Source organism: Triturus cristatus, chromosome 6 (genome assembly GCF_964204655.1).
Source record: "Triturus cristatus chromosome 6, aTriCri1.1, whole genome shotgun sequence".
In the NCBI taxonomy this organism is placed as follows: Eukaryota; Metazoa; Chordata; class Amphibia; order Caudata; family Salamandridae; genus Triturus; species Triturus cristatus.
The window spans coordinates 1,603,361,564-1,603,505,742 of NC_140589.1; positions in this window are offsets into that span (position 1 = coordinate 1,603,361,564).

Below are 144,179 nucleotides of genomic sequence, written 5' to 3' on the forward strand. Positions count from 1 at the left end.
ACAACTACAACAAGAGGAGGAACGTGAAGGACACTCATTTGGAGAGAGGAGAATGGGTGAGAGTAAAGCTGGCGACCCTACAAAGAAAGGGAGACAGCAAGTACAGCAAGCCGATGCAGGTTAAGGAAGTTTATGATCGAGCTGCCCTGCTCAGTGATGGAAACGTGTGGTCGCAGGACCGCATGGCCCGGTGCAACAAGATATTGAGATGGGAACAGTGGGATCCGGAAGGTGAGGACACGGAAGGCGGGGATGAAGAGAACAAGGAAGGCGGAAGTGAACAAAGGGAAGAAGCAGGTACAGGCGAAGAGCAAGAAGGTGTGTTAAGGGGTGAGGCCCCAGTGGTAGAGAGGGACAGGCCGAGAGGCTATACGAACAGCGAAGGAGCGATGAGTGGAGGAACAGAAATCGAGGAAACGCAGAGCCAAGGGGCTCGAGGGAACATTGGTAAGGTGACCAGGAGTGGAAGACAAGTTGTAAGGCCTTCCAGGTTCCAAGACTTTGAACTAACCTGCGAACTGTAAGTGCCTGATTTTTGGTTTGGTAAAAGGGGGAGATATGTAGCGGTCTAGTTGTCATAGCGTCACGCTGACGTGACGCAGGCGGCCGTGCTGGCGCCGGGGTGCGCGCGCAGAGATTAGCGCGCCGGGCAGCCAGAGCGGGAGTGCCGGCCGACGCTCCTCGGTACATGTTAAATTGAATGCTAAATAAATATAGCGATAGCCTAACACGTGCCTCGTGTGATCATTGAGCGACATTACAGACGGCTGCTGGCGGCTGGATCTCGGGGCAGGGAGAGGCCGAATCTGCAGGGTCTGAGCAGGCTCTGAAAAGGGAAAGGGGCGGTGAGAGGTGTGGGACGGAATAAGGAGACAAGGTGAGTGAATAAACCAAACTGAAAGCTAAACTTGAAATCAAACTGAAAACTAACTTGAAACTGACTTGATACTGACTTGAAATTCCAATACCCTTCCCTGAAAACCAAACTGAACTTGAAACCAAACTTGAAACTGAATTGAAATTCCAATACCCTTCCCTGAAAACCAAACTGAACCTGAAACCAAACTTGAAACTGACTTGAAATTCCAATTCCCTTTCCCCTTTTCATCTTCACTTTTTATTTCATTTCCTTTCTTTTCTTCTTTTCTCTTTTCCTTTCTTTCATTTTCATTACCTTCCTCCCCCCACGCCACCACCTCTCTCTTTCTCTCCTCTCCTCTCCTCTCCCTTTCTCTTCCTTTCTTTTCCGCCCTTACTTTCCCTCCTGGCCTTCCTTTCCCTCCTGCCATTCCCTGCTCTCCTGCCCTTTCCTGCCCTCCTGCGGTTACTTGCCCTCCTATCCTTCCTTTCCCTCCTGCCCTGCCTTTCCCTCCTGCTCTGCCCTCCTGTCCTACCCTGGAGCCCTGACCCCTGTCTTGCCTTCCTCCCTTGCCACCTGCCCTGACCTCCTGCCTTGCCCCTCTGCCCTCCCACATGCCCTCCTACCCTGCCCCCTGCCCTGCCCTCCTGCCTTGCACTCTGCCCTCTTGCCCTCCCACCCTGCTCCACTGCCCCACCCTTCTTCCCTACCCCGCTGCACTGCCTTCCTACCCACCTGCTCTCCCATTCTGGCATCCTGCCCTGCCATCCTTTCCTGCTCTACCCCACCATGCTCTGTCCTCTTACCCAGCCCATTCCTTTCCTTTCCTTTCCTTTCCTTTCCTTTCCTTTCCTTTCCTTTCCTTTCCTTTCCTTTCCTTTCCTTTCCTTTCCTTTCCTTCCTTTCCTTTCCTTTCCTTTCCTTTCCTTTCCTTTCCTTTCCTTTCCTTTCCTTATGTCTCCTCTCGTATTCCCTTCCAAACTAACCCAACCCATCCGCTTCCCTGTCTCCTCCTAAACCCCTTCCCTATCTCCTCATATACCTGCTCCTGTCTTCTCCTGTAACCCTTCCCTTCCTACTCCTATACCCCTTACATTCCCTTCCTCCTCCTATACCCCTCCTCCCATATCCTTTCCCTTCCTCCTGCTATACTTTTCCATTTCTCCTCCTATACCCATTTCCTCCCTCCTCCTATATACCTTCCCTTCCTCCTCCTATACCACTTCCCTTTCCTGTCTCCTCCTATACTCATTCCATTCCCTTCCCTGTCTCCTCCTACACCCCTTCCTTTTCCTATCTCCTCCTACACCCCTTCCCTTTCCTCCTCTTTCCTGTCCTCTCCTATACCCATTCCTTTCCCAGCCCCTCTTATACCCCTTCCCTTGCCTTCCCTATTTCCTTCTATACCTCTTCCCTGTCTCCTCCTGTACCCTTTCCTTTCCCTTCACTTCCCTGCCTCCTCCTGTACCCCTTATCTTCCATTCTCTGTCTCCTCCTATACCCATGCCCTGTCTCCTCCTAAACTCCTTCCCTGTCTCCTCCTATACTCCTTCCCTTCCCTGTCTCCTCCTATACCCCTTCCCTATACCCCTTCCACGTCTCCTCCTATACTCCTGCCTTCCCTGTCTCCTCCTCTACCCCTTTCCTTCACTGTCTCCTCCTCTACCACTCCCCTGTCTCCTCCTATACCCCTTCCCTGTCTCCTCCTATACCCCTTCTCTCTCTCTCTCTTCTCTTCCTGCCCCCTTTCTATTTACTTTTCCTTCCCTTCCCATACCCTCCACTCCCCTTCCCCTTCCCTTTACCCTCCGCTCTGCTCCCCTTCCCATCTCCCTTTCCTTTCTCCTACCTTTCCTTTGCCCTTTCCCCCTTGCCTTTTCCCCTTTCATATTCCCCTTCCCTTCATTTGCCTTCCCTTCCCTTTATTTCCCTTTGCTTGTGTCCGCTTAATCCCTTCCAACCCCCACTTTACCTCCCGTTCCTTCTTCCCTTCTCTTTCCAGTCTCCTCCTATTACCCTTCCATTCCATGTCTCCTCCTATACGCCTTCCCTATCTCTGTCTATACCCTTTCCCTTCCTGTCTCCTCCTATACCCCTCTCTTCCTTTCCCTTTTTCCTCATACCCCTTGCCTTTTGTCTCCTATTCTCCGCCCCTTCCCTGTCCCCCTATTCCCCTGCCGTCCCTGTCTCCTCTATTCCTTCCCTTCCTTGTCTCCTCCCATACCACTTCCCTGTCTCCACCTATACCATTCCCTTTCTCCTCCTATACCCCTTCCCTTTCTCCTCCTATAACCCTTCCCTGTTTCCTCCTATACCCTTCCATTCCCTTCCTTCCCTTCCCTGTCTATACCCCTTCCCTTCCCTTTCTCCTCCTATACCCCTTCCCTGTCTTCTCCTATACCCCTCCCCTTCCATGCTTCATCCTATACCCCTTCCCTTCCCTGTCTCCTACGCCTTTCCTCCCCTTACCTGTCTCCTCCTATACCCCTTCCCTTCCCTTTTCTCTTCCCCTTCCCTTCTCTTCTCTCTTCCTTTACCTTCCCTTCCATTTATCCCTCCTCTACTCCCCTCCCCTTCCCTTCCCCCTTTCCTTCCCTTCCCCTCCCCTCTCCCTTTCCTTTCTCCTTCTCCCTTTGCTTTGCCCTTTCCCCTTTCCTTTGCCCATTTCCCCTTTTCATTTTCCCCTTCCCTTCATTTCCCTTCCCTGCCCTTCCCTCTCTCCGCTTATACCCTTCCAACCCCCACGTTCCCGTTCTTTCCTTCTTCCTTTCTCTTCCCTGTCTCCTCATATTACCCCTCCCTGTCTCCTATACTCCTCTCTTTTTTCCCATACTCCTTATCTTTTTCCTCCTATACTCCATCTCTTCCCTGTCTCCTATACCCCTTCCCTGCCTCCTACTATACCCCTTCCCTCTCTTACTTGTCCCCTATACCCCTTCCCTGCCTCCTACAATACACCTCCCCTCTCTTACCTGTATCCTCCTTTATCCCTACCCTTCCCAGTCTCCTTCTATACCCCTTTCTTTCCATTCCTTTCCCCGTCTGCCCCTTTACCCCTTATCTGCCTCTTCCTATACCCCTTCCCTGTCTCCTTCTATATCCCTTCACTTTACCATCTCCTTCTATACCCCTTCCCTTCACTGTCTCCTCCTCCTATACCCCTTCTTTCCCTGTCTCATTTTATACCCCTTCTTCCCTTCCCTTCTCCCTTCTCCCTTCTTTTCCCTTCTCTTTCCATTCCCTTTCCCGTCTCCTTCTCCTCTATTTCCTTTCCCCTTTTCCCTTCCCACTTCCCCCTTTCCTTTGCCGTTTTACCCTTTTCTTTTTCTGCTTCTCCTTCCACCTCCCTTTCTCCTCTTATACCCCTTCTCTTCTCTTCCCTTCCCTGTCTCCTCCTATACCCCTGCCCTTTCCTTCCCTGTGTCCTATACCCCTTCCCTTTCATTCCCAGTCTCCTCCTATAACCCTTTCCTGTCTCCTACTAAACCCCTTCCCTGTCTCCTCCTATACCCCTTTCCTGTCTCCTACTAAACCCTTTCCCTGTCTCCTCTTATACCCCTTCCCTTCCCTGTCTCCTCCTATACTCCTTCCCTGTCTCCTCCTATACCCCGGCCATTCCCTTCCATGTCTCCTTCTATACCCCTTCCCTTCCCTGTCTCATACGCCTTTCCTCCCCTTACCTGTCTCCTCCTATACCCCTTCCCCCTTCCCTTTTCCCTTCCCCCTTCCCTTCTCCCTTCCTTTACCTTTCCTTCCCTTCATCCATCCCCACCCCTCCACTCCCCTTCCTTTTTCCCTCCCCTTTCCATTCTCCTCCTCCCTTTGCTTTGCCCTTTCCCCTTTCCTTTCCCCTTTTCATTTTCCCCTTCTCTTCATTTTCCTTCTTTGCCCTTACCTGTCTCTGCCTGTACCCTTCCAAACCCCACTTTCCCTCTCTTGCCTTCTTCCTTTCTCTTCCCTTCCCTGTCTACTCCTATACCCCTCTCTTTTCCCCATACTCCTTATCTTTTTCCTCCTATACCCCATTCCTTCCCTGTCTCCTATACCCCATCCCTGCCTCCTCCAATACACCTCCCTTCTTACCTGTCTCCTCCTTGATCCCTTTCCTTCCCAGTCTCCTCCTATACCCCTTCCCTTCCATTCCTTTCCCTGTCTGCTACTATAACCCTTCCCCCTTCTATACCCCTTCACTTCCCTGTCTCCTTCTATACCCCTTCCCTTCACTGTCTCCTCCTCCTATACCCCTTCCTTTCCCTCTCTCCTCCTATATCCCTCCCCCCCCCTTCTGTCTCCAACTAAACCTCTTCCCTGTCTCCTACTTTACCCCTCCCCTTCCCCCCTTCTCTTCCCTTCCTCTTCCATTCCCTTTCCCTCGCCCCTCCCCTCTCCTTCTGAATTTCCTTTCCCGTTCCCCCTTTCCTTTGCCCTTTTGCCCTTTTTCTTTTCCGCTTCTCCTTCCTCTTATACCCCTTCTCTTCTCTTTCCTTCCCTGTCTCCTCCTATACCCCTGCCCTTTCCTTCCCTGTGTCCTATACCCCTTCCCTTTCATTCCCAGTCTCCTCCTATACCCTTTTCCTGTCTCCTACTAAACCCCTTCCCTGTTTCCTCCTATACCCCTTTCCTATCTCCTCCTCTATCCCTTCCCTTCCATGTCTCCTCCCATACCACTTCCCTGTCTCCACCTATACCATTGCATTTCTCCTCCTATACCCCTTCCCTTTCTCCTCCTATACCCCTTCCCCTGTTTCCTCCTATACCCCTTCCCCTGTTTCCTCCTATACCCTCCCCTTCCATTCCCTTCCTTCCCTTTCTATACCCCTTCCCTTTCCTTTCTCCTACTATACCCCTTCCCTGTCTCCTCCTATACCCCTTCCCTTCCATGCTTCATCCTATACCCCTTCCCTTCCCAGCCTCCTACGCCTTTCCTCCACTTACCTGTCTCCTCCTATACCCCTTCCCTTTCCTTTTCCCTTCCCCCTTCCTTTCTCTTCTCCCTTCCTTTACCTTTCCTTCCATTTATTCCTCCTCCCCTCCACTCCCCTCCCCTTCCCTTCCCCTTTCCTTGCCCTCCCCTCCCCTCTCACTTTCCTTTCTCCTTCTCCCTTAGCTTTCCCCTTTCCTTTGCCCATTTCCCCTTTTCATTTCCCCCTTCCCTTCATTTCCCTTCTCTGCCCTTCCCTCTCTCCGCTTATACCCTTCCAACCCCCACGTTCCCTCTTTTTCCTTCTTCCTTTCTCTTCCTTGTCTCCTCATATTACCCCTCCCTGTCTCCTCCTATATTCCTCTTTTTCCCCATACTCCTTATCTTTTTCCTCCTATACTCCATCCCTTCCCTTTCTCCTATACCCCTTCCCTGCCTCCTACTATACCCCTTCCCTCTCTTACTTGTCCCCTAAACCCCTTCTCTGCCTCCTACAATACACCTCCCCTCTCTTACCTGTGTCCTCCTTTATCCCTACCCTTCCCAGTCTCCTCCTATACCCCTTTCTTTCCATTCCTTTCCCTGTCTGCCCCTTTACCCCTTCCCTCTCCCCTCCCCTCTCCTTCCGAATTTCCTTTCCTGTTCCCCTTTCCTTTGCCCTTTCCTTTGCCCTTTTGCCCTTTTGCTTTTCCACTTCTCTTTCCTCTTCCCTTCCCTGCCTCCTCTTATACCCCTTCTCTTCCCTCCCCTGTCTCCTCCTATACCCATGCCCTTTCCTTCCCTGTCTCGTATACCACTTCCCTTTCATTCCCTGTCTCCTCCTATTCCCCTGCCTTCCCTGTTTCCTCTTCTATCCCTTACCTTCCCTTTCTCCTCCCATACCCTGTCTCTTCCCTGTTTCCTCCTATACCCTTCCCTTCCCTGTCTATACCCTTTCCCTTCCCTGTCTCCTATACCCCTTCTCTGTCTCCTCCTATACCTCTTCCCCCTTCCTTTTTCCCTTCCCCTTCCGTTCTCACTTCCTTTGCCTTTCCTTTCCTTTATCCCATCCTCCCCTCTCCTTCCCTTCCCCCTTCCCTTCCCCTCCCCCTTTTCTTTCTCCTTCTCCCTTTGCCCTTTCCCCTTTCCTTTGCCCTTTTCCTCTTTTCATTTTCCCCTTCCCTTCCGTTCATTTGCCTTCCCTGCCCTTCCTTATCTCCGCCTATTCCCTTTCAAACCCCAACTGTCCTCCTCTTTCGTTCTTCCTTTCTCTTCCCTTCCCTGTCTCCTCATATTACCCTTCCCTTCCCTTTCTCCTCCTATACAATTCTCTTTTTCCCCAAACCCCTTATCTTTTTCCTACTATATCCCATCCCCTCCCTGTATCCTATACCCCTTCCCTGCCTCCTCCTATACCCCTTCCCTCTCTTACCTGTCTCTTATACTCCTCCCCTGCCTCCTCCAAAACACTTCCCCTCTGTTACCTGTCTCCTCCTGTATCCCTTCCCTTCCCAGTCTCCTCCTATACCCCTTCCCTGTTTTCTCCTATACCCCTTCCCTTCCATTCCTTTCACTGTCTGCTCCTATACCCCTTCCCTACCCTGCCTCTTCCTATACCCCTTCCCTATCTCCTCCTATACCCCATCCCTGTCTCCTCCAATACCCCTTCTTTGTCTCCTCCTATACCCTTCCCTTCCCTGTCTCCTATACCTCTTCCCTGTCTCCTTTATTACACCTTCACTTCCCTGTCTCCTTCTATACCCCTTCCCTTCACTGTCTCCTCCTCCTATACCCCTTCCCTGTCTCCTTTTATACACATTCCCTCTTTCCTATATCCCTTCCCTCCCCTTCTGTCTCCTTTTATACCCCTTCCCTGTCTCCTACGTTACCCCTCCCCTTCCCTTCTTCCCTCCCCTTCCCTTCTACCCTTCTCCCTTCACTTCCCTTCCCCTCACATTCCCTTTCACTTCCCCTCTCCTTCCCCATTTCCTTTCCCCTTCCCCCTTTCCTGTGCCCTTTGCCCTTTCCTTTGCCCTTTTGCTCTTTTCCCTTCCTGCTTCTCCTTCCTCTTCCCTTCCCTGCCTCCTCCTATACCACTTCTCTTCACTTCCCTGTCTCCTCCTATAGCCCTGCTCTTTCCTTCCCTGTGTTTTATACCCCTTCATTTTATTCCCTGTCTCCTCTTATACCGCTTTCCTGTCTACTCCTGAACCCCTTTTGTCTCCTCCTATACCCCTTCTCTTCCCTGTCTCCTCCTATACCCCTTCTCTGTCTCTTCCTTTACCCGTTCCCTGTCTTCTATACCCCTTCCCTTCCATGTCTCCTCCTAATCCCCTGCCTTCCCTGTCTCCTCCTCTATCCCTTCCCTACCACCTCCCATACCACTCCCCTGTCTCCACCTATACCCATCCCTTTCTCCTTTACCCCTTCCCTTCCCTTTCTCCTCCTATACCCCTTCCCTTCCCTGTTTCCTCCTTTCCCTTCCCTTCCATTCCCTTCCATTCCCTTCCTTCCCTTCCCTGTCTATACCTCTTCCCTGTCTCCTCCTATACCCCTTTCCTTCCCTTCCATGTCTCCTCCTATACCCCTTCCCTGTCTCATACGCCTTTCCTCCCCTTACCTGTCTCCTCCTATACCCCTTCCCCCTTCCTTTACCTTTCCTTCCCTTCATCCCCACCCCACCACTCCCCTCCCCTTTCCTTTCTCATTCTCTCTTTGCTTTGCCATTTTCCCCTTTTCATTTTCATTTTCCCTTTCTCTTAATTTCTCTTCATTTCCCTTCCTTGCCCTTCCAAACCCACTTTCACGCTCTCTTTCCTTCTTCCTTTCTCTTCCCTTCCCTGTCTCCTCATATTACCCTTCCCTTCCCTGTCTCCTTCTATATCCTTCTCTTTTTCCCCATACCCCTTTTCTTTTTTTCCTATACCCCATCCCTTCCCTGTCTCCTATACCCCTTCCCTGCCTCCTCCTATACCCCTTCCCTCTCTTACCTGTCTCCCATGCCCTTTACCTGCCTCCTCCAATACACCTCCCCTCTCTTACCTGTCTAATCCTTTATCCCTTCCCAGTCTCCTCCTATACCCCTTCCCAGTCTCCTCCTATACCCCTTCCCTTCCATTACTTACCATGTCTGCTCCTATACCCCTTCCCTGCCTCTTCCTATAACCCTTCCCTGTCTCCTATACCCCTTCTCTGTCTACTTCTATACCCCTTCACTTCCCTGTCTCCTTCTATACCCTTCCCTTCACTGTTTCCTCCTCCTATACCCCTTCACTGTCTCCAACTATACCTCTTCCCTGTCTCCTACTTTACTCATCCTCTTCAATTCTTCCCTCCCCTTCTTCCCTTCCCTTCCCTTCCCCCTTCCCTTCCATTCTCCGTCTGTTCCCTCCCCCTTTTCTTTCCCTTCGCCTTTCCTTTCCCCTTTCCTTTGCCCTCACTCCTTTCCTTTCCACTTTTTGCTTTCCCATTCCCTTCCCTGTCTCCTCCTATACCTTTTCCCTGTCTCCTGCTGTACCCTTTCCCTTCCCTGCCTCTTCCTATATCTCTTCTCTTTCGTCTCCCCCATACCGCTGCCCTTTCTTTCTCTGTCTCCTATATCACTTCCCTTTCCTGTCTACTCCTATACCTCTTCCATGTCTCCTCCTATACCCCTGCCTTTCCTGTCTCCTCCTCTTCCCCTATCCTTCCCTGTCACCTCCTATACCACTCCCCTGTCTCCTCCTATACCGTTTCCCTTCTCTGTCTCCTATATCCCTTCCCCGTCTCCTCATACGCCTTCACTTCCCTTCCCTGTCTCGAAGAGAAGAGAAGAGAAGAGAAGAGAAGAGAAGAGGAGGGGAAAGGGGAAACGGGAAACGGGAAGGGGATAGGGAAAGGGGAGGTGGTATATGAGGAGATAGGGAAGGGAAGTGAAGGTGTATGAGGAGACAGGGAAGGGATATACCCCTTTCCCTTTCCCCTTTCTCTTCCTCTTCTCTCTCTTCTCTTCTCTTCTCTTCCCCCTTTTGTTCACCTTTCCTCCCCTTCATCCCCTCCCCTTCCCCTTACCCTTTCCCCACCCTTCCCTTCTCCCTTTCCTTTCCCCTTCCTTTTCCCTTTCCCCTTTCCTTTGCCCCCTTCTTTTTCCCTTTTCATTTTCCCCTCTCCGTCATTTCCCTCCCTTTCCTTCTTCCCTTCCCTTTCTCCTCCTATTACGCTTTACCTTCCCTGCCTCCTCCTATACCCCTCTCTTCCCTTCCCTGTCTCCTCCTATACGCCTCTCTCCCCTTCCCTATTTCCCCATACCCTTTCCCTTTTTCCTCCTAAACCCATCCTCCCCTGTCCCCTATACCCCTTCCCTGCCTCCTCCTATACCCATTCCCTGTCTACTCGTATACCCCTCTCTTCCTTTCCCTTTCCCCATACCCTTTCCCCTTTTTCCTTCTTAATCCCGTCCTTCCCTGTCTCCTTTACCCCTTCCCTGCCTCCTCCTATGACCCTCCCCTCCCCTTCCCTGTCTTCTTCTTTATCTCTTCCCTTCCCAGTCTCCTCCTATACCCCTTACCCTATACCGCTTCCCTGTCTTCTCCTATACCCATTCCCTTCAATTCCTGTCCCTGTCTCCTACTATACCTCTTCCCTGCCCTTTCCTATACCCCTTCCCTGTCTCCTTCTATGCCCCTTCCCTTCCCTGCCTCCTCCTATACCCCTTCCCTTCCCTGTCTCCTCCTATACCCCTTCCCTGTTTCCTTATATACCCGTACCTTTCCCAGTCTCCTTTTATACCCCTTATCTTCCCTGTCTCCTCCTATATCCCTTCCCACCCCTTCTGTCTCCTCCTATATCCCTTCTCGGTCTCCTACTTTACCCCTCCCCTTAATTTCTTACCTCCCCTTCCCTTCTCCCTTCCCTTCCCTCTTACCTTCCATTCCACTCCCGTTCCCTTTCTCCTCCCCTATCCTTCCCCCTTTTTTCCCCTTCCCCCTTTCCAATCCCTTCCTCCTTCCCATTTCCTTTCCCCTTCCCCCTTTCCTTTGCCCTTTTGCCCTTCCCCTTCTCCTTTCCCTGCCCTTCCTGTCCCTTCCGTCACCGCCTTTACCCTCAAAACCCCATCTTTCCATCCCTTTTCTTCTTCCCTTCCCCTCCCCTTCGTTCCTTTCCTTTTTCTTTCCTTTCCGTCCCTTCCCTTCCTTTCCCTGTCCTCTGTCCTATCCCCTTCCAATCCATCCCATCTTCTTCCCTTTCATGTCTTTCCCCATGCCTTCTTTCCTTTCCTTCCCTTTTCTCTCCTTTCCTTCCCTTTCCCTTCCATATGCTTCCGCCTCTTACTACCCCAATACCCCTACCCCCTTAAATTCCTAAAATACCCTTACCACCCCAATACCCACCGTAACTTACCCTTAGCACTCCAAAACCCATACCTACCCTGAACCCCTAAATTACCCTTGACACCCCAAAACCCATACCCCCTGAACTCTAAAATTACCCCTGGCAACCCAAAACCCATAGCTACCCTGAACCCTAAAATCACCCTTAGCACCCCAAAACCCCTACCCAGGCTGAACCCTTAAATTACCATTGGCACCCCAAAACCTAGACTTACCCCGAACACTAAAATTACCATTGGCACCCCAAAGCCCATACACCCCATAACCCAAAAAATAAACTTGGCACCCCAAAACCCATACCTACCCTCAACCCTAAAATTAACCTTGGCACCCCAAAACCCACACCAACCCTGAACCCTAAAATCACCCATACCCCAAAAATAAACATGGCACCTCAAACCTACAATGTACCCTAAAATTACCCTTAGTACCCCAAAACCTATACCCATCCTGAAACCTAAAATTACCCTTGGCACCCTAAAACCCATATCCACCCTGAATCTTAAAATTACCTTTTGCACCCCAAAACCAATACCTAAAATTACCCTTGGCACCCCAAAACCAAAACTCACTCTGAACCCTACAACTACCCTTCGCTCCCCAAAACCCATACCAACCCTGAATTTTAAAATGACCCTTGGCATCCCAAAACCCATATCCACCCTGAGCTCTAAAATTACCCTTGGCACCCTAAAACCCACACCCACCCTGAACCCTAAAATTACCATTGGCACCCTAAACCCCATACCCAACCTGAATCCTAGAATTACCCTTGGCAACCCAAAACCCACAGTCACCCTGAACCTAAAAATTTCCCTTGGCACCCCAAAACCCATACCCACCCTGAACCCCAAAATTACCCTTGGCACCTCAAAACCCATACCCAGTCTCAACCCTAAAATGACAGCACCCCGGCCAAAACCCATACCTACCCTGAACCCTAAAATTACCCTTAGTACCACAAAACCCATACCCACCCTAAACCCTAAAATTACCCTTGGCACCCCAAAACCCATACCCACCATCACCCTCAAATTACCTTGGCACCTCATACCTACAATGTACCCTAAAATTACCCATGGCACCCCAAAACCCATAACCACCATAAACCCTAAAATTACCTTTTGCATCCCAAAACCAATACCTAAAATTACCCGTGGCACCCCAAAAACCCATATCCCCCATACCCCAAAAATAACCTTGACACCCTAAAACCCATACCTACAATGAACCCTAAAACTACCCTTGACTCCCCAAAACCCATACCCACCCTGAACTTTAAAATGACCCTTGGTACCCCAAAACCCATACCCACCCTAGGCCCTAAAATTACCCTTGGCACCCCAAAACCCACAACCACCCTGAACCCTTAAATTATCCTCAACACGCCAAAACCCACACCCACCCTGAACCCTAAATTTACCCTTGGCACCTCAAAACCTATACCCAACCTGAGCCCTAAAATTACCATTGGCACACTAAAACCCATGCCCACCCTGAACCCTAAGGTTACCCTTGGCACTCCAAAACCCATAGCCACCCTGAACCCCAAAATTACCCCTGGCACCCCAAACCCCTTACCCACCCTGAACACCAATTGACACCCCAAAACCCATACCAAGGCTCAACCTTAAATTGACCCTTAGCACCCCAAAACCCATACCCACCCTGAACCGTCAAATTAACCTTTGCAGCACAAAATTCATGCCCACCCTGAACTCTCAAATTACCCTTGGCTCGCCAAAACCCATCCCATACTGAACCCTAAAATTACCCTTGGCGCCCCAAAACCCATACCTACCCTGAGCCCTAAAATTACGCTTGGCAACCCCAAAACCCACACCCACCCTGAGCCCTTAAATTATCGTCGACACCCAAAAAACCTACACCCACCCTGAAACACAAAATTACGCTTGGCACCCCCAAAACCCATACCCAGGCACAACCCTAAAATGACCCTTAGCACCCCAAAACCCATATCCACCCTGAACCCTAAAATTACCATTGGCAGCCCAAAATCCATACACACCCTGAACCCTAAGATTACCCTTGGCACCCCAAAAACCACTACCACCCTAAACTCCAAAATTACCCTTGGCACCCCAAAACCCATACCCACCCTGAACCCCAAAATTACCCTGGGCACCCCAAAACCCATACCCACCCTGAACCCCAAAATTAACCTGGGCACCCCAAAACCTATACCCATGCTCAACCCTAAAATGAACCTTAGCACCCTAACACTCATACACACCCAGAACCCTAAAATTAACCTTGTCAGCCCAAAATCCATACCCACCCTGAACCCTAAAATTACCATTGGCACCCCAAAACCCATACCCACTGTGAGCCCTAAAATTACCTTTGGCACCCCAAAACCCACACCCACCCTGAACCCTTAAATTATCATTGGCACCCCAAAACCCATACCCATCCTGAATCCTAAATTTACCCTTGGCACCCCAAAACCCATTCCCACCCTGAACCCTAAAATTACCATTGTCACCCCAAAACCCATACCCACTGTGAGCCCTAAAATTACCTTTGGCACCCCAAAACCCACACCCACCCTGAACCCCAAAATTTCCCTTGGCACCCCAAAACCCATACCCACCCTGAACCCCAAAATTACCCTTGCCACCCCAAAACCGATACCCAGGCTCACACCCTAAAATGACCCTTAGCACCCCAAAACCCATACCCACACTGAGCCCTAGAATTAACCTTGGCAGCCCAAAATCCAAACCCACCCTAGACCCTAAGGATACCCTTGTCACCCCAAAACCAACTTCCACCCTGAACCCCAAAATTACCCTTAGCACCCCAAAACCCATACCCACACTGAGCCCTAGAATTAACCTTGGCAGCCCAAAATCCAAACCCACCCTAGACCCTAAGGATACCCTTGTCACCCCAAAACCAACTTCCACCCTTAACCCCAAAATTATCCTTGGCACCCTAAAACCTATACCCAAGCTCATCCCTAAAATGCCCCTTAGCTTCTCAAAACCCATACCCACCCTGAACCCTAAAATTAACCTTCCCAGCCCAAAATGCATACCCACCCTGAAACCTAAAATGACCATTGGCACCCCAAAACCCATACCTACGCTGAGCCATAAAATCACCTTTGGCACCACAAAACCCACACCCACCCTGAAACCTTAAATTATCATTGGCACCCCAAAACCCACACCCATCCTGAACCCTAAAATTACCCTGGGCACCCTAAAACCCATACCTACCCTGAACCCTAGAATTACCAGTGGCACCCCAAAACCCACACCCACCCTGAACCCCAAAATTTCCTTTGGCACCCTAAAACCCATACCCACCCTGAACCCTAGAATTACCCTTGGCACCCCAAAAACCCACACCCAGCCTGAACACCAAAATTTCCCTTGGCACAACAAAACACATAGCCACCCTGAACCCTTAGATTTACCCTTGGCACCCCAAAACCCACACCCACCCTGAACCCCAAAATTACCCTTGGGACCCCCAAATCCATACCGTCATAACCCCCAAAAAAATCTTGGCACCCCATATCTCCAATGTATCCTAAAATGACCCTTGGCATCCAAAATCCCATAACCACCATGAACCCTAAAATTACCTTTGGCACCCAAAAACTTATAACCATCATGAACCTTAAAATTACCCTTTGCACCCCGAAACCAATACCTAATATTACACGTGGCACCACCAAACCCATATCCCCCATACCCCAAAAATAACCTTGACACCCTAAAACCCATACCTACAATGAACCCTAAAATTATCCCAGACACCCCAAAACCCACACCCACCCTTAACCCTAAAATTACCCTTGGCACCCCAAAACCCATACCCACCATGAGCTCTAAAATTACCATTGGCACCCTAAAACCCACACCCACCCTGATCCCCAAAATTACTCTTGGCACCCCAAAACCCACACCCACCCTGAACCCCAAAATTACCCTTGGCACCCCAAAACCCATACCCAGGTTCAACCCTAAAATGACCCTTAGCACCCCAAAACCCATACCCACCCTGAACCCTAAAATTAACCTTGGCACCCCAAAACACATACCCACCCTGAAACTAAAATTACCCTTAGCAACCCAAAACCCATACTCACTCTGAACCCTAGAACTACCCTTGGCTCACCAAAACCCATGCCCACCCTGAACTCTAAAATTACCCTTGGCTCTCCAAACCCCATCCCATACTGAACCCTAAAATTACTCTTGGCACCCCTAAACCCACACCCACCCTGAACCCTAAAATCAACCTTGTCACCCCAAAACCTATTCCCACCCTGAACACTAAAATTACACGTGGCACCCCAAAACCCATACCCACCCTGAACCCTAAAATTACCCTTGGCATCCCAAAACCCACACCCACCCTAGACCTTAAAAAAACCTTTTACATCCCAAACCCATATCCACCCTGAACTCCAAAATTATCCTTTGCACCTCAAGACCCATACCCACCCTGAACCCTAAAATTAATCTTGGCACCATAAAGACCCATACCCCCCATAACCCTAAAACTACCCTTGGTCCACAAAAACCCATGCCTACCTGAACCCTAAAATTACCCTTAGCAGCCCAAAACCCATACCCACTCTGAACCCTAAAATTACTCTGTTCACTCCAAAATCCATACCCACCTTCAAATCTAAAATTACCCTTTGCACCGAAAAACCCATAAATAAAATTACCATTACCACCCCAAAACCCATCCCCACCCTGAACCCTAAAATTACCCTTGGCTCCCCAAAACCCATAATCACCCTGAACCCTAAAATTACCAATGGAACCCCAAAACCCACACCCACTCTGAACCCTAAAATTACCCTTGGCACCCAAAAACACATACCCAACCTGAACCCTAAAATTACCCTTAGCAACCTACAACCCATACTCACTCTGAACCCTAGAACTACCCTTAGCTCCCCCAAACCCATGCCCACCCTGAACTCTAAAATTATTCTTGGCTCGCCAAACCCCATCCCATACTGAACCCTAAAATTACCCTTGGCACCCCTAAACTCACCCACCCTGAACCCTAAAATCAACCTTGTCACCCCAAAACCCATTCCCACCCTGAACACTAAAGTTACACGTGGCACCCCAAAACCCATACCCACCCTGAACCCTAAAATTACCCTTAGCATCCCAAAACCCACACCCACCCTGGACCTTAAAAAACCTTTTACATCACAAAACCCATACCCACCCTGAACCCCAAAATTATCCTTTGCACCTCAAGAACCATACCCACCCTGAACCCCAAAACTACCCTTGGCACCCCAAAACCCATACCCACCCTGAACCCTAAAATTAATCTTGGCACCATAAAGACCCATATCCCCATAACCCTAAAACTACACTTGGTGCACAAAAACCCATACCTACCTGAACCCTAAAATTACCCTTAGCTGCCCAAAACCTATACCCACTCTGAACCCTAAAATTACTCTTGTCACTCAAAAATCCATGCCCACCTTCAAATCTAAAATTACCCTTTGCACCCCAAAACGCATAAATAAAATTACAATTAGCACCCCAAAACCCATCCCCACCCTGAACCCTAAAATTACCCGTGGCTCCCCAAAACCCATAATCACCCTGAACCCTAAAATTAACATTGGCACCCCAAAACCCACACCCACTCTGAACCCTAAAATTACCCTTGGCACCCCAAAACCCATACTCACTCTGAACCCTAAAACTACCCTTGGCACCCCAACCTGAACCCTTAAATTATCCTCAACACCCCAATACCCACCCCCAACCTGAACCCTAAAATTACCCTTGGCATCCCAAAACCAATACCCACCCTTCTAATTGGAAAAATGCTACATTACTTTCAGTTAATGTGTGGTGGGAGTGGATTATTTTTCTTAGAGGTGGCCAATGCTCATTTCCACGTACTCCTAATGATTCATCTCCTTCCAGGTCTACCATGTGGTCGATCGAGTCTTGATTCTTATATTATTGCATGTCAATTTAAAGCATGTATTTTAGTCTTCACCAGTCAATAAACGGTCAATGTAGCCCCTTTTTTGTTTTTATTATCATTTATCTCTTTTATGCAATAGTTTTGTTATAAGTGTTATATTTAGCTGCAAATAGATGTTTATACTCCTTCTTTTGCAATGCGTTTTTAAAATTCACAGTTTGGTGTTATTCTCTGTATTGTGTTTAATATTTATGAAAAATACATTTAATAAAAAAAAATTGAACACAAAAAAGGGAATGTCTTTCTTGTTCAACTTTTCGTGTTAAAGGGTGAGACGTTTTGTGTTTTTCATGCTCAGTTCAGTTTGCTCTCCAAGCTGCTGTATCTTTGAGCTAGCGGAAATGGGAATGGAAGAGATGGAAAAGTAGAATTAGGGATGGGAGGGAAGGTCGGGGGATATAAGAGAAAGTCGAGAGGAGAGCCAGGGAACTAAGGACGACAAGGGAAGTGAAGAGAAGGGCAAGGAAGGGAATAGGAGATAGTGGAGGTGGGAAGGAGAGGTGGGGAGAGGAGAGAGCGAAGAAAGGAAAAGGGTGGGGAAGGGATTGAAGGAAAGTGCATATGAGAAGAGGAGTGTGGAGAGATAGGTAAGGAATGTAGGGGAAGTGAAAGGAGAGGGTGAAGGAGAGCTAGATAAGTAAGGAAGAGAACCAAAGGGAATGGAAGGGACTAGAAGTGGAGGGAGGGTTAGACAGTAAAGTAGAAATAGGGAAGGGAGAAACAATGGAAGGAATAGGTAGAAAAGTTGGGGAGAGATATTAAGGGTGGAAGTGAGGAGAGAAAAGAGAGGGAAAGAAAATGGGAAGAGGCAAGGGAAGGAATTAGAAGAGATAAAGGGGGAGCAGGAGAGAAGGCATGAGGAGGAAGGAAAAGGGAGATGAGAAAAGGCTAGGAAGGGAAACAGAGGAACTAGAAGAGAACGTAAGAGGGGAGTTAAAGTCAAGGAAAGGTAAGGTGAGCGTATAGGTGGAGAGGCAAGGTAGGGAAGCGGAGAAATGGGAAAGGAAGAGAATGGAATGGAGGGTAATACTAGAGGTGATAGGGAAGGATGAAAGGAATGGAAGGAGAGGGGAGTGGTTTGGAGAGGAGAGACAGGCAAGGGAAGGAAAGGATATGATAAAATGGAAGTAAATGTAAGAAGAGGAGAGGAGAGGTAGAGAAAGAATTAAGTGAAAGGGAGAGAAGGTGAAGGGAGGGTGGAATGTCAAGAAAAGGGTATGTAAAGGGGAAGAGACGCTGAGGAGATGAGAAGAGTGGAGGGATAGGGAAGGGAAGTAAGGAAGAGAAATGAAGGGGAAAGGAATGGAAGGGACGAGTAAAGGAAAAGGGAGAGGAGTGGAGAGGAAAGGAGAGGAGAGAGGTAGAGAAGAGAGGAGAGGACAAGGAGTAGCAGAGAAGGAAAGGTTTGGGAGAAAGAGGAGTGTGGAGAAGAAAGGGGATGGAGGAGAACAAGAGAAGAGAAGGGAAAGGAAACGGTGGAAGGATAGCTAGGGAAAGAAATGGGCAAAGAAAGGGAAGAAGAGAAAGGGATAGAAGAGATAAAGAATCTAATGGGAAGGAAAAGGAAAGCAAGGGAAGGGATGTATCGGGAGGGAAGGGGAGAGAATAGATGGGGAAGGAAGTGAAGTAAGGGGGTGGGAGAGGGAGAATGAGAAGGAGTAGGGACGGAAAGAGTATGTAGAGGGGAAGGGAATGGGAAAAAATAAAAGTGAAGTGAAGTGAAAGGGAAAGGAAAAGGAGGTATGAAAAGATGGGGAAGGGGAGGGAAGGGAAGGGTAGAGAAAAGAAGAGCTAGGTAAGGGAGTGAAAGGGGAGGGGAAGGTACTTGAGGGAAGGCTCGAGTAGAGGAGAGATAGTCGAGGGAAGAAATGGAAGTTAGGGGAAGGGAACAGTAGGGGAGAGAAGAGACAGAAAAGGAAGGAAGTCAGGGAAGGGAAGGGAAGGGAAGGGGAGAGGAGAGGAGTGATAGGGAAGCAAAGAAGGGAGGCAAGGGAAGGGAGGAAAGATATGGAACGGATAGGGTAGAAAGAAAAGAAAGGGCAGGGAAGACAAATGAGGGAGGGTGAGGAGAGCCGAGATGAGATGAGAGAAGAGCAGGAGAGAATGGATGCAGCGGAAAGTAAACGGGAGAAGACAGGAGACATGGGTAAGGAGAGAAGAGATATAGGGACGCGAAACAGGAAAGATAGAGAAGAGGATAGTGGACGGGAAGGTGAGGCAATGAGGGAAGTAGATAAAAGGGAAGAGGAAAGGAAAGGAGAGTATACATACGCAATGGAAGAGAAGGAAAGGGATAGAAGGGAGAGGAGCCATACGGAAGGGACAGGAAAGGGAAGGAGAGATAGGCAATGGGAGGGTGAAGAGGGATGGAAAGGAATGTGAAGCATAGGGGAGGCAAGGAAGTGGAAGATGCAGAGAGGGGATAGGGATTAAGAAATGGGGAGAGAGGTGAAGGGAAGGGGAGAGTTGAGACAGCGAAGGTAGGGGGTGGGAAAGAGAGCAGAAGAAGGGTAGAGAATGGGAAATGATACACAAATTAGGGTAATAAGGAAGGAAAGGGGAATGGTGGGGAGGCGAGGGGAGAGAAGGGAAGGTGCAAGGAAAGCAGAGACAGAAGGAAGGAAAATGCCATGGGAAGGAAGGGAAAGGGAATCTTAAGGGAGAGACATTGAAGGGAGGGATGGGTGGGGATGAAAGGGAAGGGATAGAAGGGCTAGAGAAGCAAAGAATGCATGGGAAAGGGAGAGGAGAGCAAGGTAAAGGCATAAAGGGGAGGGGAGGGGAGAGGAGAGATAGGAGGAGAGATAGGGAAGGAAGGAACAGAAGGGAAGGAGGGGGAAGTGAGGGGAGAGATAAGCTAGAGAAGGGTAGGGGAAGGGTAAAGGAAATGAATGGAGGGGAGAGGGGAGGAGAGATGGGAAGGACTGAAGGGAAGGAGAGGCAAGAGAAGATAAGCCAAGAGATAGGGAATGGAGAGGCCGGGGGAAAAGGGAAGGGTAAGGAAAGGATATGGAACAGGGGAAGGGATGGAAATTGAAGGTGATGAGAGGAGAAGAGAGATAGACAAGAGACCTAAAGTGGAGACGATCAATATGGAAGGAAGAAAGTGAGGGGAAGGAAAGAAGGGGCGGGAATGGTAGAGGAAGGAGAGATAGGGAAGTAAGGGAAGAGATAGGAAAGGGAATTAAATGGAAGGGGAGATGGAAATGAATGGAAGTAAGAGGGAAGGCAATGAAAGGGAGGGACAAGAGGAAGGTGAGGGGGAGTGGAGGAGAGAAGGAGAAGGAAGGGAAGGAAGAGAATTGAAGGGAAATGGAAAGGGAAGTGAAGCAAATGGAAGAGAAGCAAAGGAGAGGAAGAGGATGGAAGGGGAAAGGATAAAAGAGAAAGGGTAGGAAGGAAGGCGAGTGGAGGGGAGAGGAAGGAAGCGGAAGAAAGGTAGGGGAGAGGCGATGTAGAGAAGAAAGGGGAAGGACATTTGAATGGAAATGAGGAGAAGGAAAAGAGAACAGAAGGGGATAGAAGAAATTGGAAAGGAAGGAAAGGGGAGATGAGAGGAGAGTTAGGGAAGGGAAGTGAAGTGAAGTGGAGATAGTCAAGGGAAGTGATGAGAATAAGCAAAGGTATATGGAGGAGAAGGAATGAAAGGGAAGGAGGGAGACGGGAGGGAAGGTGAAAGGCTATTAGAGATAGGGTAGAGAGGAAGGGAAGGGCATTGGATGGGAGGCGGGGACAGGAGAGGGAAGGGGAGAAGAATGAAGGGTAGAGGAGAAAAGACATAGAGAAGGAAGGGAAAGGAATAGGAAGTGAAGGGAGGTAAAGGGAAAGGAAGGGAAGGAAAGGGAGAGGGAGGGGCCCCTTCCTTTTCGGAGCCTGCTCAGCCCCTGCAGCTCCGGCCTCTCACTGCCCCGAGCTCCAGCCGCCAGCAGCGGTCCTCTCCGTACGACGTCCCTGAGTGCAATGCTGCAGCTGCCTGGTTACCAGCCTCTCATACCAAGGACACGTCACAATGGAGGCTTTTCATCGTGTCATCATACATCACTGCTGTGTGGGTGATGCCATGTGTTTCAGTTTAACAGGGGGGGGGGCAGGCAAGGCAAGGGTATTATGCAATTTATTGAGAAAATAAAACTTTTTAGTTGCAAAATGTTCCTGTGATGAACCTGAAAGAAGATCCCATCCTACCCGATATACTTTCCCAACAGTGTTCTCTCCTTTTCTCTCCGCTGCGGTGACGATCTCCCCCTGCATGTACCCAGCGCCTCGTGACATCACATTGGAGGGCCTGTTACATCATAAGCCTTCCATTCACAAGATTCTGCTTCTGGTGCCGCTGGGAAGGCACGAGCCTTTCAAGCGTATGTCAAATGTGGTTGTTTTTGGTCTTCGTTTAAAATTAATTACATTTCAATTGTACGTCTTATTCTCACAACTTGCTTGCACGGTGCCCTTACATTGTACAAGGTAAATGATTTTTCACTGGGACACATCCGCATCTCTGTCTGTCCAGTTTCTCCCCTCGAGTATTGTCCAGTAAACCGCGTCATCCCTTTTAAGAAATGTTTGTATTGATAAATACAAACGTAATTGTTCTCATACGGTGAATATTATAGTGAACAGAAGGGGCAGTCTTTGGGTCTCGCCTCAGGAGACCTGTAGTTCGAACCCTGTACAGTGCTGGCCGCTCAGTCCAATCGTCCTTAGTGAGTCTGTAGATGTGGTTTCTGTCGGTCTAATTGTTAACAATTGAACACTGTTCTGGTCTCCTGCACGAAGCACAGTGCACGTCTTTGCGGAAGGGCGAATGTGTAGTCTCCGATTGAAATGTACAGGCCCAGCTCTTTACAACCTGTGCCGGAAAGGGTAATGTCTCATAGATACGTATGGCTGAATAAACGTGAACATTTTGCCACTTCTAACACCAGGAGATAAGTACAGGGAATGACTGACATGTCTGGAGTGCGCGTGAAAGAGGAATGATTAGGGTGACCAACTGGCATGGGTGCATATTCAGGATGGTCGGTGTGAAAATTCAGGACAACGGGTCATAAATTCAGTACAAAAATTCAGGACAGAAGCTCAAAATTCATGAAAAAAATTTGGGACAAAAGGTACGTTTTACAGACAAATAGGAGGTCGCGCAATAGTATATGAGTAAGTAAATTGACAACCAAAATGAGTACAAGTCAAAAAAAGTTCATATTCGATTGAGACGATCGTGTACTTCACGGTTTATCAGTATGCGCACAGTTTTGAGCAACTGTGCAGTTCTTTTTGTGGGAATTCATTTGATCATAATCTATTTTATGTCATTCTTTTCTCTCTATTCTTTAAATTCATATTTCATTTTCTTTTCATATTTCCCAATTTCATATTCCCATTATTTGTTTTGTTCCTTTTTTCATTTGATCATCCTCTTGTCCTTCCTTTATTGTTAAATCTGTCTTATATCTCATACTCAGTTTCTTCCTTCGTTTTTTCACTCCATTTGTGTCATACGTCATTTTGATTTACCATTTTAATAATTTATCTTTCTGTCCCCGCTTTTGCCAACTTCGGCATCCTCTGGGCCCCTCCCCACGGCTGCATCACGGTGATTATTCTTGTTCTGTTTATTGGGTTCTTATCCTGTCTTGTGCTGACCTGAGAGCCATGGATTAAAGTTAGGAAGGGTGATGAAACACTTTTATCTGACGCAGTTCATTTATATCATTTCCATCGCCACTAGTACCTGGGTAACGTTGGGAACACGTATGTTGTGGCTTCCTTCCACTGCTAGTAGCATGACAGTGTACTGCGATGTATGACTGGGCCATGAAAAGTGAATTTTTTTGTTTTTATTATTGATAGGTCTGATTATCCAAGGCCTTTTGATTTTATAAAAATTATATTTATAATAGTCTCAATTATAGGGTCTTTCAGTCAGCCCTTCTCGCCATTGGTCTCTTGTTATGTCATTTATATAGTCTTCTGTCCACTATAGCATACAACATGAGGCAGTGGGTCAGCCCACTTCAGCCATTGGCTAAGTTATCTGTGACTGACAGCATTCTGCTCTTTCACAGGGAGCACATGCACAGACAAAGTAGTTATCCTCAGTGCCAGGGACTACTTTGAGTGCTTTTTAAAACCAAAAATGATTTTTCCATTTAGGCAATTTTTGAAATTCGTTTTTGCCTGGCAGCTCCCTCAGCAATAATGTTTTAGAGAAGTCATGAGAAAACAAAATAAGCATTTAAAAAAATTAAAAGACTGGCAGCCAACTCCAGATCTGTTGACTTGCTCAAAGCTTGTTTATTTTGTTGTTGTTTATTTCGTTCACATCACACATGTGGATCATTTTATTTAAAATGTAATGATATTCATACACACTTTTTAAGTGACAACCCCCGCTCCGGTTCTGGATGCCCGACATCAAAGACTTGTTCCAGGGGTTCAAGATGGTGGAATCCGAACAGCTGGATGACGCTTCCTTCAAAGCCCTTATGTGTAAAGTAAAGTAGGGCTCCCCCGATGATCCGATTAAACCAGATCTGATACATAAAGCTGAGGAGATTCCTATCCCCATCTTTGCAAGCCTAAATAATCTTTCTTTGTCCACTGCAGCCGTGCCTGCTGGGTGGAAACATGGTAAAGTCATCCAGCTTTTATAAAAGATCTATTCTCGACCCTCCCTGCCTGATAGTGATCGACCCATTTCTCTCCTTCCCTTTCTGTGGAAAGTGGAAGAGAAACATCTGAACAGTCTCCTGGTGGATTTCTTAGAAAAGCATCAGCTGCTGGACCCTTTGCAGAAAGGCTTCAGACCTGACCATAGCACCGAATCTGCCCTTCTTAAAGTGACAGAAGCCCTTCGACAAAATATCGATGAAAGAGAGTCCGCAACTCTTATTCTGGTGGAGTTGAGCGCTGCCTTTTTTATAGGGTGTCCCATGAGGTGCTCCCTATGATCTTTTGTGTTAGTCGGTGTAATTTTTGGGAGGATATGCAATGGCGTTACCGCTGATTCCCCTTTGTGATAGGGTTACATGATGTCAATCATGTTCTGTCTTCCTGTGAATGGCTTTGAAATTTCGCACCTGCTTCACAGTGGGCCGGGTTCTGCCGGTGCTTAGCACCGCCATTTCTTTAAAGCAGGTGCAGAGATGCGTCCCTTCCGGGCTCTCCATTTTTACCTTCAGGGTGGGAGAAAAAGCTTAACTCTGCAATATAGTACCACCCTCATTGCTTTAGATGTAACTTCAAAGAGACTAATTTTTCAGTTTTATATAGCGCAAACGTGGAGCACACAACGAGCACCAGCTACATTACACAAACACATATTCATGTTTTGATTCACAGGATGTTGAGCCGACCTGAGGCTCGAACCTGTTTTCTCGGCTCAAAAGTCGCTACCTCTAGCCTTAGCCACAAGCTCACACACAAGAATAGAAGAATTTTCAATATGATATACAACGAAGTCATAGTTGTTCCTTATTTTTCTTAAGCAGTTTACAACCATTGACAAAGCCAATAGTTCTGGCTTGTTATAGGTGTAATGTTACTTGTGTTATATATCTGGATGAATGGACAGAAGCAGCATAAACCAGTGGACAGCACACTATGCTAAGTACAGATTTTTAGTTTAAGTGTTCTAAGTCACGTCCGTAACTACATAGGCCACGCCATTATGGGAGACCCCCAGTTTTTTCATCCCTCTTAAAGCCCTTCCTGTCTCCCAGTAGCACTTCATGGGCCTGCAAAGGAAAATTGAGAGAGCTCCAAACGAAGGTGGCCATCTTGGAGCCGACCCAACCCAACCTCAATGGATTATTTTCATATATTTCTAGTTTATTTTTTGCTCTGAAAACACAACAGCATTGTGAAAAAAAATGAATTTATTTTACATTATTAATATGAATGCAGTCTGTGCAGATGTGAAATAAACAAAATTCTGAATATGTGTAAAATACCATAATTGCAACGAAGAATGGAAAGAGAGGGCAGGACAGCCCAAGACTCTTCTGCCCAATTACATATACAAAAAACCCAAGGCTATCTAGTTTAATTGTCACACCTGCTCAACAGTTTGTTAGGGGGCGGATGGGCTTCCTGTGTTTACAGGAAGCGCTTTGATGGCATTAAATACCATCCTATTGAGGTGAGGGATCTTAGGATGCTAAAAATCTCTCTCAAAGGGCCCTTTATCAGAATTTATTGTGGGTTCCTTGGAGAGATATTAAAAACGAAGCAATGGGATAGGTGGGATAAATATTGCTCCGCTATCCTGTAGGTCGACATGTTTCAGGCTCTCTGGGGCTCCTCAGAGGTCCAGGGCTTTCTTCAGGACCATGATCCCCATTGATTTAGAGAACTCTCATTCATCCATGCTTACACAAACACAATAAGGCCTAGTGAACATCACAGTGGATGTTTTGTTTCTGGTGTAAAGTTCCTGTAAAATATAAGCAGGACAAGGAATACGGACATGAATAACAGCCTATGCACGTAGAGGAGTTGTCTTAACTCTATTCCATATGAAAACCTCTGTCTTAAGAGTATAGCAATTAGTAGACTATAATATAAAATACCATGTCAGATGTTGCCCACTGCAAACTGTGGAGCCTAACTCTGTACTGCTTCTCGTGAACACCCTAAACGTGGGGTACACTCGGGCAGATTTTCTTAACCCAAGGACTGTTTACTTATCACTGCCTTTTGGAGAAAAGGAATACAGGCAGGTGTCTCATTCTTTTCTATTATGAGTTAGACTCATCTAGATTATGGGGCATATTAACAAGGAGCTGCAATAATTATCGCAAAGCGCTCTTAGCTCTGTTTGATATATCGCCGGCTATCGCAGCATTTCATCACCAAGATATTACATTATTATCAACGCTTATCTCCAAGGCGATAACTAATGCAGCGATAGCGGCGAAATGCGGGGTGTTATCGCTGGAAATCCAGCGATAACACTGCAGCGTTAGGGAATTCATTGTTGATACGCCATGGTGGTCGTAGTCTGACAATCCACCTCCATTTATACATATAACTAAGTCTGAAATTTAGCAGATGTTAGCTTACGGCGATAACCGCGGTTAGCACAGCTTTTTATATCGCTATGGGTGTCAGGGTCCGGCTTGTCAATACCGCGATGTGCGGTTAGCGACTTTTTCACTGTTGTTTTCTGAGGGAACGCCTTCTTTGCATCTCATTAGAGATGCGAGGCGTTAGGGAAACGGCGACTGACACAAGAAAACACGCGCTGATGCCTATTAGCGTGTCCTTGCTAATACTGAGGTAATTCAACCGCCGCTTTTCGTATGAAAACGTCCGTTAAAGCGGCGATGTTGGCCTTGATAATAAGCCCCTTAGAGTGTTGTGGGTCACACAACTCTGTCATCGGTGTTCTTATCTACAAGGGATATTTGCAGTTTTGTTCATCATTGATCTGATCTCTGAAAGCAGTGGACACACACAGTAAGTGGCACTTATAATAATTAGTCATTTATTATGTACAATCTGCACACACACTCTGAATGTAAATGATGAGAATCTTGTATCATGCATCCCTACTAGTAATTGGTCTAAACCCTCACCAACTTTACACCTATATGATCTCCAGCCTCCCACTTATGGAACAGTTTTCACGATTAGCTGCTTATCTCACTATGTTATGGCAACCCATGTATTATCCTTGAATACCTCAAAGAATGCCCGATCTCAGCTCTCCGGTATTCTCAAGGAAGCAATCAATCTTCGTATCTGCTCCTCTTTAATTCTTGGGTCTCTTTCTCCCAAGTGATTGTCTGTGGAGGGAGGCGGGTTGCGTGTGCAGCTCCTTATTCATGCATTTAGCTTAGAGTCACCTCAAAGCTGAGAGGGGACAGAAGCAGGCAGAAGGATAACTCTTGAGGAGCAACAGAATGAACAGCCAAGATATAGGACTCAATTCATGTGATCACAGTATATACAATAGAAAAGCCATGTTCATGACGAGGATGGTCATGTGTCATCAGCTGTGTGACTGAGTGTCAGGTCCAGTTGTAGGTGTCTGCCAGACATGATATGCTCTTAGGTTTCGAGTGGTGTAAAAAAAAGACTGAGAGACAGTACTGCGCTTTTAGTCAAATGTAGGGGGGGTGGGTTCAGGCCTCTGTTGGACTTGGGGGCGTCTTTGTTGGTTCCTAAGTGTCTAAAGTGCTTTTCTCAGAGAATTTATTGTGTGCATGAAGCAAATTACCCCCAAATACTTTCGCAATCTGGCTCATTATTGGCAACCGGGCTTTGGATAGCTGACGTCAGGCTTATGACAAGTTAGAATACATGTAAGGCCTAGTAGAGGTATCCATGGAGCTGCCCATGCAACAATTGTGGAAAAGCCGAGTATTTGACATGCAATCTTTCTTTTACAAGGAGCCATTTTAGCATTTTGATGGTAGACCTGATATAATCTTAGCATTTTAGGTAGAAAATGAGCTGGACTGACTGGTTCCGGACTCCTGAGAGTTTGAAAATATCCTTTTCTGGGAGCTCTGTGTTGATTGGTCTTTCAGTAGCCTAATTGGGAAATAACCATAGCTAGAATCAGGCACTTTTATGAGAAACGGGCATCACAGGAAGAATTACACGTTTTTTTCATCCATCATTCATGAGTGAATGGATTTGGGATCTGAAGAGGAAGCTGATGTCACACAGCACTCCTACTCTGCATGTCAGTTTAGTCTGGGCAGATTAGTGGTGTGGGTGGACAATATCTAGCAAAATGTTCCTGAAATCTGTGCCTCGCGTCTTGTGCTGGCTTCTACATCCCGATCATTTGGGTGCAGACCTGCCCCTTATGCAGGTTTATAGTGACACTGTAGGAGAATGAGACACTGGCATGTAAACCCTCCAACTGTTAGTGAATTCATGTAGCCTAAAATTCAAACACAAAGTTAAAGTCAGCTTTCAATACAATGTTACTTCCTTTTGCTATCAGGGCTGAGGTGAGATTTTCTCATAACTGTGTTTTGACCTAACCAGAGTGAGTTTATTGAGGCGGTGGGGATATCCTCCTCTCAAATTATTAAATCTGTACTGAAACATAGAATATCCCATCTCCAGGCTCTTCAGCAACACACATTGGGGGATATTCTCAAGAATGTGTGTTAATTATCGCAAAATTATCTTAATGCAACTTTGCACATCACAGGAAATAACGCACTGTTAACGTTGTTTTCTCAACCCGGCGACACCATGTGATAGTCTCATAATAACACGACAAATGACCGCGTTAAAATCAACGCAATGCTGAAAAAATGCGAAACGCGGAAAAAGTTGCGATGTCCCGAATCACGAAACAAACATCTGTGATAACTAGCAACAGGCCTGCAATTCCCACGTGTCATGCGGGAAGATGAACTATAAAGGCAGAGAAGAAACATCATAAAAAAATGTACCTGCGTAGCACCATGGATGCACCCGGACATAGTGCAGAGGACAACATGAACCTCCAAAGCCCCAAAGACGACCAGCAAGGAATCCCGGGGTCGGTGAAGGCCAAGGCGAAGAGGAAGACGAGGTTCAGTCCGCAGGAAAACAGGATCAACGTTACGGAGGTGATAGAACCCTACAAACAACTGTTCATCACATCCAACGTGTCATTGGCAACAAAGCCGCAAATATAGCAGACCATCTTGGACCATGTGAATGCAGTTGCAGCATTGAGGAGGACAATGGAAGAGGTCAAGAGGCGCTGGAATGATGTGACGGCCAAACCAAGAAGAAACTCGATGCCAACATGAAAGCAGGAACTTAGATTGGAGTTGGGGGTCCAGCAGCACACCAGGAGCTGGATGACATGAATGAAATTAAATGAAATAAAATTTATAAAGCGCGATGGCTACCCGGAGGTCTCCCAGCGCTACAGACGGGTACAAGAGACCGAACAGTAGGGGTGACTACAGATCTAAAACAGCCACGTTTTTAAGAGTTTTCGGAATGAGAGCAAATTAGGCTCTTTCTGCAGTAAAAGTGGGGGGGCATTCCAACCAATGGCACCATTATATGAGAAGGAGCGCCCACCACATTTGGCTCTCCTTATTCTGGGTTGAAGGGCAAGGAAAGCGGTAGTTGACCGAAGGTCTCTCCTCGGTTTATAAGGAATGATCAGAGATTGGAGAATGGACGGGCCATTCTTCCAAAAGGCTTTATGGGCCAGGCACATAGCCTTAAACGGAATCCATTCCCTAATCGGCAGCCAGTGCAAGCTCCTTAGAGCTTGTTTAACAGGCTGCCGATGAGGAATATGCAGGAGCCTGCAGGCAGCGCAGTTCTGAATAATTTGGAGCTTGTTGATGGTATACTGTGGGGCTCCCAGGTATAAAGCATTCCCATAGTCCAAACGGGAGAGGATCAGCGCTTGAACCATGATTTTTCTGGCATGGAAAGGGAGAAGGGGGAGAACCTTTCGGAGCATCCTTAGTAGACCAAAGCACGTTGCTGAAAGCTTAGTTGCCTGTTGATTGAAGGTAAGTGAGCAATCCAGCCATACACCAAGGCTCTTAATCTGGTCTTTAGGGGCCAGGGCAGGGCCTAGGCAGTCTGGCCAGAGAGATGTTGGATTAAAGGAAGGGGAGTTGCCCAGGAGCATAAGCTCTGTCTTGTCCCCGTTACGTTTGAAGCATGAGAGTTCCATCCATTTGGCCACCTGCTCTAGGCAACAGCCTAGGGTGCTAGATGACCCCACAGGGTGGTTAAGTGCCAGCACCAGCTGTGTATCATCTGCATAGGTGATGATTTCTATGCCAAATGGATGGACAATCTCTGCCAGGGGTCTCATATAAACATTAAACAGTGTGGGGCTCGCTCAGGGCAGAGCCCTGGGGAACCCCACAACTGAGATGCAACTGGTTAGAGACAACATTTCCCTCAAAAACCCTAAAGGAGCGATCGCTGAGAAAAGACTGCAACCATGCTACTGCCGATCCGGATACTCCTAGATTCCTGAGTCTAAGGATCAGAGTATTATGGTTAACAGTATCAAAAGCGGCACTGAGATCAAGGAGGATAATTGCCGCTGTGCCCCCTTGATCTAGAATCCTTCTTGCTTCCTCTGTCACTGCAAGAAGGGCAGTCTCAGTACCAAGCTGGGGACGAAACCCAGTCTGGGAAGGGTGAAGGAGATTATTAGACTCCAGAAAGGCTACAAGCATGGTATTTATGTGACACTCTCCAGAATCTTACTCACCCAGGGCAGAAGGGAAATGGGAGGGTAGATAGCCAAGTTGGCCTGATCCAGATTAGGTTTTTTAAGAAGGGCCTTAACCTTCGCACATTTCCAGGCCAATGGCAGTTCCCCTGTAGAGATAGAGGAATTCACTAGGTAAAGAATCGCAGGATGAATAGTCTCTGTGACCAAAGAGAGAACCTGGGGGGGCGGGGTCTATGGGAGAGCCCGATTTGATATTCGTCATAATTAGCTCCAATGAAGCAAGATCCAGCAGGGGATTGTGTGCTAGTAGGATTTGAGGTCCTACAATCGGCACTGAAAGGGAAGTCCAGAGATTAATGGACTAAGGAGGTAAAAAGTGAGATATATATCCTGAATTTTCTGTTGAAAAAACTCTGTCATATTATTACAGTCTGTAAGGACATCATCTAGCAGAGGAGGTTTCTGCGGCAGTTTGATTAAAGTTTTAGTGATTTAAAAAATTTCTTTGGGACAGTTCGCAGCTTGAGTGACTTTGATTTCAGATTTGTAGGATCTAATAGAATCCCTATATTCAATTTTGCTAAGAGCTGAATAATTCACTCTCCATCTCCTTTCAAGCCTTCTGCAGCGTTGTTTAAGTTCCCTCAATTTAGGAGTGAACCAAGGTGCATTTTTCAGTCTGTAAGTTATATGGGAGGATTTCTTAGGGAGTACTATATCCAAGGAACCTTGGATCCAAGAGTTAAATGTTTCAATAGCATTTCCTAAATTAATGTTAAGGTCATGGGTAAGTCTAGTGGTTTCTAGAGCCAAGTTCCATTGATCAACAGGAAGCCTTCACCAGTTTCGCTCTCGGACCGGAAATATATTGGGGGGGCATACGGGTCCAGGAATTTCCCAAGTCATAGGGATCAGGAGGTGGTCAGTCCAAGGAAGAGGGACGGGGGGTCCTACTGTGAGTTCGCTACAATTGCTAAAAACTAGATCCAATAGATGACCTTTATTGTGAGTGGGTTTCAACACTTTCTCCGTAAGCTGGAGTGCTGAAAGATTCTCAGTCAGTTCTTTAGTCAAATTATCAGCAGTATCATCTAGGTGTACGTTAAGGTCACCAAGCACCGTCAAATTGGCTGGTCCCAGGGCTAAGTCAGCAATTGCGGTAGGGAATGTTTCAAAGAATTGTCTAGAACTGCCAGGAGGGCGACATACTAGGAGGACGGAAAAGGTGCTGTTAGGAGAGGCCTCTACGAAGAAAGCCAAGCTTTCACAATCTGTTACGGGGTCTGCAATAATACGACAGTTAAAAATCTATTTAAATATAATGGCTATACCCCCGCCTCTACCGGTCTTATGATCGGACCGACTTATGGAGTAGTCGGGAGGAAGGGTTTGCGCAAGAATACTCTCAGGTTCATTATGTAGCCACGTCTCTGTTAAAAAAGGACGTTGGGCTTTAAATCGTCCAACAACAACGAAAGTTCTGTGGAGTGCTTAGAGAAAGATCTGCAATTAAGGGAAAACATCTTTAGAGTGGAAGGGCAGTCAGTGTTTACTAAAATTTTAGAGGGGGACGAGAATGCAAAGTCACAATAGGGACATTGCACATTACCATTCATCGCGTTCATTTAATGCCGGCATGCTTCCATGATGTCTGTCCGAAGCTCATGGAGGTGTAATGGACTATATGATATGGCTTCGGCCGAAAAACCGACAGGGGTTGTGGCCCGGCGCGGACGGGCGCAGACGGGCTTGCCTTTGGCACACAGCTGGCGCGCCTGCTGCATGCATCCGCTGGGCGTCGGGTAAAGCATCCGGTTATATAGAGGAGGAGCACGAATGCTAGAGCGCTAACCTCCTTTGGACCGGAAGTCGCCTTTCCTCCCTCCACACAATCGGGACGACACCCGTGGTGGACCAGGGAGGGGCAGCCAGGAAGAGAACAACGGAAGACACGGCGTGAATCAGTGCAAAAAGGTGCCAATAAAGTGCATACACATAAAACAAAGTTAAATGACGTTTTGAAAAGACAGCGCTAAATCAGGTTAAAATAGTTTACATTTGCTTAAAACAGGAAAGAACAGAGATTCTGCCTTGCCTATACGCGTCCGCTGCGCGTCTGGTAAAGCATCAGGTTATATAGAGGAGGAGCCCGAATGCTAGAGCGCTAACCTCCCTTGGACCGGAAGTCGCCTTTCCTCCCGCCATACAATCGGGACAACACCCGTGGTGGACCGGGGAGGGGCAGCCAGGAAGAGAACAACGAAGACACAGCGCGAATCAGTGCAAAAAGGTGCCAATAAAGTGCATACACATAAAACAAAGTTAAATGACGTTTTTTTTAAAAAAACAGCGCTAAATCAGGTTAAAATAGTTTGCATTTGCTTAAAACAGGAAAGAACAGAGCCTCTGCCTTGCCTATACGCGTCCGCTGCGCGTCGGGTAAAGCATCCGGTTATATAGAGGAGGAGCGCGAATGCTAGAGCGCTAATCTCCCTTGGACCGGAAGTTGCCTTTCCTCTCTCCACGCAATCGGAACGACACCCGTGGATGACATGGAGTTAAATGGTGGCCACAGTCATCTGGATACGGTGCCAGGAGTTGGGGATCCGGACACTGCCCAACATGACCTGACACAACATCAACAGGGTGAGTACTGACTAGGGACTGGGGGATGGGGGGAGATGGGCACAATGGCATACATGCACAAGTGAATAAAGTACACTGCACACCCACTATTACTCTGGATCATGTCCCTGATCCCCTTGGCACACTGCAGCACACATACAAACAGCAAGTAGGACCCCGTCCACTATGGGCAAAAGGGAGCACCTCGCCACACAGCACCAATCTCACAACCAACCCATGCACACGTGTCAAAACCAGCAAAGCTGCATGTCTGTGAGCCACACTGACAATGCAAGTGACACTGCATGACAAATAGCATGGCTGCTGTCCAATTATCATGACATGGTGCACGCCACGACGAGGGGCGTGGCTTGGTCGCCGATGAGGACGGTCACGTGAGCCAAGAGCTCCGCGCCGACCTCACCGCCTATCCTGCACCGAGAGCCGAGAAGGCTCTTCTGTGACCCTGGGAGGGTTCCTCCAGCTGCGGGAGCCTGCACAGCACGGAATTGGGTGCTTTAATTCTGCCTGAGACCGAGCCGAGCAGCGAAACAAAGAGGAGGAAGACCCGGCCTGCATGGAAAGAAAATGGCGCCCGACTCCATGGCTCGAGTTCTAGGGAGTGCCGGAGGGGAGGCGTAGTTTGGAGCCCTAGGGACGAGGGCTCTCCCCCCTTACGAGCGGTGAGTTCTGGACACCTGCAGCGAGATCCTGGGCCCCCCGTGCACCGTGAGGAGAGTGAGGTGGTTGCCGGTAGCGTGGCCCCTGGGGGGTCGTAGGAGTGTCTGGCTGCAATGTCGCAGTGAGTTACTAGCAGAAGAGGAGCGGGTAGGACTGCGCCTTGCCCGGCGTATCGTTGGAGAAGACGGGCAGGGGTCCCGACACCGATGGCCTGTGAGCGGCGGCTGTTCTTACATCGGGGGTGAGACGGGCCTCTGTGCTCGGCCATAGCGGGCAGACTCAGCCACTATCTGTTTGTTGGGCCGCGAGAGGGAACCCGGCCCTGCCTACGGCGAGGCCCTGTTCTACCCCGAGATCTGAGGCGGGAGCCTGTAGCGGGATCCTGGCCCCCCCCTGAGTGGTGCAAGGAGGGAGCGGTCTCCTGACGGTGCGGCCCCGGAGGGGGATATTGGAGACACCCGGCCGCCAAAGCGAAGTGCATTGCCGGCTGCAGAGAGACGGGGAGGACTATACAGTGCCAGGGGAGTTACCAGAGAGGACATGTGGAGACCCTGGCTCCGGCGGCCCGCGAGCAACTCGTGCACTAGCGGTGGGGGCGAGATGGGCTCCCGCTCTTGACTGTCGCGGGCGGAGTTAGCTGCTGCCTACTTACTGGACCGTGAGTGGGGTTTTAGCCCTGCCGACTGTGGGGGCCCTCTCTACCCCGCTAACTGGAGTAAGCAGAGGAAGCTGTGACGTGACACTGGGGGGGCCCTGACCTCGTGAATTCGGGACGAAGTCGAGCTGCCCACAATTTGGCCAGCGGGCAGAGGAGTGAGCTTGCCGGTCATTCCAGTGTGGGTAGCCCGCTGCGGTAGAGCTGTTTGGAGGCTACGGGCGGACCTCCGGAGCCAGTGGCAGGGGCTGGATGTGGCGTGGCCACCAACTGGCAGTGCATGAGTGGACTGAAGTGAACTGTGGCACCCTGGACTGGAGGAGTGACTGGCAGGGTGCTCCGTGGTGCTTGCGGGAGTGACGACGCTAGTGGGCAGAAGTAATTGCCCCCTGCGGCTTGCAGCGGCATCTGGCCTTGGATTGGGATACTTGCTTGGTGGCGGACTGTTGGATCTCCCTCCTGTGGAGGCTGGCTCTGTAGGCTGGGGAACCCCGCTGGATTATCTCAAGCGTGGGGGGATCCTTACGAGGCCGCGGTGATCCTGCTGGGTCTGATGCACCCTTGCCTGGCGGCTAGGGGTTTTCCCTGAGAGTGGATTGTCCTGTCGGGATGCTTGCAGGAAGTGGAGACGGGTGAGGACACTGGGAGTGTTGGGGATGGAGGGGGCGATGACTCGGAGAACCCATACTTTCGACTAACGGGGGGACCCACGTCACCAGATTATAGGAGGAACTGGATGGTGAGACCAGGACTGGTGGCCAAGTCATCTGACACCCATGGGGGAAGCCGCAGGGCCGACAGGGGGGGCTCCCCCGGAGCCGGAGGAGGAGGCAGTGGAGGAGCGGAAGCGAGATGTGGTTGAGCCGGCCCCAGAAGGGCTGATGCAACAGCAGGTGGATCAGATCCTCCAAGCAATTACGGATACAAAGGAGGCGCTCCAACAAGACATTGCTCAAGTATCACTGGGACTCCTCCGGGCAGATCATGTAAAGCTGACTGACCGAGTGAAGCAAGCTGAGGCTACCTTGGAGGTCTTAAAACCGGCTCAGAAGGCAATGGATGCTAAAATGGGAGAAGTCACTCGCAGGCTCCAAGTGCTGGACAAGAGGGCCGGAGATGCAGAAGGGCGTAATAGATGGAACAACATCAGGGTAGTGGGCCTTCCAGAAGGAGTGGAAGGGGACAGCATGATAGACTACCTGGAACAGTGGCTGCGCACTGAGGTTGCCCCTGAGGGCCTGACACCATTTTACACCTTGGAGAGGGCGCACAGGGTGCCTGCCCGCTCGTTGGCACCTGGGAGACCGTCTAGACCTGTGGTGGCCCGCTTGCTTCATTATAAGGACAGGGATCTACTGCTTCATAAAGCACGCACCGCAGGCCCATACAGAGTGGACAATAATAATGTGTCACTGTTCCCGGATTATACTTTTTATGTACAGCGACATCGAGCCTCGTTACTGGCGATCAAGAAGGCCCTACGTGACGAAGGCATTCAATACTCCCTTATGTTCCCGGCGCGCCTGCGAGTGACTTTGGATGACAAAACTTTCTTTTATAATGACCCCGATGAAGCATGGAGCGGGTTGGAAACCTACCGGGCAGGGACGGATGGAGCAGAAAGGTCAGGAAGTTGGACAGCAGAGACACCGCGACCGCGCCACACAAGGCGTACCAGACGACGGCATCCTGGGACACAGAAATCTTCCATGACACAGACAGAGAAAGAGAGGTCGGCGGCCCTGCAAGCTGTGACAGAGATCTCACAGGCGAGCGACACAACACTGCTGAGAGTGACCGACTCAGAAAAGGGATTGGCGGGGACGGATTCTGATGGGACAGACGCGGGGAGTGTCACTCTACCACATGTCACTCCAGGGACGGCGGACAAGATCGCTGATGCCTGACTTTATGCACTGTCTCATTTGGCTAGTAAGAGGGGTCAAATGGTCCAGGCACTGTTGCTTTTGGGCAGGGGTGATTGGGTGAGGCTCAGAGGTTCGGTGGGCTTGGGCGAGGTGACATATGCCCTGTGCGGTTGGCCGTCTGTCTGTGGGCCCTCCCGGGGTTGAGGGGAATTCTTTATTGTTATAGTGAGGTTGGCGTCGGGATGCAGTGAAGCAGCGGGCCAGATCTTCTTGGCGTTAAAGCTCCCCCCTAGTTTCACTCTTAGAGTGAATCCCTGGTAGCTACCAGAGGGACTGTTTGTGGTTAGTTTGGATGGGTACTAGCTGTTTAGAGTCTGTTCTGGGGAGGGGAGGGGGGAACATTTTGGGGTTGTTTTTGGGATTGTTAGAGCCACCGGTGTGTCAATGCAAGGAGTGCAGTTGTGGAACAGGGATAATCCGCATTATGGGAACATCACCTGAATTCAAATGTATCATGTGGAATGTATGGGGAATGCATACGATGTTGAGACGCCACAGGGTCCATGCTTATTTGGTGCGGTACAGATAGCTTTCCTCCAGGAAACCCATATGGATCGAGTTGAAGGCCAGGCTTTGCAGCGCCGGTGGAGGGGGCAGCTTTTTTACACAACGTATTTTGCTTTTGCTAGGGGCGCACTGATTTGGGTGAGGGTGGGGGTTCCCTTCCAGCCGACTCAGCAGACAGTGGATCCTGAAGGGAGGTTCGTGGCTGTTCAGGGGAGGTTCGATGGGAGAGATGTGGCATTGTGCAGTGTGTATGCCCCTAATGTGGAACAGAAGGCTTTTTTTGCTCGGCTATCAGGGAGACTGGCTTCATTCCTGACCGGTTCTGTGATCCTGGGGGGCGATTTCAACTGAGATGGATAGGTCACATTCACCGCTACCCCAGGCACCCATACATAAGCTCTCGAAACTCCGGAGGGATTGGCAGGCAGAGTGGGGGCTGATAGATAAATGGCGGGCGCAGCATATGGGCGAGTGGGACTATTTTTATTAATCTGCTGAACATGCCTTGCATGTGCGGCTGGATGCAGTGTTGTGCTCCCCGGACGTCCACGCGCTGGTCCGCCATAGTGAGTACCTGGCAAGGACAATCTCGGATCATAATCTGCTACTTTTGGCGCTGAGGTGGTCTCGGGAACGGCCTGCAATCCCTTCCTGGCGATTGCGCCCAGAGGCTTTGAAAGACCCGGTGTTTCGCACAGAAGTACAAGAGGGTATCGGGCATTATTTCCTCGAGAATGAAGGGACGGTGTCGACCCTAGCCCTAGAGTGGGATGCCTTTAAGGTGGTGGTGCGGGGCTTATGTATTGCTAAAACGGCAGGAGTGTGGAGGACGCTTTTGCAGGACATAGAGAGGGAGGAACAGCGGCTGCATCGAGCAGAGAGGGCCCACTCTGAGGACCCGGGGGCACAGGCCAAAGTCATAACTGCAAGAGAGGGAGTGGCGACGCAGGTAGAAAGGTTGCGCTGCTTTGACCATGAGGAGTAGTTAGTGCAGGCACACGCGGAGAGAGTTAAGGTGGGTACCCTATTGGCGTGGCTGGCTAATCCGGCCCGAGGGGCACGCCCATTCTGGCTTTCACCACTCCAGCGGGCGTACTGGAATATACCCAACAAGGGATTAACGAGATGTTCTTGACCTTCTATGCGGACCTATACGAGAGTAGATTGCAGGGTGTATGTGATGGATTAGATGAGTTCTTGGCTGAGATACGACTGCCACGTCTCGAGGACGATCAGAGAGATACGTTGGGACAGGAAATTTCAGTGGGGGAAATACGTAGTGCAATAAAACATATGTCGCGTAAAAAAACCCCGGGAGCAGATGGTCTACCGATTGAATTTTACTCGACATATGTCGATATCCTTGCCCCCAAAATGCTGGTGGTCTATCAGGAAACCTGGGACTTGGGGAGATTGCCAGATTCCACTCGCGAGGCCATCATTATCCCGTTGCTGAAACCGGGTAAGGACTCGTTGTCTATGTCAGCCTACCGTACACTATCGATGTTAACAACCAACTACAAGATTTTGAGTAGCATTCTGGCGACCAGGCTCCTTCCTTATATGACGCAGCTGGTCCATTCTGACCAGGAGGGCTTTATTCCAAAGCGCAATACTGCGACTAATGTGCAACGCCTTTTGCGGATTTTGGGCGAGGACCATAGTGAGACTCCTGCTGCGGCGATTCTCTCAGTTGACATCGAGAAGGCGTTCGACAGCCTAGAGTGGCCATATTTATATCGGATCCTGCACGAATTTGGACTGGGGGACACCATTGTAGGGTGGACGGAACTTCTCTATAGGTCGGCGACGGCTCGGGTGCGGACGGGTGGGACGATCTCATCAACCTGCCAAGTGGGACGGGGCACGCAACAGGGATGTCCGCTCTCTCCATTGTTATTTGCCCTAGCCATTGAGCCTCTGGCTTCACATGCCCCATTGGGGACGCATTATCTAGGTTTGTACCTCCATGGGGACATGCAGTTTCTCTCCCTTTATACGGATGACTTGTTGATCTTTCTCGCAGACATGGCTACGGCTTTAGAGGGCGCGCAACACTTGCTACAGGTGTTTGGGCGGTACTCGGGACTGAAGATGAACTGGGCAAAGACCTGCTTGTTCCCAGTGGCGCCGGCTGTGCTGAACCCGTCGCAGGCATCCGTTGGGAGCCCCACTGTTTACCTTATTTAGGCACCAACGTTTATCATACCTCCGAGGATTTGTTGGAGGGTAATTTGGGTCGGGCCATGCACGGACTTAGGGGCAGTTTTGGGTTTTAGAGCATGTTGCCGCTATCGGTAGCGGGTCGGGTGGCACTCCTAAAGATGGTGGCGCTCCCGCGCTTTTTGTATTATTTTCAGTCGTTGCCGTCTGGGTGCCGGGCTCCATCTTCCGACAGCTCCGCTCTATGGCTGTAGGATTTATCTGGGGGTCGGGCAGACGGTGGGTTGCAATGGCTACAATGATATGCCCGAGAGCTGAGGGGGGCTGGCAGTGCCAGACTTGGAATGGTACTATTTAGCAGCGCAATTGCAGTGGCTCACCCAGCCTGTTGCTCAGGAGTTCCGGGGTCCGGATGGTCCTGAGGGGCGATAGATCCCACGCTACATCTTGTCCTTTATAGTACTTCAGCAGAAGATGCGTCCTAAACCGCTCACTGCGGAAGGGAGGACGCTGCGGTTGTGCTGGAATCGGATCCAACGTTGGGCCGGATTCACTCGCCCGTATGCTCCGGAGATACCGCTGGGTATGTGCACGGCCTTCCAACATGGTGAGGATTGGACGGAACTGGCTAACTGGGAAGACATGGGAATACAAATGCTAGGAGACGTCTATGAGAATGAAACCCTGTTGACATTTCAGGCCCTTCAGCATAAATACGATCTCCCGTGAGGGGATTATTTGCTGCATTCAGTGCTTATTTCGGCAATACAGCGCTATTGGGGGACGGGTCTGTCGGAACCGCGGGCCTGAACGGTGTGCCAATATGTGGTAATGGCGGCGGTAACTCTTAAGGCTATTACGTGCCTTTACAGACGCATGATGACAGAGGCTCTGGAGCCATTGAGCGCGTTGCAGGAGAAGTGGGAAGCGGACCTTTGCAGGGAAATCCCAGAAAAAACGTGGGCCCAGTTGGTCAGAAGAGCTTGGAAGAGCACGAGGAATGCTAGATTTCAATTGGTACAGTTCTATGTCCTGCACAGGGCGTACTTGACACCAGTCAAGCTTAATCAATATTTCAGTGCGGCGTCCGCTCAATGTCCGAGATGTAGTTTGGAGGGAGCCGACTTCCAGCATATGATGTGGGGATGTACGAGTTTGGGAACATATTGGAAAGAGGTGCTGGAACTACTGTGTAATATAACTGATCGTATAATAGAACTGGACCTGGGCGCTTGTTTGTTGCATTGGTTCCCGCATACATCTAAAACAAAAGTGACAAGTAAATTTATAGATCTGGGCCTCGTATTAGCCAAGAGGGAAATCACTATGCATTGGAAGTCAGCGAGGGGGCCAGGTGTGGGGAGATGGCTGGCGGAACTACTCAAGTGGGCACGGAGCGAAGGTACGCTTCGGCTACAGCAGGCCCTACGTACTAATAATGACAAGGCGCAGGAGGCGGCAAGGGAGTGGGAGGCCTTAGTTGCAATATTACAGGCTCCAGAGCCAGGTTTGGAGGAGAGCTCGGACTTGGAGGACCGACAGGATCCAGCTGGCACTTTAGCACAAGGAGAATGACCCAGGGTGCGATCAATGGGACAAATGGTGATCTTTAAGGTATATGTAAGCCCTGTACTGTATTACTGTTGTTCACGACTGCTATTGTATTGGATTCTGATACACCTTAATGGCTTAACGACCATGCTCTTGAGGTACACCGGTGGAGGGGGAGGGATGTGGGCGGGGGACACACTGAGAAGCGACTTGTGATATATTATATTGTCATTTATCCGCTTGTTACTGTATTGCTTCTCAATGACGTTGGTTGTTTGAAAATCAATAAAAAAAATATATTTAAAAAAAATGGTGCACGCCACGACACTGAGGTGGCTGAGTGTGGAACACATCAGGAAAGGAGCAGGTCACACTCTGACACATCCACTTGCACAAACAACCCCTGACGACAACAACACATCTGCGATAAACTATGCCCAGGAGTACAAAATACGAACAAGTCTGCAACATCTCAGCACTGTAGAAGCACAGAAGTCAAAGGCACACCCCCTCAAAGGGAGAAGGGGCAGCAGATTCACAGCTGCAGGGGCGACTGTCCCACAATGCAGCACACACACATAGCAAGAACAGCACATCGACATTGACGACAATGTGGTACAAAGTGCAACACTTTGACTACAGAACAGAGGACACAACTTGTTCCGCTTGTGCGTAGAAACTGGCCAATCACATCTGGCATAGCAGAAAACTGTGAGATGAAGATGTACGTGTACAACCTCACATCCAAGATGTAGTTCAAATGTCCACTGCCCCGTATCAAATTGTGAGCTCCTCCCAAACAGTCACAATGTACATTGTCATGCAGTCTGTTTGTAGACCTGAGCAATGTGTCAACATACATGTCAACACAATGTTAAAATGCATCTCCCCTTCACATTGCAGAGGGACAATCAACACCTCCCACAGAGCAGAGCGGACAACCCATCAGTGATGATGAAGAGGACCTCCACACCTTCGACACTAACGCCCTACAACAGCTCATGGACATCTTAGGCAACTCACCTCCTGGAGCAGGGCAGCCCAGCTGCATCGAGGAGACCCACCCCCTGCACAGACCACACAGCAGGAAGCACCCACCACCAGGGCTGGCTCCCATCACCTCACCGAAGCACACCGCATTCCAAGACCAGGTGTTAGACTGCCCGAAGGAGGTGGCTGATTATGTGTGGGTGGGGTTCGACCTCATGGCAGCTGAACTAGATTGCATACATGGCTGTCTAGTTCCCATCAGGGACCACTTACACCCCCCAACAGACACCCACACTGCGACAGAGACACAAGCATTTGCACATTTCCAGTACTGAACCACGCCCAGAGCCCCGGGATAATCATTCCCACCCCTACGCTGGACTTGCATATCCCGGCCTAGACCACTCCTCTTACGTGGAAAGGGGACGACGACAAAGCTACATGTCCAAGGTCTAACCCACTACCTGAGGTAACATGGTTGCGTCCGCTGTACACAGCACAAAATCCAATCAGAAAGGCTCCATGAGTTGTGGTTCACTGAGTTAGTGGCACCTGAAGAGCTGAGCAGGGTATCAAGCTGATGATGGCATCCAAGACAGGTGTGACCAACTCTGATAGTCTGGCTGTAAGACTGTTTCAACTCTGGCAGTTGTTGGTTGGAGGAGTTCCTGGCGGTGGTGGCGTGTGTAGCCAGCGGTAGTGCGTCTTCTGGGCAGGTCAGGCTCGATTTGATGTGGGAGCCCTGGTGGACCACAGTTGAGGCAGGAGCCAGCGGTCAGTGCAGGGCCACAGACACATGGCGTTGCTGGCCCCCAGGCCATCGACTCACAGGCCATCCAATATTCAATCAGAGAGGCTCCATGACATGAGCTGCACAGAGTTAGTGGCCAAGGATGCACTGCGGCCGGCACAGGAACACTGCCACGGGACGGTGACTTGCGATGTACTGAGGTCGGGCCACGAGAGCTGAGCGGGTCCTTGTCGATGTCTATGGTGAATGACGTGGTGTGTTTCAGGGGACAGTGGAAGGTGTTCTTCCAGGGCATGATGCAGAGGGCAGAACCAAGCAGAAACAGGCAATATGGAGGTGATGAATGCTACAGATTCATTTTTAACACCAAGTCAGTATCAGCTACATGATGATGAAGGCAACCCCCAGTCCATAGACTCAGACGACACCAAAGTTCAACCAGAGAGTGTCCATAAATTTTGGGGCACAGAGTTAGTGGCTGAAAGGGGATGCAGTCTGCGATGAGGCCTGTACAATGGTATAAACTCGGCCATAAATAAATCAAGGCTCAGTTCCAAATGAGTGACCTACTTGACCGCAGTGTAGGCCGGAAGCAGCGGTCAGCAGGGTCCCACAGCCACGTGTCGTTGGCTTGCGATGCACAGAGTTAGTGGCACCAGAGCAGTTGTTGGTAGTGTCCGATCAACTCCGTAACGATGACCCTTTTTTCCTCCGAACTGAACCGTGTCTTCCTCTTACTCCTCTCCTTGCGTCTAATGATATGAACACGGCCATTACTAAATCAAGACTCAGTTCCAAATGTGTGACCTACTGGACTGCACTGTGGGCCAGAGGCAGCGGTGGAGTATGTCAATGAGAAAGGAGTACTGCGTGCCTGTCTCGCGGAGGCCAGCAATGGTCTGAGGAGGCTGCCAAGGTCGCAGGCCTCAGGCTTGGAGCATGCACCGGCAAGTGGTGGGCCCTCTTTGACACACGCTGGTGTCTGCAGGTGAGCTTTGAGGCCTGGGTATGCAGGGGGGGGCCAAGACGGGTCTGGGGACAAGCGGCCTGGGGTGCAGAAGGCGAACAGGATCGCCAGCACTACCGCTCGCGGCGTCGGCCTCGTGGTGGGATGAGCGGCGCCGCCCTGGCAGCAAGTTGTCCATTCTGGAAGAGAACCACGGCCAGAGCAACTTGCTTTTTATTCACACCCCTACGCTAGCATGGCGTATGCCGGGCCAGCCCACTCCGCTCACGCTTGCACTGGGTGACGTAACAAGCTCCATTTCCCCGATCTTCCCCACTGGCTGAGCTAACATGGTTGCGTCCACTGTCCACTGCACTCCAAACACCAGCAGTGTATGTCGACATGGACATGTCTATGGTCTGCATACTGCGGTCTGGCCAGCACATCCACGCCACACTTGCCATTGTGTACATTCTCATTCATGGGTCACTTGCCTCCTTCGCACATGCCTGGTTCCCACCTTTCCCCACATTCTGCTATTGTGTGGCTGAGGTGCCATGCCGTTGATGGCTTGTGCACATGGCCAGCCCTGGTTACCACAGTAAGTTGTACTGTCGTGTCTGGTAGGTGGGCATGTTGTTTGGCATGTTGTATGTGAGTTTGTAGTGTGTGCATTACCAGAGTTGTGATTTGCATGATTGTGGAGTTGAGGCATGTGGTGTGTTCATTTGGTACTTACTAACGAGCACTGCATTCACATAGGTGCCAGTCACAAAGCGCTGGTTGATGATGGACTGTCGGAAGATGAAGGAATCATGCACACTGCCTGGGTAGTTGGCGACGACATTGGTGAAGAGTCCCTGGTGGTCCACTATTGCCTGCACATTGATGGAATGCGTGTGCTTTCTGTTGCGGTAATTGTGTGCAGTGGCGGCAGGGGGCACAAGTAGGACATGTGTGCTGTCAATTGCCCAACACGTGCGGGAAGCCAGCTATGGCGTAGATGCCTTGCTTGGTCTCCAGCGGTTCCTGTGCAGTGGGGGTAAGTGAAGGTGCTTTTCTACCAAGCTGATGATGGCATCCAAGACAGGTGTGAGGAACTTTGATAGGGCTGGCTGTGAGACTCCTCCGACTCCGGCAGTTGTTGGTTGGAAGGTACCAGACGACAACAGATGCAGCACAGCCAGCAGCTTTGTCTGCGGAGGGATGTTGGTTGTCCGCTGTGTTGGTACCATCAGCCTGTGGGCAATGATGGTCAGGATGCGGAGGATGGTTGTCCTTTTGAGCCTGTAGTGGGCAATGACATCCTCTGATGTTAGGTCTGTGAGGCTGGTGCGTTTTCTGAAGGTCCGCTGTCTTGTTCTGCACTGCCTCGGTGGTAGTCCAGAGGGGATGGTCCTGGGGGTGAGGGTGGTCGTGGGGAGGGTGGTGCTGGGTGTTGTGGCCCTCTTGGGGCTCCAAGCTGCACGATCAGTAGCTCCATGGCATCTGTTGTTTATCAGGTGTGGCTCTGGGCTGGGCTCCCTTTTATAGTGCAGGTTGTTAAATCCCTGCTCCTAACGCGCCTTAACGCCTGTTTTGGGATCTTATCGCCGATCTGGCTGGTCATTGAGAATGTTGCGGAGTAGTGTTGTCTCGGCTTTTCGCACGGGAACGCTTACTCTGCATATCATTAGCGTTAGTTGCCGGGGTCATCTGTGGCGATGTTTTTTGCGGCTGCTATCGCAGGTGAACTGTTGATATCGGCTGTTAGCACCAGAATGTGAATAGGGCGATAAATTTATCACCACTCTGGCTGCGATAAAGTGCCACTAACTCTGCGATATGTCCTTGAGAATATGCCCCTCTATTCCTAGCAGAAACCTGCTCTTCATTAGGAAATTACAGGAGTATTTAAGTAAAGGGCGTTTTGATTTCAATGGGTCCAAGAGAAAAGGATATTGGCCTTTGTACATTGAACTTGAGCCATCTGAACCTCATCTTTTTCTAAGGATTTTTCACTTCTGAATAGTTTGACAGTCTGCATAGGTCCCTAGATCCTTCTTTTAACTTAAGGGACATGCTGCTCACGTTACCACAGCTCTCCAGTGCTAAAGTTCTTGTATTCTCTTCCATGAACGTGGTAATATTGGTTCATCCCAAATTGGCATATTTAATTTACTTATAGGCCACTAGTAAAGTGCCTAAACGTACCCAAGGTCTGTAAATTACATGCTATTAGTGGGCCTGCAGCACTAATTGTGCCATCCTATTAAGAAACCTTTTTACCATGTCCCAGGCCAGCCATTGCAGAGCCGGTGTGTGCAGTTTACACTACCATGTCAACCTGGCAAAAGTAACCTTTTTCCAGGTCTAAACCTTCCCTTTCTCTATCCCTACAGTAGGCCTCGGACAACCCAGAGGGCAAGGTGTAATGTAGTTAAAAGTCAGGACATGTACTTTTAAGGTTTACGTGACATGGCAATGAAAAACTCTCAGTCATTTTTCACTACTGCAATGCCTGTTGTTTCCATAGGATTACATTAGGATTACCTTAATTTTATTTTTTATAAGTTTAATCTCCAATTAGGAAGAGATGAACCCTTCAAGTCTGGTGTCTTTGGAATCACAATTTGAAATCCAAAGAAATGCAAACGTATGGTGAAGTCGGATTTTAAATTACAATTCTGAAAATATCACTTTTAGACTGTTGGCATTTTCTTGCTTCAGCCATTTGGTGCCTATAACCTGTCTCTGATCACATATCTGGGTGCAGTTGACAGATGATCTTTGTGTATTCCTCCCAGTCAGCAACACACAGTGGGACCTAGGTGTGTCTCAATGGGCCATCTCGGGCAGGGTGAGAGGGAGGAGCTGGGCATAGCCTCACTTACACCTGAATAGGCTGTGTCCTTCCCACACAAAAATGGCTACATCCCCCCTCTGTATTGAGTCTGGACCAGGGCAGGAAGAGTGGACATTTTTGCTCCTCAAAGGGCCACTGGGTTTAAGTACTGGAACTCAGACACTACCACTTCAGTACACTTCTAGATCTGTGTATACTCTGCTAGTAAGAAGGACTGCCGTGCTGCTGAAGAACCGCCACTCTGCTGGACTGCACCTAGATGGACTCCTGCTTTGCTGTGGTGAACTGCCTGCTCCCCTCTTGCCTGGGTGAGAAAGACTGGACCTTCATCACTTGAACCCAGCACCTAGAGTGACTCCAAGGGCTACTTGGCTGGCGTCCAGATCTGAAGCCTCAGGGACATAATAGAATTCCAACCTACTAGGATTTGAACTGCGACTCTGCCATCTGTGAGTCTACCCTGCCAAGTGGTGCCACCCCGGTCCTGGACCCTTGGATGTGGGCCTAATGTGCTTACCAGTAGAACCAAGGCATTTACTCTGATGAACGACGCATACCGAACAGAATTAACACAGCGGCGCTCCCGCATGGATTTCGACCATAATATAAATCTATCATCGCTACCACCTCTTGCATGTTTGGACTCATGCATATCCTTCAGAACTGCCACTGCACAATGCTTTTCCTGCCGCAAGCGTCTTCTCACGTCCCTTGTCGACGGCAGCCTCAAGGTTGACGACAAAACTCCTCATCGCAGCTTCACTGCTCATTTAACCCGATGCATCACCTCGGCTGTGCTTCACATCCTCAAAACTGGGCTTTGCATCGCAAACCCATCAACAGGATCCTCGATGTCGACACAACAGGGCCACGCACCACAGCCTCTCCGCATCTCGGAACTGACGCATTGCCTCTGCTGTGCGATGCATCTTTGACACAGAGCCACACAAACATCAACAACCGTGATTTAAGGTAATTTGTTCAGAGGGACTAACTGGGTCCCCATAGCTCGCCCGTGCACCACTATGGTCAGCCTAAACTGGTGACTTTGTCCCAGCCTGAATTGACCAGATATCCTCAATGGTGCTTTTTGCTTCTTGCTGTTATTTTCTACTATAAGTTTTACATTTGATATCTCCGAGTCTGCTAATTAGATTTTTGTTGCTTCAGAGCTAATTTTCTACCAGAGGGTGAGCATAGGTTAATTTAGGGTAGCCTACTTCTCACTGTGATTAGAATTGTGGTTGCTGCTTTACCAAGGCTCATGCCCCTGTCATCCAGTAGCCAATTTTGACTTGTAGTTGTGCAGTGCCATACAGTGATTTGGTATACACTACCATTCCACACCTAGGACCAATTTGAATTTCAAATTCTCCCTGATCGGCATTTTTTATTTCCCAAATTATCTCTCTACATATTGGATCTTAAAACCACACCTGCAAGCATGGAATTTGAGCTGGCCAACTTGGAGGTTTACACTGTGGCCCTACTCAAGGACTTTGCAAGGAGTTTGGACTTCCTGCCAAGAGCACCACCAGGAAGGTGAAGTTCACTCCATACAGAATGAGACCACAGGAGAGGATGACTAGCGGGAGGGGACTGTGGAGGACCCTTCCATGGAGCAACTTGAAGAGGAAAGGAATGACTTGATCCCTAGAATGGATCCCCCTGCTAGGGCAGGGAGCAGTATCTACTCCCCTGGCCTGTCCCCCAAGGAACTGGCAGAAAGGAGGGAGGAGTACTGGCTTATGAACCAAGTCTGAAGGAGCTGGATCTCAAGGCCATACAGGCAGAGTCCAGCAGTGATGGTGGCAGCATACCCGCAGATACCATTATATGTGGGAGATAATATTGACAAATGGTATTCTGCGTACGAGGTAGCCCTGACGGTTCACAAGGTCCCAGAAGAGCATTATGAGGGTGGTTTATGGAAACACATGCCTCTGTGGGACGGAACACACTTCTGACTCTAAAGGTTGGGGACCAAACCAACGAAGGCTCTTTTAATTGTAAACTTTGGGCTGACCCCTCAAAAGTACTGCCAAATGCCCATTTGCCTGTCAATATTTTGAAGTACTGGCAGTGGCTCACCGTTAATTGCCAACTGTTGGAGGCTCTGAGAGACACAGGAACCAGTATGACTATTGTGAAGAATCAGCTGGCGTCCTCAGGGCAGGTCCTTCCTAACACATTTCACCAAGTCATAGTCACTGACAATCGTGAGAGCATCTACCAATAGCTCTGGTTCCCTTTGAGTGGGGGCGGGGGGGAGGGGGGTCTCAGGTTCTCTGAAAGTAGCTGTGAGCCCTTCCATGCCTGTAGATTGTCTGTTAGGCAATGACCTGGAGCACACTACCTAGAGGGAAGTGGAGCTCAGGTTGCACTTGGAGATTTTGGGATTGCTTGAATGGGTCTGTATGATCACATGGCCTATGCCTGCCCATGAAGGGAGTCAAGGGTCTCTGCAGCCTAAAACAATGGCCCAGACTACTGTCCTGAAAGAGAGAGGCGGGGGTGTGAGAAAGCAGCCCCTGAATTCCCCATGGTCGAGGTTGAAGGGGCACCTGAGGAGTAGGCCCGAGCCAAATGGGGAGGACATTGAGACCCTTGGTGACCTGCCTGAACTTGCTGGTTGGCAAGTTGAGGGCGGGCCCACCAGTTCTGCAAGATGCATAGAGAAAGTCCCACTCTAGAGGGCTTGAGGGAGCAAGACCAAGCCCAGGCAGAAGGTGACACCTCTGGGGATCACCTGATCTATTTTGAGAATAACCTCCTATATAGCCAGCCTAAGGGTTCTGGTTAAGCCCTTATGCTGGTGGTCCCCCAGTGTTCCAGGACCTTCCACTAGGTTTGGCTCCTCATATAGCTCTGGCAGGACATCTAGGGCAAGATAAGACCTTTGCCAGGCTTTCTGCACACTTTTATTGTCCCTGGATGAAGACGGCCTCAGATGCATACTGTACGTCCTGCCCAACCTGCCTAACCTGCCAGGCCAGTGGGAAGTCAGGGAAAAAGCATAAAGCTCCCCTGACTCCACTACCTGTTGTTGGCACTTCCTTTGAAAGGGTAGGCATCAACATTATTGGACCCTTGGACCCTTAGACCACAACACAGCCTTTAACAACAGGTTTGTGCTGGTTTTGGTGGAATATGGCACCGCTAGCCAGAGGCCATCTCTCGGAGGTCCGTGACTGTACCTGTGTTGGCCAGAACTCTGATGGGTGGCTAGAACTCTGATAGGGATTTTTACCTGTGTGGGGTTCCCCAAGGAGGTAGTGTGTGACTGAGGTACTGCCTTAATGTCAGCGCACATGCAGTCCAAGTGGGATGAGTGTAGGGTAACCTAAAAGTTCACTGTACCCTATCAGCTCCAAATCAATGGTCTTTTTGAGAGATTCAACAAGACCTTGAAAAACATGATAATAGGCCTTCCTGAGCCCATGAGGCATGAGTGGGACATCCTCCATCTATGCCTTGTCTTTGCCTACAGGGAGGTGCCACAGAAACAATTAGTTATTGGCCCCTTTGAACTACTCAATGACTGTCCTGTTAGGGTACGTATGAGCTTTGTGAGGGAGGGGTGGGAGCAAGCTCCCAGGAAACCTCACCAGGATGTGGTCATCTACATGCTGGTCCTCTGCAACCAGATGCACCGCTTCTGGAAAATATAAAAAGTAACCTTGAGGCCAATCGAGAGGCTATGATGCTCTAGTATGACCACACGGCCACTCTGTGGAGTTTCAGCCTGGCCAGAAAGTATGGGCCATAGAGCCTGTGGAGCCCAGAGCTCCCCAGGATTGCTGGGCGGGTCCATATGATTTGAAAGAGCAACAGGAGAAGTCTCCTACCTGGAAGATCTTCAGACCCTAGAAACCTTCTAAGCCTGCTCTACATGAATCGCCTCCAGCCTCAGTTTGATAGGTACGAAGTGGGCATGCTCCTGGAGATAGATGAAGGTGTGGAAGAGGAGAGCGAGCCTCTCCCTCGCCTCCTCTTTCCAGGAGCACAATGCTTCAGTGGAAGGTGTTATTCTCTCTTCTACCCTAGCCCCAGAGCAGGAGAGTGACTGTTATCAGTTACTGGGGCAGTTTCCCTCTCTTTTCTCCCTCACATCTCGACTCACACACCTGCACGTCCATGATGTGGACCCTGGTACAGCCTACCTGTAAAGATCAAAATGTACAGGTTGTCAGACAGAGTGCGAGTCAGCATCAAGGAGGTCTCCAAGATGCTGGTGTTAGGGGTGATTGGGCCTTCCAACAGTCCCTGGTCCAGCCCTGTGGTGCTGGTATCAACGGCTGCCCCACTGGGCGCACCCCCTGAACTTAGGTTCTCCGTGGAGTACAGGGGTCTCAATTAAGTCACCAGGAATGATGCACACCCCACCCCGTCAGCTGATGAGTTCATCAACAGGCTGGACACTGCCAAATTCCTCAGTACTTTTGATTTAGTATCAGGGTGCGGGCAGGTTGCTCTGACTGAAGGAGCAAAAGAGAGGTCAGAATTCTCAACCCTAGAGGGCCACTTCCTATTTCGGGTGATGCCCTTTGGCCTGCAGCATGACCCTGCCACCTTCAAGAGATTGGCTACCAGCATCCTAGCTGGAAAGGAGGTCTTCTTTGCCTCTAATCTGAACTTCATTGCAGTCTACAGCTCCAGCTAGGAGGAGCACTTGCAACATCTCCAGGTGGTGATTCAGGCCCTGCAACAGGCAGGCCTGACTATCAAGGTCAGTAATTGCCAGATAGGGTAGGGTTATCTGGTGTGTCTGGTCCACCTGCTGAACGGAGGCAAGGTCAGCCTCTCCAAACCAAGATTGGGACAATCATGACCTGGCAACTACCTAAAACACAGACTGAGGGGATTATTTTCCTAGGCCTCACAGGATACAACAAAAGATTATTTTTTTTAACAAGATTTTTATATAGCGCAAACTTGACCCGAATCGGGTATCAGAGCGCTTTATATAGCACCAGGTGCATTACATGAGGACACATTCATTTTTGTTAAGCACGGAGAGATTAAGTGATTTGCCCAGAATCACAGGATGTTCAGCTTCATTGCCGAGACTCGAACCCAGTTCCCCCGGATTCAAGGTCGACCACCCTAGCCGTTAGGCCAACTCCTCTCTCCTAAATTTGTTGAGGGATAAAGCACCGTTGTTGCCCTGGTAACAGAGGTGACATTGAAGAAACAGCCCAGATCGGCGATCTGGACACAGGCCTGTCATGAAGACTTGAATACCCTCAAGGAGGCCATGTGTACAGCACCTGTACTCAAGGCTCATGACTTCTCCAAGGAATTAATAGTGCAGACGGATGCTTCAGTGAATGGCATGGGGATGGTCTTAGCACAGTTGAAGGAAGAGGGCCCATACCAACTGGTAGTATTTGTAAGAAGCTGACTCTGTAAATAGTATACCAAAGTAAGGTATACACGGAGTCCAATGGCTTTCGAAAGGTAGGCAGAGGTAAACATAGATAATACTTACTCTATTTTTGTGGGCGAGCAGTAAGGCTTTATCAGAGGGTAGTGTTAAGCATTTATTGTACACACTCAGGCAAGAGATGATTTCACACACTCAAGGACTGAACTCTGACCAATTTGTTTTGTAAAAATATAATTTAGTTTTATTTTAGTTCAAGAACCAAGCCAGGCCTGGTGCAGGTAAGTGAAATAATACTTTGCAGAAATAACACAGTTGAATGCAGTTGTATGTAATTGATTTTAATACAGATAGGTTAATTATTCAGAAACAATTTAAATTATGGCTTGGTCTGAACTGGGGTGGCAAAGAGAGCTAAAGAACAATGATGGATTAAACCCAGATCTGTGACTGGGGGTGAGTGTCTGAAAAGTTTCAGCACTTTGTCAATCATCTCCTTGTGTTTTCTTTGTTTGCCCTAAATGGGCAGGGTATGCCCAGACATGGGTCCGTTGCTTACTTTGCCACTGGATTCAAGCTCGCCTGGCTGATGAGGGGTGTTACCCCAAAACTGGTCCCAGGAAGCTTGTTTCCAGTTCAGTGAAGATCTGGCTTGGCAGTTCAGGCTGAATTTTTCCATGAGGAAATGGGTCAAGAAGACTGATTTGTATATGGCAAGGACTGAACTGGGGTGGCGAAGTGAGCTAAAGAACGATGATGGATGGAACACAGATCTGTGACTGGGGTGAGTGTCTGAAAAGTTCCAGCGCTCCATCCATCATCTACTTGTGTTTGCTTTGTTTGCCCTAAGTTGGCAGGGTATGCCCAGACGTGGGTACGTTGCTCACTTTGCCACTGGATTCAAGCTAGCCTGGCTGATGAGGAGTGTTGAGGTTCTGGACTTTTAAGAGTCCAGAGGTGTCAGGGAAACAACACCCGAAGACCCCTGAGTTCCTCCTATCCCGGTGCACAAATAAACAGAGACACGGGCTTCTCGATGGTGGCGTCAAAGACCAAGGTTTATTTACTGCAGGGACACAGAAATCATAGGAACCACACAGAGGCAGAATCTACGAGACTGTTCGAATTGCATTAAGTGGGTTACTCTTTAAATACACGCAAAATGTCTTTAGGCTACATTACACGAATATTTCTCATGCCCAACCCGGTATCCCAAACAAACAGTAAATTTGACATTAAACAATAATTAGTTGTAGGTTTTCGGTATTCGATCAGGTCCTCTCGACAGTTTTCCATTCTTTGCCCGATCCTCCCCATCATAAAAATCGTAACCTCCCCATTGTAAAAGCCCAGAAGGAAAGGAGCAGAGCCAGGTGCAAAGGATTGAAATGTAGGATAAGAGGTGTTTATGGATCATAAACGGGCATGGCTACCGTCTTCGGCCTTTCAGTCAGGACAACGGACACGAGAACCAGTGTAGCAGGACTGGCCTCAGGCAAGGGAGGTAGCTTGATTCTGCCTAGTCATGCAGCGTCAACCTTTCTCGGGGCTCGAGCTTACGTGTCCTTAACAAGGTGACTCTGCCGGGGTCATCGTCCGTTCATTGACTATGTGAGGGCAAGAAACAAAATGGATGCCGTAACTAAAATGGATGCCACGACTTTACCACCGAATGCCCTATTTCTCAGTGAATTCATGCTAGTTGCGTAGCGAAAACACTGTCATGCATACAATGGATCATTTGCGGTTCATTGGTACCGAAATCGTGTCAGTACTACGATACTGAATTCACGGGTTCGGATCGCTACAGAACCTCAGACCGTCCTTTTGCCCTTACATAGGCAATAACTCACTCTATGTCGGAATCCATTTCTATGTTCATCAGGTCACTGACATGTTGTTGGAGCATTACTCTATCCCGTGGCGTATCTCTAAAAACAGGTGGTCTTCTTACGCATGTAGAAATGCAGAGATTACATAAGGCAGGACCACACTGAACAATGAGACAGCACGAAAATAAAAATACTAATGCAACGCCAGTGACTATCAGAACCTTCCATCCCCACGCAGACAACAGGCTCCAGAACCATCCCATTAATGACCAGTCACCTTCTTCTACATGAATAGAGTCAGAGATCTTATGTAACTTAGAGATGGCCTTGTACACCGTTGGCGCATTATCTGGAATAAAAACGCAGCAACTTGATTGGATCATCTTACATACTCCACCTCGATCTGCAAGTAACACGTCAAGGACCATACGGTTCTGTAACGTCATGAGGCGATCCGCTTGAAGCTCAGCTGTTAGGTTACTAAGAGCACCCGCCGTTTCAGTGATAGTGGATTCAACTACCCGTGTTAGTTGACGTAAGTTTCTACTGTTGGCCATAGGCCCCCAGAACGTGAGGAAACCTTTGAAGAAGTCTCCTGCTTCTTGGCCAGTAGTATCTTCTTTACTGAAAACACCTCTCACAACTCTAGTTTTGTGATAGTCCGGTGCAGCAGTATATGTCGGAGGTAACAGTTGAGCGATGTAACATGAGCCTGAGAAGTCAGCAGGCAGCCATGTGTATGCTCTGTCTTGGCAAACAAAATAGGTACCCTTAGCAGCTAAGAATGCAGGGGAAGACTGTGAGGGGAAAACATACGTTTCGATACAGTCACTTTTCCCTAGTCGAGCTTTCGGATTCCTCCCATTTCCTTGCAAACAGACTTGACCTTGGTGGGGTACGACCCAGATCGGAGTTGAGCTCTTACGTTTGTTCTCACCCAGAGTAATGCCATATTCCGTAACATTCCAACCCATGTAAACTCGCAATTCATCCTTGGGAATGAACGGAGTATTATTGACATCTCTCACCATGTCAGTGATTCCTTTTACCAAGGCTCTATTAGCAGAGTTATACCGGGTGGAACGCGGAGGTCGTGGAGGATAGGTCTCTAGGGCATAAGCGAACATGGTCTGAAATGCCCAGAATGATCCATTATAACTAAAAGGCAGGACCAGATAGGGGATGCCCTTGTCCATGGTATGTGGTATCAAACCACACACCCAGCAGTTTGTTGTATTAACCACTAGTTGATGTTGGTGCAAGAGTTGAATGAAAGTGTTATTTATAAACTCAGAGCGTCGAGCTTGCTCGTGGGCAGGAAAAGGATGGAAAGAATGAAGAGAAACAACAGTCGGAGAAACAGGAGCATGGGGAGATACTGTAGATGCAACAGGTGTAAAGATCAACTGAATACCAAAAATAATTCCGCCTACCAAAGTTATTAAGACAATCAGAAGTGTCAGAGTACATTGCATTAGGAAACATTTACTGTACAATATGTCATATAATTTCGTCTTGTGCACATTTATGACATTAACCCGTCGCAGTTCAGGAAGCTCCATCTTCTACAACCGTTCGCAACGGATGGTTTGTACCTGTTAAAAACTTGCCTCTGTTTATCCTGGGAGTTCCCAAGACAAACAAAAAAAACAACCTAGTGTCTGATTCCCTGCAAATTAAAACAAGGCACACGTTACGACCCTACGGTAACCCAGATGGCAAGGTGAGAGAAACAATAAAAAAAACAAAAAGATAAAAATTTTGAGCAAACTTCCTGACTGAATGGAATGCAGTAAGATCAAAACAGTTTTCAAACGGAAGGGTAATTATGCAATGTCATTAGTTCATAACATGAGAACGTAGATTATATCTGTACTTTCCGGGTCTTGTCTGGTCTTGAAATAGCTGGTCTACAGGTACGGAAATGTTCGACTCCACAGGTGACAAATGCTCACTTTGTACAATACTCGGTTCAGGATTCAAAGGAGCGGTTCCTGCTGGGGTGTCAAAGTTCTGTGTTTCAGTTCGTGGGTGGTCCGTTATGTACTCTGCATCACTGAAAGGGGTGTGCCTAGGAACAGGTTCTGTCTCGGATACACCAATTCCCTGTCTAACCCAGTTATCATAGGGGAGTGGAAGGGGGACACGCTTCGTATGGCTGGCGTGCACCCAATTTTTCCTTCCAGCTAGGCGTACTGCAGTTCTTGTTGTGAGGAGGACCTGAAACGGACCCACGAATCTTGGCTGGAGGTTCCGAGTACGTTCAAAGTTCCGAACTACCACTTGGTCGCCTGGTTTCAACGTGTGGCCTGGACTCTCCGGCAGTTTAGGCAAGGATTCGAATACCTTTTGATGAATAAGGCTCAATTTAGCAGTCCGATCATGAAGGTAATCAATCAACATTGGGTATTCAATCTGTTTGAATTCCTTTGGCCTAGGGACTCCCCAAACATTAGCAGGGCGGCCGAACACAATCTCATATGGGCTAAGCCCTACTCTAGAGTGTACAGTCGCTCTGGTGGACAGTAAAGCTAAAGGCAGTGCGTCTGGCCAAGAGAGACCAGTGGAAGCTTGAATTTTCGCAAGTTTCAGCTTCAGGGTGCCATTGTACCCTTCAACCAAACCCGCTGATTGTGGGTGATTCGCACTGTGGTATTTTTGGGAAATACCCAGACCCGCACACACACTCTTCATAACTTTCCCTACAAACTCACTTCCATTGTCCGACCAAACAATCCGCGGCATACCATACCTGGGGAAGTATTCTTTTAGGAGGATTTTGGCAGTGGACATAGCAGTGTTGTCCTTTAACGGATATGCCTCAATCCATCTTGAGAAGGCACAGACTACCACTAGGACGTATTTAAGATTGTTACACCTATCCATGTGGATATAATCCAACTGAATCACTTCAAAGGGACAAGAAGGGGGAGCAAAATGGCCAGTTGGGGTTGGGGTTCCCTTGCCAGGATTATGCATCAGGCATACCATACAATTTTTCACCACTCTTTCTGCACACTTAGTAATTCCATCGTTCTTCCATACTGGAGCTAACATTTTACAGATCCCTTTCGAACTGATGTGCGCCGCTCCATGCGCCATCGTGACTACTGCAAGTACATACGCATCAGGTAACATCCAACGCTGCTGCTCAGACAAATCGACCCAACATCCACTTGAATCCATTTTACCCGTTTTCTCCTTCCATTCATTCTTCTCATTTTCAGTTGCTTCATTCTGGATTGTTTTCACACTTTCAATCGTATTCTCACACATTCCTGATTCCGCAATCCATCTTGCAGACGTTGCAACGTACATTCGGCTCGTCATGTTCTTGGCCGTTTCTTTAGCGACCTCATCAGCAAACGCATTCCCACGGCCAACATCATCCGTAATCTTCCGATGTGCACTGCACTTCACAATTGCAACTTCATTCGGTAGAGTCAGGGATTCCAATAGATCGCTGACTAACTGTCCATGTTGGATCTTAGTCCCATGGGACGTGAGAAAACCTCTTTCTCTCCAGAGACGCCCAAAATTGTGTGCAACGCCGAAGGCGTATTGGCTATCAGTAAACACATTCACTCTCTTTCCCTCAGCTAAAACACACGCTCTTGTTAATGCAATTAGTTCTGCAGCTTGGGCGGAATTCTGACTTACTCTTGCAGTCTCAACAATCGTACTCAAAGTCGTAACTGCATATGCGGCCGTCACATCGCCATTCTGTAGTTTGAAACACGACCCATCGACATATAAAGTGCCGTCTGGGTCTAGTAACGGAGTGTCTTTTAAATCAATCCTACCTTTTGTCTCTTCCTCAGTTCTGAAACAACAGTCATGGGGCTCTGAATCACTCGACTCCTGAGTAGTCGGCAACAGTGTTGCTGGATTCAATATGTTGCATCGCTTGATCTGAATGTGACTTGCCAAAAGCGTCAGCTCATAGCCTGATAGTCTAGCACTGGTGAGGTGCTGAGTTTTCGTTCGATTCATGAGTGTATCCACAGCATGTGGAACCATGACTACTAACATGTTGTTCATGACTAGTCCAGCAGACTGTCGAATAGACACTGCAGCTGCCGCTGTAGCTCTCAAACAACTTGGCAACGCTCTGGCTACCGGATCTAATGTGGATGAGAAATATGCACAAGGCCGCTGTTTGTCACCAAATTGTTGCGTTAATACACTCAATGCACAACCTTCTCTTTCATGGACATATAGTGTAAACGGCTTACTGTAGTCAGGAGTACCCAACACAGGAGCTGAACACAGCGCATCACGTAAGTCAGAGAAGCTCTGTTGACATTCATCAGACCATGGCAAAGGGCTCGGAACACCTTTTCCAGTCAGGGCTACCAATGGTTTCGCCATGAGAGAAAAATTTGGGATCCATTGCCTGCAGTATGACGTAATACCCAAAAACGCACGTACTTCTCTCTGTGTGCTTGGTACAGTCATCTGTGAAATTGCTTTGATTCTCTCTGGGGTCAACCTTCTTCCCTCCTTTGACAAAAGATGACCTAAGTAGGTCACTTCTTGGCAACAATATTGCAGTTTAGAAGGTGACACCTTGTGATGTAAGTCTGACAAATGACGTAATAAAGAAATTGTAGCTGCTTTGCAAGTTTCCTTGTCATCAGCGGCTAGTAAAAGATCGTCTACGTATTGGATCAGAGCAACACCATGGGGGAGTACAAGGGCATCTAATTGACTCTTCAATGCTTGGCTGTAAATTGAAGGGCTTTCACAATAACCTTGTGGAGCGCGTTTGAATCTGAAACTGCGACCTCCTAAGGAGAAACCAAATATGTCTCTACTTTCCTCGGCTATGGGAATGCTGAAAAAGGCATTTTTCAAGTCGATCACTGTAAACCATGAAGCTGAGGCAGGAATCAACGTCAGTAATGCAGTGATATCTGGGACTACAGGAAACTGTGGAATCACCATTTTGTTAACTTCTCTGAGGTCAATCACAAATCTGTAAATTGGAGGTTTGGAAGGGTCAGTACGTTTCAAAATCGGCAGAACAGGACTATTGCAGACGTTTCCTCGAGTTTCCTCAATCACATCTTTCTGTATTAAGTCTTTCACGATCAGCAAGAGTGCTCGTTCACCTTCATTCGAAATCCAATACTGTGGGATTCGTGGGAATTTAACATTAGCTTTCAGACTTACCACATAAGGGGGAATTTCCAAGAGGCCTACATCATTAGGACCAGTCGCCCAAAGAGTATCAGGGAGAGAACGCAGCTCCGGTGGGAGCTTGTCCATCGACATATACATTGGAGAGATGACTCGTTTGCCTAATGTGAGCTGTACTCCCGAAGGAGAACAGTACAGTGTCGCGTGCAGGCGTTTCAACAGATCTAAACCAAGCAGATTCTCATTACAACCGGTTGTTAGGATAAGGGGTGCTTCTAGTTCGCATGGCCCAACAGATATTGACAAAGGACTAGAAACAGGATTGTGAACAGGGGCGCCTGAGAATCCTACCGAAGTGTTCGTTAAGCCAGACAAAGGTGCGCCAGGGAGTTTCGCATGCATAATTGAACTTTTTGCCGCACCAGTATCCAACAGAAACGGTTCGACCACGCCTGAGGTAACTACTGCGACATAAGGTCCACTCTGATCAACTGGAACTGATACTACTCCCTCTCTTTGCCTGCGGCTGTCCTAGTGCTCGCTTCTTTGAATGTCTTCATTATGATCATAGTAATCTCCAACATGATGCTGTGGAGATCTACCTGGTTGCGTAGGTTGTATATTTCGCTGATCAAAATAATTCGATTGGCGATCAGTCTGTGGTGTCATCGTACCACGCCCTCTAGGAGCTTGCATAAACCCAACATTACCTCTCTGAGCTGGGACACCACTAGTTTGTGGGTGCAGTACTGGGCACTCATTCTTATAATGACCCTCCTTTTTACAATAAGCACACTGATTCCATGCTAACTGCTGTCGGGGAAAACCATAATTAAATCTTTGGGCCGTCCCTTGCTGGAATTGTGGCTGTGGCTGAAACTGGGGTCGCTGCTGTGAATCTGACTGATTCGAACGAGGCGGATACGCCTGTTGCAGAAGAACTTTGGTCTTTAGATCTTTCGTTTTCTTTTCTGACTTTTCCTTCTCTTCTTTCTCTCTATTCTCGTAATACTGAGCAGTTGCAAGTATCTGTGCTGTCGTCGACACTGCCCATGCACTTTCAGAATCCTTTAACTTGTTACTAAGCTCAGGTAGTAAATTAAACACGAACTTGTCGACAAACAATCTCTGGCCTCCCTCAGTACTCATATCTTGCCCACTGTGATCTACGAAGGTCTCTTCAAATCTAGTGAAGAAGTCAGAGACGCTTTCGTCCTTCTTTTGCTTGCATGCCGATAATTTATCCCAATTGACTCGTAACGCTGGCATCAGCGTTTTCATCAGAGTAATTATTCTGCCAGGTAAGGCAGCAATCAGAGGTTCAGGTTTAGCACCGCCAACTTGTTGCGCATCTGCCGCTATAATAGCTGCCCAATCACCTCCTAAGGCGACTGGGTGGTTTTCTTGCCGAATTTTGACCCATATAGGCTGTGGCACCACATTACCAAACAACATTTCAATGTCTGCCAAATTCATGATACACGCTTGAACTGTCTGCGTTAACTCTTTGTAATAACCAGCAGGATTTTTACGTGGGTCTGGTAACGCTTGTTTTACGGCTAACACTTCGGCCCGTTTCCAAGGGATGTGTATCCACACTCTCTGGAAATGTGCCGGGGCGGCGACAATATTATTAGCCCCATCAGCTGGAACTGCATCACGCCATATCGGTGGAACTTCCCTCATCGGATATTGTCCTCGTCGTTTCCTAGTAGTAATCGGTGAACCATCAGGGTCTCTTGTCGCTCGAAGAGGGGACTCATCCCTATAAGCTAAAATCAGTTCTATCGCTCCCCTTACTTCTGGACCTATCACCATTCCTGCGGCAAATTTCTGTTGAATATTTGTCAGGTCAGAGGGGACGGAGTCTAAATCATCATCTTCCCATTCTTCACGCACAAGAGAACACATCACGTCAAAAACATAACGTTGAGTTGGTTCATTCCATTGCATAAAGGTATCTAACACTCTTCGTGCATCATACTTCGTAGCTTTTGACATCCACCTAAGAGCTGTCGAATCTAACGTGTCTCGTTCCTGGGGACCAGGAAGCTGGCTACGTCTCTGTATAGAGTCAGAAACGGGGGTCCCAATTAAAGACCTGTAGAGAGGAGTTAAGATATTAGTTACAGAGTCGGTTATTTTCCGATGAACGGAAAGCGGAGTCAGAATGTTCACAGGGTTCGGGGACAGGACAGCTGAAGCAGATGAAATAGTAAAGGTGGGAGCAGCAGGTAAAGCAGTTTGCGAAACGACAGGCAAAGGCGGAACGGGCGCCCCAGGAAGAGGGGGTGCCGAAGGAACATTAACCACAGGAAGGATAGGAGCTGGAATCAAAGGAAGTGGAGCAACTATTCCAGGCTGACCAGCAGCTGGCTGTACAACAGGTAGCAACTGTGGTACTGTAATACCCTGTGCATACGGTGGGGGTGAATTTAACAGGTAAGACAACAGAGGATCCTTTTCATGATCCTCCATCGGCTTAGCAGGACATGATGGCAATACAGGGTAACATTTATCAATTGCCAAATTATATTTTCTATTCGCCATCTCCATTGCTTTCTCAGTCTCGTTGACATGCAGCTGCCTAGCAGACTCCATTAAAGTCAACCCTTTCTCTTTCTGTTCTTTCTTCGTTTTCCTAATTTCTCTCTGTTTGGCTTCTTTGCGCCATACGCGAAAAGAATCAAACATTGCCGGCCGGGCTTTTTTCTTGAACAACTTCATTTCTAGATTGTCTAGTATTTCCGTTTCGAAGCTACCATGCGGTGGCCAACTAAGGACACCATCTTTTTTGGTATAACGGGCCCATACTTCATTATACGTAATAGGACCCACACCATGTTTACAATAGAGCTCATATGTAGGAGTTCCAATCGGAGGAACCGAACACGAATCCTCCAACCGGGAATCCCCGTTGCAACGTACCCAGGACAAGAAACAATTACTACTGGTAGTAATGACAACAAAGACAAATTCCAACAAAAATGCGCAGAGAACTTAGGCCTACCAAAATGAACTAATACCAAAACAGAGATTATCTAAACAAGAGCAACCAATGATAATCTACGAATTAAACCAGAGCAACAAGGAACAACCAAACTGAGCGTAGCCCACTTAATACTTAACTGAAATGTGGAAGACGTCACCAAGGAGAACCCGTCTACGTCTCGCCGTACTAAGGTCTGCACCTCGGGTCCAAGACAGGGCGACAGTCAGGGCAGCGGTCCTCTGTAGCCGTCTGGGAACGGGAACCCTCGTGGAAGAGATCATCGGGCCACTTTTACGACATGCAGGGATCGATGAAGCGGGGTACCTCCCTCCGGAATCTTCACACGAAACTTCTCGAACTTTTCAGGCTTTGGACCGGTACCGGATGACGTCGCCCCACGTTGGACGCCAATTTGAGGTTCTGGACTTTTAAGAGTCCAGAGGTGTCAGGGAAACAACACCCGAAGACCCCTGAGTGCCTCCTGTCCCGGTGCACAAATAAACAGAGACACGGGCTTCTCGATGGTGGCATCAAAGACCAAGGTTTATTTACTGCAGGGACACAGAAATCATAGGAACCACACAGAGGCAGAATCTACGAGACTGTTCGAATTGCATTAAGTGGGTTACTCTTTAAATACACGCAAAATGTCTTTAGGCTACATCACACAAATATTTCTCATGCCCAACCCGGTATCCCAAACAAACAGTAAATTTGACATTAAACAATAATTAGTTGTAGGTTTTCGGTATTCGATCAGGTCCTCTCGACAGTTTTCCAATCTTTGCCCGATCCTCCCCATCATAAAAATCGTAACCTCCCCATTGTAAAAGCCCAGAAGGAAAGGAGCAGAGCCAGGTGCAAAGGATTGAAATGTAGGATAAGAGGTGTTTATGGATCATAAACGGGCATGGCTACCGTCTTCGGCCTTTCAGTCAGGACAACGGACACGAGAACCAGTGTAGCAGGACTGGCCTCAGGCAAGGGAGGTAGCTTGATTCTGCCTAGTCATGCAGCATCAACCTTTCTCGGGGCTCGAGCTTACGTGTCCTTAACAAGGTGACTCTGCCGGGGTCATCGTCCGTTCATTGACTATGTGAGGGCAAGAAACAAAATGGATGCCGTAACTAAAATGGATGCCACGACTTTACCACCGAATGCCCTATTTCTCAGTGAATTCATGCTAGTTGCGTAGCGAAAACACTGTCATGCATACAATGGATCATTTGCGGTTCATTGGTACCGAAATCGTGTCAGTACTACGATACCGAATTCACGGGTTCGGATCGCTACAGAACCTCAGTGTTAACCCAAAACTGGTCCCAGGATGCTTGTTTCCAGTCCAGGGAAGACCTGGCTTGGCAATTCAGGCTGGACTGTTCACATGAGGAATAGGGTCAAGGCTGATTTGCATATGCTTGGTCTGAACTGGGGTGGCGAAGTGAGCTAAAGAACAATGATGGGTTCAACCCAGATCTGTGACTTGGGGTGAGTGTCTGAAAAGATTCAGCACTCCATCCATCATCTCCTTGTGTTTGCTTTGTTTTCCCTAAGTTGGCAGGGTATGCCCAGAAGTGGGTACGTTGCTCAATTTGCCACTGGACTTAAGCTAGCCTGGCTGATGAGGATTGTTACCACGAAACTGGTCCCAGGATGCTTGTTTCCAGTCCAGGGAAGACCAGGCTTGGCATTTCGGGCTGGACTGTTCCCACGAGGAACAGGGTCAAAACTGATTTGATTATGGCTGGGTCTGAACTGGGGTGGGGAAGTGAGCTAAAGAACAATGATGGATTCAGCCTAGATTTGTGACTGGGGTGAGTGTCTAAAAAGTTTCAGCGCTCCGTCCATCATCTCCTAGTGTTTGCCTTGTTTTCCCTAAGTTAGCAGGATATGCCCGGACGTGGGTCCCTTGCTCACTTTGCCTCTGGATTCAAGCTACCCTGGCTGATGAGGGGTGTTACCCCAAAACTGGACCCAGTATGATTGTTTCCCGTCCAGGGAAGACCTGGCTCGGCAGTTTGGACTGGACTGTTCCTATGGGGAACAGGGTCAAGACTGATTTGCATATGGCAAAAAAGAGGGACTTCCCTGGCACTCAAATGCAGATGGGCCTGGGCAACCTGACAAATCCATGGCCCTCTGGTGCAGCCATCAACCCCCATGCATTCCCATATTTTGAAAGGTTTGCTGAAGTAGCATACAAGAAGGATTTTCCATGGGCTTCCCTGTCAGGCTATGGATGATAGCTGCAGTGGACGTCACCAGCCCTTCTCTAGAGACAGTGGGGACATTACCCTGGCTTGTGCCAATGGCTTAAAACCAATTCCATCTTGAGTTCGCCTGTAATCATACTCCTGAATGCCAAAGTTGTTCAGTTCTTTTCTGGCCAACAGCAACTCCTCCACCACCACAGGACCCCCGTGTCCCTTTGCCTATTGTTATGAGAACTATTCTATTACGAAAGTCACCAAGTCCTCTATAAATAACTGGATGCCCCAGGCTGACAGATAAGCCCTATATTTGTGAAAGGATAATTTCCTGGGGGCAGCCACGGGAAATTGTGTTAAACCAACCATGGTAAGCACTCCGCTTCCTATTTAAATGATTGACTGATTCATTGAGGCCCTTGAAGGACTGCCCTAACTTCTAAATTCTCCATGGGGTGATGTGTGACCATGCTATGACTGTCACTTCCAAGCCAACCAAGAGATTTTGACTATCAGGTTCTCGAATAGGATCTTTCTGCCCATTGTCACCTATGTGGCAGGAGCCTCTGCGTATAAACTCCTCAACTAGATGGCGTAATCCATCAAAGCGGAGACCGCCCCCATTAGCCATGGGGAAATGAAAACCCGCCTCTGCTGCCTGCCTGTTCAACCCAGTCTGGGTAAACATCGACTTTGCATGTTGCACAATTGAATGACCAATGATCGATACACTGGCCATAGCCATGTGACTAATGCAAAAACTGACATGTGAAAAATACATGCCATTACTCCAAAAGTCCAAAGACATTCAAATCTACAGAATGTTGATACACACATAGTGCTTATAACAGTCTAACCTCCACCAGACAATCTTCTTGACCACCTCGGGTTTAACCCCCGCTCCTACTGCGGATGTCCCTGTCTCAGTTCTAAAAGGGAGTGAGCTGAAATTGCCATGGATGCTTGCTGCTGAAGGTCTTTGTGCAGAACCTTAAGGAATTGGTATCTAGTGAAAAGGACACCAGTGACGTGAGCCAGTATGGAGGTAGCTGCTACCTGAGGACGTATCTGAGAATGTGCATACCATGATCACTGGACCACCTGAGAAACTACCTGTCCTCCTCAAAATTATCCGGTCCCCTTTGCCCAATGGGTACATCGAGGTACGGGGATGACCAAGTCCTTTCCAAATCAATATATCCTACTGACCAAAACCCCCCATGTACGTCTTGTATGTACCTCGCCACAATCTCAGAGACTCTAAATGCACCAAAAATATGAGACATTTGACGTGAACAGCGTCACCTCATATGTAGATGATAGCTGCCGCCATCATCCCAGGTGTGCGCGCTGACTCCGCCCCCTTTCAGGCCACGCCCCCTGCTGCCTGTATTTAAACCGCCGATTCCTGGCGATCTCAGACAAACCTATGACCCAGTCCTGAGGCGGAAGCCGGGAGCTGGAGGTACTCTTATGATTGTTCTGTTTTAAAAACTGCTAATTTCGTTTTTCTGTGTGGTGTCACTGTTGTTTTGTGTTTTTAAATAACACGCACCCAAGCGCTTCCTCTGCCCTCGGCGCACAGCTGATTGAGAGCTGCCACGCCCTACTTCGCGCTTCTCAGCTGCCGCCATCATCCCAGGTGTGCGCGCTGACTCCGCCCCCTTTCAGGCCACGCCCCCTGCTGCCTGTATTTAAACCGCCGATTCCTGGCGATCTCAGACAAACCTATGACCCAGTCCTGAGGCGGAAGCCGGGAGCTGGAGGTACTCTTATGATTGTTCTGTTTTAAAAACTGCTAATTTCGTTTTTCTGTGTGGTGTCACTGTTGTTTTGTGTTTTTAAATAACACGCACCCAAGCGCTTCCTCTGCCCTCGGCGCACAGCTGATTGAGAGCTGCCACGCCCTACCTCGCGCTTCTCAGCTGCCGCCATCATCCCAGGTGTGTGCGCTGACTCCGCCCCCTTTCAGGCCACGCCCCCTGCTGCCTGTATTTAAACCGCCGATTCCTGGCGATCTCAGACAAACCTATGACCCAGTCCTGAGGCGGAAGCCGGGAGCTGGAGGTACTCTTATGATTGTTCTGTTTTAAAAACTGCTAATTTCGTTTTTCTGTGTGGTGTCACTGTTGTTTCAGGCCACGCCCCCTTCCTTACCTAGATATGTGCCAGTACAGGAAGCGCAGCGGACGAGCGCAGCGGGAGCGCCGTTTACGCGCCGAAGGCGCACCAAAGGCAAGCCCGTCTGGGCCCGTCCGGCCCCGGACGGCCCTAGGCCCCGTTACTCTGCCGGGTGGCCCTCAGGACCGAGTGACGTATACAGCAGATACACTGCGCTCCCTTCGACCTAAGAACTTCCTTACCTGCTACCACACGCTCACCGCAGGTAATGCTTTCTCGTTCTGTCCTCGATGCAATCCGACTCCCCCCCTGAAATCTACCACACTCCCTTTGAAGTTGGGACTTCTTAACTGCCGTTCCCTCTCCAAACATGCTACCGAAGTAAACCTTTTGATTCAGAATCAGGATCTTGACCTATTGTTTTTAACAGAAACATGGCTATCAGATAACACCGACCCTGACGTCGTCGCGGCCCTACCCACTGGATACTTCTGCCAAACTTTAAATAGACCTAAAGGGAGAGGAGGCGGGGTAGCTATAATTCACAGGGAACAATTCACCTGTAGGATGGCTAACGCTGGTATCGAGGACTGCGAGAGCGGCCAATTCTCCATCCAAATCTCCTCATCCCTTTCCCTGGCAGGGCTATTGATCTATCGCCCCCCAGGAGCCCCAGGCAATTTTATCAATTCCATATTCGAATCTGTATCACAATTAGCTTCCTCCACCTCCAACTTCCTTATACTAGGTGACCTGAATTTCCACTTCCTAGACCCCATGGATCGAGTAGCCTCGGATATTAGACACGACTTAACATCTTTAAAGATACATCTAGTGAATAACGAGCCTACCCATGAGAAGGGCCACTTACTGGACCCTATCCTCACCAATATAGCAGCGGTGACCACCAACCTACCTGTGACCCTACCATGGACGGACCATTTTCTGGTCCCTTTTTCCTGGGAAATCCCCAAACCTACTCTCCTAACCCCTAAAACCCAGGTTACCGACCGACAATGGCGCAAATTGTCACCGGAGAAATGGGCTGCTTCTCTTGCAGACTCCATTCCCGAGCTCTCCTTTGACTCCAACACGGCTGACAAACAATTTTGTGATTGGATCACTTCGTCCCTTGATACGATGCTTCCGAAAACCACCACCCTTAAACAGCCCAAGAGAATTTCCCCCGCTCTATGGTATACTCCAGAGCTTAAAGCTCTGCGCCAAGAGTGCAAAAAAACCGAACGCGCTTGGAGACGTGAAAAATCAGGAACCAATAAAAACACCTACTCTACCTCTCTTCTAAGCTACAAAATCGCTATTCGCAAAACCAAAAGAGCGTTTTATCAGAAGAGATTAGAAAAAGCGGGATGCTCCAGTAAGGAAGCATACGCCATCCTTAAAGAGCTCTCAAAACCCCCAGAACAAGGACTGGGACCTCCTTCCGACCCTAAAGCAGACCAGGAGAAATGCCAAAAATTGGCTAATTTCTTCCATGACAAAATCCGACTTATTCTGGACTCAATTCCTCCCTCGAGCCCAGGGGAAGAAATTGTTTCCCAATACACGACATCGTCCACTTGTCTGTCCACATGGGGCCAGGTCACAATAGACGAAGTGAGAAATACGTTCAACTCCATGAAGAGCGGCTCCCCTAGGGACCCTGCTCCTCTTCGGATCCTTAAGGAGGTAGCCCCCACTATCATCCCCTCCCTTACTCATTTGATTAATACCTCACTCCAACAAGGAGTCGTACCCTCGAGCTGGAAGAAAGCTGTGGTAAAAGCCCTACTGAAGAAACCTTCTCTTGATCCTGAGAACCTGGCGAACTACAGACCCATTTCCCTACTCCCAGGAGTCAGCAAGATCGCGGAAAAATTAGTCAACAGGAAACTCTCGCAGTTTCTAGAGGCCAATAACAAACTAAAAAGTTCCCAGACGGGCTTCCGACCAGGGCAGGGCACGGACATCGCCCTCCTGGCAGCGGTAGAGGAGGCCAGAGCGCTACTGGATGGGGGAGGATCAGTGGCAGTGATCCTCCTCGACCTTAGCGCGGCGTTCGATACCGTCGACCATCAACTCCTTATCGAAAGATTGGCAAGAGTTGGAGTAGAAGGTACAGCCCTATCCTGGCTGTCATCTTTCCTGGCCCAACGGTCCTATCAGATTTGGGAGAAGAACGCCCGCTCCTCCGAAATGCCCCTCCAATGTGGTGTGCCTCAGGGCTCTTCCCTGAGCCCCACATTATTTAATATCTATATGTCCACATTGGAGGAGGTTATCACCCCATTCGGAGTGAGCGTCGTCAGCTATGCTGACGACACACAATTAGTGGTGTCTTTGTCCCATCCCAAACAACAGAAAGCTGATCTCTTCAACTGTCTTACGCAGGTTCATCGTTGGATGAATAGATCAGCCCTAAAACTAAACGGGACAAAAACGGAGGTCCTTATACTTGGCCCGAAAGGAACCTCACTCCCCCTGGATAGTTGGCCAGCCTGTCTAGGTCCTCTCCCTGACCCAAAAATAGAGGTGAAAAGCTTGGGAGTATGGATCGACTCCGATCTCTCATTTATTCCGCAAGCAAAGAAGGTAGCAGGGACCTGCTTCGGTCTTCTAAAATCTTTGAGGAAAGTCCTACCCCTTCTTCCCCCTAAACCCCAAAAACTGCTAATCCAAGGTCTCATAATATCGAGACTAGATTACAGTAACGTGATTTATCTGGGCGCTCCCGAAGCGACCCTTAATAAATTGCAGAGAATTCAGAACACTGCTGCCCGGATCATCACAAACACCCCGGCCAGATCATCTGCTAAACCCGCTCTCAAACTCCTCCATTGGCTCCCCATAAGGGAGAGAGTCAAATTTAAGGCCCTGTGCCTGGTCCACAAAACGTTGCATAACCAAGGCCCCCCAATCCTCAGCAATTTTGTCACCCCTTACACTACCACTAGATCCCTCCGTTCTAACGCAGAAAACCTCATCAATACCCCGAGATTCAGGAAGGCCCGATCAGGAGGAAGACGCTTCTCGGTACAAGCTGCCCGTCTTTGGAATTCACTCCCCCATGACTTACGTCTTGAACCACAATATCTGCGCTTCAGGAAGCTGCTAAAAACACATCTCTTTCCCTAGCTTCCATGCCCCCCCCTGTTTTGATTTCCCACCCTTCCTCTCTTTTGCTCTTAGCTCCCGGGCCTCAGATTTGTTGAATTAGGGTTTTTAGCGCTGGGATACCTCCGGGTGACTATGCGCTTTATAAAAATAAATAATAATAATAATAATAATAATAATAATAATAATAATAATAATAATAGATTTGCATACTCTGTGCAAGGCAAGAAAAATCCTTCCCAACTTGTCCACGTTGTTGGGATGCCGTCGATTTAGGTTCGACCCATCCAACCTTTCCCACCCTCTCAGGGCTTTCTAAATTTAAAAGGATTGTAAATGATCTGAGTCCCCCCCCAATTTTGGGAAAAATGGCACTGCTAATGTGTGTCACTTAGCAAACACCGCTGATCTACCCTGCCACTGCATGTGTTCAAGGAAAACCAGTCAATTAGTCAAAGAGAAAAGCTGTTCCTGAGGTCCGGCCGCAGTGTATACAATTTAGCTGAAAAGGCCCTTTCATATGCCTGTGTGGTTTTAGGTGCAATGCTGTCTGAAACAAACTCGGAGAGAGTTGGGTTCCATGGTTCCATAGATGTCCCGGTAAGTGGTGGGTTCTGCCTCTGCCCGTGGGTGGAAACTCTGGACATTCAGGACAAGATAAAACATCGTCTGCATTAGTCAAGATACCAGGTACATGTTTTGCTTTAAACATAATGTTATTCTTCAGACAAATCAAGTCCAATTCCTTCGTGCACCTTGGGTACTGAGAATTGATTCGCTCAACCACCGCCACGTTGTCCGACAAGAATATGACCAATTGGTTGCAGAACCTGCCAGTCCAAATGCGAAGAGGCACCAAAATGGGGTACAGTTCCTGAAAGGTGATAATCTGGGCCAAGCTCGTGTCCAGCCAAGAATAAGCCCAGGTCTGGGTAAACCACCTGGTGCTTACATCATCACCGAAACTCACACTGCCTGCTGAATATGTAAACAACCCAAAATCATGGCTTTACCATAGGGGCCTGACCACACCCAAGAACCATTAAAACCTCTCAGAAAGGACAACTAAATCCTCAAATCTTGATTTTGATTTGTTGAAAGGTGGGTCATATGGTACTTTTCTTTCAAGCCATACATGGCCTGAGCTATGGTGCATGAAAGTGGGTGACCCATGGGTATTACCTATAAGTCAAAATTCAGCTGATTTGTAACTGGTGTAAGGTGACCTACTGTGTCCTCAGGTAGGACTCCAGGAAGGCGTCCACTTTATATATTGGAAGTCTGCAGTCCCCTTTCACTGTATCGATTTCTATATCTAAAAATCAAGGTTGTTGCTGATCCTGCATTTGTTTCCTGAGTTTCAAATTCAGACATTAAGCACTGAAAAGTAGCAAGTGATTTGGCACAGCAAATGGACCCACCTGGTCCCAGGAGTAGGAAATCGTCCAAGAACTGAATGACTGAACAGACACCGATACCTGTGTGGAAACGCATTCCAAAAAGGTGCTGAACTGTAGGAAATAGGCACAAGAGACAGCGCACCCCATCAGCATGCGCTTGTCATAATAGAATTTATCTTGGAACTGAAAACCTAGGAAGTGATAGTCATGGGGGGCACTGGCAAAAGGCAGAAAGCCAACTCAATCTCTGCTTTGGCCATGAAGGCCCCAGACCCAATTACCTTAGTAATAGGGTGCCATCCAAGGATGCCTTTTTGACCGAGCAAAGGAATGGGTTAATAGCATCATTAAAAGAAGCCCTTCTAGGTGCTGAGTGCTTATGAACCAATCTAAATTCCCCAGTTTCTTTCTATGGGAACAAACTTTGAGCAAATAAGCACTACTAGAAAAAGGCTTACAATCGGTCCAGGCACCCCAGTGGTGTAACAATAGCCCTCGCAGCCCTTGCAGAGCATGGGGGCATCGAGCTACAGGGGGGGCACTCTGCACAAGGAGCAGGCTGAGAGCTCTTAACTGGGTCTAAAGCATTGGGAGACTCCTCCATGTACTTTGCAGGGGGCTGGGCCTCACGTTACGCCACTGAGCCACCATACTCAATCTCATGGGCTTATTTACAAGAGGCCTGCGCTGCTGGAGCATCACTTTTTTTGATGCTCCTGTGGCGCAGGCCTATCAGTCATATCTATGAGACGATGCAAAGCCACCCTGAATAGGTTTGCATGACCTCATAGATATGAAGTAAGGCAAGGCAGCGCAAGCATTGCTTTGCCTTACTCTGCTTCAAGGAGGCGCTCCATGGGTGTTGTAGTGGGTGTTGCCACACAGCACCCATGGATTTTGACTCTGCCCCAAATTTACAAAATCACATAAACCTGGGTCAGTGCCAAAACCTTACACCTCCCCAGAGCAGGTGTAATGAGGAGAAATCCTTTCATTTCTCCTCTTTTTTTCCTCCTCCCATGTGTGCTGCATTCGGCAGCACACATAGAATAAGGAAAATGTCTCCATGGATTGTTTTTATGCAGGAAGGTGCCCCTGCATGCACAAAAACAATCCTGCTAACAACGCAGATACCCTTGCACCATGTTACAAGGGTGCCCGCGTTGGCGCTAGGCAACAAATTGTGCGCGGTGCTAGCTGAAAGGACTGGAATGCACCATATATATATATATATATATATATATATATATATATATATGCACCGTGTTAAGACCAGCAACTCTCTTGGAATTATTGCACGAACTGCAAAAACACGGAGCCCCCCCGACCAGTTTTGACTGCCTACATGGTGTGATACACTGCATTTGGGGAGAGAGGAGGTGATATTTTCGCCTGAATAAGGAGTCGGGTGTAAGGCTTTTGGTCATCCTGCAGGGCTCTTGATCTGGAGTGTGGCCCTGATCCAGTATTTTGGGACATCACTTGGTGGTGGAGTGTTTCTGTTACTGAACAAACACCCCTCAGGACTGCATGTACCAGCATGCTTCAGTCAGGCAGGCTGAAAGCGCGACTCACCCATTGGAGGAGAAGTTAATGACATCACAAAGGGGAGCGGTTTTCAACTCACCTGCACCTCGTTGAACACCACAGAGAGCGCGAAGACCCAGGAACAGGCACTGATGAGAGCCATTGGAGGCTTGAAACGCGTCTGCCTTAGCGTTTGTTGGGACTGCTGCACTACGCGCATTTTATTTCAATAAAGTCCTTGCCTCGAATTCCGGAGTGTGCTGTGCTTTTTCCTGAGTTGGAGGAGGCGTTGGACTCATATATATATATATATATATATATATATATATATATATATATATATATATATAACACAACAACGGGTGTCCCCAATAAAGATGTCACACACACACACCTCCGGCAGCAGCTGTCAGCAAAACACCTCAGCTTCCAAATGCAAATGCCAAACGCGTTTCAAGCCGTAAGCCCTTGTTCACTGGCTTGCATTGACAACAGAGGCAGCATGAAGTTTAGGAACACCTTTATTTAATTAACACAGTCCCGCCCCAATGGGCGTCAACAGGCAAGGCATTGTGGTAATTATAGTCCATGTGCCAGCGATGACTGCAGTTCCATCCAAACCCAAGTGGGTGTTGCTGCCCCCATTGAAATTAATCCTCAGTGGGATATCTACTTGAAAGTCGTCATCCCCAGTGGGTGAAAGTCAAAGGAAAATCACTGACTGCTCACCAATGTACTCCGTAGGTGAGGCCCCCTCCACTTCTGTGTGTGCTCGCGGTTGCGGGCACAAATAATCCGCTATTTAGAGCAGCAGGACATCTTTGCGGCCGGACCAGCCGCTATACAAAACAACAACGGGTGTCCCCAATAAAGATGTCACTCCTGGGGGGAATCCGCACACACACCTCCGGCAGCAGCTGTCAGCAAAACCCCTCAGCTTCCAAATGCAAATGCCAAACGCGTTTCTAGCCGTTAGCCCTTGTTCACTGGCTTGCATTGGCAACAGAGGCAGCATGAAGTTTAGGAACACCTTTATTTAATTAACACAGTCCCGCCCCAATGGGCGTCAACAGGCAAGGCATTGTGGTAATTATAGTCCATGTGCCAGCGATGACTGCGGTTCCATCCAAACCCAAGTGGGTGTTGCTGCCCCCATTGAAATTAATCCTCAGTGGGATATCTACTTGAAAGTCGTCATCCCCAGTGGGTGAAAGTCAAAGGAAAATCACTGACTGCTCACCAATGTACTCCGTAGGTGAGGCCCCCTCCACTTCTGTGTGTGCTCGCGGTTGCGGGCACAAAGAATCCGCTGTTTATAGCAGCAGGACATTTTTGCGGCCGGACCAGCCGCTATACAAAATAACAACGGGTGTCCCCAATAAAGATGTCACTCCTGGGGGGAAAACCGCACATATATATATTATCTACTGGTGGTCGCCAGTAGATAGTTCTAGTTAGGACCTATTTTCCATAGGAAATTCGCAACATTCTATTCCCAATAAGTTTGGCGCCGGTTGATGAATCTTCGCGCAATTTTCAAAGCTCGTGGAGCACTCCGGTCTGCTCCCATCCTGAAAGTTTTGTATATATATATATATATATATATATATATATATATATATATATATATACACACACAATGTAGCACCCCCGAAGTCAGACCTGTTCTCTTTGTGGATCAAGAACCTTGCCTAACTGGGACTGGTCTAAGAAGGCAGGCCAACTGTGGCCGCATCTTATAAGTTATTTATATATATATAGTTGCCAGTAGGTAGTTATAGTTAGGATCTAGTTTCCATAGGAAAAGCGTTTATTGTTTTGCTAATAACTTTGGCAAAGTTTGATGAATCACCAAAAATTTAAAAAACAAGGGTCCCACTCACTTTAGCTGCTGTCTTAAAAGTTTTGGGGTGATCCGTCAAGTGAGGGCTGTAGGAGGCTGGCTTAGTATATGATGCACACTTATTTAAGTGAAGCACCCTGCACTAATCCAGACACGCCCTTTCGGTCTGGAGTAGCGCGGTGAACCTACACCTTCGTCTTGCAGTATACATAACGCGCTACCTCCCCAGCAGTTCTTATCTCCATTATGGACTTGCCTGTCTGCACAGGGGAGAAAGGAGGCTACGTGTGTTGCCTGATAAAGGGATTCTGCAGGTGAACTTTTTCATCCTCCTGGGCACTCGAGCTGGTGTTAAAATCCTTACCGCTTTATCGGGACACTATTTGGTGTTTGGTTGTCCCCTTTACTTAAAGGACTTCCGTTAGGACTGCAACTACCAGCAAACCTATGCTCAGCAGGGTGAGCGTGTGACGTCAGTATTTCCCGAAGTGGAGGAGGGGCGAATTACATCCTAAATGGGAGAGGCCACTGCAATTTTCACTCTGTGCGTGACCTCCAGCGAGAATGAGGAGCCCATGGAACCGGCACTGAAGAAAGTCGATTGGGACTGAAACGCGTCTGCCTAAGCGTTTCATGGACTACCAGCATCACGCAGAATTATAAATAAAGTCACCTGTGAAACGCTGGAGCTGTGTCGGGCTTTCCTTTCCAAGTGAGAATCGAGCCCTTTCCTTATGTTTACCAGCAAGTGGGTTGCTGGTCCCCGACACGCCCTTTCGGTCTGGAGCAGCGCGGTGAACCTACACCTTCGTCTTGCAGTATATATATATATATATATATATATATATATATTATCTACTGGCGGTCGCCAGTAGATAGTTATAGTTAGGACCCTGTTTCCATAGGAAATCCGCAACATTCTATTTGGAATAACTTTGGCGCCGGTCGATGAATCCTCGCGAAATTTTCAAAATAGGTGGGGCGCTACGCTCCGCTCCTACCCTGAAAGTCTCGGGGGGATTCGTCAAGCGGGGGCTGAGAAAAAAAGGGGGTCCCAAAACGCGTTTTTCCCATGCATTTTTCCATAGGACCTTTAGACACAGCTACAGCCCGAACGGCTGAACAGAGTTACTTGAAATTTGGCAGAGAGGTAGTCCTCAGGTCAAGGAAGTGCCTTTTGTAGGTCTGGTGTAAATCTGTTCAGTAGTTCCTGAGAAAATAGCATTTAAATCAATATATATATGTGGGCGGAGCCTAACCACACATCTCATCCTGAGATCTGATTGGCTGTCAGCACTTCATCCAAGAAGTGTTGGCAGCCATCTTGGGACCAATATACATGATAGCACCTCATTAAAAAGCATTGCAGTTAATAGAAGGTTTTAAGACTTTAGTTACATTATAAATCATTTGTTGATGGTACCATACTCATTTTAGGAATTGTGGTATGTTCTAAGGTGATTTCACCATGTGAAAAAGCCTTCTGCTGGGATATCATGATTGAGAGAAAAATATTTTCTCATGCTTTTACCACAGAGGTTTGGAAGGTGATCTATAAGCTAAACTGAGAGCTTATTTTCTGTAAATTCACATTATCTTTCTCAGTCATGTGAGAATGAAGTCTGACATTCTCAGTAAAACATGTACATCCAACAAGGGCAGAGACTGTCAGTTGATTCCTTTGTGTTCTACTGCAGCTTTCCAGAGTGTTCCAAAGAACTACTAGAGCGCTAACCGTCCTACTTATGATAAATGTATGGCACACCTGAAGCCATCTTGCTTGGATTAAAGTGGTAACTCTTAAAACATTTAATTTAAAAAGGAACAAAATGAGGGGGTTCATTTTTCCATAAAAAGTATGATTAGTGCTGCAGAAAGAAAAATTAGGGCACATTTTGAGTGACTTCTCAAATCCTCTTCTATTTCATTAAAAAATTCTGACATGCAGACTGAAACATGCACTTTCAATACCAGCAGCAGTTTTCCCTGGTGAGCAGTAGCTTTACTACAGTGATCTAATGAGCAAAAAGAGTGCTAACATTCTGATTTTATGGCAAATGTGTGACACATTTGAATGCCTTCTTGATGGAATCAAAGTAAAAAACTGAAAGTATTTCCTACTGAGGAGACTGCAGTAAATGAGGAAATTAGGAAACTTCATAACAAATAAGTCTCCCAAGATGGCCACCAGAGACAAAAGAGCCCAAATGTAGCCCAAATATCACCCAGATGTAGCCCAAGTATAGCCCAATGACAGAATGTCCAAGAATGTTCTTAAAAACAACTAGAGCACTTACTGTCTTCATTATGACAAAAGTATGGCACACCTGAAGCCATCTTGATTGGAATAAACTGGTAACACTTAAAAAATTTAATTTAAAAAGGAACACAATGAGGGGGTTCATTTTGCCATAGAAATTATGATTAATGCTGAAGAAAGAAAATGAGGGCACATTTTGAGTGACTTCTCAAATCCTCTTCTATTTCATTAAAAAATTCTGACATGCAGACTGAAACATGCACTTTTAATACCAGGAGCAGACTTCCATGGTGAACAGTAGTTTTACTACAGTGATCTAATGAGCAACTAGAGTGCTAACATTCAGAATTTATGGCAAATGTGTGACATATCTGAATACCTTCATGATGGAATCAAAGTAAAAAACTGAAAGCATTTCCGACTGAGGAGACTGCAGTACATGAGGAAATTAGGAAACTTCATAACAAATAAATCTCCCAAGATGGCCACCGGAGACAAAAGAGCCCAAATGTAGCCCAAAATCACCCAGATATAGCCCAAATATAGCCCAATGACAGAAGTGTGCAAAACACTTATTATTTTGTGTTTTTGCAGTGTTATATAGTGCAGACTTGTCAGGTATTGGAGTGCTTTACATGAGCATTGGTTACATCACACAAGAACAAATTCATTTTGGTTGTAGACATGGGGAGACTAAGTGATTTGACCAGAATCACAGAATGTCGAGCTGAAGCAGAAACTTCAACCTGGTTCCCCAGTTGCAAAGTCTGCAGTTCTGGAAGTAACACCACATCCTCTCCCCTAAGTGCAACATTTAATCAAGTTGTCAACTAGATAAAAAAACATAAAGATAACAAATAATTTAAAAGTGCTTTGTCGCTATTTGAAAACTCAGAAAATATGTCCTTATTTTAGTCTTTTAGAGCACTAACCATAATTTTGAAGCCAATAAGACCCTCTCATATATGTAATTTCTAAAGGAATGCTCTAGGTATTACAGTTTTGATTACATTAAGATGATGTCAGGCGTTCCACACTTTTGTAATAAATATAGAATGTTAGCAATCTAGTTGTTCATTAGGATACTGTTGAGAGGCAGAGGCCAGGGGCACGGACTCTGAAAATTGAAGGCAGGTAGGAGGGTGCAAAGGCAACAATTTAACCACACTGAGCAGGCAGGAAGGGCCGTGGAAGCACAACAGACTATGGAGGGCAGTGGAAAGGGGGGCAGGGGCAACAAACCAACAATACAGGACTTGCAAGAGAGGCTGTTGGAGGGAAGATCTATTACGGGTCAAGGAAGCTAGGGGCGGTCCCCAGATGCCCGGGAGCCACCACAGAACTGAGCAGGAGAGTGAGTCAGGGACAAAAGGGGCACCTTAATTTGAGGCGGGGTGCCTAGGAACGCTTGCTCCAAAAATGAAGAAAACAGACATATGAGACATGGAATTGGAGGCAGAATACAATGGCAGTTTAATGAGAAGATGCAACTTCAAAGAAACCGCAGAATAGAGACATAAAGTACAAAATACAGAATCCAGATAATCATACAGCTGTCATGATATTCTCTGTATCTCAATTAATGGACTGACAGAGAGAGAGAGAAAACACATCTTTAAATGCATCATGAGAAACAAGTTACACCAAGGAAAATGTTACCTAGGGACACTCACATTTACTCTTAGAGCAAGCATTCCTGCAATTACAATACAACATCTTTTAAATGCAAAAGTAAAGAGAACAATGGTTAAACATAACATGACATTTCATATAGGTAAAATAGAATAAGATACTTCAAGCAAAGCAGAGCAAGACATTTTAAGCAAAGGAAGACAAGAGCTCCCAGTTCTTGGGGAAAACCTGCACAGCCTGTTAACCTACATACAGACGGCGAGGTTGTCCGTCGATATCTGTGGGTGCTCCCTTTTTATATCATTTTGTGGGCTCCTTTGCACGCTACATCTACCTACGTATGCTACCCAAAAGCTTCGTCTGCAGATTTTACCAGACATTTCGTCATTTACCCACTTAATGCTGACAATGGACTGGGTGAAAAGGTCAGTCTCTCAGGCCAATCGCTTATCGTAAGTTCCATAGAGCAAGCAGAAAATAATGGGTGTTGTACAGGAATTCAATATATTCATGTATAAAATCTCCTCAGTTCTCCTAACTTGACGCTCTGCGGTTGCCACTTCCTTAAAAGCGGGAAACCTGCCCAGGAAGCAAGTACCAGTCCAGGATGCAGCCTACTGTATGTCGACAGCTTCAGGGGGATGTTGAACTTTGATACCGAGCACGGAGCACTCGGGTAGGGTGGGGGCTACTAGTTTGGAGCAGAAGGCCTCGCAGACCTGCCTTCAGACTGCTATACACTAAAATTGCAGAGCTATGGTCAATTTAACAAAGAGGCCTACATATTGAACAGAAGGGCCTACACAGATGTATTATGCTGGCTGAGTGGTAAGGATGTCTCAGGATAATTATATAGCAACACAGGACCCGCTGGTCAATTTAATACGGCCTACAAATGCGGCTGGCAGGGCAAGGACAAGGGTCTCATACTTCAGGTGTGGACAGAACGGGCCAGGGGCCCCCTGTGATACAAAATCTACCCTCCTTCAAGGCTGTGGCAATGTAATAGACCATTGTGGGCAGAAGGAAGAGGCAATGGTAGTACAACCATACATGCCAACAGACCCGATACAGCCAGGAAACGTCCAATGTTTTTAAGCTCAAATGGGCTTTATTTGATCTGTCTACAATATCCTCTTTTTCAATGTAACTCAAAGGGGAAAATCAATACCCCAGTTTTTTTTCAAAATCTCCCTCTTACCAAGTTCAAAATGTTCGCAAGTATGGTACATTGGATCATGGAAGGAAATGGGATAGGGACATGGACTTGGATAACAGAGGACAGGAGAGACATGGAGAGGTGCACCAAACTGACCCTGCAGGGCAGGCATCAGGGTTTGCAGCAGCACAATACACCACACAGGGCATGCAGGACGGGAGTGCAGCACAACAATCCATAGAAAGCAAGAGGGAGGGGACAGGACCATGCACATGGACAACAGAGAACAGAGGGGCAAGAGGCAATGGTAGCTAGCTGACCATAATGGACAGACAGGAGAGAAGGCTGCAGCATAACAGACCATAAAGGGCAGGAGGGACGGATCAGGGGCATTACAATGGAACAGACAAGCCAGGAGGGAGGGAGTAGGGGTCTGCACATGTAAACAGAGGGCTGGGGGCAAGGGGGCAGGGCAGGAGCAGCAAGATAGCCATGGAGGTCAGGCAGGATGGGCACTAGAAGCAAGACACAACATGAAGAGCAACAGTGAGACTGTGATGGCATACACACAGACCATGGAGGGAAGGTGGGAGGGGGTCAGGGGCAGCTAACTGACCACACAGGGAAGGTGGGAGGGGCCATGGCAGCACAGAAGACCATGCATGGCAAGTGGGAGGGTTAGTGGCAGCACAATGGCTATGATGGGCAAGAAGGAGGGTGCAGGGGCATGCACAAAGGACGATGGAGGATAGAAGGGAGGGTCAGGACCTGTGCACATACAAGAAAGTTCAGGGGAAGGGGCCTCACAACAGACCACACGGGGCAGGCAGGAGGATCAGTTGCAGCACAACAGACCAGGGAGGGCAGAAGGGTGTGGCAGTACAATGGACCATGTAGGACAGGAGGAAGAGGATAGAGGCATGGCATGTGGACAGGCAGGGTGGAGGTGGCAGGGACAGGTTACAGTCATCTGACAATGCTAGGCAGGTGGGAGGGGAGTGGCAGCTCAACAGAACACTCAGAGTAGATAGGAGTGGCAGGTCCATGGGACATGGTGGGCAAAAAGGATGGAGCAGGGGCATGCACAAAGACATCGGAGGGCAGGGGGAAGGAGAATAGGGGCAGCAAGCTAAGCACATAGTTTAAGCAGGAGGTCAATGATGGGGCATAGAATTGGGCAATGGAGGGCAGGAGGAGTGGACTGGTACATCATACTAAATTGAGGGCAGTGGCAGCACATCAGACCATGCATGGCAGGAGGGAGGAGGCTAGTCCATGGATTCACACAACAGAGGATAGGGAGGAGGGGGATGGGGCAGCAAGCTAACTGTTCAGAGAAGGCGGGTATTAGAAACTTTATTGTTTTTAAAACATTTTGTCTGTGCAAACTACTTAAAATATGAACAAGTATGCAGCATAATCTCACTTTTATTCAGGAAGAAGAAGACGTTAGTGACTGTGACTCCGGGCTCACTTGGCAAAAACACCCCCTGACCCTCCACCCCCTATCGCAAAATGTAATGCCCGTGAAAAGGGTAGGTGAACACAGTGTTATATAGAACATAGTCCTGAGAGCACGATTGAAAATGAAAACTAGATATAGTGTATGGTATAAACTATGCACCAAAAAGTGTGATATAAGATGAACCAGGTGTGAAATATAATATGCAATACATTGTGCGCAATGACAGATTCATTGGAGAGCGCGAGATAGCACAGGCACTAGCGCGTGCTATGCGATATGCGCCTTGGAGTGTAATATGCACAGGGCAGTGTTGTGTAACCTAACTAGTCTCTAAAGTTGTAATATAAAATATGTGCTGGGGAGTGTAACGTTGCATATGCACTGTGACAAAGATATGGATCCCAAATTGTAATATGTATGGCATAGCACTGTGCGTTATAACATAGGCATCGAGGAAGGCACGTTAGATGGGGCAATATAACCCGTGCGAAGACAAGTGTGGCATGACATTTTCACGGGGTGGTGTTACAGTGCACATGGGCTAGAGAGTGTCATAGCATATGCACTAGCTAGTGGAATACAATACAGAGGTGTGTGGCACTCGGCAGGCAATGGTGGGTGTAACACAGCATTGGGCTCTGTCAGGAGCGCGCTGTGACTCGCAAGTGATGTTCGTCCCCTTTCCAGAGAGTAAAATAAAAAGTATTACACATCCGGCAGTGGATGTGTGTTTTATTAACTGTGAGGGGGGTTTCTTGCATAGTTTTGGTCGAATTTTTGTCGAATCCCCTTTGAATGGCTTGGTGTGCATGTGTATTAAATGTGCCCGTCAATAGCTACCCATGTTTGTATAAATAAACGACAAGGGTGTCTACCGGGATTAGGCACGGTAGAGCATCAGACATGTCAGAGCTTCACTAGTGGTGTAAATACATTCCACGTGGATTAATTGCATGCATAGTCGCCTTTTAATGAATATCACGCAAATCGTCATGGTGATCGGTACGTACGGTTTGTCCAGCATGTCCTAGGTGTGTCTATAAATATATTTTTTTTCAAAATAATAAAAAACAGTGGCCGGCCCTGGGGATTGGGGTCAAAAAAATATAATTAGGAGACAGGCCCTGGGGGATGGGGTCATCAGGGCCAAATAAATTAGAATAAGAAGGGGAACCACACAGCCCCCCTTCTTAAAAAAATAAAATAAATAAAAGACTGGCATCGTGCCGGAGGCCATGCCCCCTCCATGCAGCACTCTGCAAACGCGCCCCCAACAGTCATCTCCAGTATGCGCCAGGGAGCTGCGCTGCAGACAGGTGTTCTGAGGCCAAGCCCCTTTTTACACCTCTCTGCAACGCAGCTCTGTGGCGCTTACTGGAGGTACCTAGTGGTCTAGTGTGACCCTAGGGACCCTTAGGATTCAAGGGGACTTAATCTCTCAACTTAGAACAGCCACAGGGCGCGTTTACACAGTGGTGAAGGGAGGGGACAGGGCCTGAGGTGACGTGTGCAAACACGCACCATGGCACGTTTTAAATTGGGGATATAATTTCCCTTCAATACTGAGGGCCCCTGGGGGCTAACTAGCCCACCAAGTGCTTCCAGTAAGCGCCACTGAGCTGCATTGCAGAGAGGTGGTCCAGGCCGTGCCACTTTTTACACCTCTCTGCAACGCAGCTTTGTGGCACTTACTGGAGGTACCTAGTGGGCTAGTTGGACCCTAGGGACCCTCAGGACTCAAATGAACTTAATCTCCCAACTAAAAACGGACACAGGGCGTGTTTACACAATGGTGAAAGGAGGGGACGGGGCCTGAGTTAACGTGTGCAAAAACACCCTGTGGCCTGCTTTAAGAGGTAGTTTTAATCCCCATGCCCTATTATATACTAGGGGCTTATAGAGGAGGTAAGGCTAATCACTGGGGGACCCCAACGCATAATGTTCCCTAGTGTATGTAGGTGTTTTCACTGTATTCTAAGTGTCTTTTAACATAGCACTGGCTCTAGGACTGGTTAGTCAGACTCAGTTACCACCAGTATCCGTCTGAAAAAGTTGAGGGTACAGGATGATTTTGCAACAAGGCTTCTTTCTGCTCTTCTTTTTGTTCTTTCTGCACGTTATCCTTCTTCCTGCACTTATCTTCGTATTTGAGGACTTCTGTTGCTTCTTTCTGCACTTCTTTTGTTTCTTTCTGTGCATTTTTTCTTCTTTCTTCACATGTCCTATCTCTGTAGGCATAGTTAGAAATTAGCATTTAAAAAACCTTTGAAATTAACAGAAAAAACCATAGGTTTCAGGCACGTTATAGTTAGGAATTAGCATTTAAAAAACCTCAGAAATTCACTGAAAAAACCATAGGTTTCAGGGGTGTTATAGTTAGCTGGAATTTTCACTTGTACAAAACCATTGAAATTCCCCCGTTATAGTTAGTTCAGCTAACTATAACTCGCGCGCCCGCAATGCACTGCTGATGACGTCACATATTACATCACTCATGACATGGTCAGTGACATCACTCATGACATCACTGATGACATCTCAAATGACATCACTGATGACATCACTGATGACATCATCCTTGTGATAGAGTGGCAGACCTCCTCTCACCCTAATATAACCTTTGATACACACATTCAAAAATAGAGACTAAAATTTTCAAAACAATGGACATACCAATACCAGTTACAACAACCTCTTCAGTAATTCTAAGATCCACATACACATCCACTCATTCACCAACAGTCCAATACAGTCACTCATACATGTACTCACTCATCATATGTACTCATACACCTATACATCCTGTTACACAATGCCACTCATCCATAGAGTTACTCACACACATAGTCACTCATGCTAATAAAGAATCAAACATACATTTACTTGCATATACAGTTATACACACACCACCACACTTACTTCTACGGAAACTTACACATACTTAGTCTTTTAAACAATCACTTATAGAAACACATACTTATTCATACAGGAACTCTTTCAATCTCTCACTCTCACATATACTCACATATATACACCAATAGTCACATATACTAGTTTAAAACATATGTAGTTACTCATAAAGACACTATTGAGACAGTCATTCACTCACTAACACACCCATACACACACTCATCCACCCATACAGTCCTGCACACATACTGTGTTCAACACATACAAACAGTGAGTCACTCATTCATGCACCTATGCACTACGTAATACCCCCACCGAACCATGCAGACACTCAGACTGATACTCAAAAAACCAACTAATAACCTATATAGACACCCATGTAGCTACTCACCAACCCATGCAGCCACTTATACACAAAGTGAGAGACTGATACAGATATTTACATATTTAAACATTACTCACTAAGCCATGTATTCACTATGATACACTTAATCAGTCAGTTACACAATCAATTTTTGCAAAAACAAATCATCCATTTAGACACTTATATACCCATTTATTCTTCCATCGACCTTGAGATATACATATATAAAACATATTTAATTTTCAGAATAACACACATTCACTGGATGATGTCATCAGTGATGTCATCAGTGATGTCATTTGAGATGTCATCAGTGATGTCATGAGTGATGTCACTGACCATGTCATGAGTGATGTAATATGTGACGTCATCAGCAGTGCATTGCGGGCGCGCGAGTTATAGTTAGCTGAACTAACTATAACGGGGGAATTTCAATGGTTTTGTACAAGTGAAAATTCCAGCTAACTATAACACCCCTGAAACCTATGGTTTTTTCAGTGAATATATATATATGTATTTGCACAGATATTACCATCTTGCTTATTTTGCACATAATTTGCGTTATTTGCACAGTATTGGTGAGGAATATCTTCCCATTTATGGGATTAATTTCTACCCAATACATCTGTTTTACTACATTGTAGTACTGGTACTTTATGTACATCTCCGTTACAGGTATAGCATAGAAATAAGCGCTAAGCATTAAGCAAGTTACTTTGTCAACTGTACTCTTACCTGAATTGAAAACAAACAGATACACCTATTATTATACTGTATTTCTGGATGTGTTGGACATATATGCAAACGGGATTGGTCCCTGTAATTGTATATGAGTGAGAACCTCAGCCGAGTGAAAGTATTTTATCTATGTCTATACGCAATGTGTCACACTATACCTTTAAAAGAATCACGTTCAGTTCGTGCTAACCATGTGACCAAGACCGCTGTGTCGGTCGAAACGTGTCAGAGCCGAATGAAGTTTGTGGAAAAATAAACCGAGCACTTTATTTTGCACCAGCATATTTGTGTCCGTGTCTTTTGGTAGCACCGGCTGGTGCTACGGAAGGAGGATTTGATATATATATATATATATACACACAATGTAGCAACGTAGCACCCCCGAAGTCTGACCTGTTCTCTTTGTGGATCAAGAGCCTTGCCTCACTGGGACTGGTCTAAGAAGGCAGGCCAACTGTGGCCGCATCTTATAAGTTATTTATATATATATAGTTGCCAGTAGGTAGTTATAGTTAGGATCTAGTTTCCATAGGAAAAGCGTTTATTGTTTTGCTAATAACTTTGGCAAAGTTTGATGAATCGCCACAAAATTTAAAAAACAAGGTTCCCACTTACTTTAGCTGCTGTCTTAAAAGTTTTGGGGTGATCCGTCAAGTGAGGGCTGTAGGAGGCTGGCTTAGTGTATGATGCACACTTATTTAAGTGAAGCACCCTGCACTAATCCAGACAACCCTTATGGTGATTTTAGTGGTCTTAGACAACCACAGAAAGCTCTCTAAGTGGTAGCTGTGGAGAGCAGCCTCCAGGCTTAGGCTCCAGGCTTAGGCCAGAAGAAGCTTAAAGCAACTGTTATTATCAGTACTAATCAAGTAGTGTAGGTTAAGCGAAAAAGAACCACACAGTGCAGTTATAAAAATTGTTATATTTATTATACACACTCACTAACACATTGGTATATCTGCTACCCGTATATATCAACACAATACATACAATATTTCAAAAGGAGAACAGGTAAGTAGCACAAGTACACAGAGGTCTCCAGGGGGAGACCAAACGTATACTAATAAAGTGGAATACGAACTGCGACAGAAGTTGAGACTTGACCCAGAAGACTTAGAAGAGCTGGGGACCCAAGAAACCATCCGATGTGTAAGTACCCAGGAACCGCATGGAGGCTGTGTGCAGAGTGGAAACACAGCCATGTACTCAATGCAAGTCAATGAGGAAGTCGCAATTGCAGTTTTCAAGAAGAAGGACCCTTCCTAGAGGACCCTGAAGAAACCACGTGGAAGATGGAAGGATGGAGAGTCACCCCACCCATGGATACCCCAGGAACCAGGATACCTACACCAGGTAAGCCGGGAGCATAGGTGCTAAGTGACGTCGGAAACCGCTGTAGACCACAATGGAGGACTTCAGTGAAGATGCCACTGGCAAAGAAGGTGAAAGAGTCCGGTGTAATCCAAAGGTGGATTCTTGATTAGGAGTACCTGCAAGCAGAGGGGACAGAGCCTATGCCACTTGGGAGTGATCAGGAGGCACGGAAGACCAATGACCACCGATGACGAATGGTGATCTTATCACTGCAGTGTCAGGACCAGCAAGGTCCAAGGGACTCACCAAGTGCAGGAGAGTCAGAGCAGGCCCGAGCAAATTGGGAAGCCCACTGGAGCCAAAGAAGACCCTCAAGAGGACTTACAGGCTCAAGGCACAGGAGTCACATGAGGACCTCGAGTAGCTCACCAAAGATACAGGCCCACGGTGTAGAAGATACAGTGAGGGAAAAGATCTTAGCAGGAAGAGACTCTGGGGGCTGGAGCTTTCTGGAGACCGAAGATCTCTGGAGAAGAGAGTCAACAAGCCTTGGCAAGGGCAAGGCAAAGCAGTGCACAGGGGTACTGTTCCAGCGGGTCCGACAAGGGATACTGGCCTCAAACTTGCTGAGAAGACAGTGCAGCCCTTGAGGGAGTTGCAGAACCACCACCTGTGTTGCTGGGCCTTTTGATGTCTAGAGGACGTCAGGAGAAGCAGACCGATCAGCTTAGTTGCGGTGCCTGCAGATGCAGGGGAGTGACTCCTTCACTCCAAGGGAGATTCCGTTGGTGTCTTTGATGCCCACAGCCTTAGAGAAGAAACTGGATGAAGCACAGGCACATACAACGCAGAAGACTGGCAGGAGGATGAGACCAGGAGCAGCAGCATTCTTCACAGATGCAATCTCGGTTCCCAAAGCGAAGTCCAGAGAAGTCCATGGTGCCCAGACAGTAGAAGTAGAAGTCTTTTCAGATCTGAATCTTGTCCCATGACAAATCGAAGAGCCACCACAGGTAAGCCCTTAAGTACCCCAAAGAAAGGGTTGGGACCTTTCAGGGGTCCCTCCCAGATGAGGGGCTGGACAGAGGGGAGGATATTCCCATGTCCTTTGTCCAGTTTCACACCAGAGCAGGAGCCAACAGCTTCCTTAACTGGTTTCAACTGGAGTATGAAAGGAGGGCACCAAATGTGCCCTTCAAAGCAGTCTGGTTGTGCTGGCATGCGCCCCCAGCCCAATACACTAAGTCTTGTCTGGGAGGTGGTCACACCTCCCTGGGTCAGCAGCAGCACTAACTGTATGTATATGTATAAAATGGCTGAGCATACTTGCAAAGCCTTGAATCGATTCCTGGGTTTGGTGGGGGTGTCCTGCTCTTGCAGGGCACCCTCACTCTTATAACCAAGCACCCTGCCTTCAGGAGCGATAGGTCTGCCTTAGTGGTGACTGATAGGTTTTAAGTGCAGTGACCTCAGATATAAAGAAACTTATATCTTTTGTAATTGGTGTTAGCACTAGCCCACACAGGCTGCAATGGCAGGCCTGTAGTCACATTTTGAGTGGTCTCTCATGGGTGGGACAATACATGCTGCTGCCCATGGGAGGCCCCTAGTGTACCTATGCCCCGAGTAACTTAGTACCATATACAAGGGATGTAGAAGGGTTCACCAGTAGCTAAATAGGAAGGTAGTAAATTACTTACCATAGTCCAGTTTAGGGAGAGAGCACAGTGACTGGGGTCCTGATTATCAGGATCCCAGTCAGACTAGTCAGAAAACAGGATGAAACCAGCAAAAAGTAGGGGTAACCATGAAAGCAAATTCTACTTTCCTACACAACCCCCCCAAATTAAATGAGATGAGTCTAACTTTGCCCAGTTGAGTCTTAATTTTCTAGATGGAAATATCTGGAGAGTCCATCTGCGTTGGCATGGTTACTCTCAGGTCTATGTTCCACTGAAAAGTCAACACCTGTAGTGAAATGGACCACCTCAAAAGTTTGGGATTCTCACCCTTCATCTGTTTAAGCCATAAGAGGGTCTTATGAAGTGAGTACCAAACAGGTCTGGCCATAGTTTCTTCAAGGCCCAGACCACAGGCCTCCCTCTCAATAGCTGACCAACATTTCACCCTGGGGATCAACCTTTTCCTTATAAAAGCTACTGATTGGTCCTGGCACTCTGCATTAAGTTGTGACACAATAGCTCCTACCTCTAAAACAGAAGCATCTGTCTGGACAATGAAGGGTTTGGGGTAATCAGGACTTTGCAGAATGTGAGCAGTACACATGGCCTGCTTCAGGTCATCAAGTGCCTTTTGGCAGCTAACTGTCCATTGAACTTTCCTAGGAATTCTTTTGGAGGTGAGATCATTTGGGGAGTCACAATGGACCCATACCTCTTAACAAACCTCATGTAGTACCCAGTCAGGCCCAAGAAAGCTCTGGCCTGAGTCTGGGTAGTTGGGGCAACCCAGTCCATTATGGCCTGGATTTTGCCCTCCAGTGGGTGAACTTGGCCTCCACCTACCAGGTGACTCAAGTATACAACCTTACTCTGCCCTATCTTGCCACTTTGTGGCCTTGATAGTAAGGCCATCCTTTTGCAGGGCCTCTTGAACATTGTTGAGGTGGAGCAGGTGATCCTCCCAGGTGGAAGTAAAGACAGAAATATCATCTAGATATGCTGCACTATAGGCTTCCTGACCTGTTAGGACTTTGTTCACCAACCTCCAAAATGTGGCAGGTTCCTATTTCAGACCAAAAGGCATGACAATAAATTGATAATGCTCACTAGGGATTGAAATTGTTGTTTTTGGCTTGGCATCCTCAAAGAGTCTGATTTGTCAGTAGCCAGCAGTCAGGTCAAATGAACTCAGATACTTGGCCAAAGTATCAAAAAGATCATCGGCACTTGGAATTGGATAGGGCATCAGTCCTAGTGACTGGATTGAGGCCACTGTAATCCACACAAAACCTCATCTCTCTCTTACCATCTTTGGTGTGAGGCTTTGGCACAAGGACTACTGGACTAGCCCAACGGCTATCCGAAGGCTTAATGACCCCCCAAATTCAGCATCTTTTGGACCTCAGTCCTGATGCAGTTTCTGACATGGTCAGGATATCTGTAAATTTTATTCTTCACAGGCAAAATATCACCTGTGTCCACTTCATGGGTACAAGAGGTGGTTTGACTGGGAGTCAGAGAAAACATGTGGGAAAATGAATTGAGGACTTTCCTGCAATCAGGTTGCTGCTGGTCAGTAAGGCTGCTTGCCAAGGCTACTCCATCAGCTGATATGGGAGACACTTAGAGCATCATTTCCCAAACTGTGGCTCGGGACCCACCGATTTTTGATGGGTTGGGAAAGTCCAAGCAATAATTAAAGATGCCTTTAAATTCTGTGTTTATCATGTCACATTTGCTGTGCTTCAAACACAAAGATCAAATGTCAGGCTATGTCTTCCGACAAATTGCGCTGATTCTTTTAACATGGAATTGGTGTGTAAGTTTCTTTCTCTGATTGCAAAGTAAGAGGAGTTTTTAAAGTGAATTATGTGACAATCTTGCTGGAGCACAGCAAAGTGTGATATTGTTTTTATTTGCACCACACACCAAAATATAAATACCTGTAAATGGACTGTATACATTTAGCTGTTAGGAAAAGCAAAAAGTAAGCACATTATTTTGTAATTCTTCAGTGTGCTGGAAACAGCGATTTTAATAGGATCAAAACAAATCAAGACATTGCGATACACAAATGATGAATAATACCAGAAACCCGATTTCCACACACATTATCATCATAGAACTTTATTTTGATCGCAGTGGATCATAAAAGTATAGACAAACAAGACAACCACAGTACACATTCCACACATTATCACTTGTGTGCTACATAGTTTTGTCAGTAAACAGTATGTCTGTGCAAAGTTAGAGGCCATTTCAATGGGAACATTTGCCATCTGTAACTGATAATTTGGTACTACACAATGCTTTAGGCACATAAAAAAATGACCCTGTCTCAAGTCCATTAAAGGTAGGTGGGTCTCAAAAGTTGGTTGTTGTGAGAAGTTGGCTTGGCATATGCTGGTCACTAGTTATAGTGGCCACCTTGCACCAGTCCAATTCGACTCTTATGGTAGATAGGTTTAAGACAACCTTTTAAAGAAAGCTATCCTAGTGGTAGCTGTGGAGAGCAGCCTTCAGGCTAAGTCTCAGTAGAATGTAAAGCAGCTTGTTTTACCTTATAATCTCTTGAATTACCAAATGAAAGGACACCACACAGGTATATATATCAAATATATATGTATTTATTACTTGACACACTCTACTAATCCCTTTATGAGATTAGAAGTCAGGTACACATTCAAATGTCAACGTTTCACAATAAATTAAGCACAAATAAGGCTGGAGCCCTAGGGGCGTACCAGACCATATACTAAAAAAATGGTATAACAATGTCGACTTGCAAAATGACACAGCCTAAGGCCTGGGGAATCTCTGGGGCTTCACTACTGCAGTGTTAGCAGGTAAGTAACAGGCCCACGGGAGACGTGTGCAGTGTGTGAACACAGCCGCGGGTTCCCTATTGATTATAATGGTGCAAGTCGCGGTTTGATTTTTAAAGCTTTAGGGTACTTCGAAGAAGACTACAAGCAAGCCACTTACAAGGTAAGTAATTCGAGGGCCAACACACACTAGGGCACCGGAGTGCACAAGTTACCTCACCCAGGGAAGCCGGGTGCATAGGTGTCTTTTGGTGTCGGGTCGCGTCGCTGTTTTCTATGGAGACCAAAGAAGACTTGCTGCTTGCGTCGCCTGAAGAAGTGTCCGGTGGAATCCGAAGGTGGATTCAAGATGATGGAGATCTGAAAATTGAAGGGACAGTGTTAAAAGTCACTTGCCAGTGACCGGTGGCCAGGAAGATGGATGACCACAGATGTCGCGAGATTTCAGGTCGTCGATGGTGTTTTGACTCTTCGCTCACGAGATCCAGGAGAGATCGACAATTACCAGAAGCTGGATTTGAATTGTCTAAAAACTTCTACAGCTGATGGCGAAGAAAGTCGATGGTGCAGACCAGCAAGGTCTGAGGGACTCACCCAGCAAGGATAAGTGAGGGCAGGCCTGGAGCAACCAGGGAAGCCCTTTGAGTTGTTAATAAAGTCTTTAGGGGACCCACTAGCCAACAGGCAAGGGATCGCAAAGACGCCTCTTCAGGAAATGCTTCACAGGAGCCCACGGTCACTCGGGATGGGGTAGGCCAATTATTTTTGCTGCAAGACCTGCTGGAGGCTTGGGCCACAAATGGTCCAAAGTACAAGTTCATAGAATGTGTTAAGGGATTACACTCGACAAAAGTGCATGGTCCCCAGGTATTGCTGTTCCTCGTCACTCGTGGGGTCCACTCGCCACAGCTTTGCTGGGGACTCACAATAGCCATCGTGAAGTCAGGAAATCTACTTCTGGAGCAGCAGGGACTTCGAACTCCGGCGGGAGCGCGAACGTTTGCAACCGTTGATTAAGGGTTTTGGTGCCTGCCAAGCAGGGGAGTCACTCCTTGACTCCAAGGGAGATTCTTCTGTCTTCCAAAGGTAGTGGAACGTCGAAGGGCCAGGATTCTTCTTTGTAGAGCGTCGTCCAGGGTTATCTGAATTGCAATGGCAATGCTTGCTATCTTATAGTGAAGATAGGGGAGGGACTAGCTCTATGACCACTCCTCTAGGAGGGTCAGGGGAGGGGGTGGTTACACCCACTTCCCTTTGTCCAGTTTCGCGCCAGAGCAGGAGCAGGTAGCCCCTGAACTGGTTTGAGCTGGCATATGCACAGAGGAGCCTACTGCTCCCCCAGTGCAGGACTTCAAAGCACTCTAAGAGTGCACCCACCCAACTCCAATGCACTAAATCCTGTCTGGAAGGTGGTGACACCTCCCTGTGACAGGATGCCTTTTGTTGGGCTCCCTCCACTGAGAGTTTCAGTCAGCATCAGGAGGGCAGCCCTGTGTCTGTGCTGGTGGCATCCATTTTGTGATGCCAGGGCTCTTTTAGATTTCTGTTGTTTAGTACAGTGGGTACATGTCATCCCTTCTAGAAGGGTGGGATCATACTCCCACACCAGTTACTGGTGTGGGGGTATGATTCCAAGTTATTTGACACCAAACATGACATGTTTTGCTGCAGTCATTCCAAAGTTAGCATTTACCGCAAGCTTATAATGTACTTAAGAGTCTATGGTTTAACCGCATCCACAAACAGCCACAAGGAATAGACCCTGGCAGCTGCAAAGTCTCAAATCAATTCTATCCCTATGGGAGAAATGACCAGATTAAAGAGAAACTGTAGTGAGAACTCAGTGTTCTTGACAGAACTGGACAAATTACAAAACAGATTTAGAAACAGGGGATATCCTAGGACTATCCTAGATTGTGCCAAAAACAAAATACAAGACATACCGAGATCGAAATTACTGTCAGCAGGACGAAAAAATAAAAACAAAAATGGGGAACGCAAAATCGCTATGGTGACAGATTATAACACACACAGTCACCAAATTTATAACATTCTTCGGAAACACTGGCACATTCTAAAACTAGATAAAACAATAGAGAAACATGTGGCCAACAATCCGATGATCACTCATCGAAGAGGCACCACCCTTAGAGAACGTCTCTGTCCTAGTTACCTGCCACCCAAAAAGAAAGAAATCACTTGCCTACCTTCGAAATCCACTGGCTTTTATAGATGTGCCCTGCCAATTGCAATATGTGCCAGTTTGCAGCCAATAAAACAACTGATTTCCAATACAATACCAGAATAAGATATGGTATAAAACAATTTATAAACTGTAATACGAATTTTGTGGTATACTGTATCATTTGTTGTTGTGGACTAATCTATGTGGGCAGTACAATTCGCCCACTTAGGATCAGAATCCAGGAACATTTTAGGGCAATACGTAACAATTTAGGTAGTTACCCACTCGCGGTTCATTTCAATCATAATCATACCTTAGCAGATCTGAACAAAATTAGGTTCCATGGAATTTCCCACACTATTATTGGTGTAAGGGGTGGTGACAGGACTCTAAACTTGAGAAGAACAGAAGCTCAATGGATCATTAGACTACGAGCGGTCGAAATGGGTATCAATTTTGATAAGGAGCTGCACGTTTTTTTAGCCTAAACATTCACTTTGAGAGGCATTTCTATTACCAACATACTCTAATTTTCTGACATCAAGAAATGTGTACGTTTGTGCAGGAATATGTCCTAAGATGTGTTTCCTATTAGTTCCCATCGCAGCTAAAACTATTTTGAATGTGAAACCTATATGCTCATTTCCCCCTTCTTTTGTAATTTCGATTAACAATCACTCTGAGGTTACATACCATGTACCATACCTATCCTGTTAACTGAATGAAATGTTTTTAAGGAGTTTATGTTGTGTTTCACACAAAAAAAAACATGTTTGGGATATTATATATATCTATGAGCTATACTGATATTAGACAAGCAGCCTTATTTCCTCTTGTCTTTCTCTTTTACTCAATTTCTCAGTTTCTTCTCACGCTTTTCTTTGTACTTATCTTGTTTCTATTATACACAATTTATAAATATTGGTGGCGAACTAACACTACTTTGTATGTAACCGAAATACGACTTTCATCTTATTTCGAATAGAAAATCATCTCTAAATATTCTCAAAAAAAGAAAAAACAGACATTAACTTTTATGCTAATTTTAAGTTTACAATGCCTGTTCTAATTTTTGGCAAGAAAAGCCTTGTTACCTTTCTAAGATGGCCGCCATAATTTCCTTCCGTAGGGACTAACTAATACTCTTAGCATAATTGGTCTATGCCGAAAAGGTGACCAAATGACCGTACTTATGTTTGAATTGAATACACCCTATCACATTTTAAAAAAAGAAATTAATTTTGGCCTCACAATTGTGAGAGTAACTCAAAACTTTCTTCAGAAGATTTTCTTAAAATCCGACATTGCGGGACTTTTTGATGACATGGTTCAACGTAGTAACCACGTATTTCCACCTGAGTTACGAGGGTATTTTTACCTTTCTAAGATGGCCGCCCCCACTTTCTCTTTTGGTGTAACCAATCACCAATAATATAACTGAAAATGGCCAATCACAGATTAACTAACTATTGCCGACTTGCTGCAAAATATTTCCGTTTTTTTTCGCGCCATCTTTTGATCTGCACATAAAAGAAGCTGTTACTCGCCGTTCCTCTGTCTATCATTGGAAAGAAGACACGGGAGTCACTTTTCGGTTACTACCTACTATATCACGCGGTAAGGTAATCTATCTTATTGTTTCTTTGAATATCATCCCTTTAGTGGGATGACCGCGCAATAATTCTTTTATTTATGGTGGCCTTTGATAATTGCTCTATATAACTCTCTAAACGCCACAAAGAAGGATTAATTTCTCAAACGACAAAGTTAGGAGAACTAACATATCCCGGGACTAACTTTTGCATGGGATTCTAAGCCCTATGAGGCTCCAATACCTTTTGTCTTCGTAATACTCATATTTGAACACAATTGTGAATCGCCCCCTCTTTGAAGCCTAACCAAAAACTTTTTAGCAATTTCCTTTTTTAAAAACACCATTGTTTAATACTATAGCCCATTATACTTCTATAACTGTGCTGACATAACTTTTAGTCTTTGGCATTTACTTCATATCGTTATGCTTATTTCTATCTTAATTGATGCTCACACTACTTGCAACTACTTTACGTTCGGCATGTTATGTTTTTATAACCATTTGCCTTCTTGTCCTTCTTAGAAAACACGTTTTTGTTTATAATGTTTCTTTTAGGGCTTACCAGAGCCGGTTTTTTGACTTCACTTAGCATGGCGGAGCCAACAAATATATTAAGTAAGAAGGCTTTTAATACTGCAATTTTACCGAAATAAATATATCGTTTGGGTATTTTACTTTCCCACTATCCATTTTTTCTATTTAGGAACTACTATTTAGAGGACAACACGAAGACCGTCATAACGGCTTACTATTAGAAATAACATAGCTGATTAACCGGCGCGATAACGATTTACAATATGGTCCACCATTCCTAAACAATAGGTATTGTATTCAACACTTTTAAGCCTTAGACTAACTTAGCCTTTTGTTCATGCTACACCACTTGCTTATGTTGTCTTTTGTCACTATTAGAAACTATTGGTGGAGACCCGTTTCTCTTCAAAATAAGCCATAAAGACATCAGGACCATCCATTGTGATATAAACAACTCTTCTAAATGACTACAAGGGCAACAATTATGGATACTTTACCCATGGCCGCTCTTTCCTAAACAATAGGTATAGCACTTAAGACTTCTAAGCCTCAGACCAACTTAGTTTTTTCCGTATTATACTAAAATAATATTCTTTTGCTGTCTTTTATCATTAGAAATTATTGGTGGAGACTCGTTATTTCTCAAACACAAGTGGTACAGACATCAGGACCTTTCCTTGTGATTTAAACAGCTTTTCTAAAATACTACAAGGGCAACAATCACGGGTACTCACCCATTTTTTCAATTTGTTTAAATTACTTTTTGACCCTATTTACATTTTTGATAATAATAGTGTGTTTCTGTCCATTGTCTATTTCCAATCTTCTGCTCTCTCTCAGATCTTCTTTACAGATTCTTTTCGCACCTCTGAGCGCGTTCTTGAAATATCCTACAATCAATATTCCGTCTGGCAGAAGCATAATTGCATGTTTGACATTTAAATTGTTTTCCAGACTCATAACCAAAGGTCAGTACTTATATCTCACCTTGGATATTCGGACTTTATTGCAAACAGTTCTAGATCAATGACCTACCCTCCGCACGCTTGGCATGGTGTTGGGACAAATAATATTTCTCTTTCCATCACTCCATTTTTTATTTGGATTAATAGATATCATTTTTTCCCTCTGCTCTTTGTCAGCATTTCTTTTTGCTCACATTCACTTCTTCTTTTCTTCTCTTTTTTTCTCTTTTTCCCATTCTATATCTTGTGAATTTTTATTCTCTATTTTTTATCACAACAAATCTTGTAAAGAACAGAAAGAACTAAATGACGAATGTGTAAATTGAAACATCTATCTTGTCCATTCAAACTAAGATCTTGACATTCTCTCTGCAGCCCTGAGGAAGTCACTATATGTGACGAAACACGTGTCGGCTGTCATCCATTTCGATCAAGATTTGGAGAATATAAGTCTCCTATCCACGAACTAACAACTAGAACTAAATGTACTAGGGAGTTCTGATCTGTGTTTATGATTGTGACTTTCCTTTTTTGTAAAATTTTGAATTAAATTATTCTTTGTCATACATCTCTGTGAGGACCTAATCTGTTCCGTAGCCAGTTTCTCATTATTAATATTCTGTTCTCCGTTTCTTTGGCTAATAACCGATAACAATAACATACGTGACTTTAGAGTGCCGGGATATCCTTGTGTAAAAAGCTGCAAAGGGGCCCTGCTCAGGCAGAGGCACCCCCTCACATAGTAAACCAAGCACCCTGCCCTCAGGATTGATAGGGCCTGCCATAGGGGTGGCTGATAGGTTTATATGCGTGTGTATGGTGAGATATAGAAGCCTATATCTCTGTGAGGAGTGCTAACACTACCTCACACAGGCTGCAGTGGCAGGCCTGTGGTGTCAGATTGAGTCTGCTTCCCAGGGGTGGCATAATACATGCTTCAGCCCCTGGTAGGCCTGTGAAGTACCAATGCCCTAGGTACCTAAGGTACCATATACTAGGGGCTCATAAGGTACCACAGTATCCAATCACTAGTGCATCTAATATGCACACCAAGTCGTTTAGAGAGAACAGAGAGACTGGGGCCCTGATTAGCAGGGACCCAGCCAGACTATAGCCAGAAACAGGTGTATACATCAGAAAAAAAGTGGAGGCAACATAAGTGCAGATCCTACTCTCCTACAGTTGTTCTAAAAAGTGGGTTGTGGTTCTAAAAAGTTTGGGAACCACTGACTTAGAGACTCACAGCATGACAGGTGGAGTCAAGCCCAGGTCTAGTTGCTACTGATCAGCTGGGCAGTTGCAGGAAAGGCCTCTTGGAGCTTGTTGTATCCCTGTAGATTGAATATGAGGTCAGCCTTATGACACTAGGAGTCCACTTCCTTATCGTGGGTACAAGAGGAAGGGCAGGTTCCAGTCTTCTAGGCTCTTCTCAGGTCTCAGACAGCAGATGTAGTGCTCTTTTGATCTTCCACAGGTCCAGGAGTGTCCTCAAGTCGGTGCCTATCGATACCACATGTATTACTGGCATGAGCTAGAGGGTGGGAATGACCCCTGGGGGCTCCCTAAGCAATAGGAGACAGGTTCCCACGGCTAACCCTACTCACTTTGAACATTTTCAAAATGGCTGAACTCTTCAGCCACACTAAACTTGGATTCTGTCGGCTGGGGTTAAGTGTGGAGTATACTATGGTAATCCTAGTGCCCTCCCAAATCTATCACTAAAATACAGTTCTAAACAGTCCCTGTACACCAAACAAACTCAGAGACAGAATTCTGATAAAATCAAAACTCAGCTTTTGGCAATCAGACAGTGGATACACATAAAGTGTTATGCCATTCTGTTTTTCTCATTTTAAGTGTGCCCAGAATGTTATATGTAAAACTCCAGCCAAACTGTTAAGCAGGATGTGACATTCAAGCAGAATTTAACATTCTAATGTCAAAGGGGATGCCTACAGCCTCTAAACCAGTTGTGGGGGAGCTCCTCCTTCCACTGAGGTTGATGCCTGGCAACTAGAAGGACAAAAGGATTGGTAGGCCCAGGTGCGAAATACATCTGCTTGTGACAGGGGAGGCCCCTATGACCTATGACCCTGTTACCAATTTGAAATTAGCATTATAAGGTATTTTAATGTATTCCAGCACTTCCCTATGGAAGCAGCCAGACTCGCTACAGTGAAAATAGCTTTTATGCTTTTTCACCGTAAGAACATGCAGAATATTAAACTTCTACACATCCTGCTTTTAAATAGCTGGCATCCTGCCCAATGGACAAAAGGGCCAACATTAAGTGTGACTTATTAATATTTAAAAGGAAGGTTTGGGTCTGTCAAAAGGGTTTATTTTGAAAGGTTGAATTGTCAGGTTAAAACTGCACAGCCAGGCTACAATGGTAGCCGCAGAGACATGCCTTACTCCATCACTGCAGTGGTTGACACAGTGAGTGCCGCAGTGCACTGGTGACATTTAACTTACAGGCCTTGGGTGCAGTTTGGGAACAGTAGTGTAGCTAGGGGGGGTGGGGGGGGCGGTGGGGGCGGTCCGCCCCAGGCGGCACTATTTTGGGGGGGACAAAGGCAATCAGATAAGGCTCGGCTTGCTTTCGCGGACGTTCGGGGTCGGGCAGAGAAGGAATAGGACTCGGGCAATGTTCTCTTCTTTTTTGTGCTGGTAGCTGTCCCCCCCCCTCTTCCTATTATTCCCTCTCTTTCTGTCTTGCTCCTCACTTACTAAAAACCGTAACTTGAAGAAACGGTTCACAACCTCACTTTCCTTCATTCATTTAGTTGCTTCCCTGTGAAATGGATCCAAAAAAGAAAAACACTCTTGCGGGAAATGCCCTTTTTCTGACATTTTTCTATTCCAAAGTGAAGCGGGATGAAGAGAAATAGAAGGTTTTAGATATGAAAAATAAATACATAACTAAATAAAGCAAGACAGAGTGGTTGCAAAGTGGCCAGATTGGTTTTATTCACATCCAAACACATCAGCCTCACTTTACAGACTCTGCAGTGAAGCGCTACTTTCATTTTCTCGTTTTTCTTTGAACAGCATTGTTGTCCCCAGGTGGGAAAGTGTACCATTCATGGAGGGACTGCAATACCTGGTTGATGGGTGGATTGGAAAACAAAATGTGTACCATGGCTCTGTTTATGGATGTGGTCTTTTTAAACAATACTGCTTACGTTTATTAAGGATATAAGCAATGGACATTGAAACTGTTCCCTTCAGGGCACTGTAGTCATGTCCTTAACTTTTCAGGTAAAACCACTCACTGATTTCTGAATAGTGAGTGAGAGATCATTAAGGTAGCTGTTGTAATGAAGACACTCTGAAGCAGGTGAAGTTCAAGCGTCTTTATTCTGTCATCCACTCTCCGCAACTGACAGCCTGTTGAACATTCCAAGGTGAACTCTCAAGGACCGTTCCAAGAGGGAGGAAAGGCGGGGGAGGAAAGGAAGCTACCACTAGGAAAGGAAAAGGGAAAACACCTCAGGGAAGGTACAAGGGGGAAAAAGGAGAGAGATTACAACACATCTCCCTTCGTAGGGAAAAGAAATCCAGGGGAAAAGGACGAGGTGAGCGGGTAACATGAACCTGTGAAGTAACAGAGTTTATGTGTATCAGTAACATGGAAACCCCCAGGGTCTGGAAGGCGGATAAGTCAAAACGCAAAGTATACACCAGCCTACCTGCAGACAACCACAAGGAGAACGGAATAACAGATCACCCATGACAGGGAAGGAAAGGAAAGAAAGAGCGAACGAGGTAAGGCTGGAGACACAGGACGACATCAAGCAATGTAACTTCCGATCTCACGGATGAAAACAAAGTACGACAACACGTGGAGAACTGAACAAGGAGGAAGCGGAGAAGAGGCAATGTATGTACAAACTGCAAACTAATGCTTCCCCCCATTTTCAATAAACAGTCCCAATGCAATGTGCTAGACATGCGTTCTACAAAATCCAATTTGCAACCTGTAAGAAAACAACCTCAATCAAGTGGACTCGAACACCTGACCCTCCTCAACTCCTATGAGCGAGGTGAGGAAAACTTAGAATGGTACTGTAACCCATAAGACGCCCAACGTAGGGAGCCCAAGTAAATGTACATGGTTTAAGGCTCATAAATTTATGCCCAGTATAGGGGTAGCAAGGTAACAGTAGATGGGAACGTAACCCCTAACCCATGCCCTAATTTGGGGGTTCCAACCGTGCTTTTCCTAAGATGGCAAAATGTGTAGGCAAAAAGGGGCATGAACCCATCCCCATCCTATGTAAGGGTATAAGAAAGAGTACTGTGATACTCACGTAAAACAAGAAAAAACCCATGGAGGTGTGTACCAAAAGTCCACAAGCGTACGGTGAACACCAAATGTCCAGAGTGAGTGCAAGGGAGGTGGCCAAACCCATTGCCCTCCCTGTGAGGGGAAAGCATATAAAGTGTAAATAAGCACGCCTTAAGAAATCTGAATAGAGCCCCCATGAGAGAATGATATTCCAAGAACATAAGATGTGGCCCCAGAAAACATGGCGCTTGAACCCATATGCACCTCCAACCCTAGAGATGTACCCACAAGGAGCAGAAGACCAGATACTTATAAGTCTTAATGTTGAACCCCCAGTGAAAACCTGCGTGCGCCCACTATTGGGAAGTTCCACGGATCTCTCACTTCCTGTGAAGACATGCGGTGGTCTAGAGCTGCTGAAAGTAGGGTACTTTACAGAAATGCCACCATGCTCCAAAGATCAAATGATACCAAAATCGGACAGAATTAGCTGACGCACTGTCCACCTTACGGGTCCTGATAGTATCACCGCCTGCTTCCTTTACAGTGGAGAAGCTTGCTGCCATTACTGTTTACAAACTTCAAAAGAACATGGAGTCACGTACGGGACGTCGTGCCGGATGGCTATCGGTGCACTAATGCACCAAAATGTCCATTGTACGAAATACGTCACCGTTGGTGCTAGTGACGCGCTGGAAGTCGGTTGGAGTGGCGTTCGACCTCGAGCTTCCATCTGAGGTAAAATTTTCCGCGCGAAGATTTGACAGTTATTACCTGCTACAGTGCCAGCAGTGCACAACCCATTGTGAAGTGAACTCCAGATCACATAGATTGATCGTAGGACCAGTAAAGAATCCCCATGCTGAGCGGAAGCGGTGTGAACCGTCGCTCAAAAACACAGCGCAGGCACATATTACACAGCCAAATTCGAGGCGATGACAGAAACGTTGATGCAGCCAAGCAACCTTTGCGCTGTTCCACCTCTAAAGAAATAGTGGGAAGAACCACCCGTAATGCTCCGCCCGTGTAGACAGTCACTTTGCGAAGGTCGTAAAGACAGGATCATTAGTAGAAGGCAAACTTCCCCATAACACAGTGTATATGTGCACAAGGTCACACAGCGTAGCCAGCAGCATTATTCCATTACTTGCCACAATGCAGTTGTAATCAAAGGTTTATTGAAAATGGTAATCCAAGGGGTATGAGCGTGTGAGAGGGTGCACCAGCGTGTTTGAGCAGAGTGAACTGGTTGAAATTAGAAGTTTCATCACAGTCAAATCAGCGTAAGATCAGTCACAGAACCCTCCGGTGACAGGAACACTTTCTGTAAGCGTGACACATAACTCACCAACACAGCTCCCTCAGCATAACGCCAGCATGATTTAAGATGCCTGTAAATTTCCAATGCCAAGTTAAACGTCAGTCACATATTTGCCCAGAGAGACTGACATGCTCAACCCCATTTGTAGAATGTATATTTCTGGCAATAAGTAGATTGGATGTAACTCAAAGGTGGAGTTGTGCGTAGAAACACCCACTCTCGAGTTACCACAGTATTGTAGATAACATCCAACTCAGAAAGAAGCAGCCGCTGTGGGTAACTACAGATGCTAAGCAGTAAGTAAGCAGCAAACATTGTTGTAGACCGGAAATATTAGCGCCGGGTCATATGGTGCAGAAACTTGACAGGAAGAATCTGTTTCCAACGAAGATGATAACCAGAAGAACATGGAGCTAATAGGTGAATAACTGGAATCAATCGTAAGATTCAAAGTTCGAAATGGGTAGCGTTTATTTGCACCAGGTCATCCAGCGTAGGCAGGAAAATAATTCCAGTACATGCCACCCGTAGAGGTAGAATCACGGTGGCGGAGAGTGCCTCCGAGTGCATCAGCCTGACAGCGGTGATTGTATTTCCATGAAAGAGGAAGTGGAAAAACACAAAGTGTAGTTGTTTCACCTTAGACCAAAAGTATAAAGCAGATGAGCACCACATGCCTGAGCTAGGGCTGGCCGATGGGAGGCCATGGGTGGGGTTGTAAGGCATGATTCTTCATCCTACCTGTGTAGACTTCTGTTCCTCGCATTTGATGGTAGTTTCTTGAAAGAGACATGTTCTGCTGAAGAAATCCACAATGGGAAAACTCAACTTGCGCAGGCTCAAGGAATGCACACCATCCAAAGTACCCCACCGAGAAGGTCCACCCATGTGCGCAGGACCACCACTTCCTCCCGCCGACTTCTGAGAGAGAGCAGCATATTTCTGCTAAAGCTCACTGATGAACAGACGCTGGGACACGCAGAAGCCAAAACCAGCAGAACTGCACCATGAAGAATAAACAGGTAACACACTGCAGTTTCCCTTGGTGAAAGCCACATACGACCTGCAACACTCAGCACAGTTCATAATGAAGAAGAAAACAGAGAAGAGCGGCACTAAGGCAGCACCTCACAGCGGAGCAAGTAGAATCCACGGTGGTCTAGGCATAAACTCAGGAGACTGTTGCTTTAGTCAAAGACTCCTGAAAGCCCCCACTCTGCGTCCTCCGTGCACTGACTCGATGAATATTAAATCCGAAATGCAGAAAGGAAAAAAGCACTGAGAGGGGAAATGACATGAATGGCCCCCTACGCCAGCAGTCAAGGAACTTTTGAAAGCCCCAACACTGCGTCCTCACAGGCACTGAACAGAGGAATACATGAATGGCCCCCTTCGCCAGCAGTCAAGGAACTTTGGAAAGCCCCAACTCTGCGTCATCACAGGCACTGAATCGAGGAATAATAAATCCGAAATGCAGAAAGGAGAGAGCACTGAAAGGGGAGATGACAGGAATGGCCCCCTTCGCAAACTCGTCGCCAGTGTACTCTCCGCAACTGACAGCCTGTTGAACATTCCAAGGTGAACTCTCAAGGACCGTTCCAAGAGGGAGGAACGGCGGGGGAGGAAAGGAAGCTACCACTAGGAAAGGAAAAGGGAAAACACCTCAGGGAAGGTACCAGGGGGAAAAAGGAGAGAGATTACAACAGTAGCCATGTTGTTTCTGCTTACATTTCACATGCTTTACTTAATCTTGCATTCCCTATGAGTGTTTGCTTTCACTTTTTTTTTTTAGGCAGCATATTACTCTTATCAAGTGCATAATTTGAATTGAGCCACATCCAAGTGTTTATAGCGGGCACAATTAGGTTATAGCTGAAGGCAGTGAGAGTTTCTCTCAGTGGGGCAGTATGGTGTTCAGTAGAGGAGAGGATGTGGCACTATGGCCAGAGCTGTCGCATTTAGAACTGGGTTCAGCCTTCATGACCAGTCCACCAGACCACTCTACTGAGGGAGCATATTCCCATGCTAGGCCTTACAAGGCCCCACTAGACCTTAGAAGGCTTGATGTCTTAGCACAAGCAGGTGTACCCTAGTGGTGTCAATTGTGAGTTAATCTTGAAGGCCTGTCCACCACACTCCATACTGAAGTTCATCTTCAGTCTTGCAGGCAGGCCTACGAAGCAGCACACCCTAGAGCAACAGTGATCCAGTCACTGTGACTCTGTCACTGAGGTCACATGGACCTTAACCAGGTTAGGGCGGTGCAAACAGTGTGACCGCATTGGGTACCTATTTTGGGTGGGTGCGTAGTGTTTAAGTATATTATGGTTTAAAAAAACTTGCTGCCACCGTCCTGGCCTCCAGCAATTTTCAGAAACAATAAAAATGTCATGATAACTTCGGTGATTAATGTTCTTCCTAGAGAGAGATCCGAGTTTTGTCTAGTGGAAGGGTTGACTCCTGGAAAGGTAGCACAGAGCGTTAATATGCCTGCTGCAAAGAACATGTACCATGCAGATCACAAAGTGCACTGCTTTAATGGGGGGACCATGATGAATGGTCATTTAATGTCAGCTGTAGATGATGGATCCTTGAACAGTGTCATGTATGTGCATGTTTGCATTGTGCTGAGGGGATTACCAGGTAATTGTTCACGCAGCTCTCTGATGGATGTCACATGCGGTTTTTCTGAGTCCCCATATAGATCATGCAGTCTGTGTGTTCTCTTTTGTACTGCCAGTCACTGGTGTATTCAACTGTGTAGCCTTGGACCGTGACATGTATGTGCATGTAACTTGCATGATCGAGGTAACTATTAGCGGCGATACTACGTGTCTCTCGGTCCTCTATCAAGTGCTTGCCGTCCTTTTTCCCCAGCAACCCCCCCCACAGGGGCGGCAATCTGAGGGATAGCCCCGGGTGCCACAAGCTCTAGCTACGCCTCTGTTTGGGAACTATATGCTAGGGACTTATAGCTGTGTTAAATTTGCCAATCTGGAGTATATGAATTTTGCCATGTTGAAAAGAGAAGTACAACAAGCATGTTACCACTGGTTAGCAGGGGTAAAGTGCACAGAGTTAAATAACCAGCAAAAATAGGGTTCAGCAAAAAGGCCAATAAATCAGGGTGACCCTGAAGAGAGGGCAAATTTCCAACAACCACTCCTGACCTACTTTCTGCACACTTACCTCATCCAGGTAACATGCAGCTCGGATGCTGGCTCATTGGTTTCATCAATGCTCACCGCCAGTCGAGCCTGGCTAGAACGCTATATAGGTAGGAGTGAGTTGGCAATCTCCCACCTGCCCTACAACAAAGCTGCTGAACATCTGGCGGTTCTAGGCTATATGCAAAGGCTAAAAACACCCTTTAACCCCTATTGCGAGGAACAGTTTCGCACTTGTTACCTGTGTTTTTGGAGGATTAAGATGCCAGCCCATTCACAGCCTCTCTAACAATGGCAGCCGTGACACACTAGAGCCAGAGCGAGGTGTGCGTCATTTCCGGCTGCCTTAATGGACACAGCAAAGCAGGGGCAGGGAAGAATAATTGTGACTCTGTGTGACCACAAATAACTTCTCTAGTTCTGGGCTTTTCTGGGATCTCTTGTTTTATTTCTCTGTGTTCGTCCAGTTCAACGGGAATAGCTCCCAGAATGCAGTGCTTTGTTAAATGACACTGCATGATTTGAAACAGACTGTCACGGGCATGGAATCATTTAACAAGTGCTAGCACGGCACCACCACCAGAGCCCTGTGTAAACCATTAATGGAATGATTGCTAACGGAGCCTTCCATTCTCCACCACATTATCCGTAGATACACTCACTCGTTCATTTACCCGTTCACTCTATCGCCCCTTGGCCTTTACCAGCCGTTCATTCTTACACCTATCGGGCCATCTATTAATGCACTGAGTCACTCGGTGCGCTTGTGTGCCCATTGAGCCATCTATACACGCATTCATTCATTCATCCATCCATCAGTGCACTCAATCATCAATCCAAACATCGACTTTTTCACGCATTCACCACTCACTTGCTAATCATGTTGTAAGGGAAGGAGAAAGACTTGTTTCCCAAAGACATTCTCATGACGTCAGTGCTCGTTTTTGTATCACATTCACTGACAACATAAATAGTGAAATGACTGGAATAAAACCAATCGCCTCGAGTGCCATGAGGCTTTCCGCACAGAACTTACCACTGCTGCTAGATAGGTACCAGGGGTCTGAGGCTGCATTCCTGGGAGGTGAGGGAGTATGTATTCATGAGTGAAGCTCGAGGACTTCCGTGTCTGATGATGATGTCACGCCTCGGTTGGGGACCGGGAGATGTCACAGCGAGGGGGGATAAGTGAGAAGTGCTTCGAGGGAAATCATGCCCGGAGGCTGTAGACTGAGGGGGGTTTCGGGGTGGTCCTTCCCTGGGGAGGTCAGGAATCAATGTATTAATGTGCCGGGATGGGCAGTGGGACGGGAAGTGCATCTACTTGTTAATGAGTGGAATGACTTTTTTAGTCCGTTGCTGTACAACGGATTTGAAACAGTAGAAAGTGTAAAATGTAAGTATTCAACGAACAGTTCATAACATTGAAATAGGTAATTTCTCCGCAGTGTATAACGGCTGTCGTAACACAGGAATGAGTGGATTACTGGACAGTACTCGAGTGGAGGAGCAGGGCTGACAGGGAGATGTTGTTGTTGCAGTTTTTTATAGCGCTAAATCAACCCGAAGGTATCAGGGCGCTTTACTTGAGCACCAGTTACATGACATAGGAACACATTCATTATTAAGGCACGGGGAGATTTCAAAATCACAGGACGTTTGAACCTCCTGCCAGACTGGAACCTCGTGCCGGAACTCCAAGGTCGGCCGCTCTAGCCGTTAAACCACATCCTCTCCCATCTTGGATAAGGTGATGTGGCCCAGTAAAAATCATTTTAATTTGTACAATGAAGGAGCGCTGTTTGAACAAGTGATGAGAATGCGGACTATGATAAAAAGTTCCATTTATTTTAAATGAAGACTTTAAAAAACCATGCATTTTATATTGATTCGAAAGGCGCGTGCCTTCCCATCGGCACCAGAAGCAAAATCCTGTGAATGGAACGCTTATGATGTAACATCATTGTGATGTCACGTCGCGCAGGGCAAATGCAGGGGGAGGCCGTCACCGCAGTAGAGAGGAAAGGAGAGACCACTGTTGAGGAAGTGTGTCGGGCAGGAGGGGATTTTCTTTCAGGTTCATCGCAGGTTATTTTTGTCATGAAACATTTGGATTTACTTAACGAATACCGCAATACCAGTGCCTTGCCTGCTCCCCCGTTAATCTTAAAACACATGGTATCACCCACAAAGTTGTGATGTATGATGACACGTCGAAAAAACAACATTGTGACGTGTCCTTGGTATAAGACGCTGGTAACCAGGCAGCTGTAGCATTGCACTCGGGGACACTGGACGGAGAGGACGGCTGCTGGCGGCTGGATCTCGGGGCAGGGAGAGGCCGAATCTGCAGGGTCTGAGCAGGCTCTGAAAATGGAAAGGGGCGGTGAGAGGTGTGGGACGAAATAAGGAGACAAGGTGAGTGAATAAACCAAACTGAAAGCTAAACTTGAAATCAAACTGAAAGCTAACTTGAAACTGACTTGATACTGACTTGAAATTCCAATACCCTTCCCTGAAAACCAAACTGAACTTTAAACCAAACTTGAAACTGACTTGAAATTCCAATACCCTTCCCTGAAAACCAAACTGAACTTGAAACGAAACTTGAAACTGACTTGAAATTCCAATACCCTTCCCTGAAAACCAAACTGAACTTGAAACGAAACTTGAAACTGACTTGAAATTCCAATTCCCTTTCCCCTTTTCATCTTCACTTTTTCCGTCCATTTCATTTCCTTTCTTTTCTTCTTTTCTCTTTTCCTTTCTTTAATTTCCATTACCTTCCTCCCCCCACACCACCACCTCTCTCTTTCTCTCCTCTCCTCTCCCCTTCTCTTCCTTTCTTTTCTGCCCTTCATTTCCCTCCTGGCCTTCCTTTCCCTCCTGCCATTCCCTGCTCTCCTGCCCTTTCCTGCCCTCCTGCGGTTACTTGCCCTCCTATCCTTCCTTTCCCTCCTGCCCTGCCTTTCCCTCCTGCTCTGCCCTCCTGTCCTACCCTGGAGCCCTGACCCCTGTCTTGCCTTCCTCCCTTGCCACCTGCTCTGACCTCCTGCCTTGCCCCTCTGCCCTCCCACATGCCCTCCTACCCTGCCCCCTGCCCTGCCCTCCTGCCTTGCACTCTGCCCTCTTGCCCTCCCACCCTTCTCCACTGCCCCACCCTCCTTCCCTACCCCACTGTACTGCCTTCCTGCCCACCTGCCCTCCCATTCTGGCCTCCTGCCCTCCTCTGCCTTGCCATCCTTTCCTGTTCTCCCCCACCATGCACTGCCCTCTTACCCAGCCCATTCCTTTCCTCTCCTTTCCTTTCCTTATGCCTCCTCTCGTATACCCTTCCAAATTAACCCAACCCATCCGCTTCCCTGTCTCCTCCTAAACCCCTTCCCTATCTCCTCATATACCTGCTCCTGTCTTCTCCTGTAACCCTTCCCTTCCTCCTCCTATACCCCTTCGCTTCCTCCTCCCATATCCTTTCCCTTCCTCCTGCTATACTTTTCCATTTCTCCTCCTATACCCATTCCCTCCCTCCTCCTATATACCTTCCCTTCCTCCTCCTATACCACTTCCCTTCCCTGTCTCCTCCTATACTCATTCCATTTCCTTCCCTGTCTCCTCCTACACCCCTTCCTTTCCCTCTCTCCTCCTACACACCTTCCCTTTCCTCCTCTTTCCTGTCCTCTCCTATACCCATTTATTTCCCAGCCCCTCTTATACCCCTTCCCTTGCCTTCCCTATTTGCTCCTATACCTCTTCCCTGTCTCCTCCTATACCCTTTCCTATCCCTTCACTTCCCTGCCTCCTCCTATACCCCTTATCTTCCATTCTCTGTCTCATCCTATACCCATGCCCTGTCTCCTCCTAAACTCCTTCCCTGTCTGCTCCTATACTCCTTCCCTTCCCTGTCTCCTCCTATACCCCTTCCCTATACCCCTTCCCTTCCACGTCTCCTCCTACACTCCTGCCTTCCCTGTCTCCTCCTCTACCCCTTTCCTTCACTGTCTCTTCCTATACCACTCCCCTGTCTCCTCCTATACCCCTTCCCTGTCTCCTTCTATACCTCTTCCCTTCCCTGTCTCACACACCTTCCCTCGCCTTCCTTGTCTCCTCCTATACCCCTTCTCTCTCTCCTCTTCTCTCCTCTTCTCTTCTCTTCTCTTCTCTTCTCTTCTCTTCTCTTCTCTTCCCGCCCCCTTTCCATTTACCTTTCCTTCCCTTCCAATACCCTCCACTCCCCTTCCCTTCCCCTTCCCTTTACCTTCCGCTCCCCTTCCCATCTCCCTTTCCTTTCTCCTCCCTTTCCTTTGCCCTTTCCCCCTTGCCTTTTCCCCTTTCATATTCCCCTTCCCTTCATTTGCCTTCCCTGCCCTTTATTTCCCTTTGCTTGTGTCCGCCTACCCCCTTCCAACCCCCACTTTACCTCCCGTTCCTTCTTCCCTTCTCTTCCCAGTCTCCTCCTATTACCCTTCCATTCCATGTCTCCTCCTATACGCCTTTCCTATCTCTGTCTATACGCTTTCCCTTCCCTGCCTCTTCCTATACCCCTTCCCTGTCTCCTCCTATACCCCTTCCCTTCAATGTCTCCTATACCCCTTCCCTGTCTCCTTCTATATCCCTTCACTTTCCCATCTCCTTCTATACCCCTTCCCTTCACTGTCACCTCCTCCTATACCCCTTCTTTCCCTGTCTCGTTTTATACCCCTCTCCTTCCCTTCTTCCCTCCCCTTCTTCCCTTCTACCTTCTTTTCCCTTCTCTTTCCATTCCCTTTCCCCTCTCCTTCTCCTCCATTTCTTTTCCCCTTTTCCCTTCCCACTTCCCCCTTTCCTTTGCCCTTTTGCCCTTTTCCTTTTCTGCTTCTCCTTCCTCTTCCCTTCCTCCGCCTATACCTTCTCTTCTCTTCTCTTCCCTTCCCTGTCTCCTCCTATACCCCTGCCCTTTCCTTCCCTGTGCCCTATACCCCTTCCCTTTCATTCCCAGTCTCCTCCTATACCCTTTTCCTGTCTCCTACTAAACCCCTTCCCTGTCTCCTCCTATACCCCGGCCATTCCCTTTCATGTATCCTCCTATACACCTTCCCTTCCCTGTCTCATACACCTTTCCTCCCCTTACCTATACCCCTTCTCTTTTCCCTTCCCACTTCCCTTCTCCCTTCCTTTACCTTTCATTCCCTTCATCCATCCCCACCCTCCCCTCCACTCCCCGTCCTTTTCCCCCTCCCCTTTCCATTCTCCTTCTCCCTTTGCTTTGCCTTTTCCCCTTTCCTTTCCCATTTTCATTTTCCCCTTCTCTTCATTTCCCTTCCTTGCCCTTACCTGTCACTGCCTATACCCTTCCAACCCCTACTTTCCCTCTCTTTCCTTCTTCCTTTCTCTTCCCTTCCCTGTCTCCTCATATTGCCATTCCCTTCCCTTCCCTATCTACTCCTATACCCCTCTCTTTTCCCCATACTCCTTATCTTTTTCCTCCTATACCCCATTCCTTCCCTGTCTCCTATACCACTTCCCTGCCTCCTCCAATACACCTCCCTTCTTAACTGTCTTCTCCTTTATCCCTTTCCTTCCCAGTCTCCTCCTATACCCCTTCCCTTCCATTCCTTTCCCTGTCTGCTCCTATACCCCTTCCCTGTCTCCTATGCACCTTCCCTTCACTGTCTCCTATACCCCGTCCCTGTCTCCTTCTATACCCCTTCACTTCCCTGTCTCCTTCTATACCACTTCCCTTCACTGTCTCCTCCTCCTATACCCCTTCCTTTCCCTCGCTCCTCCTATATCCCTTCCCTCCCCGTCTGTCTCCAACTAAACCCCTTCCCTCTCCTACTTTACCCCTCCCCTTCCCTTCTTCCCTTCTCTTTCCTTCCTCTTCCATTCCCTTTCCCTCGCCCCTCCCCTCTCCTTCCGAATTTCCTTTCCCATTCCCCCTTTCCTTTGCCCTTTTGCCCTTTTCCTTTTCCGCTTCTCCTTCTTCCCTTCCCTGCCTCCTCTTTTACCCCTTCTCTTCTCTTTCCTTACCTGTCTCCTCCTATACCCCTGCCCTTTCCTTCCCTGTGTCCTATACCCCTTCCCTTTCATTCCCAGTCTCCTCCTATACCCCTTTCCTGTCTCCTACTAAACCCCTTCCCTGTCTCCTCCTATACCCCTTTCTTGTCTCCTCCTCTATCCCTTCCCTTCCTTGTCTCCTCCTATACCCCTTCCCTTTCTCCTCCTATACCCCTTCCCTGTTTCCTCCTATATCCTCCCCTTCCATTCCCTTCCTTCCCTGTCTATACCCCTTCCCTTCCCTTTCTCCTCCTATACCCCTTCCCTATCTCCTCCTAAACCCCTTCCCTTCCATGCTTCATCCTATACCCCTTCCCTTCCCTGTCTCCTACGCCTTTCCTCCACTTACCTGTCTCCTCCTATACTCCTTCCCTTCCCTTTTCCCTTCCCCCTTCCTTTCTCTTCTCCCTTCCTTTACCTTTCCTTCCATTTATTCCTGCTCCCCTCCACTCCCCTTCCCTTCCCCCTTTCCTTCCTCTCCCCTCCACTATCACTTTCCTTTCTCCTTCTCCCTTTGCTTTGCCCTTTCCCCTTTCCTTTGCCCATTTTCCCTTTTCATTTTCCCCTTCCCTTCATTTCCCTTCTCTGCCCTTCCCTCTCTCCCCTTATACCCTTCCAACCCCCATGTTCCCTCTTTTTCCTTCTTCCTTTCTCTTCCCTGTCTCCTCATATTACCCCTCCCGATACTCCTTAACTTTTTCCTCCTATACTCCATCCCTTCCCTGTCTCCTATACCCCTTCCCTGCCTCCTACTATACCCCTTTCCTCTCTTACTTGTCCCCTATACCCCTTCCCTGCCTCCTACTATACCCCATTCCTCTCTTACTTGTCCCCTATACCCCTTCTCTGCCTCCTACAATACACCTCCCCTCTCTTACCTGTGTCCTTCTTTATCCCTACCCTTCCCAGTCACCTCCTATACCCCTTTCTTTCCATTCCTTTCCCTGTCTGCCCCTTCACCCCTTTCCTGCCTCTTCCTCTATCCCTTCCCTGTCTCCTCCTATACCCCTTCCCTGTCTCCTATACCCCTTCCCTGTCTCCGTCTATACCCCTTCACTTCCCCGTCTCCTTCTATACACCATCCCTTCACTGTCTTCTCCTCCTATACCCCTTCTTTCCCAGTCTCGTTTTATACCCCTCTCTGTCCCTTCTTCCCTCTCCATCTTCCCTTCTCCCTTCTTTTCCCTTCTCCTTCCGTTCCCTTTCCCCTCTCCTTCTCCTTCTCCATTTCCTTTCCCCTTTCCCCTTCCCCTTCTCCCTTTCCTTTGCCCTTTTGCCATTTTCCTTTTCTGTTTCTCCTTCCTCTTTCCTTCACTGCCTCCTCTTATACCCCTTCTTTTCTCTTCCCTTCCCTGTCTCCTCCTATAACCCTGCTTTTTCCTTCCCTGTGTCCTATACCACTTCCCTTTCATTCCCGGTCTCCTCCTATACCCCTTTCCTGTCTCCTACTAAACCCCTTCCCTGTCTACTCCTATACCCCTTCCCTGTCTCCTCCTATACCCCTTCCCTTCCACGTCTCCTCCTATACTCCTGCCTTCCCTGTCTCCTCCTCTACCCCTTTCCTTCACTGTCTCTTCCTATACCACTCCCCTGTCTCCTCCTATACCCCTTCCCTGTCTCCTCCTATACCTCTTCCCTTCCCTGTCTCACACACCTTCCCTCGCCTTCCTTGTCTCCTCCTATACCCCTTCTCTCTCTCCTCTTCTCTTCTCTTCTCTTCCTGCCCCCTTTCCATTTACCTTTCCTTCCCTTCCAATACCCTCCACTCCCCTTCCCCTTCCCTTTACCTTCCGCTCCCCTTCCCATCTTCCTTTCCTTTCTCCTCCCTTTCCTTTGCCCTTTCCCCATTGCCTTTTCCCCTTTTATATTCCCCTTCCCTTCATTTGCCTTCCCTGCCCTTTATTTCCCTTTGCTTGTGTCCGCCTACCCCCTTCCAACCCCCACTTTACCTCCCGTTCCTTCTTCCCTTCTCTTCCCAGTCTCCTCCTATTACCCTTCCATTCCATGTCTCCTCCTATACGCCTTCCCTATCTCTGTCTATACGCTTTCCCTTCCCTGTCTCCTCCTATACCCCTCTCTTCCTTTCCCTTTTTCCTCATACCCCTTGCTTTTTGTCTCCTATTCTCCGTCCCTTCCCTGTTCCCCCTATTCCCCTGCCTTCCCTGTCTCCTCTATCCCTTCCCTTCCTTGTCTCCTCCCATACCACTTCCCTTCTCCACCTATACCATTCCTTTTCTCCTCCTATACCCCTTCCCTGTTTCCTCCTATATCCTTCCATTCCCCTCCTTCCCTTCCCTGTCTATACCCCTTCCCTTCCCTTTCTCCTCCTATACCCCTTCCCTGTCTTCTCCTATACCCCTTCCCTTCCATGCTTCATCCTATACCCCTTCCCTTCCCTGTCTCCTATGCCTTTCCTCCCCTTACCTGTCTCCTCCTATACCCCTTCCCTTCCCCTTTCCCTTCCCCCTTCCCTTCTCTTCTCCCTTCCTTTACCTTCCCTTTCATTTATCCCTCCTCCACTCCCCTCCCCTTCCCTTCCCCCTTTCCTTCCCTTCCCCTTCCCCTTTCCTTTCTCCTTCGCCCTTTGCTTTGCCCTTTCCCCTTTCCTTTGCCCATTCACCCCTTTTCATTTACCCCTCCCCTTCATTTCCCTTCCCTGCCCTTCCCTCTCTCCGCTTATACCCTTCCAACCCCCACGTTCCCTCTCTTTCCTTCTTCCTTTCTCTTCCCTGTCTCCTCATATTACCCCTCCCTGTCTCCTATACTCCTCTCTTTTTCCCCATACTCCTTATCTTTTTCCTCCTATACCCCATCTCTTCCCTGTCTCCTATACCCCTTCCCTGCCTCATACTATACCCCTTCCCTCTCTTACTCGTCCCCTATACCCCTTCCCTGCCTCCTACAATACACCTCCCCTCTCTTACCTGTATCCTCCTTTATCCCTACCCTTCCCAGTCTCCTCCTATACCCCTTTCTTTCCATTCCTTTCCCTGTCTGTCCCTTTACCCCTTCCCTGCCTCTTCCTATACCCCTTCCCTGTCTCCTCCTATACCCCTTCCCTTCAATGTCTCCTATACCCCTTCCCTGTCTCCTTCTATATCCCTTCACTTTCCCGTCTCCTTCTATACCCCTTCCCTTCACTGTCACCTCCTCCTATACCCCTTCTTTCCCTGTCTAGTTTTATACCCCTCTCCTTCCCTTCTTTCCTCCCCTTCTTCCCTTCTACCTTCTTTTCCCTTCTCTTTCCATTCCCTTTCCCCTCTCCTTCTCCATTTCCTTTCTCCTTTTCCCTTCCCACTTCCCCCTTTCCTTTGCCCTTTTACCCTTTTCCATTTCTGCTTCTCCTTCCTCTTCCCTTCCTCCTCTTATACCCCTTCTCTTCTCTTCTCTTCCCTTCCCTGTCTCCTCCTATACCCCTGCCCTTTCCTTCCCTGTGTCCTATACCCCTTCCCTTTCATTCCCAGTCTCCTACTATACCCCTTTCCTGTCTCCTACTAAACCCCTTCCCTGTCTACTCCTATACCCCTTTCCTGTCTCCTACTAAACCCCTTCCCTGTCTCCTCCTATACCCCTTCCCTTCCCTGTCTCCTCCTATACCCCTTCCCTGTCTCCTCCTATACCCCGGCCCTTCCCTTCTATGTCTTCTCCTATACCCCTTCCCTTTTCCCTTCCCCCTGCCCGTCTCCCTTCCTTTACCTTCCCTTCCCTTCGCCCACTCCCCTTCATTTTACCCTCACCGTACCATTCTCATTCTCCCTTTGCTTTGCCCTTTCCCCTTTCCTTTCCCCTTTTCCCCTTTTCATTTTCCCCTTCTCTTCATTCCCCTTCCTTGCCCTTACCTGTCTCTGCCTATACCCTTCTAACCCCCACTTTTCCTCTCTTTCCTTCTTCCTTTCTCTTCCCTTCCCTGTCTCTTCATATTGCCATTCCCTTCCCTGTCTACTCCTATACCCCTCTCTTTTTCCGCATACTCTATCTTTTTCCTCCTATACCCCATTCCTTCCCTGTCTCCTATACCCCTTCCCTGCCTCCTCGAATACACCTCCCTTCTTACCAGTCTCCTCCTTTATCCCTTTCCTTCCCAGTCTCCTCCTATACCCCTTTCCTTCCATTCCTTTCCGTGTCTGCTACTATACCCCTTCCCATCCCTGCTTTTTCCTTTACCCCTTCCCTGTCTCCTATACACCTTCCCTTCCTTATCTCCGCCTATTCCCTTCCAAACCCCAACTTTCCTCCTCTTTCCTTCTTCCTTTCTCTTCTCTTCCCTCTCTCCTCATATTACCCTTCCCTGTCTCCTCCTATACACTTCTCTTTTTCCCCAAACCCCTTATCTTTTTCCTACTATACCCCATCCCTTCCCTGTATCCTATACCCCTTCCCTCCCTCCTCCTATACCCCTTCCCTCTCTTACCTGTCTCTTATACTCCTTCTCTGCCTCCTCCAATACACTTCCCTTCTCTTACCTGTCTCCTCCTGTACCCCTTCCCTTCCGTGCCTCTTCCTATACCCCCTATCTCCTACTATACCCCATCCCTGTCTCCTCCTATACCCCTTCCCTGTCTCCTCCTATACCCCTTCCCTTCCCTGTCTCCTATACCTCTTCCCTGTCTCCTTTATTACCTCTTCACATCCCTGTCTCCTTCTATACCCCTTCCCTTCACTGCCTCCTCCTCCTATACCCCTTCCCTGTCTCCTTTTATACACCTTCCCTCTTTCCTATATCCCTCCCACCCCTTCTGTCTCCTTTTATACCCCTTCCCTTCTTACCTTCTCCCTTCACTTCCCTTCCCCTCATATTCCCTTTCACTTCCCCTCTCCTTCCCCATTTCCTCTCCCCTTCCCCCTTTCCTTTGCCCATTCCTTTGCCCTTTTGCCCTTTTCTCTTGCTGCTTCTCCTTCCTCTTCCCTTCCCCGCCTCCTCCTATACCACTTCTCTTCACTTCCCTGTCTCCTCCTATACCCCTGCTCTTTCCTTCCCTGTGTTTCATACCCCTTCATTTTATTCCCTGTATCCTCTGATAGCGCTTTCCTGTCTACTCCTTAACCCCTTTTGTCTCCTCCTATACCCCTTCTCTTCCCTGACTCCTCCTATACCCGTTCCCTGTCTTCTATACCCCTTCCCTTCCATGTCTCCTCCTATTCCCCTGTCTTCCCTGTCTCCTCCTCTATCCCTTCCCTACCACCTCCCATACCACTCCCCTGTCTCCACCTATACCTTTCCCTTTCTCCTCCTATACCCCTCCCCTTCCCTTTCTCATCCTATACCCCTTCCCATCCCTGTTTCCTCCTATACCTTTCCCTTCCATTCCATTCCTTCCTTTCCCTGTCTATACCCCTTCCCTGTCTCCTCCTATACCCCTTTCCTTCCCTTCCATGTCTCCTCCTATACCCCTTCCCTTCCCTGTCTCATACGCCTTTCCTCTCCTTAACTTTCTCCTCCTATACCCCTTCCCCCTTCCTTTTTTCCTTCCCTTCTCTTCTCCCTTCCTTTACCTTTCCTTCCCTTCAACCCTCCCCTACCCCATCCCACCCCTCCACTCCCCTTCCCTTTCCTTCCCTTTCCCTTTCCCTTTCCCCTCCCCCTTTCCTTTCTCATTCTCTCTTTGCTTTGCCCTTTTCATTTTCCCTTTCTCTTCTTTCCCTTCCTTGCCCTTCCAAACCCACGTTCCCTCTCTTTCCTTCTTCCTTTCTCTTCCCTTCCCTGTCTCCTCATAATACCCTTCCCTTCCCTGTCTCCTTCTATATCCTTCTCTTTTTCCCCATACCCCTTTTCTTTTTTTCCTATACCCCATCCCTTCCCTGTCTCCTATACCCCTTCCCTGCCTCCTCCTATACCCCTTCCTTCTCTTACCTGTCTCCTATGCCCTTTACCTGCCTCCTCCAATACACCTCCCCTCTCTTACCTGTCTAATCCTTTATCCCTTCCCAGTCTCCTCCTATACCCCTTCCCTGTTTCCTCCTATACTCCTTCCCTTCCATTCCTTACACTGTCTGCTCCTATACCCCTTCCCTGCCTCTTCCTATACCCCTTCCCTGTCTCCTCCTATACCCCCTCCCTTCCCTGTCTCATATACCCCTTCCCTGTCTACTTCTATACCCCTTCACTTCCCTGTCTCCTTCTATACCCTTCCCATCACTGTTTCCTCCTCCTATACCCCTTCACTGTCTCCAACTATACCTCTTCCCTGTCTCCAACTTTACCCATCCTCTTCAATTCTTCCCTCCCCTTCCCTTCTTCCCTTCCCTCTTCCCTTCCATTCTCTGTCTGTTCCCTTTCCTCCCCCTTTTCTTTCCCTTTCCCTTTTCTTTCCCCTTTCCTTTGCCCTTTCTTCTTTCCTTTCCACTTTTCCCTTTCCCCTTCCTCTTCCATTCCCTTCCCTGTCTCCTCCTATACCTTTTCTCAGTCTCCTCCTGTACCTTTTCCCCTCCCTGCCTCTTCCTATACCCCTCTCTTTCGTCCCCCCATACTGCTGCCCTTTCCTTCCCTGTCTCCTATATCCCTTCCCTGTCTACTCCTATACCTCTTCCATGTCTCCTCCTATACCCCTGCCTTTCCTGTCTTCTCCTCTACCCCTATCCTTCCCTGTCACCTCCTATAGCACTCCCCTGTCTCCTCCTATTCCGTTTCCCTTCTCTGTCTCCTCCTATATCCCTTCCCTGTCTCCTCATACGTCTTCACTTCCCTGGCTCGAAGAGAAGAGAAGAGAAGAGGAAGGAAAAGGGTAAATGGGAAACGGTAAAGGGAAAGGGAAGGGGAAAGTGGTATATGAGGAGATAGGGAAGGGAAATGAAGGCATATGAGGAGACAGGGTAGGGATATACCCCTTTCCCTTTCCCCTTTCCCCTTTCTCTTCCTCTTCTCTCTCTTCTCTTCCCCCATTTGTTCACCTTTCCTTCCCTTCATCCCCTCCCCTTCCCCTTACCCTTTCCACTCCCCTTCCCTTTCCTTTCCTTTCCCCTTCCTTTTCCCTTTCCCCTTTCCTTTGCCCCCTTCTTTTTCCCTTTTCATTTTCTCCTCCCCGTCATTTCCCTGCTTTTCCTTTCCCTTTCCCGTCTCTGCCTATACCCTTCCAATCCCCACTTTCCCTCCCTTTCCTTCTTCCCTTCCCTTCCCTTCTCTTCCCTTCCCTTTCTCCTCCTATTACGCTTTCCCTTCCCTTCCCTGCCTCCTCCTATACCCCTCTCTTCCCTTCCCTGTCTCCTCCTATACCCCTCTCTCCCCTTCCCTATTTTCCCATACCCTTTCCCTTTTTCCTCCTAAACCCATCCTCCCCTGTCTTCTATACCCCTTCCCTGCCTCCTCCTATACCCATCCCCTGTCTGCTCCTATACGCCTCTCTTCTCTTCCCTTTCCCCATACCCTTTCCCTTTTTCCTTCTTAATCCCGTCCTTCCCTGTCTCATTTACCCCTTCCCTGCCTCCTCCTATGACCCTCCCCTCCCCTTCCCCGTCTTCTTCTTTATCTCTTCCCTTCCCAGTCTCCTCCTATACCCCTTACCCTATACCGCTTCCCTGTCTTCTCCTATGCCCATTCCCTTCAATTCCTGTCCCTGTCTCCTACTATACCCCTTCCCTGCCCTTTCCTATACCCCTTCTCTGTCTCCTATGCCCCTTCCCTTCCCTGCCTTCTCCTATACCCCATCCCTTCCCTGCCTCCTCCTATACCCCTTCCCTGTTTCCTTCTATACCCCTACCCTTCCCGGTCTCCTTTTATACCCCTTATCTTCCCTGTCTCCTCCTATATCCCTTCCCACCCCTTCTGTCTCCTCCTATACCTCTTCCCTGTCTCCTACTTTACCCCTCCCCTTAATTTCTTCCCTCCCCTTCCCTTCTCCCTTCCCTTCCCTCTTACCTTCCATTCCACTTCCGTTCCCTTTCTCCTCCCCTTTCCTTCCCCCTTTTTTCCCCTTCCGCCTTTCCTATCTCTACCTCCTTCCCATTTCCTTTCCCCTTCCCCCTTTCCCCTTTCCTTTGCCCTTTTGCCTTTCCCCTTCTTCTCCTTTCCCTGCCCTTCCTGTCCCTTCCCTGTCACCGCCTTTACCCTTCCAACCCCATCTTTCCATCCCTTTTCTTCTTCCATTCCCCTCCGTTCCTTTCCTTTTTCTTTCCTTTCCGTCCCTACCTTTCCCTGTCCTCTGTCCTATCCCCTTCCAATCCCTCCCATCCTCTTCCCTTTCATGTCTTTTCCCATGCCTTCTTTCCTTTCCTTCCCTTTTCTCTCCTGTCCTTACCTTTCCCTTCCATAGGCTTCCGCCTTTCTTTCTTCCCCTCCCCTTTCACTTCCCCTTTCATTTTTCTCCTTTCCCCTCCCCCTTCCCTTCCCTTCTCTTTTCTTTCCTTCCCCTCTCTTTCCATTCCTTTCTATTCTTTCTCTGTCTCCTCCTATACCCTTCCGTTTCCTCTTCTTACCTATCTCTATCTTCTGTCCTTTACCCTTCTAACTCCACCCATCCCCTTCTACTGTACTGTGCCCTTCCCTGTCTCTCTTCTCTATATATATATATAAATATATAAATATATATATATGTGTGTTTATTATATATATATATATATATATATTTTTGATCAATCTAAAACCCTAAGATTACTCTTACTACCCCAATACCCCTACCCCCTTAAATTCCTAAAATACCCTTACCACCCCCATACCCACCGTAACTTACCTTTAGCATTCCAAAACCCATACCAACCCTGAACCCCTAAATTACTCTTGACACCCCAAAACCCATACCCCCTGAACTTTTAAAATTACCCCTGGCACCCCAAAACCCATAGCTACCCTGAACCCTAAGATCACCCTTAGCACCCTAAAACCCATACCCACGCTGAACCCTTAAATTACCATTGGCACCCCAAAACCTAGACACCCTGAACACTAAAATTACCATTGGCACCCCAAAGCCCATACACCCCATAACCCTAAAAATAAACTTCCCACCCCAAAACCCATACCTACCCTCAACCCTAAAATTAACCTTCGCACCCCAAAACCCATACCAACCCTGAACCCTAAAATTACCCTTAGCATCCCAAAACCCATACCCACCCTGAACCCTAAATTTTCCCTTGGTACTCCAAAACCCATACCCCAAAAATAACCATGGCACCTCAAACCTTCAATGTACCCTAAAAGTACCCTTAGTACCCCAACACCTATACCCATCCTGAAACCTAAAATTACCGTTTGCACCCTAAAACCCATACCCACCCTGAACCTTAAAATTACCATTTGCACCCCAAAACCAATACCTAAAATTACTCTTAGCACCACAAAACCCATACCTCCCATAACCCCAAAATAACCTTGGCACCCTAAAACCCATACCTACAATGAACCCAAAAATTACCCTTAGCACCCCAAAACCAATACACACTCTGAACCCTAAAACTACCCTTCGCTCCCCAAATCCCATACCGACCCAAAATTTTAAAATGACCCTTGGCATCCCAAAACCCATATCCACCCTGAGCTCTAAAATTACCCTTGGCACCCTAAAACCCACACCCACCCTGAACCCTAAAATTACCATTGGCACCCTAAAACCCATACGCAACCTGAATCCTAGAATTACCCTTGGCAACCCAAAACCCACAGCCACCCTGAACCTAAAAATTTCCCTTGGCACCCCAAAACCCATACCCACCCTGAACCCCAAAATTACCCTTGGCACCTCAAAACCCATATCCAGTCTCAACCCTAAAATGACAGCACCCCGGACAAAACCATACCTACCCTGAACCCTAAAATTACCCTTAGTACCACAAAACCCATACCTACCGTGAACCCTAAAATTACCCTTGGCACCCCAAAACCCATACCCCATAACCCCAAAAATAACCTTGGCACCCCATACCTACAATGTACCCTGAAATTACCCTGAGCAGCCCAAAACCCATACCCACCCTGAAACCCAAAATTACCCTTGGCACCCCAAAACCCATAACCACCCTAAACCCTAAAATTACCTTTTGCATCCCAAAACCAATTCCTAACATTACCCGTGGCACCCCAAAAACCCATACCCACCCTGAACCACAAAATTACCCTTGGCACCCCCAAAACCCATACCCAGGCTCAACCCTAAAATGACCCTTAGCACCCCAAACGCATACCCACCCTGAACCCTAAAATTAACATTGGCAGCCCAAAATCCATACCCACCCTGAACCCTAAGGTTACCCTTGGCACCCCAAAAACCACTACCACCCTAAACTCCAAAATTACCTTTGGCACCCCAAAACTTATACCCACCCTGAACCCCAAAATTACCCTTGGCACTCCAAAACCCATACCCCCATAACCCCAAAAATAATCTTGGCACCCCATACCTACAATGTACCTTGAAATTACCCTGAGCAGCCCAAAACCCATACCCACCCTGAAACCTAAAATTACCCTTGGCACCCCAAAACCCATAACCACCCTAAACCCTAAAATTACCTTTTGCATCCCAAAACCAATTCCTAACATTACCCGTGGCACCCCAAAAACCCATACCCACCCTGAACCACAAAATTACCCTTGGCACCCCCAAAACCCATACCCAGGCTCAACCCTAAAATGACCCTTAGCACCCCAAACGCATACCCACCCTGAACCCTAAAATTAACATTGGCAGCCCAAAATCCATACCCACCCTGAACCCTAAGGTTACCCTTGGCACCCCAAAAACCACTACCACCCTAAACTCCAAAATTACCTCTGGCACCCCAAAACTTATACCCACCCTGAACCCCAAAATTACCCTTGGCACTCCAAAACCCATACCCCCATAACCCCAAAAATAATCTTGGCACCCCATACCTACAATGTACCTTGAAATTACCCTGAGCAGCCCAAAACCCATACCCACCCTGAAACCTAAAATTACCCTTGGCACCCCAAAACCCATAACCACCCTAAACCCTAAAATTACCTTTTGCATCCCAAAACCAATTCCTAAAATTACCCGTGGCACCCCAAAAACCCATATCCCCCATAACCCAAAAATAACCTTGACACCCTAAAACCCATACCTACAATGAACCCTAAAATTACCCTTAGCACCCCAAAACCCATACTCACACTGAACCCTAAAACTACCCTTGGCTCCCCAAAACCCATACCCACCCTGAACTTTAAAATGACCCTTTGTACCCCAAACCCATACCCACCCTGAGCCCTAAAATTACCCTTGGCACCCTAAAACCCACAACCACCCTGAACCCTTAAATTATCCTCAACACGCCAAAACCCACACCCACCCTGAACCCTAAATTTACCCTTGGCATCTCAAAACCTATACCCAACCTGAGCCATAAAATTACCATTGGCACCCTAAAGCCCATACCCACCCTCAACCCTAAGGTTACCCTTGGCACCCCAAAACCCATACCCACCCTGAACCCCAAAATTACCCCTGGCACCCCAAACCACTTACCAACCCTGAACACCAAAATTACCCTTGGCACCCCAAAACCCATACCCAGGCTCAACCTTAAAATTACCCTTAGCACCCCAAAACCCATACACAACCTGAACCGTCAAATTAACCTTTGCAGCACAAAATCCATGCCCACCTGAACTCTTAAATTACCCTTGGCTCGCCAAAACCCATCCCATACTGAACCCTACAATTACCCTTGGCGCCCCAAAACCCATACCTACCCTGAGCCCTAAAATTACGCTTGGCAACCCCAAAACCCACACCCACCCTGAGCCCTTAAATTATCCTTGACACCCCAAAACCTACACCCACCCTGAACCCTAAAATTACCCGAGGTACCCCAAAACTGATATCCACCCTGAGACCTAAAATTACCATTGACACCCTAAAACCCATACCCACCCTGAACCCTAAGGTTACCCTTGGCCACCCAAAACCCACACCCACCCTGAACCCCAAAATTACCCTTGGCACCCCAAAACCCATACCCACCCTGAACCACAAAATTACCCTTGGCACCCCCAAAACCCATACCCAGGCTCAACCCTAAAATGACCCTTAGCACCCCAAACGCATACCCACCCTGAACCCTAAAATTAACATTGGCAGCCCAAAATCCATACCCACCCTGAACCCTAAGGTTACCCTTGGCACCCCAAAAACCACTACCACCCTAAACTCCAAATTTACCTTTGGCACCCCAACACCCATACCCACCCTGAACCCCTAAAATTAACCTTGCCAGACCAAAATCCATACCCTCCCTGAACCCTAAAATTACCATTGGCACCCCAAAACCCATTCCCACTGTGAGCCCTAAAATGACCCTTGGCACCCTAAAACCCACAACCACCCTGAACCCTTAAATTATCCTCAACACGCCAAAACCCACACCCACCCTGAACCCTAAATTTACCCTTGGCACCTCAAAACCTATACCCAACCTGAGCCATAAAATTACCATTGGCACCCTAAAACCCATACCCACCCTCAACCCTAAGGTTACCCTTGGCACCCCAAAATTCATACCCACCCTGAACCCCAAAATTACCCCTGGCACCCCAAACCCCTTACCCACCCTGAACACCAAAATTATCCTTGGCACCCCAAAACCCATACCCAGGCTCAACCTTAAAATTACCCTTAGCACCCCAAAACCCATACCCACCCTGAACACTAAGGTTACCCTTGGCACCCCAAAAACCACTACCACCCTAAACTCCAAAATTACATTTGGCACCCCAACACCCATACCCACCATGAACCCCTAAAATTAACCTTGCCAGACCAAAATCCATACCCTCCCTGAACCCTAAAATTACCATTGGCACCCCAAAACCCATTTCCACTGTCAGCCCTAAAATTACCTTTGGCACCCCAAAACCCACACCCACCCAGAACCCTTAAATTATCATTGGCACCCCAAAACCCATACCCATCCTGAACCCTAAATAGACCCTTGGCACCCCAAAACCCATTCCCACCCTGAACCCTAAAATTACCTTTGGCACCCCAAAACCCATACCCACTGTGAGCCCTAAAATTACCTTTGGCACCCCAAAACCCACACCCTCCCTGAACCCCAAAATTTCCCTTGGCACCCCAAAACCCATACCCACCCTAAGCCCCAAAATTATCCTTGCCACCCCCAAAACCGATACCCAGGCTCACACCCTAATATGACCCTTAGCACCCCAAAACCCATACCCACACTGAACCCTAAAATTAAACTTTGCAGCCCAAAATCCATACCCACCCTGGACCCTAAAGTTACCCTTGTCACCCCAAAACCCACTTCCACCCTGAACCCCAAAATTACCCCTGGCACCCCAAAACCAATACGCACCATTAGCCCCAAAATTACCCTTGGCACCCCAAAACCAATACGCACCATTAGCCCCAAAATTACCCTTAGCACCCCAAAACCCATACCCACCCTGAACCCCAAAATTACCCCTGGCACCCCAAACCCCTTAGCCACCCTGAACACCAAAATTACCCTTTGCACCCCAAACCCCATACCCAGGCTCAACCTTAAATTGACCCTTAGCACCCCAAAACCCATACCCACCCTGAACCCTCAAATTAACCTTGCCAGGCCAAAATGCATACCCACCATGAACCCTAAAATTACCATTGGCACCCCAAAACCCATTCCCACTGTGAGCCCTAAAATGACCCTTGGCACCCTAAAACCCACAACCACCCTGAACCCTTAAATTATCCTCAACACGCCAAAACCCACACCCACCCTGAACCCTAAATTTACCCTTGGCATCTCAAAACCTATACCCAACCTGAGCCATAAAATTACCATTGGCACCCTAAAGCCCATACCCACCCTCAACCCTAAGGTTACCCTTGGCACCCCAAAACCCATACCCACCCTGAACCCCAAAATTACCCCTGGCACCCCAAACCACTTACCAACCCTGAACACCAAAATTACCCTTGGCACCCCAAAACCCATACCCAGGCTCAACCTTAAAATTACCCTTAGCACCCCAAAACCCATACACAACCTGAACCGTCAAATTAACCTTTGCAGCACAAAATCCATGCCCACCTGAACTCTTAAATTACCCTTGGCTCGCCAAAACCCATCCCATACTGAACCCTACAATTACCCTTGGCGCCCCAAAACCCATACCTACCCTGAGCCCTAAAATTACGCTTGGCAACCCCAAAACCCACACCCACCCTGAGCCCTTAAATTATCCTTGACACCCCAAAACCTACACCCACCCTGAACCCTAAAATTACCCGAGGTACCCCAAAACTGATATCCACCCTGAGACCTAAAATTACCATTGACACCCTAAAACCCATACCCACCCTGAACCCTAAGGTTACCCTTGGCCACCCAAAACCCACACCCACCCTGAACCCCAAAATTACCCTTGGCACCCCAAAACCCATACCCACCCTGAACCACAAAATTACCCTTGGCACCCCCAAAACCCATACCCAGGCTCAACCCTAAAATGACCCTTAGCACCCCAAACGCATACCCACCCTGAACCCTAAAATTAACATTGGCAGCCCAAAATCCATACCCACCCTGAACCCTAAGGTTACCCTTGGCACCCCAAAAACCACTACCACCCTAAACTCCAAATTTACCTTTGGCACCCCAACACCCATACCCACCCTGAACCCCTAAAATTAACCTTGCCAGACCAAAATCCATACCCTCCCTGAACCCTAAAATTACCATTGGCACCCCAAAACCCATTCCCACTGTGAGCCCTAAAATGACCCTTGGCACCCTAAAACCCACAACCACCCTGAACCCTTAAATTATCCTCAACACGCCAAAACCCACACCCACCCTGAACCCTAAATTTACCCTTGGCACCTCAAAACCTATACCCAACCTGAGCCATAAAATTACCATTGGCACCCTAAAACCCATACCCACCCTCAACCCTAAGGTTACCCTTGGCACCCCAAAATTCATACCCACCCTGAACCCCAAAATTACCCCTGGCACCCCAAACCCCTTACCCACCCTGAACACCAAAATTATCCTTGGCACCCCAAAACCCATACCCAGGCTCAACCTTAAAATTACCCTTAGCACCCCAAAACCCATACCCACCCTGAACACTAAGGTTACCCTTGGCACCCCAAAAACCACTACCACCCTAAACTCCAAAATTACATTTGGCACCCCAACACCCATACCCACCATGAACCCCTAAAATTAACCTTGCCAGACCAAAATCCATACCCTCCCTGAACCCTAAAATTACCATTGGCACCCCAAAACCCATTTCCACTGTCAGCCCTAAAATTACCTTTGGCACCCCAAAACCCACACCCACCCAGAACCCTTAAATTATCATTGGCACCCCAAAACCCATACCCATCCTGAACCCTAAATAGACCCTTGGCACCCCAAAACCCATTCCCACCCTGAACCCTAAAATTACCTTTGGCACCCCAAAACCCATACCCACTGTGAGCCCTAAAATTACCTTTGGCACCCCAAAACCCACACCCTCCCTGAACCCCAAAATTTCCCTTGGCACCCCAAAACCCATACCCACCCTAAGCCCCAAAATTATCCTTGCCACCCCCAAAACCGATACCCAGGCTCACACCCTAATATGACCCTTAGCACCCCAAAACCCATACCCACACTGAACCCTAAAATTAAACTTTGCAGCCCAAAATCCATACCCACCCTGGACCCTAAAGTTACCCTTGTCACCCCAAAACCCACTTCCACCCTGAACCCCAAAATTACCCCTGGCACCCCAAAACCAATACGCACCATTAGCCCCAAAATTACCCTTGGCACCCCAAAACCAATACGCACCATTAGCCCCAAAATTACCCTTAGCACCCCAAAACCCATACCCACCCTGAACCCCAAAATTACCCCTGGCACCCCAAACCCCTTAGCCACCCTGAACACCAAAATTACCCTTTGCACCCCAAACCCCATACCCAGGCTCAACCTTAAATTGACCCTTAGCACCCCAAAACCCATACCCACCCTGAACCCTCAAATTAACCTTGCCAGGCCAAAATGCATACCCACCATGAACCCTAAAATGACCATTGGCACCCCAAAACCCATACCCACACTGAGCCATAAAATCACCTTTGGCACCACAAAACCCACACCCACCCTGAAACCTTAAATTATCCTTGGCACCCCAAAACCCATACCCATCATGAACCCTAAAATTACACTAGGCACCTGAAAACCCATACCTACCCTGAACCCTAGAATTACCATTGGCACCCCAAAACCCACACCCACCCTGAACCCCAAAATGTCCTTTGGCACCCTAAAACCCATACCCACCCTAAACCCTAGAATTACCCTTGGCACCCCAAAACCCACACCCAGCCTGAACCCCAAAATTTCCCTTGGCACGCCAAAACCCATAGCCACCCTGAACCCTTAGAATTACCCTTGGCACCCCAAAACCCACACCCACCCTGAACCCCAAAATTACCCTTGGGACCCCCAAATCCATACCGTCTCAACCCTAAAATGACCCTTTGCACCCCAAAACCCATACCTACCCTGAAACCTAAAATTACCCTTGTCACCCCAAAACCCATACCCTCATAACCCCCAAAAAAACCTTGGCACCCCATACCTCCAATGTATACTAAAATGACCCTTGGCTCCCAAAAACCCATAACCACCCTGAACCCTAAAATTACCTTTGGCACCAAAAAACCCATACCCACCCTGACCCCTAAAATTATCCTTTGCACCCCAAAACCAATACCTAATATTACCCGTGGCACCCCAAAACCCATATCCCCCGTACCCCAAAAATAACCTTGACACCCTAAAACCCATACCTACAATGCACCCTAAAATTATCCCGACACCCCAAAACCCACACCCACCCTGAAACCTAAAATTACCCTTGGCACCCCAAAACCCATACCCATCCTGAGCTCTAAAATTACAATTGGCACCCTAAAATCCACACCCACCCTGATCCCTAAAATTACTCTTGGCACCCCAAAACCCACACCCACCCTGAACCCCAAAATTACCCTTGGTACCCCAAAACCCATACCCAGGTTCAATCCTAAAATGATCCTTAGCACCCCAAAACCCATACCCACCCTGAACCCTAAAATTAACCTAGGCACCCCAAAACACATACCCGCCCTGAAACTAAAATTATCCTTAGCAACCCAAAACCCATACTCACTCTGAACCCTATAACTACCCCATGCCCACCCTGAACTCTAAAATTACCCTTGGCTCGCCAAACTCCATCCCATACTGAACCCTAAAATTACCCTTGGCACCCCCTAAACCCACACCCACCCTGAACCCTAAAATCAACCTTGTCACTCCAAAACCCATTCACAGTTTGGTGTTATTCTCTGTATTGTGTTTAATATTTATGAAAAATACATTTAATAAAAAAATTTGAACACAAAAAAAGGAACGTCTTTCTTGTTCAACTTTTCGTGTTAAAGGGTGAGACGTTTTGTGTTTTTCATGCTCAGTTCAGTTTGCTCTCCAAGCTGCTGTATCTTTGAGCTAGCAGAAATGGGAATGGAAGAGATGGAAAAGTAGAATTAGGGATGGGAGGGAAGGGGAAAGGAGGGAAGGTCGGTGGATATAAGAGAAAGTCGAGAGGAGAGCCAGGGAACTAAGGACGACAAGGGAAGTGAAGAGAAGGGCAAGGAAGGGAATAGGAGATAGTGAAGGTGGGAGAGGAGAGAGCGAAGAAAGGAAAAGGGTGGGGAAGGGATTGAAGGAAAGTGCATATGAGAAGGGAAGAGTGGAGAGATGGGTAAGGAATGTAGGGGAAGTGAAAGGAGAGGGGGAAGGAGAGCTAGATAAGTAAGGAAGAGAACCAAAGGGAATGGAAGGGAATAGAAGTGGGGGAGGGTTAGACAGTAAAGTAGAAATAGGGAAGGGAGAAACAATGGAAGGAATAGGTAGACAAGTTGGGGAGAGATATTAAGGCTGGAAGTGAGGAGAGGGAAAGAAAATGGGAAGAGGCAAAGGAAGGGATTAGAAGAGATAACGGGAAGCAGGAGAGAAGGCATGTGGAGGAAGGAAAAGGGGGATGAGAAAAGGCTAGGAAGGGAAACAGAGGAACTAGAAGAGAACGGAAGAGGGGGGTTAAAGTCAAGGAGAGGCAAGGCAGGGAAGTGGAGAAATGGGAAAGGAAGAGAATGGAATGGAGGGTAATACTAGAGGTGAGAGGGAAGTGGTTTGGAGAGGAGAGACAGGCAAGGAAAGGAAAGGATATGATAAAAGGGAAGTAAATGTAAGAAGGGGAGAGGAGAGGAGAGGAAGAATTAAGTGAAAGGGAGAGAAGGTGAAGGAAGGGTGGAATGTCAAGAAAAGTGTATGTAAAGGGGAAGAGACCCTGAGGAGATGAGAAGAGTGGAGGGATAGGGAAAGGAATGGAAGGGAAGAGTAAAGGAAAAGGGAGAGGCGAGGACAAGGAGTAGCAGAGAGGAAAAGGTTTGGGAGAAAGAGGAGTGTACAGATGGAAAAAGAAGAGAAGAAAAGAGGAGAGGAGAGGAGAGGAGGGAAGGGGAGAGGAGAGGAGAGGAGAGGAGAGGAGAGGAGAGGAGAGGGAAGAGAAGAGAAGAGAAGAGAAGAGAAGAGAAGAGAAGAGAAGAGAAGAGAAGAGAAGAGGAGAGGAGAGGAGAGGAGAGGAGAGGAGAGGAGAGGAGGGAAGGGGAGGAGAGGAGAGGAGAGGAGAGGAGAGGAGAGGAGAGGAGAGAGAGGAGAGGAGAGGAGAGGAGAGGAGAGGAGAAGGGAAGGGAAGGGAAGGGAAAGGGTGGAAGGATAGCTAAAAAGGCTGGGAAGGGTAGATGGGGAAAGAAATGGGCAAAGAAAGGAAGGGAAAGGAAAGAAGAGAAAGGGATAGAAGAGATAAAGAAACTAATGGGAAGGGAAAGGAAAGCAAGGGAAGGGGTGTATCGGGAGGGAAGGCGAGAGAATAGATGGGGAAGGAAGTGAAGTAAGGGGGTGGGAGAGGGAGAATGAGAAGGAGTAGGGACGGAAAGAGTATGTAGAGGGGAAGGGAAAGGAGGTATGAAAAGATGGGGAAGGGGAGGGAAGGGAAGGGAAGGGAAGGGTAGAGAAAAGAATAGAAGAGATAGGTAAGAGGGAGTGAAAGGGGAGGGGAGGGTACTTGAGGGAAGGCTCGAGTAGAGGAGAGATAGTCGAGGGAAGGGAACAGTAGGGCAGAGAAAAGGAAGGAAGTCAGGGAAGGGAAATGAAGCAATGGGAAGGGAAAGGAGGGGAAAGGGAGAGGAGAGGAGAGATAGGGAAGCAAAGGAGGGAGGCAAGGGAAGGGAGGAAAGATATGGAAGGGATAGGGAAGAAAAATGAGGGAAGGTGAGGAGAGCCGAGAGGAGAGAAGAGCAGGAGAGACGGGATGCAGCAGAAAGTAAACGGGAGAAGACAGGAGACATATGTAAGGGGAGAAGAGATATAGGGACACGAAACAGGAAAGATAGAGAAGCGAAGAGAAGAGGATAGTGGACGGGAAGGTGAGGAGAGCAGATGGGAGAGGAGAGGCAATGAGGGAAGTAGATAAAAGGAAAGTGGAAAGGAAAGGAGAGTATACATACGCAATGGAAGAGAAGGAAAGGGAGAGGAGCCATACGGAAGGGACAGGAAAGGGAAGGAGAGATAGGCAATGGGAGGGGGAAGAGGGATGGGAAGGAATGTTAAGCATAGGGGCGGCAAGGAAGTGGAAGATGCAGAGAGGGGATAGGGATTAAGAAATGGGGAGGGAGGTGAAGGGAAGGGGAGAGTTGAGACAGCGAAGGTAGGGGGTGGGAAAGTGAGTAGAAGAAGGGTAGAGAATAGGAAATTATACAAAAATTAGGGTAGTAAAGAAGGAAAGTGGAATGGTGGGGAGGCGAGGGGAGAGAAGGGAAGGTGCTATGAAAGCAGAGACAGAAGGAAGGAAAATGCCATGGGAAGGAAGGGAATGTTAAGGGAGAGACATTGAAGGGAGGGATGGGGTGGAGATGAAAGGGAAGGGATAGAAGGGATAGAGAAGCAAAGAATGCATGGGAAAGGGAGAGGAGAGCAAGGTAAAGGCATAAAGGGGAGGGGAGAGGAGAGGAGAGATAGGGAAGGAAGGAAGAGAAGGGAAGGAGGGGGAAGTGAGGGGAGAGATAAGCTAGAGAAGGGTAGGGGAAGGGTAAAGGAAATGAAGGGAGGAGAGGAGAGATGGGAAGGACTGAAGGGAAGGAGAGGCAAGAGAAGATAAGCCAAGAGATAGGGAATGGAGAGGCTGGGGGAGAAGGGAAGGGTAAGGAAAGGATATGGAACAGGGGAAGGGATGGAAATTGAAGGTGAGGAGAGGAGAAGAGAGATAGACAAGAGGCCTAAAGTGGAGACGATCAATATGGAAGGAAGAAAGTGAGGGGAAGGAAAGGGGAAGGAATGGTAGAGGAAGGGGAGATAGGGAAGTAAGGGAGAGATAGGAAAGGGAATTAAATGGAAGGGGAGATGGAAATGAATGGAAGTAAGAGGGAAGGCAATGAAAGGGAGGGACAAGAGGAAGGTGAGGGGGAGTGGAGGAGAGGAGAGAAGAGAAGGAGAAGGAAGGAAAGGAAAGGCAAGTGAAGCAAATGGAAGAGAAGTGAAGGAGAGGAAGAGGATGGAAGGGGAAAGGATAAAAGAGAAAGGGTAGGAAGGAAGGCGAGTGGAGGGGTGAGGAAGGAAGGGGAAGAAAGGTAGGGGAGAGGCAATGTAGAGAAGAAAGGGGAATGACATTTGAATGGAAATGAGGAGAAGGAAAAAAGAACAGAAGGGGATAGAAGAAATTGGAAAGGAAGGAAAGGGGAGATGAGAGGAGAGTTAGGGAAGGGAAGTGAAGAGGAGATAGTCAAGGGAAGTGATGAGGATAAGCAAAGGGATATGGAGGAGAAGGAATGAAAGGGAAGAAAGGGAAGGAAGGAGACGGGAGGGAAGGTGAAAGGCTATTAGAGATAGGGTAGAGAGGAAGGGAAGGGCATTGGATGGGAGGCGGGGACAGGAGAGGGAAGGGGAGAAGAATGAAGGGTAGAGGAGAACAGACATAGAGAAGGAAGGGAAAGGAATAGGAAGTGAAGGGAGGTAAAGGGAAAGGGAGGGAGGGGTCCCTTCCTTTTCGGAGCCTGCTCAGCCCCTGCAGCTCCGGCCTCTCACTGCCCCGAGCTCCAGCCGCCAGCAGCGGTCCTCTCCGTACGACGTCCCTGAGTGCAATGCTGCAGCTGCCTGGTTACCAGCCTCTCATACCAAGGAAACGTCACAATGGAGGCTTTTCATCGTGTCATCATTCATTACTGCTGTGTGGGTGATGCCATATGTTTCAGTTTAACAGGGAGGCGGGGGGGGGGGGGCAGGCAAGGCACGGGTATTATGCAATTTATTGAGAAAATAAAACTTTTTAGTTGCAAAATGTTCCTGTGATGAACCTGAAAGAAGATCCCATCCTACCCGATATACTTTCCCAACAGTGTTCTCTCCTTTTCTCTCCGCTGCGGTGACGATCTCCCCCTGCATTTACCATGCGCCTCGTGACATCACATTGGAGGGCCTGTTACATCATAAGCCTTCCATTCACAGGATTCTGCTTCTGGTGCCGCTGGGAAGGCACGAGCCTTTCAAGCGTATGTCCAATGTGGTTGTTTTTGGTCTTCGTTTAAAATGTATTACATTTCAATTGTACGTCTTATTCTCACAACTTGTTTTCACGGTGCCCTTACATTGTACAAGTTAAATGATTTTCACTGGGACACATCCGCATCTCTGTCTGTCCAGTTTCTCCCCTCGAGTATTGTCCAGTAAACCGCGTCATCCCTTTTAAGAAATGTTTGTATTGATAAATACAAACGTAATTGTTCTCATACGGTGAATATTATAGTGAACAGAAGGGGCAGTCTTTGGGTCTCGCCTCAGGAGACCTGTAGTTCGAACCCTGTACAGTGCTGGCCGCTCAGTCCAATCGTCCTTAGTGAGTCTGTAGATGTGGTTTCTGTCGTTGTTAACAATTGAAAACTGTTCTGGTCTCCTGCACGAAGCACAGTGCACGTCTTTGCGGATGGGCGAATGTGTAGTCTCCGATTGAAATGTACAGCCCCAGCTCTTTACAACCTGTGCCGGAAAGGGTGATGTCTCATATATACGTATGGCTGAATAAACGTGAACATTTTGCCACTTCGAACACCAGGAGATAAGACCAGGGAATGACTGACGTGTCTGGAGTGCGCGTGAAAGAGAAATGATTAGGGTGACCAACTGGCATGGGTGCATATTCAGGATGGTCGGTGTGAAAATTCATGACAACGGGTCATAAATTCAGCACAAAAATTCAGGACAGAAGGTCAAAATTCATGACAAAAATTTGGGACAAAAGGTACGTTTTACAGACAAACAGGACGTCGCGCAATAGTATATAAGTAAGTAAATTGACAACCAAAATAAGTACAAGTCAAAAAAAGTTCATATTCAATTGAGACGATCGTGCACTTCACGGTTTATCAGTATGCGCACAGTTTTGAGCAACTGTGCAGTTCTTTTTGTGGGAATTCATTTGATCATAATCTATTTAATGTAATTCTTTTCTCTCTATTCTTTAAATTCATATTTCATTTTCTTTTCATATTTCCCAATTCCATATTCCCATTAATTTTTTGTTCCTTTTTTCATTTGATCATCCTCTTGTCCTTCCTTTATTGTTAAATCTGTCTTATATCTCATACTCAGTTTCTTCCTTCGTTTTTTCACTCCATTTGTGTCATACGTCATTTTGATTTACCATTTTAATAATTTATCCTTCTGTCCCCGCTTTTGCCAACTTCGGCATCCTCTGGGCCCCTCCCCACGGCTGCATCACGGTGATTATTCTTGTTTTGTTTATTGGGTTCTTATCCTGTCTTGTGCTGACCTGGGAGCCATGGATTAAAGTTAGGAAGGGTGATGAAACACTTTTATCTGACGCAGTCCATTTATCTCATTTCCATCACCACTAGTACCTGGGTAACGTTGGGGACACGTGTGTTGTGGCTTCCTTGCACTGCTAGTAGCATGACACTGTACTGCGATGTATGACTGGGCCATGAAAAGTGCATTTTCTTGTTTTTATTATTGTTAGGTCGGATTATCCAAGGCCTTTTAATTTGATAAAAATTATATTTATAATAGTCTCAATTATAGGGTCTTTCAGTCAGCCCTTCTCGCCATTGGTCTCTTGTTATGTCATTTATATAGTCTTCTGTCCACTATAGCATACAACATGAGGCAGTGGGTCAGCCCACTTCAGCCATTGGCTAAGTTATCTGTGACTGACAGCATTCTGCTCTTTCACAGGGAGCACATGCACAGACAAAGTAGTTATCCTCAGTGCCAGGGACTACTTTGAGTGCTTTTTAAAACCAAAAATGATTTTTCCTTTTAGGCAATTTTTGAAATTCGTTTTGGCCTGGCAGCTCCCTCAGCAATAATGTTTTAGAGAAGTCATGAGAAAACAAAAGAAGCATTGAAAAAGTTAAAAGACTGGCAGCCAACTCCAGATCTGTTGACTTGCTCAAAGCTTGTTTATTTTGTTGTTGTTTATTTCGTTCACATCACACATGTGGATCATTTTATTTAAAATGTAATGATATTCATACACACTTTTTAAGTGACAACCCCCGCTCCGGTTCTGGATGCCCGACATCAAAGACTTGTTCCAGGGGTTCAAGATGGTGGAATCCGAACAGCTGGATGACGCTTCCTTCAAAGCCCTTATGTGTAAAGTAAAGTAGGGCTCCCCCGATGATCCGATTAAACCAGATCTGATACATAAAGCTGAGGAGATTCCTATCCCCATCTGTGCAAGCCTAAAGAATCTTTCTTTGTCCACTGCAGCCGTGCCTGCTGGGTGGAAACATGGTAAAGTCATCCAGCTTTTATAAAAGATCTATTCTCGACCCTCCCTGCCTGATAGTGATCGACCCATTTCTCTCCTTCCCTTTCTGTGGAAAGTGGAAGAGAAACATCTGAACAGTCTCCTGGTGGATTTCTTAGAAAAGCATCAGCTGCTGGACCCTTTGCAGAAAGGCTTCAGACCTGACCATAGCACCGAATCTGCCCTTCTTAAAGTGACAGAAGCCCTTCGACAAAATATCGATGAAAGAGAGTCCGCAACTCTTATTCGGGTGGAGTTGAGCGCTGCCTTTTTTATAGGGTGTCCCATGAGGTTCTCCCTATGATCTTTTGTGTTAGTCGGTGTAATTTTTGGGAGGATATGCAATGGCGTTACCGCTGATTCCCCTTTGTGATAGGGTTACATGATGTCAATCATGTTCTGTCTTCCTGTGAATGGCTTTGAAATTTCGCACCTGCTTCACAGTGGGCCGGGTTCTGCCGGTGCTTAGCACCGCCATTTCTTTAAAGCAGGTGCAGAGATGCGTCCCTTCCGGGCTCTCCATTTTTACCTTCAGGGTGGGAGAAAAAGCTTAACTCTGCAATATAGTACCACCCTCATTGCTTTTGATGTAACTTCAAAGAGACTCATCTTTCAGTTTTATATAGCGCAAACGTGGAGCACACAACGAGCTCCAGCTACATTACACAAACACATATTCATGTTTTGATTCACAGGATGTTGAGCCGACCTGAGGCTCGAACCTGTTTTCTCGGCTCGAAAGCCTTAGCCACAAGCTCACACAAGCTCACACAGAAGAATAGAAGAATTTTCAATATGATATACAACAAAGTCATAGTTGTTCCTTATTTATCTTAAGCAGTTTACAACCATTGACAAAGCCAATAGTTCTGACTTGTTGTAGGTGTAATGTTACTTGTGTTATATATCTGGATGAATGGACAGAAGCAGCATAAACCAGTGGACAGCACACTATGCTAAGTACAGATTTTTAGCTTAAGTGTTCTAAGTCACGTCCGTAACTACATAGGCCACGCCACTATGGGAGACCCCCAGTTTTTTCATCCCTCTTAAAGCCCTTCCTGTCTCCCAGTAGCACTTCATGGGCCTGCAAAGGAAAATTGAGAGAGCTCCAAACGAAGGTGGCCATCTTGGAGCCGACCCAACCCAACCTCAATGGATTATTTTCATATATTTCTAGTTTATTTTTTGCTCTGAAAACACAACAGCATTGTGAAAAAAATGAATTTATTTTACATTATTAATATGAATGCAGTCTGTGCAGATGTGAAATAAACAAAATTCTGAATATGTGTAAAATACCATAATTGCAACGAAGAATGGAAAGAGAGGGCAGGACAGCCCAAGACTCTTCTGCCCAATTACATATACAAAAAACCCAAGGCTATCTAATTTAATTGTCACACCTGCTCAACAGTTTGTTAGGGGGCGGATGGGCTTCCTGTGTTTACAGGAAGCGCTTTGATGGCATTAAATACCATCCTATTGATGTGAGGGATCTTAGGATGCTAAAAATCTCTCTCAAAGGGCCCTTTATCAGAATTTATTGTGGGTTCCTTGGAGAGGTATTAAAAACGAAGCAATGGGATAGGTGGGATAATTATTGCTCCGCTATCCTGTAGGTCGACATGTTTCAGGCTCTCTGGGGCTCCTCAGAGGTCCAGGGCTTTCTTCAGGACCATGATCCCCATTGATTTAGAGAACTCTCATTCATCTGTGCTTACACAAACACAATAAGGCCTAGTGAACATCACAGTGGATGTTTTGTTTCTGGTGTAAAGTTCCTGTAAAATATAAGCAGTACAAGGAATACGGACATGAATAACAGCCTATGCACGTAGAGGAGTTGTCTTAACTCTATTGCATTTGAAAACCTCTTTCTTAAGAGTATAACAGCAATTAGTAAACTATAATATAAAATAACATGACAGATGTTGCCCACTGCAAACTGTGGAGCCTAACTCTGTACTGCTTCTCGTAAACCCCCCTAAACGTGGGGTACACTCGGGAAGATTTTCTTAACCCAAGGACTGTTTGCTTATCACTGCCTTTTGGAGAAAAGGAATACAGGCAGGTGTCTCATTCTTCTCTATTATGAGTTAGTCTCATCTAGATTATGGGGCATATTAACAAGGAGCTGCAATAGTTATCGCAAAGCGCTCTTAGCTCTGTTTGATATATCGCCGGCTATCGCAGCATTTCATCGCCAAGATATTGCATTATTATCAACGCTTATCTCCAAGGCGATAACTAATGCAGCGATAGCGGCGAAATGCGGGGTGTTATAGCTGGAAATCCAGCGATAACACTGCAGCGATAGGGAATTAATTGTTGATACGCCATGGTGGTCGTAGTCTGACAATCCACCTCCCTTTATACATATAGCTAAGTCTGAAATTTAGCAGACGTTAGCTTACGGCGATAACCGCGGTTAGCGCAGCTTTTTATATCGCTATGGGTGTCAGGGTCCGGCTTGTCAATACCGCGATGTGCGGTTAGCGACTTTTTCACTGTTGTTTTCTGAGGGAATGCCGTCTTTGCATCTCATTAGAGATGCGATGCGAGGCGTTAGTGAAACGGCGACTGACACAAGGAAACACGCGCTGATGCCTATTAGCGTGTCCTTGCTAATACTGAGGTAATTCAATCGCCGCTTTTCGTACGAAAACATCCGTTAAAGCGGCGATGTTGGCCTTGATACTATGCCCCTTAGAGTGTTGTGGGTCACACAACTCTCTCATCGGTGTTCTTATCTACAAGGGATATTTGCAGTTTTGTTCACCATTGATCTGATCTCTGAAAGCAGTGGACACACACAGTAAGTGGCACTTATAATAATTAGTCATTTATTATGTACAATCTGCACACACACTCTGAATGTAAATGATGAGAATCTTGTATTATGCATCCTTACTAGTAATTGGTCTAAACCCTCACCAACTTTACACCTATATGATCTCCAGCCTCCCACTTATGGAACAGTTTTCATGATTAGCTCCTTATCTCACTATGTTATGCCAACCCATGTATTATCCTTGAATACCTCAAAGAATGCCCGATCTCAGCTCTCCGGTATTCTCAAGGAAGCAATAAATCTTCGTGTCTGCCCCTCTTTAATTCTTGGGTCTCTTTCTCCCAAGTGATTGTCTGTGGAGGGAGGCGGGTTGCGTGTGCAGCTCCTTGCACCCACATTACTATGTGAACAAAGCCTCAGTTACAGACATGCCCAAAAGGCAGGCAATTGTATAAAAACAAGCTTCCTTCCACATTAGCTCTACTGAACATAGCTTCCTAAAATCAGAATGGAAGCTTTTATTTTTGATGCATTACTGCTTCTTTTGTTATCGCCACTAATGCCAATTTATTTATGAAACAATGTGCATACTCTAAAGGATAAGTACGGTCATGTCTACTATGCAATTAGGCCTCATTTGTATGTAACATGCATGTCCCCAAAAAAGCCCTGCAATTACATCAAGCTGAGGTCATAGAAATTAAAAATAAGAATCAATGTATTTATTCATGCATTTAGCTTGGAGTCACCTCAAAGCTGAGAGGGGACAGAAGCAGGCAGAAGGATAACTCTTGAGGAGCAACAGAATGAACAGCCAAGATATAGCACTCAATTCATGTGATCACAGTATATACAATAGAAAAGCCATGTTCATAACGAGAATGGTCATGTGTCATCAGCTGTGTGACTGAGTGTCAGGTCCAGTTGTAGGTGTCTGCCAGACATGATATGCTCTTAGGTTTCGAGTGGTGTAAAAAAAAGACTGAGAGACAGTACTGCGCTTTCTGATGGATACATCTGCCAGTGGATTCCTCACCTTGTGAATATCCCCTGCGCCAGCATTCCACGGAACTTTTTTCCCCAGCTCTCTACGCCGACATGGACGACGTCATAATGCATCGGCTCCGCTTGCGACTCCGTATGACGTCACCGGAGCCATAAGAGAGCCACGTCGGCGTGATGACGTCAGTTCCCTTTTTTCCGCGCCGTCGACGCGCAACGGTTTTACAGCACTCTTCTGCTACTTTGTAGTCGTGTAGTGAGTTACTGTTGATAAATTGGCCATGTCTTCGACTAGGAAGTCAGGTTTCAAACCTTGTAGGGAATGTGGGGGCCACATGTCGATGATAGACCTCCATGAAGATTGTTTGTGGTGCCTTTCTTCTGACCACGACGTGGAGGACTGTTCCAGCTGCAGAAGGATGAATCCCAAGGCCAAGGCTAAGAAGGAGAATAGAGGTAGGGAGAAGGAGAGATCGAGGGCGGATTCGTCGACTTCGCATTCTTCGAAGTCGAAGAAACACCATAAGAAAAGGAAGCATTCCTCTCGGCGCCGGTCTTCGAAGAGCAAGGCGTAGAGATCTACTTCGCCTCGACGTCGAAGTATGGATGTGTCTCCTTCTCCATCTCCTATGAAGTCTCCAGAGAGATCACCTTCACCGAAGCGGACTCCGGCACGGTCCCCGGCGCAGTCCCGGGGGCAGTCACCGGCGCAGTCACCGGCGCCAGTGGAGTCTTCTGCCTCTGAGGTCGAGCAAGAACAGGAAAGGGAGCCTTCTCCAGAGCCGGCTGATCCTGTGGCTCCTGTCGAGGACCTTTCGGTTCTGGTTCCAGGTACTCCTCAGCCGGATCCGGGATCATTCCCTTATCCGCAGTTCCCGACTCCGGGTGCGGACTCGACGCATTTTCTAAATGCTATGTATGGGATTTTTCATCGGGCTGCCTTCCCATCCGGCGCACCTTCTGGTCCCGTGGGTCCTATGGCGTACACTTTGGGAGTACCGCAGCATTATGCTCAGGCCCCGTTTATGCCCTTTCTGCCGATGGAGCCTTCGTGGCAGTTTCCAGTGCCGTCTGGGGATCCATCTCGGCTTCGATTGGATCGACCTTCTTCGGAGCCTTCCTCGACGCCGTTGCCGACTCCTTCGGCTCTGCGTCCGACGCCGTCGACTCCGACTCCGGCGCCGCTGACTCCGACACCTCCGGCTCCACGGTCGGTTCCACCGACTCCACGTACGGCACCAGTTCCTCGGATCCGCTCAAGGAGAAAGGCTCAGAGAGTCTTGGAAGAGGAGTGTTATAGGGAGGAAGTGGAAGAAGGTGAGGTGGATACATCTTCTGACGACTTTGAGGGGATTCAAGAGGCTAGTGGTCTTGATACAACTCCGGAGTGGGAGCATTCTTCTACTAGATCCTCTCCACCGCAGGAGCTTGCTCCTTATCATCTAGTAATAAAGAAGGCCGCAGATTTGCTGGACTTGCAGTTGCCCTCTGCTGAGTATAAACCTAACCTTCTGACGGAGGTACTACATTCGCCTACCTCAACCTGTGAACCCTTGTTACCTTTTAATGAGGCTATCTTGGAACCAGTTATGGACGTCTAGCGTAAGCCACTCTCTTCGCCGGCAGTCTCCAGACAGGTGGCAAGGAGATATAGGGTGGCTCCTGGGGATCCAGGTTTTCTATCTTCCCACCCTTCGCCAGAAAGTCTTGTGGTACAGGCTTCATGCTCGAAGCATGCTTCAGGCGCATTTCCTCAGACTCCTGCGGATAGGGAGTCTAAAAAGGCTGATCAGGCAGTTAAAAAGGCCTTTTCTTCAGGGAGCATGGCGCTTAAATCCACTAATGCCACCTGTTTACTAGGGCGCTATGTTCATGCTCTTATGGACTCAATGAAATCTTTGGCCCCTAAGTTGCCAGAAGGGGATAAGGCGTCTTTTATGGAAGTGGTCACTGACACTCAGGCTGCTGCAAGGCAGGTGATTCAGTCGGGGCTGGATACGGCTGATTCCGTGGCAAGGATAATGGGGTCGTCGATAGCCACTAGGAGGCAAGCGTGGCTTAGTTCCTCTGGCTTTTCTACAGATGTTCAGGCCACTTTGGTGGATTTGCCCTTTGACGGACAAAAACTCTTTGGCGAGAAGGCTGATTCCGCCTTGCAAAGATTTAAAGAGAGCAGGCTAACGGCAAAATCTTTAGGTTTGCAGGCTCCTGCTAAAGGATTTGGTTTAAAAAAATTCAGAGGCTTTGGCAGATCTTCTTTTCGCTCTTTCCGGCAGCCTCAGCAGCAGCAGCAACAGCAGCAGCAGAATCCCCTCTATAGGTCGTATAGAGGAAGACAAAGAGGACGGAGGGGTTCTGGCCGCAACCCATCTTCATCTTTTGCCTCCTCTGCTCCCAATGAAGCATCAGGGAAGCAGGCCTAGATCCCCCATCCTGGATCATGTAAGACCTGTGGGGGGTCGGGTGTCCCACGTTCTGCGATGTTGGAAATCTGTTACAACCGACCTTTGGGTTTTGAACCTCGTGGAGACTGGGTACGCCCTTCCCTTTCGGGAGTTTCCTCCCCCTTACCCTCCTTGCCAGGGTTACTGCTCGGAAGACCATCTGCTTCTTCTGCAGAAGGAGGTTCTAGCTTTGCTTCAAAAAGGTGCGATAGAGGTGGTTCCGGAGCAGGAAAGGGGTCAGGGATGCTACTCCCGGTATTTCCTGATTCCCAAGAAGAACGGCAGATTGCGTCCGATTCTGGACCTCAGAGTCTTGAATTTTTACCTGAAACAGGAGAAATTCAAGATGCTGACCCTTGCTCAGGTTCTTCAAACGTTGCAGCAAGGAGACTGGATGGTGTTGCTCGACTTGTAGGACGCGTACTTCCATGTTCCAATCCTGAAGCCGCACAGGAAGTATCTCCGTTTTACGGTTGGGTCGCAACATTACCAGTTTGCGGTCCTCCCGTTTGGTCTTACTACCGCACCTCGATTCTTCACGAAGGTGATGGCAGTGGTGGCTGCTCATCTCAGGAGGTTGGGGATTCCGGTTTTCCCCTACCTGGACGACTGGCTTCTGAAGGCAGAGTCCCCAGAGATGGTGCATAATCATCTGCAGGTAACATCTCAGCTTTTATTCGACTTGGGTTTTTCGATCAATGTACCCAAATCTCACCTGGTGCCCTCTCAACGGAACCTGTTCATAGGGGCGGTACTGGACACTACTGTGTGTCGAGCATTTCCTCCTCCTCAAAGAAATCTCGACATTCAGGAAATGGTCCCTTTATTCCGCAATGGAGCAGTTGTTCCAGTTCTGAAGGTCCTTCGCCTGCTCGGTCTGTTCGCCTCCTGCATTCTGTTGGTCAACCATGCACGTTGGCACATGAGGGCGCTCCAGTGGTGCCTCCGCAGGCAGTGGTATCAGCACAACGGAGATCTCAGGGAGTCGATCAGGATCTCCAGAGAAGCTGCAGCGGATCTATCTTGGTGGAGCGTGGAGGGCAATCTCTCTCAAGGAAAGCCCTTCCATCGACCTCCATCGGTGGCCACAGTGATAACGGATGCCTCCACCCTCGGGTGGGGCGCTCATCTGGGGGTTCTGGAGATCAAGGGTCTTTGGTCTCCAGAGGAAAGGTTGCTTCACATCAACCTTCTGGAATTGCGGGCCATTCGTTTGGCACTCAAGGCCTTCCGCCCTTCCCTTCGCGGTCAGTCTGTTCAAGTCCTGACGGACAACACTACCGCGATGTGGTATGTCAACAAGCAGGGAGGAGTGGGGTCGCATTGTCTCTGCAGAGAGGCCCTGCGTCTATGGTCCTGGGCTCAGGACCATCAGATTTGTCTAATGGCAAATCATCTGGCTGGGGTGCTGAACGTACGTGCGGACAGTCTCAGTCGGCAGTTCTCTGCCGACCACGAGTGGAGGCTCCATCCGGAGGTGGTTTGTTACGTCTTTCGGACGTGGGGAACCCCTCGGGTGGACCTGTTCGCCACCCGCGAGAACGCGCACTGCCCATCATTCTGCAGTCTCCAGTTTCGATGCAGGGGGCGTTGGGGGACACGTTTCAGTTGAGTTGGGGCTCACGACTCCTTTACGCGTTTCCTCCAATACCCTTGATTCCTCGGGTTCTGAGGAAGATTCGCCAAGACCGGGCCCAAGTTATTTTGGTCGCCCCGGATTGGCCAAGAAGGGTATGGTATACAGATCTTCTCCACCTCTCCTCGTGCCCTCCGCTCCGTCTCCCTTTGAGGGCAGACCTCCTCTCGCAGTCGGAGGGGCAGGTTCTACACCCCCACCTCCAGAGCTTACACCTTCATGCCTGGAGATTGAACGGGGCAACCTGAATTCCTTTTCTCTCCCGCCTGATGTGGTGGATGTTATTTTATCAGCCAGGCGACACTCCACCAAGTCCATTTACTCATATCAGTGGTCTAAGTTCATTAAATGGTGTGGAGAGAGATCCATTGACCCTTTAAAAGCCCATCTTTCTGATGTGCTCCAGTTTGCTCTTTCCTTGGCTCAGCAGGGCTGTGCTGTGGCCACGGTCAAGGGCTATCTATCGGCCTTATCGGCTTTTCTATGTCTTCCTGATCAACCGTCATTATTTAAATCTCCGATTGTACTAAGGTTTATCAAAGGCCTTACAAACAAGTTTCCTCCTACTCCTTTTGTAATGCCACAGTGGGACCTTAATCTTGTCTTAACATCTGATGGGGTCCCCGTTTGAGCCTCTTCATAGTTGTCCTCTGAGGCTGTTGTCCTTTAAGACGGTCTTTCTTGTGGCCATAACCTCGGCAAGGAGGGTGAGTGAGCTTCAAACTCTTAGTTCTAAACCCCCGTTTTTAACATTACATGCTTAAAGGATGGTACTCAGGACCAGGGCTGCTTTCCTGCCTAAAGTAGTTACTCCGTTTCATTTGGGGCAGTCTATTACTCTCCTTGTTTTTTTTCCACCTCCTCATCCTTCCAAAGAGGAGGAAAGGCTTCATCGTCTGGACCCAAAAAGAGCTGTCAGCTTTTACTTAGATAGAACGAAAGACTTTCGTCTGGACGATCAGCTCTTCGTGGGTTATGTTGGACATTCTAAAGGAAGAGCGGTGCACAACCGCACTTTATCGAGATGGATCATCCTTGCCATCAAGATCTGCTATGCCCTGGCTGGTAAGGTTCCTCCTGAGGGTATTAGGGCTCATTCAACTAGAGCTAAATCATCTACATCTGCTTTGGTCAGGGGTGTTCGTGTGGCAGATATTTGTAAAGCCGCGACTTGGGCCTCCCTCCATACTTTCGCAAAGCATTATTGCTTGGACTCTGAGATGAGGAGGGAGGGCCACTTCGCGCGCTCTGTCTTGCAAGACTTTTTGGTATAGGAAGGTGGACACCCTCCTCCGGGAGTGGGGACTGCTGTGGGAATCTATTCACAAGGTGAGGAATCCACTGGCAGATGTATCCATCAGAAGAACAAGTTACTTACCTTCGGTAACGCTTTTTCTGGTGGATACAGTATCTGCCTGTGGATTCCTCACTGGCCCACCCACCTCCCCGTTGTCCACATTTGTATACCTTAAAAGATGTCTTGCTTGAGATGCTGTTATGCTCTCTGTACATTGGTAGGAAATGCTTGTTTTATTTAGCTTTCCTTTTGTATATATTCTATTTATATTTGATTGTATATTGTATACTGTGTATACTTTGAGTCTGTCGTTGGTCCACCTGTGCGCCTCGGGGCACGGAAAAAATGGGTGGAACTGACGTCATCACGCCGACGTGGCTCTCTTATGGCTCCGGTGATGTCATACGGAGTCGCGAGCGGAGCCGATGCATTATGACGTCGTCCACGTCGGCTTAGAGTGCTGGGGAAAAATGTTCCGTGGAATGCTGGCGCAGGGGATATTCACAAGGTGAGGAATCCATAGGCAGATACTGTATCCACCAGAAAAAGTGTTACCGAATGTAAGTAACTTGTTCTTTAGTCAAATATAGGGGGGGTGGGTTCAGGCCTCTGTTGGACTTGGAGGCGTCTTTGTTGGTTCCTAAGTGTCTAAAGTGCTTTTCTCAGAGAATTAATTGTGTGCATGAAGCAATTTACCCCCAAATGCTTTCGTAATCTGGCTCATTATTGGCAACCGGGCTTTGGATAGCTGACGTCAGGCTTATGACAAATTAGAATAGATGTAAGGCCTAGTAGAGGTATCCATGGAGCTGCCCATGCAACAATTGTGGAAAAGCCGAGTATTTGACATGCAATCTTTCTTTTACAAGGAGCCATTTTAGCATTTTGATGGTAGACCTGATATGATCTTAGCATTTTAGGTAGAAAATGAGCTGGACTGACTGGTTCCGGACTCCTGAGAGTTTGAAAATGTCTTTTTCTGGGAGCTCTGTGTTGATGGTCTTTCAGTAGCCTAATTGGGAAATAACCATAGCTAGAATCAGGCACTTTTATGAGAAATGTGCATCACAGGAAGAATTACACGTTTTTTTCATGCATCATTCATGAGTGAATGGATTTGGGATATGAAGAGGAAGCTGATGTCACACAGCACTCCTACTCTGCATGTCAGTTTAGTCTGGGCAGATTAGTGGTGTGGGTGGACAATATCT